Below are 143188 nucleotides of genomic sequence, written 5' to 3'. Positions count from 1 at the left end.
AATCCACACATTTATAACGTTTTCCCCCCAAATGGATCCTTTTGTGGCACATCAGGTACTTACTACTTATGAAGCCCTTCCCACATTCTATGCATTTAAAGGGTTTTTCTCCAGTATGTACCCTTTGGTGAGAAGTAAGATCACTTTTTATTCTGAAGCTCTTTCCACACTCCAGGCATGTATTGGGTTTTTCTCCTGTGTGGATCCGTTCATGAGAAGTAAGATTACTTTTTATTCTGAAGCTCTTTCCACACTCCAGGCATGTATAGGGTTTTTCTCCTGTGTGGATCCGTTCATGAGAAGTAAGAGCACTTTTTATTCTGAAGCTCTTTCCACACTCCAGGCATGTATAGGGTTTTTCTCCTGTGTGGATCCATTTATGAGAAGTAAGATCACTTTTTATTCTGAAGCTCTTTCCACACTCCAGGCACGTATAGGGTTTTTCTCCTGTGTGGATCCGTTCATGAGAAGTAAGAGCACTTTTCATTCTGAAGCTCTTTCCACACTCCAGGCATGTATAGGGTTTTTCTCCTGTGTGGAGCCGCTTATGACGGTTCAGGTAACTGCTGCTTTTATAGCTCTTTCCACACTCCATGCACTTATAGGGTTTTTCTGCTGTGTGGACCTGTTTATGGGAAACAAGGTTACTGCTTTGGCTGAAGCCCTTCCCACAGTCTAGGCATTTATAGGGTTTTTCTCCTGTGTGGATCAGTATATGATGATTAAGAGAACTGCTTCCCTTGAAGCTCTTTCCACACTCCATGCATTTATAGGGTTTCTCTCCTGTGTGGAGCCGTTTATGAAGGTTCAGCTGACTGCTGCTTTTATAGCTCTTTCCACATTCCATGCACTTATAGGGTTTTTCTCCTGTGTGGACCCGTTTATGGGAAACAAGGTAATAGATTTGCCTGAAAGTCTTTCCACACTCCATGCATTTAAAGGGTTTTTCTCCTGTATGTATCGTTTTATGGTACGTAAGGGAATTCTTCGTACTGAACCTTTTCCCACAATCCACACATTTATAAGGTTTTACCCCTCCCCCCCTTTTGTGGGATTTCAGACACTCTCTGTACCTGAAGCTGTTTCCATATTCTAGGCAGTTATCGCATTTTTCTCTGGTGTGGATCTCTTTATGGGAAGTTAAATTACCTCTTGTCTCAACGCTTTTTCCACAGTCCACACCATTGTAGGGGTTCTCCCTTTCCTCGTTCATTTTATGTGCAGTAAGATTATTACTGATGAAGTTATTTCCCGTTTTGCAGTGGAAACTAACATTGGGATTTGATTTGAATCTTTTTCTACTTTGACATTTCTCCGTATTTTCTTTGGAATCAGGTTGGGTCAGGAAACGATCCATTTCCACAGATTCAAGAATAGATTTTTCTCTCCAATTGTGCTTCTTTTCATGTGTCTTCCTTCCCCACGTATTTGTAGAGGTCTCCTCAGGAATTTCAGTTTTGATTATTTGCAGTGGCATTAAATTTGGCTCTTGGTCGCTTTCCTTCTTCTGCGCATCAAGTGCTTGTGGGGGAAGAAAAATAAATTAGAATAATCTACAATGTCCACGTTGGTGTCCCTATGTATAGATTTATCTACAACTAAGCATCTGCGGAAGAGGAATAAGGGAAATGAATATTAGTTATTAACTTAAAGACTAGCATGGCTGCTTATCTAACCCTCATTCTTGGCAGTTAAAAATTTAAAGCAAAACCAAGTCTTGACATCTGGACCTGACACACAAATTGTGTCAACTATGACACACTCAACTTGCATGCAATAAGACAACATATGTCACTACAACACATAGCAAGACAAAATTGTTGCTGAGTAAGACAATTGCAACAGGCAAAAACATCTCTCGGATCATCTTCCCAATCACTCTGCAGTAATGTCCCAGGGCCCAAGGGTGACCACAAGACTGAATGTCAACACTTCCTGGTCACCACACTGATCTATTTCTTCAAAATGAAACTGTGCTACTTAGAAGACCATGAACGGGGACTGGAATTAATATAAGAGAAAAACAGAAGAGATGAAATAATTTTTAACAAATTACGTATAGATCTAAGTTGTAAATAAAGAATCTAGCGACACTTTGCTCTGATTTAAATTGTCCTCCAGAGGAACCCTTACCTAAAGAGGCCACCATCCTAGACGTTTCCAACATGACTTCTTGATACAGGGCTTTCTGGCTGGGATCAAGTAGCAACCACTCTTCACTGTTGAAATTGATGGCTACCTCCCGAAAGGACACAGGATCCTAAAGAAGGAAGGAACCCTGTGAGCAGACTTGATAGAATTTGCAAGATCTCCTTCAATATGGAAATACTATAAGCACAAATGTCTGGAGATTCTCAGTCATCCATGGACACGGTTGTCCCAAAAGTGCTTTTTTGAAGTGGTAACTTTACTTTCTGGTTGTTCTTTGAAGACGTTTCACTTCTCATCCAAGCTGAAGAAACCTCTTGGATGAGAAGTGAAATGTCTTCAAAGAACAACCAGAAAGTCCAGTTGCCTCTTCAAAAAAGCACCTTTGGGACTAAAAGTCAAAGTGAAAATTCTTGATTGGACATTTGCCTAGTTGGACTCAACACATTATATGATAAAAAGGGCAGAATTCAGCCAATTACAGCATGTTTTACCATCTTGACTCACTCTCCTGACCTTCAATGTCATTAACCTGCCTTGATCAAGTGGCATAGAGTGCCTTAGACACACCATCTGCCATTGGCGCCAACGTTTTGTGATGTTTGCACGGGGTTCTGTGGGATTTCTGTCTCGCATACTAACCAAACACCAGCCTGAAGATGACAAATGAGACTTCGTCAAAACGTCGCCAAGACACTTCCAATTTTACACGGGAGAAAACCCGAATAACCAAAGACCTACATATATATATATATATATATATATATATATATATATATATACATACACACACACAATAAAAAAGTTAAATTGAAAAAAACCCCGCTGATGAACATTCATGAAAATATTAGGGAGGCACTTCCAGGCATCAAGATGTAGATGATACACAAAGCAATTTCTGCTTCTCCTTTTCTATCCCTTTCCACAATGATAGGAAAAGAGGATTATACTTAAAATAAAGTAGATTTAGCCTAATTATTTATGTTTCCTTTCTGCTTTACTTGGGACAGATAACATGAACTGCCATGAGGCATTTTTTGAAACCAGAATAATACAACCACTAAGGAATTCCATAGACCTCCAAATCTTTGTTGAGAGGTGGGCCTATTTGACTGATCGTAAATGTAAATTTCTAATTTCCTTGTTGTGCTTTGCTCAGGAATAGCAGTATCATAGGTTGAGTCCCCAAAGGAAACCAGAGGTCTCCTACTCCTCCCCCATTTTAGCTGCTAATCTCTTCCTTCCTACCTGAGTCAGGAATCCAGCGGCTCTTTCAGCTCCACCAATAGAAGGAGATGATTCAATGAGGAATGGTGACTCCATTTTGTCCACTGGGAAGGAGAGAGACAGGAAAGGGTTCAACTTCATCTTTTCTAGCTTGAAGGCACAATTTAAGATTTCTTCCTGTCCTGCCCAGGAAACTTCCAGTTCTCTCTCTTCTACAGTCTGCCTTTCATAGGCTCCATCATGGGAGCCAAGAATGAAAGGAGAAGACCAAACCCACCACATGCTGAAGATCAAATCTCAGTTAGATTGTTCTAATCTTTGGAACAACATATGGAAGTTTATACTCTTGGCAACCAAAGTATTTGCTCAATCACAGTAAATTCTCCCCCCCCCCTCTCTGCAGTTTGAAATCAGAGAAATTAGTGATATTCTAGCAATCCAGGAAACATGCCTGAAAGGACAGGTGGTGTTGGAAATGGCCCAGCAATGATCTGTGTAGGAATTTAGTCAAAATTATCTCTGAAGGAAGGCCAAAAACAAAGATCTCAGGATGGAGGAGGAGCCAGAATGCAACTCAAGGTGGCCCCTACAGGGTTGGTCTTCTGCAAAAGGCAAACCATAGGCTTGCTCTATGGTATTCACAGTAAATTCTTCCCCCACCAGGTCCTAAGCCATGGAGCGCTCTAAAGGTGGTAACCAAAACCTTGAAGCGCACCCAGAAGACCACCAGGAGCCAATGTAGCTCGTGCAGGAGAGGTGTTACACGGGAATGCCATGTCGCTCCCATAACCACCTGCGCGGCTGCACTCTGCGCCAGTTGGAGCCTCCGGGTGCTCCCCAAGGGGAGCCTCATGTAGAGAGCGTTGCAGTAGTCCAGGCGGGAAGTGACGAGGGCATGAGTGACCGTGTGTAAGGAGTCCCGATCCAGAAAGGGACACAACTGGCGGATTAGGCGAATCAGATGAAAAATCCTCCCGGCCACGGCCGTCAAGTGCTCTTCTAAAGACAGCCGTGAGTCCAGGAGGACGCCCAAGTTGCGAGCCCTCTCCATGGGGGCCAGTGGTTCGCCCCCAATAGTCAGTGATGGCACCAACTGACTATATCGGGACGCTGGAAACCACAGCCACTTGGTCTTGGATGGGTTGAGTCTGAGCCTGTTTCTCCCCATCCAGACCCGTAAGGCCTCCAGGCACCAGGACATCACTTCAAGGGCATCGTTGTGGTGGTCCGGGGTGGAGATGTACAGCTGAGTATCATCAGCGTACTGATGATACTTCACCCCGAAACCACGGATGATCTCGCCCAGCGGCTTTACATAAATGTTGAACAAAAGTGGCGAGAGGACCGACCCTTGTGGCACCCCACAAATGAGGCGCCTCGGGGTCAACCTCTGCCCCTCTGTCAACACAGACTGCCACCGGTCGGAGAGAAAGGAGGAGAACCACCGCAACACAGTGCCTCCCACTCCTAACTCTTCCAGCCGGTGCAGCATGATACCATGATCGATGGTATCAAAAGCCGCTGAGAGATCTAATAGGACCAGGACAGAGGAGCAACCTCTGTCCCGAGCCCTCCAGAGATCATCAACCAACGCGACCAATGCTGTTTCCATGCTGTACCCAGGCCTGAAGCCCGACTGGAACGGATCCAGATACACCGTTTCATCCAGGTGCTGGGGGAGCTGTCGCGCAACCACACTCTCAACAACCTTCGCCACAAAGCGAAGGTTGGAGACCGGACGATAATTAGACAACACTGCCGGGTCCAGGGAAGGCTTCTTGAGGAGAGGCCTCACCACTGCCTCTTTCAAGGCGGCGGGGAAGTCACCCTCACTCAATGAAGCATTTGTAATCCCCTGGAGCTAGCCTTGTGTCACCTCTCGAGAAGCCAGCACTAACCAGGAGGGACACGGGTCCAACAAACATGTGGTCGCATTCAGTCTACCCAGAATCCTGTCCATGTCTTCAGGAGTCACAGGATCAAACTCATCCCAGATAACATTCTCAAGACCTGCCTCAGTCATCCCCCCTGGAACTACCCAGTCGGAGCCCAGACCTTCCCGAATCTGAGTGATTTTCTCATGCAGATACTGTACAAAGTCCTTGGCTCTACCCTCCAAGGGGTCCTCCCGCACTCCCTGGTGGAGCAGGGAGCGGGTCACCCTAAACAGGGCGGCCGGGCAGTTATCTGATGATGGAATAAGAGCAGCAAAATAGTTACATTTTGCTGCTTTTATCGCCACTAGGTAATTCTTAATATGAGATCTTACCAGTGTCCGGTCAGATTCAGAAAGACTGGCCCTCCAACTACTCTCTAGGCGTCTTTTTCGGCGCTTCATCTCCCTTAGCTCCTCGGTGAACCAAGGAGCCAGATGAGATCGGCGCTGGGTCAGAGGCCGCAAAGGCATGACCTGATCCAGAGCTCCAGCGGCTGCCTATCCCAGGCGGCCACTAGGTCTCCAGTCGAGGCATGAGCCAGAGCCTCAGGGAATGGCCCAAGCTCCATCTGGAACCTGTCAGGTCCCATCAGGCGCCTGGGGCAGAACCATCTTACTGGCTCCGCCTCCCTGCGGCGAGGTGCAGCGGTTCGAAGGGCAAGACGAAGGAGAGAGTGATCTGACCATGACAAGGGCTCGGTGACTATATCCCCCTATTTCAAGATCACTCAACCACTGTCCAGAGACGAAAACCAGGTCCAGCGTGTTTCCCCCCGTGTGGGTAGGGCCATGAATTAGCTGGGTCAGGTCCATAGCTGTCATGGAAGCCATGAACTCCTGAGCCACCTCAGATGCCTCACCGACGGACGGCAGGTTGAAATCCCCCATGACCATAAGTCTAGGGGTATCAACCGCCACTGCTGCGATGACGTTGAGTAGCTTGGGCAGGGCTGCTGCCACATGGCAGGGAGCGAGGTACGTGATCAGCAAACCCATCTGTACCCCATGGCCCCACTTCACAAGGAGGGACTCATAGCCAGCCGTCTGAGGAACAGTGGCCTCCCTCGGTCTAAGACCTTCTTTAATAATAACCGCTACCCCCCCGCCCCACCCCTGTGACCTCGGCTGATGGAATGCGTGGAAACCTGGTGGGCACATTTCAACGAGGGGAACCCCCCTCCTGGCCCAACCAGGTCTCTGTAATACCTGCCAGGTCTGCTCCCCCCTCCTGAACAAGATCACAAATGAGGGGGGCCTTATGTACTACAGACCTGACATTGCACAACATCAGCCGAAGGCCCGGGCCTTGAGGGTCTGTGCTACCTGGGGAACGAGTGGAGCCTTGGGGGCCGGAGTGCGCCACCGCTCGTAAACAGCGAGCGCGCGTTCCCCTAACACGATATGGCCCCCTGCTCCCGCTGTATCTGCCCCTCCCAGTCACGATATTGATGTTAGAAACACTATCTGGATAAGCTCTCACCCCCCCCTCGACCCCGGGTCCCCCACCCCCCATGCCGCGCTTCACAGCCAGACCCGACCTTCCCCTTAGTGGGTTATCCCCCATACCCACAGTCCGAATTATAATCTGACCCCCCCCGGAGCCCCTTAAAAGTTTGACTAAAAATTTATGTAAAAAAACCCTCAACCCCCTCTTCGCGGCATGCCACCTCTCTGGGTTCCAAAACCTGTCATCGAGGTAGGCCCTCGATAACGTGGAGGGCCAGACCTGCAAGAGGGGGCGAGTCTCGCAGCGCAAGAAGTTCAACAGTAGAGTACATCTACAAAACGGGAAAGGTGGAGATGACCTCTGGCAAGGGTTCCATAGAGTCTAAAAGTCTAAGGACGGAGGCAGCAAACTCAAAAGCGTGGGTAACTGGACTCCACTGTCCTCCCATGATAGTGGGAGGAGTCTTATGCCATTTCAGTAAATCCAGGGGGTGTTCCTCCCAGGCATCCTCTCACGATGTCTGGTCACGTGGAATATGCTATGGAGAAGTTCAAAAAACTGTCCCCTCTGTTAAGGAATGGTAGTAATAATCCGGACTCCCTCAGGGCCCACGTTATAGCTGTCCATTTGTCCAACAGTCCGGGGTGTAGATGGAATAAATAGATGGAATAAGCCAGTCCAGGAGGCAGAAGTAGATAGTAAACCTGGGGGCAGAGTTTGATGACACACGGAAAGACAGAGAAAATGGCTTACGAGGCAAAAAGCAGCTGGGGTAATGACCATAATAGGGCCTGCATAGGCCAAAGGAAGTGGGGGGGAGGATATGGCGTGAGGCAACCCAAAGCCAGCCCTCGGCCATCCTCCAACTTTTCCCTCTCCCCAGGACTTTGGTCATTTATACCCCCCCGCCCCCCGTTTGCAGCCCCAACTCAAGGGACCTCCAGATTCCTGCAGGGAGCAGAAGGACCAGTCCCTAATAATGTGAATGATGCAGGGTCAGCTATATGAACACTGAAGGGCCCTCTTTATTCACATTATTGTAAGAAAGAAATGTGCTTGTTTGGAGATTACACTAAGTCAGCTAAAATACATCCTGGGAGATATATATATATATATATATCTCCCAGGATGTAATATATAATATATATAATATATATATATCTTCTGAGGGGCCTAGTTGTCAAGAATGCAAGGACATCCATATGGAACAAGAAGTTACTTATTAACCAAGGAAGGCATAAACCTACGCATCAGCAATCACAGAACTAATAAAGGATGTTTAGCTACGATAATCTTATGAACTAGAAAATAATATAGGAATTCAGTAATTAGGAAGTGTCAATTATCTTAAAACAAATGTATGTTAGCCATATATGGAAAACTGCTGTGCTCGCAGAATCCTGTGTCTTGGAAATGTATAAAAGCAGTTGTTTCAGAGCTCTTCTTGGTTCAGAATTGCAAGTACCAAACTGCCTCTGAACCTTGCGCAATAAACTGCATCTGGCTGACCCAGGAATGTTGTTCAGTTCATTCTATAACACTAACGTTTCCACCAGGGTTCCTTCCACGCTCCACAAACGCCGGGGGCGAAAAACCCCTCAACCTGCTGAGAAGCCCCCTTCTCTAGGACTGGGGGCCAGGAGGGTCAAATTCAGCCCCCCAAGGTCCCAAAAACGCCGGAGGTCGCCCCCATCCCCGGGAGCGCCTCAGACAGAATCCGCCATCTTGAGCATGCGCATTACTCATTACTCAGCATGAGTGTCTCTAAAGATCTACTTGCATTATTAATCTCCAAAACCCCATCAGGGAGATCCGTATTTCCTAAAAGAAGCTTCTCTGACCTGCAGCTCTTCCTGCTTCTCTCTTCTCTGCCAGGCTCAGAGAGGATCTTCCAGCCACTGGCACCGCCGGGCAACTGGTCTCCGCTGGCTCTCCAAGGATCCTCCCAGTCTCGGGATCTGGATCTAAATGGAGATGTGAGCAGGGGATTCCTTTAGGCTTCCTTCTCTCCTCCCCCCTCCCCAATTCGTGGATCTCCCCCCATGCGCAGCCAAGAGCACTTATGGGGCGGACTTCCCGCTCCCTCCAACCTCAGAATCTCCTTCCCTCCCCTGGGCAAGATCTGAGTCGCGGGATCCCCTCTTGCCCGCACCCACCGGATTCCCAGGGAGCAACTCTCAGGCCAACTACCCGAATACTCAGTGGAGCATGCGCAGTGGCCTTAGTCTGTCGTCAGCACCCCCTGCTGGCAGCTGGGGTGAAGTCGCGGCCGTGGGGGGGGGGCAGCTTTGGAGGCTACGCAGCTGCATCTGTCCTGGGGATCCGGGGGGAAGCCAGGCGGAGATCAAATGTCGGTTCCGTCCTTTTGGGAGCCCATCGATTCATTCTCTCTCTCTCTCTCTCTCTCATACACACGCGCTCAGAGCGAGAGGAGGAGGGAGAGAGAGACTCACACCATCAAAGCTTAAAAAAAAACAGGCTGGGAAAAGCGAAAGTATTCCCAGGAAGTAAAAGTGACTTTCCCTTGTCAGACCTGAAGCCACGGAGGCTCCTCCTGTCTCTTCCCCGGAGACCCAGTGAAGGTCCCCGGGAGACCAGGATCTCTGAGCGGATCTCCTTTGGCTGCTCCACCGCAAAGGGAGCGAAGCCAAAGGAGGAGCCCACCCGCCCACCCCCAGCAACAGAGTCCGACGGGGCTCTTGGTAGATGTTCACAGGAAAGAAGCAAAGAATGTCATTAAGGATGGGGAGAAAAGCGTGGAGGGGGAAAAGACGCCACTACCCTGGAAGACAGAGAGAAATGTGAAAAAAAACATCCTTTATCACCTGACTAGCCGAATATCCGTGCTCCACTCCGAAACTATGTGATAGGGCTTGATAAGTCAACACTTAAAGAGTTTGAAAATGAATGAGTAGTTACGATCGGTCTCTCCTCTCCCCTCGTCTCTCTCAGCTTTGCCCCACAGAAGCCTCTCCTCTCTAGCCCCTTCTCTCCCTGAGGCTTGCCCCACAGAAGCCTCCCCTACGCTATCCCCTTCTCTCCAGAGTTATTTTCAAGTTGGGAGTGGGAGTAGAACGTCTAGCTCATTAGCACCAGAGCGTCTTATAATAAGATAGGAAATACTAATGCTCTGATGGTCGTTTCCAAACATCCTTTCTTAGTGAGCACCTAGAAGCCAAGAGGAACATACGTGGCAAATTTCAAGTTTGTAGGCTTTACGGTTCTGGAGATTTTGTGATTAATGCGTGAGTGGTTTTCGCTTTTATATATATACTGCTCAAAAAACTAAAGGGAAGACAAGCAGAAGACATCCGAGATCTGAATGAATGAAATAGCCTTATTAAATACTTTGTTCTTTACATACAGTAGTTTATACACTGCTCAAACAACTAAAGGGAACACAAAACTACTGTATGTAACGAACAAAGTATTTAATAAGGCTATTTCATTCATTCAGATCTCCGATGTCTTCTGCTTGTCTTCCCTTTATCTTTTTGAGCAGTGTATATAGATGCTTCTCAGCCGTCAGACTCCCCGGGAGGTCAGGGAAACGGGCCAGACAGAAAGGCCTCTGGAAAGCCAGAGTGGGTCCTGCACTGGAAGGCTACAGACACGTGTCACGGGGGTCGTGGGAAAAACAAGTGAGCCCTGGCTGGAGGAGACCTCTAGATTTGGGGCCGCATCGGCTCGTAGCCTGGGATTTCCCCATCTCAGCAATCCTTGCCTCCCCGAGAGATTCCTTCGCTTAGGGCCCGCCTGGGTCCTCTTGGGGGACCCCCAGTTCTACTGCACACAATCTGCGGAGCCCCTCCCCCTTTCTCTTTTTGCTCCAATGGCTTTCTCGGCAGGGAGAAATCACCAGAGATTCTGCCCAGAGACAGATGACTCAAGAGAAGGGAAGCTTCCCATTGGCGCAACTTATTCCTGGCAAGCCAACTACGAAGTATCCCTGTCAAGCCCCCCCTCCCAATTCCACTTCTCCCCCCTCTTGGGCGGGGGGGGGGGGCGGCTAATGGGAAGCCTCCATGGACTCCGCCTGTTGCCGCTGCTGGTGGGGACGTTGGCGGGAGCCCTGGAAGCGAAGGGGGGGAAGGAGGAAACACGGTAAGGGGTGGAGTGTGGGAGGGACCATTGATGTTGCTGGCGGGGGGGGAAGTTTACTGGATCCCCCCAGGTGAGACGTGAGCGACGCGAGAGCTTGCGAGAGTCCTCCCCTTTCCTCTTGGCCGCGCCCCTCCCAGTTCGATTCCCTCAGACGGAGGAGCGGGAAAAGTGGATGTGAGAGGGGTGGGAGGAGCCTATTTTGGCGGGAAGAACTGAGAGAGAGACGCGGCTCTGAGGGAAGCGCCGCCATCGGGGTGTCTTTGGTGTCCTCAGGAAGGACTCAACTCCTTTCTCTTGGTCAGACACCGAATTGGACCTCCTTCTGGTCCCATCTTCTCCCTCCGACCCCCAGGAGACCCTTTTCGGCTTCTCTGATGGGAACCCCCAGGAGACTCTTTCACCCCGTCACTGAGGCGAATGACTTGGAAGGTCTCCAGATATCCACACTGGATCCCCTTTCAAGCCCTCGGCTCCCAAATCCCTCAGAATAATGATGGTTTTTCTTTCAGGGCTTCATTTTCAAAGGGAAAAAATGGAATCGCTGGCAAGACAATAAGGAATATATTGGACTTATTCCATTATTTAATACATTATTTAATGATATTAAATTGGAAGATAAATATAGATGCTGCTTGGACCTCCCCTCCTCAAAGTGCAAATCCTTAAAGGCCAAAAATACCCTTGAAGTTGTAGAAAGAGGCAAAAGGCTGAAATTTTCTGGTTTCCCTTTGAGTCTGCCCGTGCAAAGGAAGAAGACAATGTTGGATGAAGCATTTCAATGTTGCATGGATTATCTCTATTCTAGTGGTGGGTTACCACCGGTTTCGACCGGTTTGCAAGAACTGGTAGTAAAACCGGTGGGAGGCCCTGCCCACCACCCCAGATGTCATCATCAGCGATCTGCACAGAAGCTAGGAGCAATCCTGTTGCAAACCGGTAGTAAAGGTAAGTAGAACCCACCCCTGCTCCATTCCATGGTTTTCATGGCATCATTGTGCAATATGAGTCAGATGTGAAGTCATTCCACCCACTTCTAGCACTTTCTAACATTTTATGCCACTCTCCCCCCTCCTACATATTTATGTTTGTTCATTAAGCTTTTTTGTTCAATGTATATAAACTATATCCCGGCTTTCTGGCTGGGATCAAGCAGCAACCACTCTTCGCTGTTGAAATGGATGGCCACCTCCCCAAAGGACACAGCACACTAAGGAAGGAAGAATCCCTGTGAGCAGACTCGATAGAATTTGCAAGATCTCCTTCAATCTGCAAATCCTAAAAGCACAAATGTCTATTGAGATTCTCAGTCATCCATGGTCATGGTTGTCCCAAAGGTGATTTTTTCAAGAGGCAACTGGACTTTCCACTTTTTCTTTGAAGACTGTTTTTCATCCAATAAACATCTTGGATGAGAAGTGAAATCAGTGGTGAAATTCAGCCAGTTGTATTAATATCACACGATCCAGTAGCAACGGCTGTGGGAGGCTCTGCCCACCCACCCGGATGTCATCACGTCCCATTTTTGACCCTCTGCTCATGCGCAGAACATTTTGTGCATGTGTGGAGGAGACACGCGCGAGTGTAGCAAGCGTGCGTGTGTGCTTAGATTTACGAACCAGTAGCGAAGGCAACTGAATTCCACTCCTGGTTTAAAACTGACTATATTTAAAGGTTCGGATTGGCTAAGAAAAGAAAGAAATAATTAAATGAATAAATAAATAACAATCTCTGAACACTAGCGGGATCCACGAGGATGTCTTAATTCTAAGCTGATATTGGTTATAAAGCAGATTCTTGATCAGTCCTTGGAGAAGATTTGTCTTTTTGTGAATCTAACAAAATATATTAAACCTATAGATTATTAAAATAGAACAAGAAACACATCTAGGTATAGAAAATGTAGAAAATTGTCAAGCTACTGTGTCAACTGTACAAATATCAGATAATACCCTCAAAACAACACCATAGAGCACTGCACACCAGAACAACTAGACACAAGAACAATTTTTTTCCCGAATGCCATCACTCTGCTAAACAAATAATTCCCTCAACACTGTCAAACTATTTACTAAGTCTGCACTACTATTAATCTCATCATTCCCACCACTCATCTCCTTCCACTTATGACAGTATGACTGTAATTTTGTTGTTTGTATTGAGGTAGAATAAAAAGGTCATAAAAGATTGCTTTTTAGATAATAAAAAAGGTGTGAAGAAGATGGAAAATGTCAAACCTCAAAGTTCAACAGTTATTTAATGAGCTGCTGGAAACTTAGGTACTTCCTGCAAGACATCTGTGACCTCATTCTGTATGAAGGGGGGAGTAAGATACTTAGCTTCTTTAACAGAGCAACAGGGGGCTATAAATAATATAACCAATCAATGCTGATATGCTATATTTCCGCATTTTGCTGCTTTTGATAAGTATATAAGTGCCTGTTGTTCCATAAGAGGGGGGTCAGATGTTGCTACAGCTTTATTGCTTTGAACCTTTTGCGCAAATAAATACAACTCCTTTTGATTCCGAGGTCTGAGTCCCATTATTCCCGCAACATTCCCCTTACGATTTACATTGTTATTGTTTCCTGATTGCTTATTTGTACCCTATGACTATCATTAAGTGTTGTACCTTATGATTCTTGATGAACATATCTTTTCTTTTATGTACACTGAGAGCATATGCACCAAGACAAATTCCTTGTGTGTCCAATCACACTTAGCCAATAAAAAATTCTATTCTATTCTATCTATTCTATTCAAATACAAACAACCTAACTGTAACCTCAGAACATAAATCTGACTTCAGCTCTTCTTATGATGATGGTGCGAGTCCAACCCTCCCAGTGCAACTGAAACAAGTGGACATTAACAAGGCTGAGAATTCTTCAAGAAAAAAAAGATACGATAGCTATTTCAGTGAGGGAAAATTTAATGGGGGAAGATTTGCTTCAGACCAATTTACAACGTCTCACAGAACAACTTTGGGACTTTTTTTAATGGATATAAATAAAGCCGAGAACTTCTTTAGGAAAGGAGACAAGATAGACTCTCCCAAGAAGAAAAAGACTACTCTGTGAAAGTAAGCTGGAGGGAGTGACTTAAATATAGTTTAATTAATTAGGATGTTTTTTTTTAAAAAAAAATTGATATATGTACTGTTAGAAAGCTTTAAGTTAGTTTTGTATTTTTAAAATGAGTATGTATGTATGTATGTATATATTCATCTGCCGGTTCTTTAAGTAATGCTGAACAATATTCTAGATTTGAAAATATGAGAATAAATGATATATTATTCCCCACAACAAGGAAAAGCTGAAATGGTTAAAATGATTCTTTTATTCAAATAAGAGATCATATTTAGTTTTGTCTCTAGTTTGAAATTGCTGCCGAATTTTCTGTTTGCAATGAGAAGGGAAAAAAAAGAAACTTTGATTTTGTTTTTGTAAACTAGGCAGGCTTATTGTTATAGAAATGGCTTGTACATACTGTTGTATAAAAGCAAAAAGTTGTGGTAGTAATGTTGTTATCTTCGATTGTCAAAAAATATCCAGTTTTTCTCCCATTACACTATTTTTTTTTTTTTTGCTTTTTTAATTTATATGCTGCCCTTCTCCGGAGACTCAGGGCGGCTTACAATGCATTAAGCAATAGCCTTCATACTTTTGTATATTTATACAAGTCAGCTTATTGCCCCCACGATCTGGGTCCTCATTATACCTACCTTAGAAAGGATGGAAGGCTGAGTCAACCTTGAGCTTGGTGAGATTTGAACTTGCAGTAATTGCAAGCAGCAGATGTTAATAACATCTGCTTTAGTCCTCTGTAGTACTGTACTACCAGGCACTATACCCCCTAACACCTCCTCTCTTCTTACTTTTCCATAGTTTTTTTTTTGTTTGTATTTTATACTTCAATAAACTAATAAAAAAGTTAAATTGAAAAAAACACTCACAAACATTCATGAAAATACTAGGGATTCACTTCCAGGCATCAAGATGTAAATGACACACAAAGCAATTTCTGCTTCTCCTGTTTTGATCCCTTTCCCCAATGATAGGAAAACAAGATTACACTTAAAATAAAGTAGATTTAGCCTAATTATTTATGTTTCCTTTCTGCTTTACTTGGGACAGATAAAATGAACTGCCATGAGGCATTTTTTGAAACCAGAATAATACAACCACTAAGGAATTCCATAGATCTCCAAAACTTTGTTGAGAGGTGGGCCTAATTTGACTGATCATAAATTTAAATTTCTAATTTCCTTGTGCTTTGCTCAGGAATAGCAGTATCATAGATTGAGTCCCCAAAGGAAACTAGAGGTCTCCTACTGCTCCCCCATTTTAGCTGCTAATCTCTTCCTTCCTACCTGAGTCAGGAATCCAGCAGTTACTTCAGCTCCACCAATAGAAGAAGATGATTCAGTGAACAGTGACTCCATTTTGTCCACTGGGAAGGAGAGAGACAAGATGGAAACAGGAAAGGGTTCAACTTAATCTTTTCTAGCTTGAAGGCACAAATTAAGATTTCTTCCTGTCCAGCCCAGGAAACCTCCATTTCTCTCTCTTCAACACTCTGCCTTTCATAGGCTCCATCATGGGAGCCAAGAATGAAAGGAGAAGACCAAACCCACCACATGCTGAAGAACAAACCTCAGTTAGATTGTTCTCCTAACCTTTTGGAACACATGGAAGTTTATACTGTTGGCAACCAAAGCATTTGCTCAATCACTGTAAATTCTCCTCCCACTCTCTGCAGTTTGAAACCAGAGAAATTAGTGATATTCCAGCAACCCAGGAAACATGTCTGCAAGGACAGGTGGTGTTGGAAATGTTCCAGCAGTGATCAGTGTAGGAATTTAGTCAAAATTATCTCTGAAGGAAAGTCAAAAATAAAGAGAAATCTCTCAGGATGGAGTAGGAGCCAGAATGCAACTCAAGGTGTTCCCTACAAGAGTCGGTCTTCTGGGAAAGGCTAACCATAGGCTTGCTCTGAAAAGAGGGAATTCCTTTGTGCGGTTTACATCTAGCTTGAAGCGGGAGTTCGATCTTTCTTATTGGGTCACTTTCTACTAAGTCCAGTGACTAAGACATGAGAAGACACAGAGAATTAAGGATAACTAGACTCTTTCTAGAAAGTCTCCAATCCAGTGGAACAGTCTCCCCTTACCTAGTGAGGTATCCTGACCTTGACTTTTATCCTTGGGGGATCCCTCTGAAAGAGAGATCAGGAGAAAGATTTGTGAGATCCATCCCATTACTCCCCATTCCTGGAAGGAACTCAGAACCTAAATAAGCAAAGAACAGCAGTTAAGACAAAAGAGGATTTGGATTTTATTTTCTGTCCACGAAAATCCTTGTGTCCATCCGTGAAGATGGATGAGACCAATGGGAGAATCGCTCCAAATTAGATACTCTGGAAGAACGCAAGAATAATTTCTCTAATGAGGTACTCTTAATCTACTTGCATTATTAATCTCCCAAACTCCATCATGGAGAAATGGAAGAATTCAAGCATGTGAAGATCCCTTCATATTCCCCAAAAGAAGCTTCTCTGACCTGGGGCTCTTCCTGCTTCTTCACTCCTCTGACAGGCTCAAGAGGGTTGTTCCAGCAACTGGCACCACCGGGCAACAACTCTCTGCTGGCTCTCCTGGCTTTCCAAAGATTCTCCCAGCCTCAGAATCTCAATCTAAATGGAGCTATGAGCAGGGGATTCCTTTAGGCTTCCTTCTCTCCTCCCACCTGCCCCATTCTTGAATTCCCGCCCCCCCCCCGGAGTGGAGCATGCATAGTGGGTTTAGTCAGTCTTCAGCCAAGAGAGCACTCCCTGCTGGCACCTGGGGTGAAATCGCTTTGGAGACTATCCAGGGCAGCCTCTGCCCGGAGCTGCACCTGTCCTGGAGAGTGAGCTCTGCAAGTGGCATCCTGGAGAGGCCAGGCGGAGATCAAATGCCGGTTCCGTTCTTTTGGGAGATCTATTGATCTAATCTCTCTGTCTGTCACTCCCATACACACCGAAACACAAAGACACAGGAGGGAGGGATGGAGAGAGACTCATCATCAAAGCTTAAAGAAAAACAGGCTGGGAAAAGCGAAAGGTTTCCCAGGAAGTAAAAGTGAATTTCCCTTGTGAGACCTGAAGCCACATGGGGTCCTCCTGTCTCTTCCCCGGAGACCCAATGAAGGTCCCCGGGAGACCAGGAACTCTGAGCGAATCTCCTTTCTGGCTGCTCCACCGCAAAGGGAGCGAAGGCAAAGGAGGAGCCCCCCCCCAACAAAATCATATGTGGTTTTTGGTAGATTTTCAGAGGAAAGAAGCAAAGTGCCAAAATCTTTTCTTTCTTTCTCTTTCTTTCTTTCTTTCTTTCTTTCTTTCTTTCTTTCTTTCTTTCTTTCTTTCTTTTTGTTCAAGTGCCTTGATAGTACAGTGGTCTACGCACCCTGTTATTAACACAACTGCCTGCAATTTACTGCTGGTTCGAATCTCTCCAAGGCTCAAGATTGACTCAGCCTTCCATCCTTTCTCAGGTAGGTGAAATGAGGACCCAGTTTGTGGGGGCAATAAGCTGACTTTGTATAAATATACAAAAGTATGAAGGCTATTGCTTAACACATTGTAAGCTGCCCTGAGTCTCCGGAGAAGGGCGGCATATAAATCAAATTAAAAATAAAATAAAATAAAATAAAAGTGCAGTGTGCATTGTCATTCCACAATGTCTCAGGGGACTTCCTTACCCTCCCAGTTTTCTGCCTTAAGGTGTAAAAACAAGGAGTCCCAAAGGTGCTTTTTTGAAGAGGCAACTGGACTTCCTTGTTTTTTTTTCTTGGAAGACGTTTCGCTTTGAAGGGAAATAACAATGGGGAACAGTAATAGAATAAGTAGAATTAATGGGATATACTAATAGAATCAGTAGAAACTTGCTATTTCATTTTTTGTAAGAATTGCTAGTGCTAGTCCTACAATTAATCTAACCTGCATTTGGCTTCGTTAAACATTTGCTTCCACTATGCATTTGGCTCCTGTAACACATGTGCTTATCTAACATACATTTGGCCTGTGTGAAATGTTTGATATCTGCAAAACATGTGCTCCTGCCATGAATCTGAATCTTCATCCATCTCAATCTTGTTTTTCTGTGCCACTCAATGCCTGGTGCATATCCCAGGTTAGAAACTGCATACATCATCATTGTCAGGGTTTTACGCAGAAGGCACATATGGGTGTCAGGGTTCCGAGCAATCCCCCACAACAGAATCAAAACTCAAAGGCATGCATATTTCTCAAAGTACAGATTTATTAGGCATCTCATATTGGCACATCTGGGGAAACCCGATTCTAAACTTCCCTTGGGTTTCCCCCTAGTTAAAAATACATTTTTCCTCCCCCTGCCCATGCAGACCATCACATGGCCCAATCAGGTCACAACCCAAAGTTCATCCAGACTCACGTCCTGCCTCCTCACACCTAGTGGGAACATCCTTGGTTGTTGTGACTCCGACTCCCGAGCCTGTTTTATCAGAGGGAGAAGACTTTGAAAGTGAAGGAAAAGAGTTGGCAAGGCCTCCCTCTCCAGGACCCTCCTCTCTGGCAATGCCTCAGGTGTCCTCCAAAGGCCAAGAGATAGGCCAGGAGCCAGGCACTTCTGAGCAGCCGCAGTTAGACAGCGACGGAGATGAGTCTTGGCTGGATCCCCGACAGCGTCGGAAAGATAAGCGCGCACAGCAGAGAAAGAGGCATGCCAGAGATTAAGCTGAGTCACTGGACCACACCCCATAGGGGGATAAAAGGGGGTGTGGTGGCCATTCAGGCCTTGTGACGGACAAAACTGAAAAGCTAGCAAGTCATACTGCATTTCTGGAACTTTGTTATATGCCCTCCTTGGATTTATTATGGACTGAAATTGACAATTCTTTGGCTTTGTGGACTTATTTTGATGTATCGGACGGAGGAGAAAAACCTCCCTTTGTGAGTAAAGTCTTTGGCAGGCAGCTACTGGGTTGCTGCCAATTCTGTTATCTCAAAGGAATTCCTGACTGCTGGTTTTATTAACTCCCGGCTGACTGTTTGTGTGCGTGTGTGAGACGGGGACAGAACATTGGTTCTCAGAGGAAAGAATTGTAATTTGGCTACACATCCTGTGTTATCTCTACCTCCCCCCTCCCATTCCCACAGTTTGCCCAACCTCTGCTGTGGCAGCCCTGAAGATGCCAAGGAAAATGGCTCCAGGGCTGACAACGGGGTGCCCTATTACATTTTTTTTTTCCAGAGTGCTGCTCCCACTGTCCATGGCTGGGATCTTCACTCCAGATCTTGACAGTAACTGAGTGAGAGCTGTAAAAACTCTCCCTATTAAGGCACGCCTCCAATCCCATGATCCTCCAGTCTATCACTCAGTTACTGGCAAGAACTGAAGTGAATTTCTGAGCTGTAATAATTGGATTTATTCCCCTTTACCAAATTTCTCTTGTTCTCTCCCTGCTCCTTTCCTCGTTTAGGTTCTTTTATTTATTTTTGATTACTTTTGCTTCGCGCGTTGTAGAGGCTTCTGACAGGCTGCTGGACGCGTGTGGCGCGCCGCTGGGTCGCCCATGCCGGGAGAATCGCAGCCGCCGGATTCCGACTCTTCGGGGCGGATCCGGCTTGTTACCATTGGCCGCGGGAGTGGGATAGGCGCGCAGGCTTGCGGCCATCCCTGTTTCTCTCTCCCGGTACCCGCAGCGGCCTTGGGGTTTGCGACGCTTCGGGCGCGCTCCCCGCGCTCCTAGATTGCTGAGCGGCGGTGTCGGAAGAGGCACCTTTGGCGCGCAGGCCTGACGCCATCTTGAGCCGCGTGGAAAAGCAGCTACCGCGGAGCGTTTCTCGAGTGCACCCTCCGCTTTGGCAACTTGCATTGGCCGACAGTTTGGAGCGCAGGGGAAATGGAATCGCCGTGAGTGACTTTTGCTTGTGGGGGCCGCTGGAGGAGGCGGGCGCCGTTTCTGACCGTTCGAGCGCCCGCCATTTTGTGCAAGCCGATCCCGGTGCTTTGCGAAGGTGCCAGGCGCCATTTTATCTCTGAGGGCGCCCCCGCCATTTCTGACTTCGTTTAGCAACCGTCTTCTCGTGTTGGCCTAGAACGCAGGGTTGGGCCCTCCTCAAGCAGCTGCCTCCCTGCTACGACGTACCACACTTTACAACGTGGGATTGCTTCGAGGGTCAATTCCCCTGTGCAGTCCAATTTTTCTTCTCCAGCCTTGGGACTGAGCCTATTGTGTATATAGTTTTATATATATATATATATATATATATATATATATATATATATATATTAAAAAAAAAAAAAACACACAAATAAATAAATAAATAAAAATACAAGGACACTGAGGCCTATTTTCTGCCAGTACCGTGCCTTCTTTGGTCGGGCTTGGCCTACTATTATAAAAAATGGCGGACCTGGCTCTGTCATCTGACATGGAGCCAGAGCATAGCCCACCACGCATTTCGCCTAAGAGACCCAAGAAGTCTTCTCGGAGGCAGTCAGCGACCTCCAGCCGATCCTCGCACAAATCTAGGGCCTCCAAGGCTGTAGACAAGGACGCCCAGCGCCGCCATAGGGCACTGGAGAAGCAGTGGGACAAGGCGAGATTGGCGGCAGTGGTGGAAGTTGGCCTTGGCACAGACGCCGCGCAGCACTCTGCTTCAGCTGAGGTTGAAAGGGACTCTTCCTCCTCTGGATCTCCGTCTTCGTCTCCAGAGTGACCTGCTCCCCCTCCGGTCCGCCGAGATGAGCGCTTACGCCTGTCTAAGGGCGTCTCTCAATCCTTGCCGGATGTCTCGGGTGCGGGACTTTCCATTTCGCAGAGGCCCCTTCGTCCTACACCGGAGGCCTCCTTTACCCCAACTGCTGCTGGTCTCCGTGGCCCTGACGGGGAGATGCTTCCTATGCATCAGGACCTGCAAGCGCTGTTCTCATCTGCCTTTTCTTCCTTCTTGGCAGCTGGCCTTCATCAGGCGTCACAAACTCCACCTCCTCATTCTGCAAGCCCGCCTCCGCAGCCATCTCGTCAGGTCCTTTCGCACCAGACTGCCAGGAAACCGGCCTCCTCTTCTTCACGCGCTGACTCAGATCATGGTGAGGAATGTCCGGAGGACATTGAATTTTCGGACGATGAGGACTTACCGGCAGAATCCCCATCCTTTACGGGGTTGTTTCGTCCTTCTATGTTTAAATCGTTATTGCACAAGGCCCGCATTACAACCAATTTGTCACCCTCAGGCACGGACCAGTCTGGCGCTTCTACGTCCACGGGGCCCCACGACGCCTTGTTTCTGTCTGCCAAACCAGACAAGGATGTGATTCCGTGCCCTCGCCTGTTCCTGGACGTTCTACAGTCCCCTTGGGGGCAACCTGGTTCTATGACATCACCTAGCACTCTGGATAGGAAGCTTTACTGTGCTGCCCCTGAGCTTGAAGACCTCTTAGCTCTTCCCACGGTGGACCAACCAGTTGCATCCTTGGCTTCCAACACCTTAGTCTCGACTGACTCCCTGGATGGTCTAAAATCGGAGGACCGCAGAGCCGAACTGGCCTTTCGCAGGTCACATCAGGCGGTCTCCTGGGCGATTAGGACAGCAACAGCAACATCTTTCTTTAATAGAGCCTCGATAATATGGTTGAAACAACTCCAACAGAGGCTCCCCCCGGAGGAGACCCGGTTACACCAGGACATAAATAAGATTGTTGCTGCCACCGAATACTCAGCAGATGCGTCCCTGAATTCGGTGAAATTCGCCTCCCGGGCACTTGCGTCCACTGTCTCTTCCAGGCGCCTGTTCTGGCTCCGCCATTGGAAGGCCGATCTGAAGGCCAAGTGGAGGTTGGCATCCGCCTCCTATAGGACACCGAACCTGTTCGGGCCTGCTCTGGATCCGCTCCTGATAGAAGACCGAGACAAGCGAAAGATCCTTCCGACCTCGTACAGACGTACGGAGAGAAGATACACCCCGTACAGCCAGCGCCCGCCCTTTCGTTCCTTTCAGGGTTCGGGCGGCCCTTCCTCCCGCAGGTCATACTTCTCCGGCCCGGATCGCTCACAAGGAAGGGATTCCTTTCGCGACAGGAGCAGATTCCAGCCTCAATCCAAGCGCCCCTTCCGTGGCTCAAGCTTCAGACAGCCTCGCAGAGGCAAATGACTCGTTTCTTCCGGGCCCCATCGGCGGGAGACTGCAACTTTTCTACCCCCAATGGGCCCGGTCCACAAAGGACTCTTGGGTGCTGCACACCATTCTCTCAGGTCTCTCCATCGAATTCGTTGGAACCCCGCCGAGTCGCTTCGTTCAGTGCCCGGTCCCGTCGTCTCAGGATCGTTACCAATTGATGCTGCAGGAAATTACCCATCTGCTAAGCATCCAGGCGATAGAACCGGTCCCATCAACACAATGGGGTTCAGGTTTCTACTCAACCTTTTTTCTGGTACCCAAAAGTTCCGGGGGATGGCGGGGTATACTGAACTTAAAGATCTTGAACCTGTCCGTGGTGTATCACAAATTCAAGATGCACTCACTTCGTTCCATCCTGGCAGGGGTTCGGAGAGGAGATCTGCTCCAATCGGTGGACCTCAGAGAAGCCTACCTGCATGTTCCGGTACATCCAGACCATCGATGTTTCCTGAGGTTCGTGTACGATGGGAGGCATTTTCAGTACCGGGCGATGCCATTCGGCCTGTCTTCCGCGCCCCGCACGTTCACGAAGCTGGTAGCGGTGGTGGCTGCCTCCCTCTGTCAACTTCCTGTTCGAGTAATGTGTTATCTCGACGATGTCCTGATATTATCCTCCTCTCCGGCACAGGCATCCCGGGACCGGGGTCTTGTCCTGGACACCTTTCAACGACACGGATTCTCGGTGAACTTCGAGAAGAGCACCCTTGTTCCCTCAACGAGTCTGATTCACCTTGGTGCCCTAATAGACTCTGTCAGGGGGCAGGTGTTTCTCTCCCCAGACAGGGCTCGGAGCCTCACAGACCTGCTTCTTCGAATTCAAGCCCTGGAGAAGATACCTCTTGTGCTCCTTGCTCAGCTGCTCGGGAAAATGGTGTCCTGCTACAACATCGTTCCGTGGGCACGCAGACATTCCCGAGCTCTGCAGTGGTTCCTTCTGCCCTATCAACGGTCGGGCCGCTCGGCTTCGAACCTCCGGGTTTACTTACCCCCTCAAACCCGTCTGTCTCTGACCTGGTGGCTGTCGCCGGCGATTCTGGAGGGCTGCGACTTTCTGGAACCGGAGAGACTGACATTGACGTCGGATGCCAGTCTACAAGGTTGGGGGGCTCATCTCGGCGAACTCGTGGTGCAGGGCAGATGGTCCCCGTCGGAACAACAATGCAGCATAAATCTGCTCGAGCTGAGGGCGATCAGACTGGCGCTACAACACCTCGTGACATCGGTGGAGGGGTGCCACGTACTCATCCTTACCGACAACACGACAGCGAAGGCGCACATCAACAAAGAAGGAGGCACCAGGTCAAGGTCTCTAATGTTCGAAGCGGAACATCTTTTCGGCTGGGCGGAGCGCCATCTGCGATCAATAAAGGCCGAACACATATCGGGGGTGGACAATGTAAGGGCCGACTGGCTCAGCCGGGAACAGATCGACCCGGCGGAGTGGCAACTCCACCCTCGCCTGTTTCGAGAGATCTGCCACAGGTTCGGAACACCAGTGATGGACCTGTTTGCCTCCCGGAAGAATTCTCACCTCCCTCGGTTCGTCTCCCGGTACCCAGATCCATCAGCGGAGGATCAAGACGCCCTGAGGTGCCAATGGCCGAGGGGCCTTCTCTATGCGTTTCCACCCATCCCTCTGCTGTCGCGTGTCGTGAGGAAATTGCTAAGAGAACAGGCGGACCTGATCCTGGTCGCTCCCAATTGGCCGCGCAGGGCATGGTACGCAGACCTAGTCGCCCTCTCCGTGGCTTCGCCCTGGGTGATTCCACCTCATCAGGTGTCACTTCTTCAAGGGGCCGTGTCTCATCCGGAGCCTCAATGGCTCCAATTGGCCGTCTGGCGTTTGAACGCGTCATCCTAAAAAAATCGCACCTGTCTGACGGGGTTGTGGAAATTATACAGGCTGCCAGACGGCCATCCACGTGCCGGATTTATGAGGCTTCCTGGAAGTCCTTCTGTACCTGGGGGGTGTCGAACCATGTGGATCCTACTTCTGCGACAGTAGAAGAAGTCTTGGAATTTCTCCACTCTGGTCTCAAAAAGGGTCTGACTCCTGCGACTTTGAGGCGTCAAACTGCGGCTCTTTCCACTGTTTTGAAATGTCCTCCCTACGACTCCCTCTCTAGACACCCACTCATCAGAGGATTTCTTCACGGTGCAACGAACTTGTGTCCTCCTCCGGTACACAGATACCCTACCTGGGACCTACCGCTTGTACTGCAGACCCTGACGTCTCCTCCCTTCGAGCCTCTGAAGTCAGTTTCCTTGAAACATCTGTCGCTTAAAACCGTCTTTTTGTTGGCCATCACTTCGGCACGGAGGGTGTCGGAGCTCTCGGCGCTCTCAATTCGGGAAGACCTTTGTATGTTTCGAGACAGTCTAGTGATTCTCCGGCTTGATCCTGCGTTCATTCCGAAAGTAAACACGCCCTTTCACCGAGCGCAGGAACTTTCCTTACCGGACTTCTGTCCGTCTCCGCGGAACTCGACGGAACGACGTTGGCACAAGTTAGATGTCAGACGGGCACTTCGTATATACATCCACCGGACCTCTACATTCCGCCGGACAGAGGCATTGCTGGTTTCTTTTCACCCGGCCTCAATGGGACAAAAGATTTCCGCGGCCACAGTGGGAAGGTGGCTCAAGGCGTGTATCTCATTGTCGTATGAGTTGGCAGCGAAACCTGTTCCGGGGCGCATTCTTCCGCACTCCACCCGCAGCGCGGCTACATCTGCTGCTTGGGCGACTCAAGCATCGGTGGAAGACATTTGCAAGGCTGCCACATGGTCCTCGGTGTCACAGTTCATCCGTCATTATCGGATTGACTCGTACGCTTCTTCAGATGCTGCCTTCGGACGGCGAGTTTTGCAGAGCGTGGTTTTGGACAAAAGGTCGGGGGCATCCAGTCTCCCACCCTAGTTTTTGAGCTTGGGTATGTCCCAGCCATGGACAGTGGGAGCAGCACTCTGGAAAACGGACGTTGACTTACCTGAACGTCCCTTTTAGGAGTGCTGCGACCACTGTCCATTCCCTCCCTTGTTGTTTCTGTTATGTTCTGCTGTTGCAGTTTCTTTCAGACTGTCTGCCGTGACCTTTCACCTGTTTACCTGGTCCTGCTGTTGGAACCTTTCCTTGGAGTCTTGCGGTGTCTTCGTGATAGACTGGAGGATCATGGGATTGGAGGCGTGCCTTAATAGGGAGAGTTTTTACAGCTCTCACTCAGTTACTGTCAAGATCTGGAGTGAAGATCCCAGCCATGGACAGTGGTCGCAGCACTCCTAAAAGGGACGTTCAGGTAAGTCAACGTCCGTTTTATTGAAAAAGTTTTACAAATACAAATTTTCCCATTTCCCCCCCCCTTCCCTCCCTAACCCTCCTTAACCCTCCCCTCCTCCCATGACTTCCCCAAGGTGAAATCCGTCCACATTGTATTATATCATACTTTACCACCCTTCTATTCTCCCCCCTGTGTACTATACATTTTTACATAACATTAAGCTATTTTACCCCCTACATACTATACATTTCTACACAACATTCAGCTAAAAGCTATCTGGTACTTCCTAGTTTGGTATTTTTTCTGCACATAATCTATCCATTTCTTCCACTCCCATGCATAAGTCTCTTGAGTCCGGTCTTTTAAGTATGCTGATATTACATTTTTGACCTGTGTTGCTAAGCACCCAGCCCAGTGGTGAAATCCAAATTTTACTACTGGTTCTGTGGGTGTGGCTTGGTGGGTGTGGTGTGGCTTGGTGGGCATGGCAGGGGAAGGATACTGCAAAATCTCCATTCCCACCAGTGGTGGGTTGCCCCCGATTTGGACTGGTTTGCAAGAACCATTAGTAAAACTGGCAGGAGGCTCCACCCCCTGACCCAGACATCATCATAGGTGATCTGCGCATGCGCAGAAGCGAACCGGTAGTAAAGGTAAGTAGAACCCACCCCTGATTCCCACCCCACTCCAAGGGAAGGATACTGCAAAATCCCTGTTCCCTCCCCACTCCTGGGGAAAGGATATTGCAAAATCTCCATTCCCACCCCACTCTGGGGCCTGCCAGAGGTAGTATTTGCTGGTTCTCCGAACTACTCAAAATTTCCGCTACTGGTTCTCTGAACTACTCAAAATCTCTGTTATCGGTTCTCCAGAACCTGCTGGATTTCACCCCTGACCCAGCCCAGTTCTCTATGGCACCAGTGGGTCCAGTAGCAGATAAGATGGATGAAAACAGAGGGATACCCAGGGATGAGGGAAGATTGATGAGGGAAGCATCCATCTTGCGCAGGGCCATAAGGAATGCTTTGAGGATAATGAAGCCCTGGACCAGGAGGACAGAATACGGTACCAAGCTGATCTCTGAAAATATAAAAGGTCGCCATACTTTCCCCAAAGTATGGCTTTTCCCTTGCATGCTCTTTGCTTGTATGTGGGGGGACAGTCTACCCAGCTCTTTGCTTTGGTCAAAATAAAAGCTCTTACAATCCCAAGCCTCCGTTTAAGCTCTTCTTTTGGTCTATCAGTGACTTAAGTGCACCCCTAAAACCTTACAGCTTCTTATCGAAGGAACTTCTTCAGCTCTAACTGGATGGTGGGGAATGAAAGGATTTATACTCCTTTCAGACAGCTTGTCATTTGCATTCTTTTAGAGAGTCATTGAGGCCACATGGAGGTCTATCTGTGTCCTCAGGGTGACCTGAGTGGTGCATTTTGGAGCCTTTGTGGAACTGCTTGCAAGGACTGTGTTGCAGACTAGAGATGGATGATGTCATATCACTCCCCCTCTGTTGAGAGAGGGCTGTTCAATTTTCAATTTTTCATCCATTTCCAGTCTACAACACAGTCCTTTCAGCAGTTCCAAGAAGGCTTCACATCCATTTGCACCATTCAGGTGACCCTGAGGACACAGGCGAACCTCCAAGTGGCCTCAAGGACTCTCTAAAAGGATGCAAATGACCAGCTGGCTGCAGCTTTTGGTAAATAAGCTGACCCCCTCCTCTTTGTGGCAGCCCCTCAAATATTGGAATATTTCTATCATGTCCCCCTATACTGGCTATACCTAAATCCTGCAACCGTTCTTCGTATGTTTTAGTCTCCAGGCCTTTAATCATCCTAGCTGCTCTTCTCTGAACTTTTTCCAAGGTCTCAACATCTTTTTTGTAATGTGGTGACCAAAACTGGATGCGGGATTGCAGGTGTGGCCTTACTAAGGCTTTATAAAGCGGTACTAATACTTCATGTGATTTTGATTCTATGCCTCTGTTCATGAGTACGTTAAATTTCAATCCCACAGGGGTTTTGGGTCATGGATTTGGGATGCAGTCTGTGAGTCAGCTACCATTTGAGGTAGGTTGAATCAAAAATTGTGGCCCAATGAGGCACCCAGTTGAAGGTTACAAACAGACACAAGAGGTTTAGTAGTATATAGATAATAAAACCTTTAATGTAAGTAAGTTCTAATTGGAGACTCTTCAGGAAAAACACAGGGCGGGCTTCCCCCTTTCCCTATCAGCCTCCCAAGCAGGTCCACACTGCAGGGGTGTGGTTTATGGGCAGGGACTGGATGGAGCAAGAATCTGCCTCTTTAGGACCAGGGATTGCTCTCCATCTTATCTCCTGGGACTTGAAGGTGGTCCAGGTTCAGCCGAGGAGTCCAAAGGGAGGCTCCAGAGTGACCTTGACAAAATGGAATTATCTCTATTTGATCTAATTAGAGGATTAATCAAGAGAGGAGCCCTCCCTCCCTCCCTGTAGATGTTTCATATTAACAAAGAAGATGGGGCTACAATGGGGATGGCAGCAAAGGAGGGAGGCTGGCATCATTTTGCCAGAACCTTTGCAAAAGATCAAAAGAAGGAAAGGCAACTCACAAAAGAGGGAAGCTCCCTTCCCTTCCCCTCTGCAATTTCCCAAAATTGTGTAGTGTTTTTGTGTTGCATTGCATTTGGGGTCCCAAGTAAGGAAAAGCTGCCAAAACATCCTATTAAAAAATTAGGAAGGCTCCAAAACAGAGAATTTGGCTTTTTAAATTCTCTGTTATGGAGCCTCCACCACTTCCCAATACTTTTTATTTTTTATTTAATAGAGGGGAAATAGAAGATACTCACCTGCAGGTGGCTGGATGAGCATTGCTGGAAGGAGAAAACGACCCAATGAGAACTGTTCATGGGCTGAGGACTGAGGGGGTCCCCTCCCCATTGATAGCCCATAGTAGGTTGCATGATCTTCGATTAATAACCCCTTAAAGAACAAAACTTCCCAAATAAATTTCTCAGGGGGACCATCGGCCATATGGGGGTCAAGGGAACTCTCTTTCCTATTTGCTCACTAAGCCTGATGAGAGGCCTCCCCTAGATCACAGGTGTCAAACTTGCATCGTCACGGCAGCATCACATGACATATCACAACTCACCCCCTTTGCTGAACCGGGTGTGGGTGTGGCCAGCATGTGATGCATCCAGTCCACGGGCCCCAAGTTTGACAACCCTCCCCTAGCTGGTCCCTCCCCACAACCTCTCCAGCCCCACAGACTCACCTTTCTTGCTCTTCAGGTAGGAGAAGAGCCCCACAGCCAGGAAGGCCACTCCTATCACAGCCCCCACAGCCCCCAACAAGAGCTTGCTCCTGGCAGAGCTGGAGGAACGGGGCTCTGGAGAAGGAGAAGGAGCCTCACCTGAGTAGGAGGATCAGGCCCACCTTCCCTCAGGAGGGTCCATTCTGGTTCTCCCCTCAGAGAGGGTCTTTCTACCTTCTCAGGGCAGGATGGGATCCCCAGAGCAGGAGGGGAGGGTCTTACCCCACTGGACAGTGATGGGGGCCTCCAGGCTGGCATGCCCCACCTGGCAAGTGTAGACGTCCCCCCGCTGGGGCTGTGTCTCCAGCATCACCTGGAGCTGGTAGGTCCAGTCTCCATTCTGGAGCTCCTCCCCGAAAGCCACACCCTCCTTTTCTTGCCGTCCATTCTTCAGCCACTGGACCTCAATCTCCACGGGGTAAAAGCCCGTCGCGATGCAAAGGAGAATGGTGTTGGGGGAAGCGGGGTCCATCTTGGTGGGGGAGATGGTGACGGTGGGCTTGGCTGGAGGGAAGGAGGCACATGACAGACACAACAATACCCAGAACAGCAGACCAAACGCAGAAACCATTTTAATTTTTAAATTACAGAATAAAGGCAAAATAATAATCTTGACCTCTATCTAATAAAAAGAATGATTGATCCAATTTATACAGCTGCTCATCTCAACAGGTGCCTCTGAGCAGCAAACAGTTTTAAAAAAATAAAAACAATTATAAATATTACAAAAGTTAAAACGCATAGCAGCCATGCAACAACTCAAATCAGTAACATAACCAAGAAGCCAGTCCCTATATACCCTTGGCACCTCAAATGCTGGCATAGATAATAAAAGACCAGCAGGGTTGGTTCCATCCTGTTCTCAGGAGGTGGTTTCATGGCTCAGGATTCAAAGTCTGATTCTGATATGGAGGAAGTGCTCCAGTTAAAACCAGAGTATGTGAGCCTCAGGAGACCGGAAGCCAAGAATCCCATAAGGATGATCAAACACCTGAACAGCTGTGGCAGTCAGATGGGGATGATGTAAAGCTGTCCAGCCCAGAATGAAGACCACAGCAAAGACATTCTATAAGGCTTCTCACCAAGCAAGGGAGTACATTTCTTGAGAAATGACAGCTGGTTGCAGCCAGATAAAGGAGGCAGCTCTAACCCATGTTCCTCTGTGGGAAATGGTAATGGTAATCTATTATTCAGCTCTTATGTGACATTCCTGAGGATTCTGCCAGTGAAAGTCTGACCTCTGGACTGGCTGACAACCTTGACTCTGCTCTTGGAACTTTGGAATGATTTGGGACTATTTTTATGCACATTTCTGTTTACTCCAAACTTGGTTACAGACTCTGTTAAGATAATTAAAAATTTAATAGCTGGAGCAGTGAAGGGTTGGACAATGAGTAAAAACACACAGTTATAGCTAATTGGTTGAAGAGAGCTGGCCACAGCATGAGGGAATCTGATTGGTTGCTATGAGAGTAAAGGAAGAGTTTACTTATATCCTGCCTTTTTTCCTCTGTGCGCTGTATGTGTTCTCTGTGTTTTACCTTATGATGTTCTTGCTGTGTTGATTTACCTGACAATGCTCTTGCCTATCTTATTTACTATAAATATATTTATTTATATAAAACTGGTTCATGTCAGGGTCCCTGACTCCATTTAGACACCGCAATTCCGTGACAGACTGTTTTAGTTTGCATTTTTTTGCTTTTGGCTGACTTTTGAGTAAACTGTGAGCAACCTTAGCAACAGTGTGAGAGTCAATATTTGAGACCTGAACCAGGATAGGTAGAATGGTCCACAAACTGGGTGCCGTAACCAAAAAAAAAAAAAAGGGGGGGGGAGGACATGTTTTCTGGACCCACCCAATATTCTTTATCTGATGGTACCTGATGCATGCCCGTCCTTTCTGATCAGATCCAATGGATAGGAGCAACAGGGGAGAGATGGTCTTTCAATTAACCCCGTCCTAAGCCATGAAGGCCTTTAAACCAGCACCTTGAATTGACCTGGAAGCACAGTGACATACAATCCAGCTCACGGAATTGCTGTGTTACACGTACCAAATAGCGGGTGCTATTTACAACCCATGCTGCTACATTCTACGCTGGTTGAGCTTCCAAATGTTCTTCAAGGGCAGCCCCATGGGCAGTGCATTGCAGTAGTCCAGACGAGAGGTCATATGGGACAGTGAGTTGGTCCAGAAATGGACGGAATGGATTAGGATTAAGGTTAACTCCCTTCCAGCCCCCTCAGTCACCCTTCGCAGCCCCATTGTTGCTGCCTATCGCTCGATTGTAGAAACTCCAGCAAAACTCTCAGGACAAATGGTATCTCGGCGAATGGGCCGAGTCGAAAGGCAAGGGGTGAAAGGCCAGAGGCCCATTGGCCAGGGAGAATTGCCGGGGGTCGGCCAGCAGAGGAGGAAAGCTGGCTGTGACTGGGCTGAGGCAGGTGGCTGGAGGTGAAGGAGGTGTGGCCAAGGGTGGAATCCTGAAGGTTCTAGACCTGAAATGGATGCAGTCTCACATCAAAACCTGGGAAGGTTCTGGAAAAGATAAGCAACGGATGCGCGAACACTTAGAAACCAGAAAAGCTAGAAGCCTAGAAGACAACGTGGGTTTGTCAAAAACAGAACCTGCTTTGTTGCATTCTGTGACAAAGTGACTAAATTAGTGGAGCGGCGAAACATTGTGGACCTTAATTTTCTTACCACTGAATTGCATTTTGTTGGCTAGGGCCCAGGGTTCAAGCCTGTCAACGTCCTTCTGGATCATGAGCCTATCTTCTAAAGCAGATGTGGGGGACAATGGTCCCTTTATGACCTGTGGACCTCAACTCCCAGAATTACTGAGCCAGGTTGGCTCAGGAATTCTGCGAGTTGAAGTCCACAGGTCATAAAAGGGGCCATTGTCCCCCACTCCTGTTCTAAAGTGTTCACCTCAGCTTCATGTTGTCTGCAAATTTGATGAGTTCTCCTTTTATCCCCTCATCTAAATCATGGAAGTTTTCCTCTTATGGAAGAAAAATTCAATTCTGTGGTAACATATTATTTTTGGAAAACGTGTACTCCGGCGTGGAATCTTAACAACACTTTCAGTTTTCAATATTATTTCCCTGAAAAGGCCAAATTGCAACAAACTCAGTTGAAAGACTTGATTTGCACAATTCTTGGTCTCTGAAACGCTATCAATTGGCAGGAATAAATATTATTATTGCGCAACAAATTTAAATGCCAAAAACAAATGTAGGCAAAAATGTAGGCAGAATAAGAGAGAATCCAGTTATTCTCTACATTAACAATTCAGGGTTTGTGATGTTGGATGTATTTCTTATGACCTGCAACTCAAATCCTTTGCTAATTCCCTTTTTCAAATCTTTGGAAATTGATTTGTTTTAAAATCCTAAAATGCCAAATGCACTATTTCTGAGACCGAGGTAGACCGAGGAATTGCCATCTGGCAGAAAGTGGGAGAATCAAACATTCCCTTTGATCTCTAAATATTTGGCAGGATCTTGCTGGGTTTTCCCCAGAATTATGTTGGGGAAATTTTTTGGAGAGGATTTAAAGGAATCACAGATTCTGGGCAGGAAGAGATTTTAGATCCTGAGAACAAGAGGAAGATTTCCTAGATCTGAAAACATAGAATAAATAAGGAGTAAATCATTATAGGGCAGACTTTTAATGGGTTAAACAAAGGGGAGTCTTGGTATTCCCCTCTCCAGGATGGAATGGGACAACTTGTTGCAGCCAACTCGCCGTGGCCAACTTGTTTTCAGAGACAACTCACTGCAGGACAATTCAATTCGATTATTTAAAATAATTTTAAAGATCGTTTTAATTTTTGTCATTCACATTTCATTTTGTCCCTCCTTCGGCATTCTTGGTTTAATGATTCGATTCCATCATTTCTTTGACATTACCGGTAGCATAACTCTTGTCCCGCAGTTGAGTTGGCCACGGTAAGTTGGCTGTAGTGAGTTGGCCATGGCAAGTTGTCAAATACCCTACCCGGGAAGCCCCTCCCTCCCGGACTCACTTCTTCGGCCAACCACAAACCCCATCTTGGCCGCCTCGTAGTTGTGTGCACAGAAGCGATCCACTTCAGCCCGCTTCATCATCAGAGTGATCTTGTTGCTGTTCCACTCCTTGGCCTCCGGCTGCCCAAACTCTGTGATGGCCACATGCTTCCCGACGTGGCTGTCGAAGCGGACAAACTCCTGCCGGTCATAGAAGTACCTGTCCAGGTAACGCACCCGCTGCCTCCCATCGAGGGGGAAAAGACAGTCAGTCTTCTCCTGGTACAAGAAATAGACTGCAAGGGGGAGGGAGGAGGAAGAGGAGGAGGAGGAAGGCCATCATAATGGAGTCCAGGGACACCTGAGCAGGCCGTGTGCTGCAGCGGCCAAAAGAGCCAACAAGATCTTGGGCTGCATCCACAAAGGGACAATCTGAGGAGCCCAGGAAGGGCTGCACCGGTCAGACTGAGGCTGGAATGGGGTGTCTCGTTTGGTCTCCCCAGTGGGGAAAGGAGGCAAAGGGGCTGGAAAAGGGGCAGAGGAGGCCAGAAGCCTACAACCAGAGGCTGGGGAAAGCTGGTCTCTTTTGCCTGATGGGAGGGGAGGAAGAGGGGAAGAGGAGAGGGGGGAAAAGAGGGAGGAGGAGGAGAGGGAGGAGGAAGAGGAAAACCGAGGAAGAGAAGGAGAAGGAGGAAGACCAAGGAAGAGAAGGAGGAGGAAGAGGAGGTGAGGGAGGGGGAGAAGGAGATGGAGGAGGAAGAGGAAGAGAGGGAGGACGAGAAAAAGGAGAGGAGGGAAGAGGAGGAGAAAGGGGAAGAAGAGGAGGAGGGGAATAGGAAGAGGAGGAAGAAGAAGCTGAGGAGAGGGGGGAGGAGGGAGGGGGAGAGGAGGGAGAGGGGGGAGGCCATCCTAATGGACTCCAGGATCCATTGCAGGGGTGCTATTCAGCAGGTTCTGGAGAACTGTTAGCAGAAATTTTGAGTAGTTCGGAGAACCGGCAAATACCACCTCTGGCTGGCCCCAGAGTGGGGTGGGAATGGAGATTTTGCAATATCCTTCCCCCAGGAGTGGGGAGGAAATGGGAATTTTGCAGTATCCTTGCCCTGCCACGACCACCAAGCCAACGCCCACAGAATCAGTAGTAAACAAATTTGAATTCCACCACTGATCCATTGCTCCCAGCCACTACATTTAATGTTTTAATGCAACAAACTTTGGGAATTCCAATTCCGGGTTTAATTTAGGGCCCAGAAGGTCTGACTCCAGCCCAGCCACATGGGATGCCTTGTGAGACAGCCCCAGAGTTGCCGCCTTATGACTCCCTTCCCCACTTTGGTCACATCCAAAGAAGAGGGGGTTCACTCTCTATCTTCCGGGGAGGGGAGGGGAGGGGAGACCACATGGAGTCTGAGACTCCTGCAGGATTATGTATCTCTTGCCCTTGACCCCTTCCTCAAAGTCACTTGCTTTCTTCCCCCACCAGCACCCCAGACCCTCTTCTCCCCCCACTGAGCCCCCTCCTTACCAGGGAGGGGGAGCTTCTTCCCTCCTTCGCTTCCAGGGTTCTGGGTCAGCACCCCCACCAGCAACAGCAAGTGGACCGCAGCATTGCCCATGGATGCTGCCCCACAACTTCCCCCCCCCCACGGGAGGGGAGACCAAGATGCGCTCAATCTCAGAGGCTGAATCGGTGGGTCTGATTTGGGGACGGAAATGTTTTTTTCCTCTTAAAATTGGCGGAAGAAGCAGAAGGACCAATGGGAAATCTCCGTTCTGCAGCGTCATCAGTCTCCGAGCAGGGTCTCTCTTGACTTCAGCCTGTGGAGGAGATAGTTCATGGCAGAGAGAGAAACGGAGAAAGTGGGAGATCCTTGCAGTCTGGAGGGGAGGAGCTGCAGCTTAACGGGGCGTCCCTGCCAGCCCCAGAGGGGATCCTCCCTTCCTTTGGTCTGTTCATTTAGCCAGATCTCTTTTTCTCTCTGGACTAGATGACCTTTTAGGCTTGCTTAAGCCCCCCTGCGCACCCCCTAAACCCAGATTGGGAATGCAGGGACTGCATGGAGGGAGGAGGAGGAGGGGAAAAGGGGGGGGAGGAGGAGGAGGAGGGGAGGAGGCGGCGGTGGAGAAGGAGGAGGGAGGAGAGAGGGAGGGGGAGGAGAGAAGGACAGGGGGAGGAGGAGGCCTTGGAAAAGGTGGGGGGAAGGATTAGGAGGGACATGGCGACCTCTTCCCACACAGGCAGGGATCTCTCAGGGCAGGAGGGGAGTGGATTTATTCTTCAGGCAAAACTACAAGCAATGGGTGGAAGTTTTTTTTTAAAAAAAAATTATTTAGACTTCTATACCCTTCATAGTGCTTTACAGCCCTCTCTAAGCGGTTTACAAAGTTAGCATATAGCATATTGCATATTAGCATATTGCATTAGCATTAGCATATTGTCCCCAACAATCTGGGTCCTCATTTTACCCACCTCGAAAGGATGGAAGGCTGAGTCAACCTTGAGCCGGTGAGATTTGATCTGCTGAACTAGCAGTCAGCTGAAGTAGCTGCAGTACTGCACTCTAACCACTGTGCCACCTCGGCTCTTCCACAGGAAGCTCAGAAGTTCCACAGGAAGCGATCCAAAGCTGAGCTAAGGAGGAATTTTCTGCCTGGGAGAGCGGTGAAGCAGGGGAACAGCTGGAGGGCCAGGGGTGCCAGCTCGCAGGGCACAAAGTGACAGAAGGAATAACCTCAAGGAAGAGCCGCCCCAAGACAAGGGTCAGGGAAGAGGCACCCGAGTCTGGGCCAGATCGGTACTCTGAGAAAGTGATGGTCTCTGAGCTTGGCTGTTTGGGTGCTGAAACGCACCCAAACTAAGAAACATCTAGTAAAACTAGGAAGCATCTAATACCAGCACTGATGATGTTCCCTAGCTGGGTCATGAAACATTTGCAAGAAAACCACCCAGCTCAGAGAGCACCAAGGACCGGACAGTTCAACCATGAGCTACAAAGATTCTCCTTTATTGGTTCTCATGAGGACAAAGGGAGGGAGGGGGAAGCGCACTCAGACATGCAGGATTCTTTTCCTGCGACTTGATAATTAACACAGATTAGCCTGCATGACTCGGTTTCCTTGTCTGGTCTACCTGGAAGGGCTGACACTTGTCTTCTGCTCTCCTGAACACTTCCAGAGGAGCATATATACAGCATAAAGAATAAATATTTATCGTAATAGATATATTTACTGTACATATCTGGCATTTTATTCTTTATACGGTTTACATACAGAATAAAAAATACTTATAGATGTATTTATATATCTGGCATTTTATCCCGTATACGGTTTATATACAGCATAAATAATAAACACTTTAGATATATGTACATATCTGGTATTTTATTATGTGTACTGTTTATATATAGTATAAAAAAATAAATAAATAATTTATATATCCAGCATAAAGAATAAATACATATATTTACTGTACATATCTGGCATGTTATTCTTGATACTGTTTATATACAGAATAAAGAATACTCCTAGAAGCACGAAGCCGAAAACACCAGCCTGAAGATGACGAATGAGACTTTGTCGAAACGTTGCCAAGACACTACCAACTTTACGCGGGAGAAAACCCAAATAACCAAAGACGTACAATAAAGAATACTTATAGATATGTTTATATATCTGGCATTTTATCCCGTATAGTTTATATACAGCGTAAAGAATAAATACTTTACATATATTTACATATCTGGTATTTTATCCTGTAATATGGTTCATATACAGCATAAATAATAAATAATCATATCGATATATTGATATATGTGGTGTTTTAATTTTTATACGGTTTATATACAGTATAAAGAAGAAATAGTTATAGATATATTTATAAATCTGGTACTTTATTCTTTATAATGCTTCTATCTTCCCTTAACATATTAAGAGAATATTAGTCTTCTGCAGGCACGGGCCTCCTCAAAGCTTCCTTCGCTTGCAAAGACTCCCAATTTCTCGCCCATCCAGAAAAAAAATAAAATAAAACCGAAAATGCAAATAGGGCTCTTTGCAGAAACGAAACAAAGCCCTCGAAAGGCTCGCGGGCTCTGCGAGGGCGGGGCCGTCAGGTCACGAGGCCGTTGCAGCAGCGGCCCCGCCTACGCGATAATCTATCGCGTTGGCCCCGCCCGCCCGCCATCTTGAGACCGGGCGGAAGTGGCTCCGCGGTGGCGTCCGCTACTTCCGGTTTGCTGTTTTTTTTCCCTTCCCCTCCCCTCCCCCTCCCGCGAGGTGAGAGCGGCGACCGGTATCCGAGGGGACGGGGCGGTTGGCGGGTGTCGCGCGGTTCCGAGATGAGACTGCCGTTCCCATCGTCCCCGGCGAAGCGGGGGCTTCCCTTCCCTTGCCGGGGGACCCTCAGAAGGACTTTGAGGGGGCCCCCGTCTAGCTGCAAGACTACACAGTCCATTATCCCCAGGCAGGCGGGGGCGGGCGACGGTTAACGGGCTGCATCTCCCATCATCCTGGCCGGCTGAGCTCCGTCTGCCTCGGCTGGTAGAAAAAAGAAGAGCCTCTCCCTTTCCAGAGGGGCTGGACTACAAGTCCCATCCTCCCCAAGAAACGCAGGCGCTCCCTCCCCTTGGCTGGGGGTGGGGGAAGGAGTTGCCCTTTGGGGGCTACATCATCCCTCCCCCCCCGGGCTGTGGAGCATGGGCTCAGCTATACTTGTGGCAGTTTCCCCAAAAAAAAAAAAAAAAATCTGCCAAATTTATTATTTTGTAGAGATGATGTGGAATTTATTATTTATTATTTTTATTTATGCACATACAAAAGTGTGTGTATGTGTGCACATGTATATATGTGTGTGTGTGTGTGTGTGTGTGTGTGTGTGTTTATATGTATATGTATACCAGTATTTCTCTCTATCAATTTAGCTCTCATCTCATCTCATTCTATTATCTATCTATCTATCTATCTATCTATCTATCTATCTATCTATCTATCTATCTATCTATCTATCTATCTATCTATCTATCTCTATTACCTCTATCTTTTATCAATTTATTATCTATTATCTACTATTATCTCTACTATCATCTCTATTATCTATCTCTATTATCTCTATCTTTTATCAATTCATTATCTCTATTATCTTTACTATCTATTATCTCTACTATCGTCTCTATTATCTATCTCTATTATCTCTATCTTTTATCAATCCGTTATCTCTATTATTTCTATTATCTCTACTATCTATCTCTTCTATCTATATCTATCTCTACTATCCATACACACACACACATACATAGGTAGTCTTCGACTTACGACCACAATTGGGCTCAGAATTTACATTGCTAAGTGAGAAATTTGTGAAGTGAGTTTTGTCCCATTTTTACCATTTTCCTTGCCATAGTTAAGTGAATCACCGCAGTTGTTAAATTAGTAAACACGGGACTGTTAAGTGAATCTGGCTTCCCCATCGTCTTTGCTTGTCAGAAGGTCGCAAAAGGGGGAAATCACATCACATTTCGTTTCTCATCCAAGAAACTTCAGTTGTGATGGGCTGGGCTGGGCTGGGGATCCAGTCAGACGCTGCGACCGTCATAAATGTGAACCCATTGTAAATCATGTGACCATGGGGATGCTGCAACAGTCATAAGTGGTCATGTCACTTTTTCAGTGCCATTGTAACTTCGAACAGTCACTAAATGAACTGTTGTAAGTCGAGGACAATCTATACTGTGAACCTGCTGGGAAGGAAGCACCTCTGGATGTAATATTCAATGTAACCAAATGATTGACGTTCTTCTGTTCTTTGTTCCAGCGTGAGAGAGAAACCAGAGGAGCCTCGGCACATGCAAGGAGAGAAAGACACAATGGGTGAAGCTCTGCAGAAGAAGCTACAGGGGGAGCTAGAGAAATATCAGCAGCTGCAGAAAGGTCAGGACCTTCTCCGGGCCCTGCGGGGTCTTCCCATTCCTTCCAGTCACTCCTGGCCATTCTGCAGGACCCTGCTCTCTGGAGATGGTAGCCGTTTTAGAAATACAGTTTTTAAAACAGCCACCCAGTCGGGGCCCAGGCAGATGTGTTGAACCGCAGCGCCCATCTTCCCCAGCCAGCAGCCCACCAGCCTGGCTGCATGAAAACAATAGGAGCCATAGTCCCACACTTGGTGTGGCCACCAAACATCTACTTAAGGTGGGTCTACAATGGCTGGTGAGGCTATCTGGATTCCCACTAGCGCCTTCTCGCCCTCATCTCCCCATGGCATCTTTGCCCTTTAGCACCCGCCTCTCAGAGTGCTGGAGCATGGTTCCACTTAACCTTCTGGGTGGCTCCCCCAAACCAGCCACAGCCTATCTTGCATCCGGGAGAGCTGGTGCAGAAGACAGAAGGAAGCAGTGTTGTGACTCCCCCACAGAAGGATCCCCCTGGGTCCCCCTGCTGACTGTGCGGATGGCCTCGGGCCCTGAGTGCTCTTCTCCATCTGAGAGGTTGAGCCTTTCAGCAGTATTGGGGGGCCACAGAACTCTGTCCCTCTCCTCTGGACCTGAGGGGGTATGGCCACTGGAAACAGACTCAGGAAGCCAAGAAGGTTCCAGGTAAAGGACCCTAACCACAAGGGGGGTGTCTCTTCTCTTCACCTCCTCACAGAAATGAGCAAATGCATGACAGCCCGTCAGAAGCTGGAGGCTCAGTTGACAGAGAACCATGTGGTGAAGGAGGTGAGGTCAGGGCTGGTCCTCCCCTTCCCTCCCCTCCCCTGGGCTCCCTTTCGGCAACAGCCCTCCTCCTCCTTCTCCTTTTCCCCCTCCAGGAATTGGACCTGCTAGACTCCTCTAACTCTGTCTACAAGCTCATCGGGCCAGTGCTGGTGAAGCAGGACACGGAGGAAGCCAAAGCAACCGTGGGAAAGAGGCTGGAGTACATCACAGGGGAGATGTAAGTGGGTGGGGGTTCCTGGGTAGAGCCTCCAGCTCACAAGACAGTCTACCTCAGGGTCCCCACAGCTCTTCTGGAGCTTCTCCCCGTGCTCAGGCGCTGACCGGCCCAATTTTCTCTCTGCAGCAAACGCTACGAGGTTCAGATTCAGGACTACGAGCGGAAGTCGGAGCAGCATCGGGAGGCCCTGGGCCGGCTGCAGCAGGAGTTCCAGCGGACCCAGGGCAAGGTGTCTGTCAAGACCTGAAGGGGCAGCGTGGAGGGAAGGGTGGGCCGGCTGGCCCCCAGGCCTGCCATTCGGGCCTTTTGGATCCCTTCGAATAAAATTCTGTTGGACCTTTTGTGTGCCTCATCTTTTGCACTGGGTCTTGGGGAGGGCCCAGAATTCCTGGAGGAAGATGCCCAGTGAGGGGAAGGCATCCAAAGGTGGGTGCAGTTGAGGTGCTTGGGTAAGTGAGCTCAACCATGTGAAAAAGACATGACAAATCTTCCAGACGTGAAGACAAAGTTTCTGTGACTTCAGACGAGGAGGGACAAAACCTGAGCATCTGTGAGCATCTTTGCCTGACGGGGGTACAGACCGTATTCCTCCTGGAACCTCTAATTCAGTGGTACCCAACCTTTCCAGCTTGGTAGCCTGGTCCAGTGTAGGGTGGTATGTTAGTAGCAGATGGACGCATGCGGGTGCAGCTTCATCTATGTGAGTGACAGGTCTGGGTGGACCTGCACTCGGGAAAGGAAAATGGAGAAGCATTTGTGCTTGCGCATGAACCTCTACTTGCGTGAGTGGAGGGCACTTGCACGCTAAGCTCCATTCACACGAGTACAGAGCATGCAAGCGCCTGCCACTCCCCCCTCAGGTCGGGCCGCCAAATCATTTTTCTGTGCCGTTACTTTGAACGGTCACTAAGCAAACTTGTAAGTCGAGGAGTACCTGTACTCTTCCCCCTCCTGAGGATACAGCCCCTCCTTTGTTTCAATGTTCCATTTCCCCAGGGAGAGACTTCCGTGCCCTGCCACCAGTTGGGTTGAAGCATTTAGCCAAGCCTGAAGACCACCAGATCCAGATCCTCTGCACATACTAGCCATTCTGGGATTCCCCACCACCACTCCACATTCCTGACAGGTGATCTCAGGGATCCATTGCTGTCTGCCCAAGAAAGCTCCAATCTCTTCCCTGCTTTGGATCCCCCCACATTTCTCCATCTCTTCACCCAGCTTTGGTTCCACAGGAGCTTCATCTCCGTTGCTGTTCTTGGAGTCAACCCCCATGGCTTTTATTGCTCTACTAAAGGATAGAAGAATAAAACTTGAAAGTGCTGCAAGTATACATTTCGCCCTTAGTGAACGTGTATTTTAACGAGTTCCTAAGCTCAGTCACTCAGCGATCAGGAATGGCTTCTTTTAAAAGGAAGGGCAGAAAGACAAAGAGACGCTGATTTTTGCTTTCCCCGGGTTTAATTTCGCCCCTCCGGAGAAAAAAGGGTGAAAGGCAGATGCCGGTTCAAGGCTGCGGGAGGAAGGCTCTAGTGGAGCTAACAACCCCTCGGCGCTTCTACGCTTCCATCAGCAGAAAGTCGGAAGAGCTCCCGCAAAACAACCGCACGCTCGGCTATCTTGCGCCCATCTGAGCGTCGCGCATGCTCAGTAGCGCTCCGAGCGAGCTAGGTTGACCCTCCCGACTTGGCTTAGTAGCCTATAGGCTGTAGGCGTTGTGCTAGGGGTGGAACATAGATGGAGAGAAAAACCACCGGGTCACGTGATCCTGGGGAGCCAATGGCAGGCGAGAGGCGCCTGTCAGGTTTTGGCGGGAAACGGGAGTCTCGGAATCACCTCAGCCTCTTCTCTGCTGGGCATGAATCTCCCTCCTCTCTTTGAGGAAAGACATATACAAACATACACTAACCACTCTCTCTCACACACACACATACAGACACAAACTCCAACCGAGGAGAGGCAACCCTGAGCTTGAGGCCCCAAAGAGAGAGAGAGCAGCTTTGACAGAAGTGATCCTCTGGTGATCTCCTTGGTCCCCTAAAGGGGAACTCTGGGGCCTTGTTTCCCCTCAAGACCATGGAAAGCCTTTGGCAGCTTCCCCATGAGGACATAGGATCTCCTGATGGTCTCCCAACCTGGTCTCCACAAAGCTGAAATTTCTCAGCTCCTTCCCTCCAGGCAGAGGGTGGAAAAAAGGGTCATAAAATAATCTGACTCTGTGGAAGAGGTGGATGCCCTGACTCAGCCCCAAGGAGAGAAGTTTGTTTCCTCTGGTGTGAGTAGCCAATAATCACAGAGGTGGGAAGGAATATACTTAAAACTTTTATTTCTGTAACAAGAGGGGGGAAAAATCCACACTGGGGACTAGACTAGAGGAACAAACCAAGGAATCTCTGGTGGGCCCTCATACCAACAAGTTTATAAACCTCACAGATCTCAGATTATACTAGCAGTTTTAATTGGTTCAAGGCATCCCATAGGAAGTCATGACTTTGGGCCAGTTTTGCTTGGTCTCTGGGCACATTTCCACATAGGGGATGTCTAAGTGAGTATTCTAAACTTTATTTGGTCTTTTCTACTTGCAGTGGTTCTAGCAGCTTCTCACGGCTTCTCTTTTTAACAGAGTGCCATCCACCTGATTGTCTTGGCTACAGTGGCAGTGGAACACTGTTGGAAAATCTGAAGGAGCCAGTTGGGGATAGATTATCTTGGGCAAAATCTGTAAAGGTAATCCTCATTTTACAACCGCTTATTTGTGACCTTTCAAAGTTGTGACGGCACTGAAAAAAGTGACACTGTCGATCTTCACACTTACAACCACTGCATGATTGCAATTTAGGGTGCTTGACAGTTGGCATGTATTTACAAGAGTTGCAGCAGCATCCTGGGGTTGTGTGTGCTTACCTTTTGTGACTTTCCCAGCCAGCCAGTCAATGGGAGAAGCCGGATTCACTTAACAACTGAGGCAAAAAAGGTCAACATTTGCAGTTACTCGCTTAGTGACCAACTGCTTTGCAGTGAAAGTTCCAATCCAATTGTAGTAAGCCAAGAACTACCTGTCTCTATAGTCACAAGAGCTGACCCTGATTTCAGAGCACAATAATCAAAAATTAAATTAGCCAGCTTCTCATAAGTAAAGTCAATGTGGAAGCTTGAAGAAATCACATACTGCAATAATTTCACATTGTGCTTTATGATCACAGGGGATTTGATTAACAATTACAAGTGGAATTGACCACCTGATGTAAGACCAGCACAGTCGTTAAGATGTTTCAATTTATGACTACTGGCTTAATATTGTCAGTAAGCGAGGGTTACCTGTATATACTTACTTAAAACTTTAAACATTTATATAGCTGCCAATCTTAAAACAACTGAGTGGGCTTATAGCCAATAAAACAATATAAAAGCAAACAGCAAAAAAAAAAAGAAGTGCCTCAGCCTCACTTCTCTAAGTGAGCACCCATTTTAAAGGCTCTGTGGAAGGATAAAAGGGGCAGAGGCAATCAGATCTTGGAAACTGTGTTCCATAGGGCAGACTCTGAAACAGAAATGGCAGCTTCTGAGGATCCTCAAGATGGCAATATTTAAGAGAAGGGACAACCCTATTGTTCCAGTGGAACAGGAAAATAGCAATAGCACTTAAGACTTACATACCACTCTATAGTGCTTTAGAGCACCCTCTGAGTAATTTACAACGTCAGACAGATATCCTCAGGGAAAGTTAGTCCTGCAGATATATAGTCCTGCACATCAAGTGTTTTAACATGAATCAGTTCGCAATTCTTGACTAAAGTTCTGCCTGCATTCCATGTTTTTATAATGTTTCATATCATAGTGGATCCGTTTACATGAATTAAAGACACTTCAGTCACTAAAGGCATCTCCTCCACATGGGTCCTTTTATGGGAAGTAAGTTGATTGCTCCACATGAAATTCTTTCCACACAACATGCATGCATATTTTTTCTCCCCCGTGTGGATTCTTTCATGACAAATAAGAGTCCTGTTTTCAGAAAAACTCTTTCCACATTCCATACATTTATAAGGTTTCAAACCTGTGTGGATCTTTTTATGGGAATTTAGGTGACTTTTCAACCTGAAGCTCTTCCCACACTCCGTGCACTGATATAGTTTCTTCCCTGTGTGGATACTAATGTGGTAAGTAAGAGAGCTGCTTGTACTAAAGCTCTTCCCACATTGATTGCATATATAAGGTTTGAATCCTGAGTGGATTCTTCTATGGCAAGTAAGGGAACTGCTTCGACTGAAGCTCTTTCCACAGTCCACACATTTATATGGTTTCTCTCCTGTGTGGACTCTTTTATGGGAGGTAAGGGAACCACTATGACTGAAGCTCTTTCCACACTCCAGACATTTATAGGGTTTCTCTCCTGTGTGAATCCTCCTATGAGACATCAGGTGGCCACGGCCATGAAAGGTCTTTCCACAGTCCGCGCATGTATAAGGTTTTTCCCCTGAATGGATCCTTTTGTGGGAAGTAAGGACACTGCTCTTGCTGAAGCTCTTCCCACACTCCATGCATTGAAAGGGTTTCTCTCCCGTATGGATCCTTTTATGGGAAGTCAGGTAACAGCTTTTGCTGAAGTTTTTACCACACTCTATGCATTTATATGGCTTCTCTCCTGTATGGATCCTTCTATGAGAAGTAAGGGAACTGTTCAAACTGAAGCATTTCCCACAATCTATGCATTTGTAGGGTTTCTCTCCTGTGTGCATCCTTCTGTGGGCAGTAAGGACGCTGCTTTTGCTAAAGCTCTTCCCACACTCAATGCATTCATAGGGTTTCTCTCCTGTATGGATCCTTTTATGATAATTAATAGAACTATTCGAACTGAAGCTTTTTCCACAGTCCATGCACTTATATGGTTTTTCCCCTGTATGGATCCTTTTATGGGAAGTAAGGTCACTGCTTTGTATGAAGCTCTTCCCACACTCTAGGCATTCATAGGGTTTTTCTCCCCTATGGATCCTTTCATGATAAGTAAGGGAACTGTTTGAACCGAAGCCTTTTCCACAGTCTGTGCATTTATAAGGCTTTTTCCCTGAATGGATCTTCTTACGGTAGTTAAGATTACTAGCAAATCGAAAGTTGTTTCCAGAGTCCACACATTTATAAGGTTTCTCTCCTGTATGGATAATTTTATGAGGAATAATGTCACTGTTATTGCTGAGGTGGTAATTACTGAAATTGGGTTTTGCTTGGTATATTTCCCCACTTCCTTGATTGTTTCCCATCCCATTTTCCTTAGAAACATTTGGAGTCAGGATACATTCAAGAGTGGAGTTTTCTCTCCAGTTGTAGCACTGGTTTTCCTCATTTTGCTTTCTTCCAAAAGTATCAGTGGATGTCTCTTCTTTTATTTCAATCTTGATTACTTCTGGCACCACACTTGGCTCTTGGTAATCTTCATTCTCCTGATCATCAACTGTTTGATGAGGAAAAGAACAATTAGAAAATCCGATTAGAAAAGCAAGAAATTAAGGATGTCACCAGGGATCAAGTCTCATTATTTGCAGAACCTCTTTCAATACTTCTAATGCAACAAACATACAACTTGTTGTTCCCATCCCAGTCCCTAGCCTGCATCTGCAGAGAAAGCAATAGGAAAATGACAGCATGATTGTTATTACTTCTTTAAAAATTGCATATATGATGGGATGTTCATCTGGAAAAACAGGTTGTTTTGGTAACCCAGATCTTTCATAGAAAAAGATTCAGATCAAGACACTGCGTAGTCCCAAGCTGGACTAAGAAGGGGGGAAGAGGTTCAGGGTCTCTAGAATTTCTCAGGATATATAGGTATCTAATAAGTGAGTAGGCTATAGCTTTCGTTTGGATTCTATTAGGTGTAAGCAAATAAACAATTCAATTGGGATTTGACCGTGTCATCTCAACTTGATCCGACAACATAGTTGGTCTTGTTTCATTCTTGTCAGTGAACAGCAACTTTAAAAAAAGGACACACAAATTAAATAACAAGCAATGCAGTGTTCTGCAGCCCAGGTCTTGACATCATGATGTGGTGTATGAACTTGTGTCACATGTGCTGTAGCTTAGTTGCATCCAATGCCACAATATACATATTATGGCAATCATTTTAACAAGATCTGGACGAATCTCCTAAGTTGTAAATAAACTGTCTAGTGATTCCTTGCTTTGGCTTAATTCTAAAGGAACCCTTACCTAAAGAGGCCACAATCCCACATGTCTCCAACATGACTTCTCGGTGCGAGGCTTTTTCATTGGGGTCCAGCAGCAACCACTCTTCACTGGTGAAATATATGGCTACCTCGTCAAAGGACACAGGACTCTGAAAGAGAAAGAATCCCTATGAGCAGACTCAGTCAGCGCATTTCGGGTCTCAGTTGTCAACGTTTCAACTGACGAACCCAACCAAAGCAGCCACAGTCGAGACAATTCAAGTTCTTAATGCAAAACTTTATTGAAGTTTTGGCATTAATGAGGGCAAAACCAGATCTAGCATGCAAACCAGATCACATGCAAACCTATATAATATGAAAGTATAGGATTCTCCTTCCCCCCACCCCCTTAGTGCAGCTCACATTGTTCCATTGAGTCTCATTGTATTGTTATGAGAAAAAGTTTTGGGGTTTGGCAAACACCTGCTGAAGTGTCCTTGCCTCTCACACTCGTCTTCTTGATATCTGGAGCCTACATTCCATCTTCCACTTCTAGTGGTGGGTTCCTCCCGGTTCGGCCCGGTTCCACCAAGCCGGTAGCGGTGATGATATGACATCACCGAACTGGTTCTGCCCCCCCCCGCGTTATTCTTACCTTTTATTTGGCCCAACCCCCAATCTATTGCTGCCTCCTGAGTCCCAACTGATGGCTAGAGGGAAAAAAACTATTTAAACTATTGCCGAGGGGCTTCAAAGGGCCGCCCTACAGCTGATCAGTGTTAAAAGAAAACAAATGAGTAGACCGGTGCCTGCAAAAATAAATGGGTAGACCAATGCCTGCAAAAATAAATCGGTAGACCAGTGCCTGCAAAAATACATGAGTAGACCAGTGCCTGCAAAAATAAATGGGTAGACCAGTGCCTGCAAAAATAAATGGGTAGATCGGTACAGCTCTTCAAGCAGTTAAAAGCCTGGTAGACCAGTACCTCTGTTAAATCCTAAATAATTGTCACATGACCATCAAGCCACAACCACAAAATAAGCCACGCCCACAGAACCGGTAGTAAAAAAATTTAGAACCCACCCCTGCCCACTTCCCTCCCCCTGGTTCATTAGCAAGCTGAGAAGCAATAATGGTTGCAACAGCAAAAGCGCGCTTCGAATCTTGACAGCAATATGTTGTGCTGAGACCTCAAATGAAAATGGAGGTCTTCCACTGCTTTCCCAAATTAGCCCCTGATTTTTTCTCTCCTACCTGAGCTGGAGGTTCAGCTGCTCTTTCAGCTTTACCAACACAAGGAGATGATCCAGTGAACAATCGTGACTCCATTTCGGTCCCTGGGAAGGAAAGAGATAAGCAGGAAAAAGATTAACTCTATCTCTTTTGGTCTGAAGGCACAAGATGGTCTGGCAGGGATATGTATTAGAATTTAATCTAAATTATTAAGAAAGGTCAAAGACAGGTTGCTCCTTTCCCTGTCTCTCAGGACAAAGAAAAATATGTTGGGATGAAGGAGTAAGAATACCACCAAAGTGATCCCCAGAAGAACCAGTCTTCTGCAAATGGGGAATCATGGGAAGGTAGTGTATGGACTGAAGGAGGGACTTCCTTCATGGGACTTAAGCCTTCTAGCTTAAAGTAGGAGAATTAAGTCTTTCTTGTTGAGTCACCTTCTAGTAACTCTAACAATTAGACACGAGAGAAGATACGCAGAATTAAGAAAAACTGGAACATCTCTCAAAAACCTCCAGCCATGCCGAAAGAGCATCACCTGGTGAACCATCCTGGTGTTTACCTTCCTGCTTGGAGATAGCCCTGCAACACCACGGATCTTTCTGAACCACCATTTCCTCAGGATAATAAGTACCCACTTCCAGGAAAGACCTTGGAACCTGAAAAATACAGGCAAGGAAGAGGAGTTAAGAATGGGATATAACTGAACCTGGATTTTAATTTTGTGCCCACAATATTGCAAGACTTGTGTGTCTATTATTGAGGACAATAGAAGTGATGGTCTACATATGTCTTCTGGGAGAACACAGGAACAATTCCTCTAATGGAATTCTCTAAACATTTTCTTGTATTACTAATCCCAACAACACTCTTAGGCAGATAATTAAGAATTCAAGCAGATTAAAATCCATCTATTTTTCCTAAGAGGAGTGTCTCTCACCTGGCACCTTCCCTGTTCCCCCTCTTCCGCTTGGCTTAGAAGGAAACCTTCGGCCAGGGCCACCGCCTGGCAACTGGTCTCTGCTTGGCATTCCCGTACCCAGCACTGCATCTCCCTGGGTAGGACGGCCAGAAACTGCTCCAAGATCACCCGGTCCAATATCTGAGCCTTGGTGTGCTTTTCTGGCTGCAACCATCCCCAGCAAAAGCGGTGAAGGCGGCTGCAAAGCTCTCGTGGTCCTTCAGCCTCCTGAAAGGGGCTGTTCCTGAAGCACCAATGTTGCATCTCAGAACTAAGAGCTTCCTCCAGGATCTTCTGTTGGGCTCCTGCCCAGACTTCCCCACAGTTCCCAAACTGAGCAACAGAAGGGCTTTTTCCTACTCTCTCCCAGGCTGGCTGGTTTGCATCCATTTCCAGTCTTCTGTGACAGGAATATACAAGGGCCTTGAAATCTTCTGGATCTCCAAAGGACTTTTCAGACCTGGGATCTGAATGAGTTGCACAGCGAGGCCAGGAGAAGTTTTTCAAGCCATTCAGCCCTCAAATGGTCTCCAACTATTACATCTAAATTGAAAAACTCAGGTGATTACACAGAACATTCTCATTGAGAAACTGGTCATTTAATCTAAATCAGAGCAACTGACTCTGGAGTGGAGCAAAGTTGATGTTTTATTAATTGATTTTGGTGCAGGCTACACCTCAGAAGAACCGTGAAGAATGTATTTTAAATATAATTGGCTTGGAAAGGCTTAAAATTAAAATTGGAAAGAAATGAATCTCTAGGACCTAAACCCTAACAATAACCAATAAACCCCACAATAACCAATCAGACAACAAAAAAACCAAGAAAGGAAATGGAGAGAAGGAAGGTGAACTTAGGTATAAAACACCAGTAGGGAGCAAATGGAAGGTCAGCCATAAAGCACTTAGATGCCTATATACTACTGCTCAAAGTAATGGGGAACAAATGAGGTGAACTTGAAATCCAATACATGAGAACAGGTACCATGTTGCCATTACGGAAACTTGGCGGGATAGAACTCATGATTAGAACTACAACTAGAAGGATATAAATTGTTTTTAAAAAAACCCGGAACCAACAGATAGGAGGGAAAATTGCATTGTATGTGAGGAATCACTCTACCTCTACAGAAATACACAACACTAAGGATGAAAGCATCTTGAATACATTCTGGAGAAAATTAGAGGAAAAAGAAATAACATTATGACAGACACTTAAACATGAGTCAGGCCGCAGCCAAAAAAGCTAATAAAATCCTTGATTGTGTAAACAAAGGCATAGAATCAAAATCACATGAAGTATTAGTATTGCTTATAAAGCCTTAGTAAGGCCACAGGTGGAATACTGTATCCAGTTTTGGTCACCACAATAAAGTTGTTGAGACTTTGGAAAAAGTGCAAAGAAGAGCAACTAAGATTATTAGTTGCCTGGAGTAATAGGCAGTAACTAACTCAACAGTAGTAACTGTGAGGTGGATCTAGGTGTTAAGTGTGGATCACCACTTATGAACTAGCAGTGTGCTGCAGCTACCAAAAAAGCAAATATTGTTCTAGTCTGCATCACCAGAGGGATAGCATCAAGATAAAAGGAAGTCATAGCACTGCACTGACTTAATGAGCTCTCACTTTGAATACGGAGTCCAGTTCTGGTTGCCACAATACAAAAAAAATATGCTGAGACCTAGAAAGAGTTCAGATAATCGCAATTGATAAGGGGTCTGCATAAAGGTGGGGGGAGGGTATGATAACTGTCTTTCAGTGCATGAGGAGCTGCTACAGAGAAGGGGTGGACTTATTCTCCAAAACTCCTGTGGATAGGACAAGAAGCAATGGATGGGAGCTTGTTAAACAGAGATTCAACCTGGAACTAAGCAGACATTTCCTGAAAGTGAGAACCATTAATCAATGGAATAGCTTGCTTCCTGGAGTTGTGGGTACTCCAGCACAGGAGGTTTTCAAGAAAAGATTGGATAACTATTTGTCGGAGTTGATATAAGGTCTCCTGCCATTGGGCAGGGAGTTGGATTAGAAGACCTTCAAGGTCCCTTCCAGATCTGTGAGTCTATTCTATTCTTAAGAGATGTTTTAGCACAGCGGCAATGAACCGCCTCTCTCCGCCCCCGCCCCCCCCCCCCCGTTGGAGACCAATCCTAATTTTGGGGAGGGTCTTCCGCGGAGGTGTAGCTGAGCTCCACTAATAGAAAAAAATTACAGCACCCCCAACGGTTACATTTGAGGCACAGAATTGGTCCTTTTCACAACACCCCCCCCCCCCAAAAAAAGCTTGAAATGGGACCGTTTGCAGAGAGTGGAGGAGTGCCAGGCAGGAAAGCCCCTTTCCCGGATTCTTTTTTCGCTACAAATCTGTGAAGCAAAATATATGAACAAGTGGTGCTTTAAGCTTCCTCCCCCTCCCCCAGCAACTCTTCCCCTCCCTCCCTCCCTTCTCAGTGCGGGATATCTTATAATGCACAGCCAGGAGCAAGAATGGGGGGGGGAGGTTCTCCCTCTCCTTACCAGCCTCGAAATTCGGAGTCCAGCAAATCTTTTTGGGGAACCCGGGGGTCCCCCTCTCTTCACCACTGGCTCCGGAAGAGTTTGCTTCCTCTCTTCCCTGCAAGAAACGGTCGAGGATGCTCTGCCGAGGGGTGGAAAGGGGGCAATTTCCCCCCACCTCCCCGTGGGAAGCCCCCTTGCCCGCTCCCCAAGATTCTGGGGGCAACTCACTGCCGGTTCTCCTTAGCCAGGCAGACGCCAGTGCATGCGCAGTGGCGCTCGGTGAGTCGGCAGAGATGGCAAGCGACCGGCCCTCTAGCGGTGAGATCGTGTAACGACCTGAAAAGCTGCGCGGGCCAATGTCTGCTTGGTCCTCCCGCCTCTTTTTGAGACGGTGGCATTTCCGATGGCATTCATTCATGCGGGGAGGCGTTGCACGAAAGGGTTGAATAGTTAACACCAGTGTAGCTTGGTGCTCCGTTCTTCCCAGGAAACCATCTAGATTCTAGTTCAACCCCTGCTCACTACATCGATGTATAGAGTAGAGTAGAATGCAACAGAACAGTAACCTTGTTACTTTGAATGTATGCTAATTGGCATACATTAAAATGAAATTTCGATGCCTACAGCTTTCAAAGGGTCACCATCTCCAATATGCATGACAAAATAAATAAATACAAAATTATGTATATACCCACATATGACACAAACAACACAGGCATTTGCCCTATGGCTCTACCATCTGGTTGAAGACTCTTGCAAGAGACCTCCCTGTTTCAAGTGGCGGGCTGTTCCCTTGCCTTGCAGCCTTTTCTGCTCAGGAAATTTTTCCTGACAACCTGCCCACAAGCTTCCTTGGACTTTTCATCTAATGGTCTTTGTCCTGCAGAGAGAATTGGTCCCCAAGTTTTGATCTGTGGGACACATTTTCTCTGTCCCATTTGTGTGCCAAATGCCACCTATAGGTGCAGAGAGATCGACCTCAGCCAAGAGGTGTCACGTAGAAGCCACCTGGACATCACAGGCTGGATCTCATACAATTTTGGGCATCATCGGCTAGAAGTATGGGATTTTCACATCTCAGCAATCGTTGCCACTCCTAAGCTTTGCTTCTATCAAAACCCACCTGCCTCCTCTTCAGGTCACCCTGGCTGCAGACAATTTGGGTAGCTTCTGCTCCAAAGGCTTCCCCCGCAGGAGGAAGACTTTGCCCAAAGACAGATGACAAGGCAAAAGGGAAGATTCCCATTAGTGTTTTCTCCAAAGTACCCTCCCTGGCCAGACCCCCACCCACCCAATTCTACTTCTGAGATTGGAAGCATCTGGGTGTCTCCTCTCTTGGGGGGAGCATCCATGGGCTGTGTTAAGATCCCCTGTTCCTACTGGTGGGGGCACTGTCCAGGGTCCCTAGAAGGGGATAAGGAGCCCCAATCAGTTAAGGAGGGAGTGGTGGGAGACCATTGATGTTGGTGGAGTGGGTAGGAGACTGAAATCCCTAGGGGAGATGTTGGAGAAAAGGCTGCAGGGCAAGGGAGGTGGGGGCATGTGAGACTCCTCCCCTTCTGGCCACACCCCTCCCAGTGCACTTTCCTCAGTGGGAAAAAGTGATCCTGAGAGGGGTGGGAGGAGCCTCTTTGTTGGCTGGGGGGGATGAGAAAAAGGCATCCCCTGAGGGAAGCGCCATCCTCAGGGGTCTTTGAAGCTCCTCAGGGACGGATCCTGTTCCTCCTTTCTCTCAGACTCCAAATTATGCCTCCCTCTGGGCCTCTCTTCTGCCTCAAGCCCTGCTCCACTCACAAGGTGTCCTGCCAAGAGTACCTTTCTAGCCCCCCTTGAGGATCTTTGGGGCCCATAACCTCCACAGGCTTTAAAGTGTCCCTGATTTAGGCAAGCCAGACAAAAGCCCCCAACTCAAAAGAAGGGCCACTGTTGAAGGAACGTTCCCACATTTTATAGGCTACGTCTCTCGTTTGCTTCTTTCATAGATAAACCACCATGCTAATGCTTTTCTCATGGTTTTCAATGCATCATTGTGCAACGTAAAACTGAGTCAAATCTGAACTCATTCCACCCCCTTCTAACACTTTCTAACATTTTATTCCACTCTCCCCCCTCCCCCCTGATAAATTCACTTACATATTCATCTGGTTTCTTCATTTTGCTTTATTGTTCAATGTGTATAAAGTAGGGCATCATTTACCTTGTTTCCAATAATTTATTAACATTTCAAAATGAGAAAAGTTGTTAATAATTAGGAAATATGTTTTTAAGAAACCTGTATTAAGATAAAAAGTACAAATTCACAATCATGCTAGTAACAGTTTTCTCCAAAACCATAGCAATCTGACATGTCAAGTATGATTGATCTTTCTGATGAACTTGATATCACAAAATGAAATAGAAAATATGGTAATGATTAATCTGAGAAACTGAACAATGAATAACTTAAATCAAGAAATTTAAGAACTTTTTAAAAAAAATTGCACATAGGGTACACTGTTGGATCAATAAAACCATTTTGTCAAGCCTCCAAGTAATGTGTTCTGAAAAATTAAGTCCAAGACATCTATCTTATTTTTCAAATCCATTTATTAGGAACACATTAAATTGGCATGGACTCTGTGGGTCCTTTCTTGAGAAGCATCCTGTTTTCACAAAAACCCATTCCGTACATTTCTATTTCCCTCCTGTGTAGATCCTCTTATGGGAACTAAGGTGACTTAGTTGCACTGGTGCAATTTCTTCCGTGTGTGGGTGTTAATGTGGTAAGGGACTGGCTTGTACTCAAACTCTTCCCAGATTCATTGCATACATGATTCTTCTTTTGTGTGGATCCTGTTATGGGAAGTAAGGCAACGCTTATCACAGAAGCCCTTCCCACATTCCAGGCATTTATAAGGTTTCTCTCCTGTGTGGGTCCTTTTATGGTAAATCAGATAGCCACTTGCAGCGAAGGTCCTTCCACAGTCTGTGCACTTATAAGGTTTTTCCCCTGTATGCATCCGGTTATGGAAACTAAATTGACTGCTTTGGCTGAAACTCTTCCCACACTCTAGACATTTATAGGGCTTCTCTCCTGTGTGGATTCTTTCATGACAAGTAAGAGAACTCTTTAGAGCGAAGCTCTTTCCGCACTCCATGCATTTATAGGGTTTCTCTCCCTTGTGGAGCCGTTTATGGAAGTTCAGGTAACTGCTAGTTTTGTAGCTCTTTCCACACTGCAAGCATTTATAGGGTTTTTCCCCTGTGTGGACCCGTTTATGGGAAGTAAGGCCACTGCTTTGGCTGAAGCCCTTCCCACAGTCTAGGCATTTATAGGGTTTTTCTCCTGTGTGGATCCGTTTATGAGAAGTAAGAGCACTCTTTACCCTGAAGCCCTTCCCACACTCCATGCATTTATAGGGTTTCTCTCCTGTATGGATCCGTTTATGAGAAGCAAGGGAACTGCTTGTCCTGAAGGGTTTTCCACATTCTGTGCATTTATAAGGTTTTTCACCTGAATGGATCCTTTTGTGGGATGTCAGTTGATTCGTATTTCTGTAGCTCTTTCCACACTCTATACACTTACAGGGTTTCTCGCCTGTATGAATCCTTTGATGGGAAGCAAGGCTACCACTTTGCCTAAAGCTCTTCCCACACTCTATGCATTTAAAAGGTTTCTCTCCCGCATGGATCAATTTATGCTTAGTAAAGTAACTGCTTGTACTGAAGGTTTTTCCACAGTCTACACATTTATAGGGTTTTTCTCCAGTATGCATCCTTTTATGGTAAGTAAGGGAATTCTTCATACTGAAACTTTTTCCACAGTCTACACATTTATAGGGTTTTTCCCCTGAATGGAACCTTCTATGGCATATCAGGTAACTACTAGTGCTGAAGCTCTTCCCACATTCTATGCATTTAAAGGGTTTTTCTCCAGTATGCATCCTTTTATGGTAAATAAGGGAATTCTTCCTACTGAACCTTTTCCCACAGTCTACACATTTATAGGGTTTTTCCCCTGAATGGATCCTTCTATGGTCTATCAGGTCACTACTAATTCTGAAGCTCTTCCCACATTCTATGCATTTAAAGGGTTTTTCACTATGTATTCTTTTATGGGAAGTAAGGGAACCCTTCCTACTGAACCTTTGTCCACAATCCACACATTTATAGGGTTTTTCCCCTGAATGGATCCTTCTATGGCATATCAGGTAACTACTAGTTGTGAAGCTCTTCCCACACTCTATGCATTTAAAGGGTTTTTCTCCTGTATGTATCCTTTTATGGGAAGTAAGGGAGCTCTTCCTACTGAACCTTTTCCCACAGTCTACACATTTATAGGGTTTTTCCCCTGAATGGATCCTTCTATGGCGTATCAGGTCACTACTAATTCTGAAGTTCTTCCCACATTCTATGCATTTAAAGGGTTTTTCACTATGTACCCTTTTATGGGAAGTAAGGGAACCCTTCCTACTGAACCTTTTTCCACAGTCTACACATTTATAGGGTTTTTCCCCTGAATGGATCCTTCTATGGCGTATCAGGTCACCACTAATTCTGAAACTCTTCCCACATTCTATGCATTTAAAGGGTTTTTCTCCAGTATGTATCCTTTTGTGGGAGGTTAGATAAATGTTGTCCCTGAAGCTCTTTCCACACTCTAGGCACTTATAGGGTGTTTCTGTGGTGTGGATCTTTTTATGAGAAGTTAAATTACCTTTCCACCCAACACTTTTTCCACAGTCCATAGCATTGTAGGGTTTCTCCCTTGCCGGGATCATTTTATGTAAAGTAAGATTATTACTGCTGAAGCTGTTTCCAATTTTGCAGTTGTTACTAAAATTGGGGTTTGCTTTGAATCTTTTTCTACTTTGACATTTCCCCGTATTTTCTTTGGAATCATGTTGAGTCAGGAAGTGATTCATTTCCACACATTCACGAATAGATTTTTCTCTCCAATTGTGCTTCTTTTCACGTTTCCTCCTTCCCCGCTTATTTGTAGATGTCTCCTCAGGAATTTCAGTTTTGATTATTTGCAATGGCATTAAATTTGACTCTTGGTCATTTTCCTTCTGCGCATCAAATGCTTCTGGGGGAAGAAAAATAAATTACAATAATGTACAATGTACGATTTGCTGTCCCAATGCATAGATTTATCTAATACTGGCCATCTGCAGGGAAAGCAATGAGGGAAATTACAACTTGCAACAAAATACCTTATGCCAGGCCCAGCAGACTTGAAATTCAGGGCTTAGAAAATTTAGAATTACGCTGCCTTTGAGGACTTCCGGCGGTGACGTCAACGTGTATGGAGTTAGAGAACGGAGCTCCGCTCTTGAAAGTCCAAAATTCCCATCTAGGAAGCCGCTGTAGGCACTATTGATCTTGTAGAGATCGATAGAAAAAGGGGGAACTTCCAAGGGCCTCAGGGGGGAAAGTAACCAACCCGAAGGTTCAGGAACAACCTCCTAATTCCAGAAGAGAAAAAACCAACCATCTCGGCTCCCCGGAGCGTTGCAACCGCACAGCAGGAGGGCGAATATTAAACAGAAAAGATCGCAACTGTATCTAAATTGACTTGAAAGCAGATTGAAATGCAACGCGGAAAGCACAGCTACAGAGAGAAAGCAGAAATTGGCAGACAGCGAAGTTGAGACCCTGAAGAGACGGCTGAACAGCAGCCAGAAAAGCGGCGAACGTAAGACGACAAGGGCGGAAGAAGAGCTGACAGGCGGTGACTGTGCGAAAAAGAGAGGCTGCTTGGAACGAGAGATTCCCAAGGATTTATGTGAAGCGATTTTGGACTAGACCCTAAATTTGGATATAACAGTGAAGAAGGACTTTCTTTAGGCTGGAGAAGCAAGTTACACAGCAGAACCAGAGACCAACCAGCAGAAGGGCAATGGATCGCTGAGAGAGTCGGAAGCCATTAATAGCTGGAAGTGAAAGTGCGAATGAGCAAGAGCGGTACATCGGACTGACAGCGAAGAAACAGTGTTTGGACTAAATATCAGAGGCTACCAAATTGGACTTAATTTTTGGATACTGTGAACAATCAACATTGAAAACCTGAACTTTGGACAATTGGAATTCTTGGCTTTTTGGACATTTGAAAGAGAGAGACACCAAAACTAAGACTTTGAATATACAAAAACTCTAGATACAAGAATTTCTACACGTAAGACTGAAAGGGAACTTTATATTAAGAGCAAACTAACTTTATATATATACTTGACTAAGATTTGTTAAAATATAAATATTGATTAATACTTTTTATTGGTGAGATAATTGATAAATTGACAACTATTTATATGAATGAGTAATTGAATGATCAATTGAAATAAATAACTTTAAGTAAATACTAACCTAAAAATACTAAATATTTAATCATATATTTACATTAGTGATATTTAAGTGAATAGATTTTAGTAGCCTACTACCACCAATAGCCTCCCACCGGCCGGTACGCTCCCATAGAGAGGGGCTCCTCCGGGTGCCGTCAGCCAAATAATGTCGACTGGCGGCCCCCAGGGGGAGAGCCTTCTCTGTGGGGGCACCTACTATCTGGAACGAGCTCTCCCCAGAGATACGGAGGATCCCGGATCTGCGCACCTTCTGCCGCGCCTTAAAGACCTTATTATTTCACCAGGCGGGCCCGGCCTAATTTTCTCTCTCTTTCATAAAAGATTGTCAATTTTTAAATATCTTTTAGTATCTTATATATTCAATTTTAAAATTGGTTTTAAACAGTTCGGGGTTTTAAATTTGTCGGAGCCAAAACTATTTAATTTGATTTTATTCTACTTATAAATTTTGTATGGATGTGTTTTTATTGTCTGGCTCTGCACCGCCCTGAGTCCTTCGGGAGTAGGGCGGTATAGAAATCGAAATAATAAATAAATAAATAAATAAATAAATAAATAAATAAATAAATAAATAAATTCAGACCTGACAGCCTGACCATTATATTGTATTGATATATAAACTATTAATTATTATATTGTATTGATACACAAACTATTAATTATTAATTGATTGTTATACTAAGATTTAATGAAGTGCTAGAATTCTAAGCTTTTCCCTCGACCTCCTTCATCATATATATTCCTCCCCACTCCCTTGGGTATATATTTAACTGCCTAATTAACTATTCAATTGCCAGAGTTCTAAGGACACGTACAGAGGTAACTTACAACCAGATAAGATCAATCAGTGTATAAGGACCTATATAACATAGAAGCTAGACACCATTACTGAGAATAATACTTTTATAGACAGTAAGATTGAAATAAAATAAGAACATTTTAGTGTATGAGAATTTGGGAGATCCTGCAAAAAAGAATTAAGATGACAAGCACCGGCACAACCACCATAACCAAAACAAGCAAGAAAATAATTCCAAATTAAACCTCCCAAACAGCATCTCTGGCACAACAAAGAACCATAGAAACTATGCTTGGATTGGAAAAAGAAAAGTCAGTCTCCATTTCCAGTAGGCAGAATATCCAGTCAGTGCTGGCAATGATACAGGAAGCCATGAGCAAGACCCAAGAAACGATTGCCAACAACCATGAGGAGACCAGAAGAAACCATGATGACCTGAAATCTGATGTGGGAGACATAAATGATAATATAAAAAAAAAATGGATGACAAGATTGAAAAAATTCAACAGAACATTGCCAAAAATGAACAAAGAATTGAAAAGACAGAAATTAAGATGGAACAGACGATTAAGAAAGTGGAAATGCTGGAACAACAGATGGCAATTAATCGGGAGCTCGAAGACTCACTCACCTATCTGGAAATGGAAAAGGCATCATTTTATCTAAGGTTCCAGAATATAGTAGAAACTAAGGAGGAAGACTTGGGAGAGACAATGACAGAGATCATAGCTGAAGCAACACAGAGAGACAAAGACAATATACGAAGGGACATAGATGAGGTGTACAGAGTGCATACCAATTATGCACGCAGGAACAAACTACCAAAAGAAGTCCATATTCGATTTACGAAGAAAACGACAAAAGAAGAGATATACAGAAAAATGAGAGAGGATGCAATCTTTTACAAAGGGAAAGAAATAATAACACTGAAACAAATCCCAAGACGTGTCAGAGACCAGAGGAAAACTTACAACTTCCTCACAACACAACTAAATAAACATAAGGTGATGTTCCGCTGGCTACTACCAGAGGGTACCTTAATTTCATGGCAGGACAAGAAATTCAAAATAGATAGTCTGGAAGGAGCTCAAGAATTTTTCGATCAACATTTTGTCCCCGAAGAAGATCAAGAATCCAGAATGGAAATGGAAAATAAGAGCCAAGAGGAGGAATCAATAGAAGAAGCGAAAGATGAACAGGAAGAGAAGATTGAAAAGAGAAAGAGAAGAGAGGGAAGGAGCAAGAGGGAAAACACAAAGAATAACAAGAAACATCAAGAAAGTAAAGACAACAAGTAGATAGGAAGAAAAATGGAACAGGAAATAAAGATAATTTCGATCAACATCAATGGATTAAACGCCCCAGCTAAAAGAACTCGGACACTTACCAAACTCCAAAAATTAGGAATGGACATTATAAACTTACAGGAGGTCCACGTTAAAAAACAACACCAACAGATATTAGAAAACACAAAACTAGGGAACCTTTACACTTCACTGGCAGACCAGAAAAAAAGAGGCATTGCAATTTATATTGGGAAACATCTAAAAATAAAACAGATATACGCAGACGGAGAGGGAAGAATTTTAATGGTTGAGATACAAACGGAATCCAAGACAATACTATTAATCTCAATTTATGCACCAAATGAGAATCAACGCACTTTCTTCCAAAGCATACATGACAGAGTAAAAGACTTAGACTATGAAAACATTTGCATTATAGGTGACTTCAATGCAATTTCAGATATAGAAAAAGACTATTGTAGTACCAGGAAAAATAAAACCAAGAAAAAAACCCTTCCAGACACTTTCAGGGAAATGGCACAGGAATTCTGCCTCCAAGATGCGTGGAGGGAAATAAATAAAGATAAAAAACAATACACTTTCTACTCCAATCCACACTTATCTTGGTCCAGAATAGACATGGCCTGGATGTCAACAGATTTTAGGAAAGACTTAGAAGAAATAGAAATAATGACAAACACATGGGCAGACCATAATCCGATAAAAGTAATCTGGAAAGGATATCAGAAGAAAAAGAGATGGATGATGAATACCGAAATTCTAAAAAGTAATGAATATGCACAAATGATAGAAAAGGAAACGGGAATATTTTTTGAGATTAACACCAAAGAACAAAAACTTCCCTCCAAAATTTATGGGACACGGCGAAAGCTTACATAAGAGGCTTAACGATATTGTACCTGGCGAAAAAAAACAAAGTAAAACAACAGGAAAAATATAACTTACTGAAGGAACTCAAGAAGTATGAATTTGAGCTACAGAATGAACCTCTAAATAAGAAGATTAAAGGAAAAATAAATTTGGCCAAACATAAAATAAACTTGATCACACAAACAGAAATTGCGAGGAAAATCAAACTTGTAAAGCAAAACCACTTTGAATACGCAAATAAGACAGGGCGATGGCTGGCATACAAATTGAAGCAAGAAAAAGAGAGAAGGACAATCCATGAATTACAGGATGATACAGGAGATACACTATAGGAACAAAGACAAAAAAGAAATAGCAAAAACTTTCTTCCAGAAACTTTATGAACAAGAAGAATCTCCAGAAGAGGATATCAAACAATACCTTAATGAAGTTGATATTCAAGAACTAGAAGAATCACATAGGGATCTTCTGGACAGGCAGATTACGATGACAGAACTGATAGAAGCGAGGAAGAAACTAAAAGTAAATAAAACCCCAGGACCGGATGGGAAACCCGCAGAGTTCTATATGTCTTGACAGCATCCAATAGACAAATCCTACTCGGAGTATTCAATGACGCACTTCTGGAAGCTACGATTCCTGATTCCTGGACAGAGGCCATCATAACATTGATACCAAAAGAAGAGACAGACCATACCCATATCAAAAATATAGACCGATATCGCTTTTAAACGTGGGTTACAAATTATTTACATCAATAATTACAGAAAGAATCAAGAAAATAATCAGCAAATATATCCACCCGGACCAGAACGGTTTTATCCCAAAGAGACAGATAAAGAACAATTTGAGACAAATAATGGACATATTAGAATATTACGAAACAAATTTTGACAAACAAATGGCCTTAATCTTTTTAGATGCACAGGCGGCCTTCGATAACCTAAATTGGAAATTCCTTACGTTACAATTAGAAGCTATGAAATTCGGCATTAAATTTACTAATATGATAGAGAAAATCTATTCTTCCCAAACAGCAAAAATAACAATAAATGGTGACCTGACAGAACAATTTCAAATAACAAAAGGAGTAAGACAAGGGTGCCTTCTATCTCCTCTACTATTTATACTAACATTGGAAATTCTCTTAAGGGACATTCGAAGAGATAAGGAAATACAAGGTCTTAAAATCAGGAGGGAGGAATACAAACTCCAAGCCTTTGCCGACGATATTGTACTTATCACAGAACAACCAATAATAACGGGCACTAAAATATTAGACAAAATAGAGAAATACGGGAAAGTAGCGGGACTTAAAATTAATAAACAAAAGACAAAGATATTAACGAAGAACCTTACTAACCAGCAAGAAAAAGAATTAGAGGACACAGTAGGTATACAAACTACATCAATAATTACAGTAGGTATACAAACTACATCAATAATTACAGTAGGTATACAAACTACATCAATAATTACAGAAAGAATCAAGAAAATAATCAGCAAATATATCCACCCGGACCAGAACGGTTTTATCCCAAAGAGACAGATAAAGAACAATTTGAGACAAATAATGGACATATTAGAATATTACGAAACAAATTTTGACAAACAAATGGCCTTAATCTTTTTAGATGCACAGGCGGCCTTCGATAACCTAAATTGGAAATTCCTTACGTTACAATTAGAAGCTATGAAATTCGGCATTAAATTTACTAATATGATAGAGAAAATCTATTCTTCCCAAACAGCAAAAATAACAATAAATGGTGACCTGACAGAACAATTTCAAATAACAAAAGGAGTAAGACAAGGGTGCCTTCTATCTCCTCTACTATTTATACTAACATTGGAAATTCTCTTAAGGGACATTCGAAGAGATAAGGAAATACAAGGTCTTAAAATCAGGAGGGAGGAATACAAACTCCAAGCCTTTGCCGACGATATTGTACTTATCACAGAACAACCAATAATAACGGGCACTAAAATATTAAATACAACCTTACTAACCAGCAAGAAAAAGAATTAGAGGACACAGTAGGTATACAAACTACATCAATAATTACAGTAGGTATACAAACTACATCAATAATTACAGAAAGAATCAAGAAAATAATCAGCAAATATATCCACCCGGACCAGAACGGTTTTATCCCAAAGAGACAGATAAAGAACAATTTGAGACAAATAATGGACATATTAGAATATTACGAAACAAATTTTGACAAACAAATGGCCTTAATCTTTTTAGATGCACAGGCGGCCTTCGATAACCTAAATTGGAAATTCCTTACGTTACAATTAGAAGCTATGAAATTCGGCATTAAATTTACTAATATGATAGAGAAAATCTATTCTTCCCAAACAGCAAAAATAACAATAAATGGTGACCTGACAGAACAATTTCAAATAACAAAAGGAGTAAGACAAGGGTGCCTTCTATCTCCTCTACTATTTATACTAACATTGGAAATTCTCTTAAGGGACATTCGAAGAGATAAGGAAATACAAGGTCTTAAAATCAGGAGGGAGGAATACAAACTCCAAGCCTTTGCCGACGATATTGTACTTATCACAGAACAACCAATAATAACGGGCACTAAAATATTAGACAAAATAGAGAAATACGGGAAAGTAGCGGGACTTAAAATTAATAAACAAAAGACAAAGATATTAACGAAGAACCTTACTAACCAGCAAGAAAAAGAATTAGAGGACACAGTAGGTATACAAACTACAAAGAAGATAAAATACCTAGGAATATGGCTCACCAATAAAAGTACATCAATTAGAGAAGACAACTATGATAAACTCACAGGACAAATCAAAAAGGATCTAGAAACCTGGAAAAAATTACAATTATCTCTATTGGGAAAAATTGCTTCAATCAAAATGAATGTCCTTCCCAGAATGTTATACCTATTCCAAGTGATCCCAATAAAACCGGGGAAGAATTTCTTCAAAGATTTTAACAAATTAATAGTGGACTATATCTGGCAAGGCAAGAAAGCAAGAATTAAAATCAAATATCTACAAGACTCAAAAGAAAGAGGAGGACTTGCGCTACCGGATTGGGAAATATATTATAAAGCATCAACATTGATCTGGACCAAGGAATGGATGGAGCTAAAAAACAAAAGATTGCTAAATTTAGAAGGATTTGATCTACAGCGAGGGTGGCATGCATTCTTGTGGGAGGGCACTGATAAACAACACGGATACTTTCAGAGACATACTGTCAGGCAGGCACTATATCACACATGGCAGGGTATCAAAAAAGCTCATTATTACAAAATTCTGGAATGGTTATCATGGAGGCCCAGATTTACCCAAATGCCATGGATAGCACCAAAATGAAAACTTATAAGGATCTACTAAACAACCAAGGAGAGCTAAGAACGAGGCAAGAATTGCAGGAGATGGGTACAGTCATCGATTGGTGGCCCTACTTACAAATAAAATCAAGATATCAGAAAGATTTGACCCAATTTGAATTCCAAAAAGGCCAAAATGAACTAGACAAAATTCTACAAGAACCACAAGACAAATTAATAAAAAAAGTTTATAACTATCTACGAGCATACAAATTAGAAGAGGAGGTGGTGAAAGACAACATGTTAACCTGGGCAAAGAACTTCGGCCATAACATCGAATTAGATAAATGGGAAAAATTATGGACAATAAACTACAAATTGACAACCTATACCTATAAAGAAAACCTGCTCAAAATGTTTTATAGGTGGCATCTTCCCCCGGCCAGGTTGGCAAGAATGTTCCCCAACACATCTCCAACATGCTGGAAATGTAAGCTACACAAAGGAACCTACTATCACACATGGTGGACTTGCCCAAAGGCAAAACAATACTGGTGAATGATTAAAACACAAATAGAACAAATAGAAATGAAACCAGAAACCTTCGTATTAGGCATTATATCTGGACAATATGAAAAGGAAATAAAGTACCTAATAATCCATATAACAACGGCAGCACGTATAACTTTTGCACAAAATTGGAAGAGTAATGACATACCGAGTAAAGACAGAGTAATTAGTAAAATCATGGAATGTGAAGAAATGGATAGACTCACTAAGGAACTTCAAGATAAAGAGGAACACGATTACTATTTAGTATGGGACAAGTGGTACAAGTGGTTGGAAGAAAGAAAAAAGAAAAAATAGGACCAGGAAGTAGCCAGTGGAACCCAAGATAGATATAGAAATACAAACTACCCAATGTAGGCCAATAGTGACTTAAAAAAAAAAACTAGACATAATGTAAAAGAAGAGTCAAATATACAAAGGAGAATTATATAGCAGACAACTGTTGTGATAACTTTGACATGATTATACCTGACTTCTTTTTTTTGTTTACGTGTTTTGTATGTCTTGTTATTACTTGTTTTGTTTTGTTTGTATTTTTAAATAAATTAAAAAAAAATTTTTTTAAAAAAAGAACTACGCCGCCTTCGGTATGATCTAAGTGTAGCTCATAAAATTATCTGCTACAATGTCCTACCTGTCAATAACTACTTCAGCTTCAACCACAACAATACAGAGCACACAATAGATACAAACTTAAAAGTGAACTGCTCCAAACTCGATTGTAGAAACTTATGACTTCAGCAACAGAGTGGTCAATGTCTGGAATGCACTACCGGATTCTGTGGTTTCATCCCCAAACCCCCCAAATTTTAATTTAACTGTCCACTGTTGACCTCACCCCATTCCTAAGAAGTCTGCAACGGGCGTGCATAAGAGCACCAGTGTGCCTACCATTCTGTCTTAATGTTCCCTTTATTTGTATTCATTTTATGTATTCAATTCATGCTTATACTTATATATATAATCTAATATGTACTTGACAAATAATTTTTTAAAAAAAAATGACAGTATGAATATTAGTTACTAACTTAAAAGACTAGCATGGCTGATCATCTAACTCTCATTCTTGGCAGTTAAAAGGTTAAAGCAAAAACACGTCTTGACATCAGGACGTAGCACACAAATTGTCTCAACTATGACACACCCAACTTGCATTCAATAAGACAACATATGTCATTGCAACAAAGCAATACAAAATATGGTGCTGAGTAGGACAACTACAACAGGCAAAAACATCCTCTCCCTGAACATCTTCCCAATCACTCTGCAGTAATGACCAAGGGCCCAAGGATGACCACAAGACTCAATGTCAACCTTTGCTGGTCACCACAGTGATCTCTTTCTTCTAAATGAAACTGTGCTACTTAGAAGACCATAAAGGGGGACTGGAATTAATGTAATAGGAAAAAAGAAAAGATGAAATCATTTTTAATAAGTTACGTACATATCTAAGTTGTAAATAAAGAATCTAGTGACAGCTTGCTTTGACTTAAATTGTCCTCCAGAGGAACCCTTACCTAAAGAGGCCAAGATCCTAGATGTTTCCAACATGACTTCTTCATGCAGGGCTTTCTGGCTGGGATCAAGCAGCAACCACTCTTCACTATTGAAATGGATGGCCACCTCCCCAAAGGACACAGGACCCTAAAGAAGGAAGGAGCCCTGTGAGCAGACTCGATAGAATTTGCAAGATCTCCTTCAATCTGCAAAACCTGAGAGCACAAAGTGAAATTTCTTGGACATTTCCCTAGTTGGACTCAACATAGTATATGATAAACAGGGCAGCATTCACATCACTTTACGTGAAGACCTGGCTTTTCCAGCAGGCCTGGGGCCGTTGATCTCGTTCTTGTGATCTGGCAAGATCCGGCCATGAATGGCGTGAATGAGTTTTTAATGTTTTTAATTTTCAAATGTTTTTTATAATGATTTTTTAAAAATATATTGTGAGATGCCCTGAGTCTTCGGAGAGGGGTGGCATATAAATTGAATTAATTAAATTAAATTAAACTAAATCACTTTGATTGACTCTGCTGACCTTCAATGTCAGCAACCTTCCTTGATCAAGTGGCATAGTGTGCCTTAGACACACCATCTACCAGTGGCCCCAATCATATTTGCAAGAGATTCTGTGGGATTTCTGTCTGACATAGTAACCTAATGGTCTTTGTGGTTCTTTGAACGGTCAACCTTGCTCACTCTCATGAACTTTCATGAAAATACTAGGAAGGCACTTCCAGCCATCAAAATGCAATTCATCAAGAGAGAAAGAGAAGAGAGAATATAACTTTGTCACTTTGAATGTATGCTAATCGGTATACATTAAAATGAAATTTTGTTGTATACAGCCCTCAAGGTTCTCCACCTCTAATAATTAAATACAAAATTATGCATATACCCACATATATGACACGAAGAAACAACAGTTTAGTTTGGATGTATACATGGCGAGAGAAGCCTTGGTAGTACAAGGGTTTAAGGCACCCTGTTATTAAGCTGCTTAAGACCAGCTGCCTGCAATTACTGCAGGGTTCGAATCTCGCCAAGGCTCAAAGTTGACTCAGCCTTCCATCCTTTCTAAGGTAGGTGAAATGAGGACCCAGTTTGTGGGGGCAATAAGCTGACTTTGTATAAATATACAAAAGGATGAAGGCTATTGCTGAGCACATTGTAAGCCGCCCTGAGTCTTCGGAGAAGGGCGGCATATAAATCAAATTAAAAAAAAAACAAAAAACAAATCTTTGAAGTTTACCAGACGGATGGCATAGGGAACAAAGCTGTTACAGAATCTGTTAGTACTACTAGAAATACTTTGAAACCGCCTTCCAGAGAGGAGCAACAAAACAGAATGTTAAGTGTGTGTGTGTGTTTGTGGTCTCTAACAATATTTTGAGCTCAGAGCACATAGCGCTTATAAGCAGTATCCTGAATGACAGGAAGCGAGCCTCCTATAATCTCAGCTGTTCTCACCACTCTCTGTATGGACTTTCTCTGTAAGGCACTGCAGACACCAAAACAAACAGTGAACTAGTTTGTTAAAACGCTTCCATCCTGCCTCTGTAAAAAGTGGCCAGGGATAGAAGGAGAAACATGCGCTCTTCTCATCCAACGAAAGAAATGCAGATACTGGTTTGCACTCTTCACTAACGTTGATGTGTGGAGAGAACAGTTCAGATTCTTTGTTAACTGCATCCCCAAAACTTAATACTGTTGACCATGTCTACAGCTGCATCCTTGATACAGAGTGGAGTATGACCAGTACGGATGTTTCTAAAATCTACGATGATCTCCTTCATTTTATTAACATTTCTGCTTCTCCTGTTTTTATCCCTTTCACCAAAGATAGGAAAACAAGATTATACTTACCATAAAGTAGATTTAGCCTAACTATTCATGTCTCCTGTCTGCTTTACTAGGGATAGGCAACATGAAGTGCCATGTGGAATTTTTGAAACCAGAATTATATAACCTGTCAGGGTAAAGATTTAAGACCTGACCAGCTGCTATAATGATCTAATGCTGGGAATGAGTCAGTAAGGTTTTTTGGCTGATATCACTTTAAGAGCCTGTAATAAGACGACGCCCTGTTGGGGCGTATCTCTCTCTCCCCGTGTGTGCTTCTGTGCTGTAATTTACCTATTGCTATTTGTTTGAAGTCTGACTAAAGAATGTGTATGTATATATTCCTTGTAGATAAAACCACTATTTAAATACAAACCTCTGTTTGGTGTATTTACTTCTGGGTTATCTTACATAGTCACACTGTGCGCACTCTGACATAAATTCCATACATCTCCAAAACTTAGATGAGAGGTGGGCCTAGAATGACTGATCATAAATTTAAATTTATAATTTTCTTGCTGTGTGCTTTGCTCAAGAATAGCATATCATATGTTGAATCCTCAAAGAAGACTAGAGGTCTCCTACTGCTCCCCCATATTAGCTGTTCCTTCCTACCTGAGTTGGAAATCCAGCAGCTCTTTCAGCTTCACCAATAGAAGGAGATGATTCAATGAACAATGGTGACTCCATTTTGTCCACTGGGAAGGAGAGAGACAGGATGGAAACAGGAAAGGGAAACTTCATCTCTTTAGCCTGAAGACACAAATTAAGATTTCTTCCTGTCATGCCCAGGAAACCTCCATTTCTCTCTCTTCAACACTCTGCCTATCATAGGGTCCATCATGGGAGCCAAGAATAAAAGGAGAAGACCAAACCCACCACATGCTGAAGAACAAACCTCAGTTACATTGTTCTCCTAACCTTTTGGAACAACACGTGGAAGTTTATACTCTTGGCAACCAAAGCATTTGCTCAATCACTGTAAATTCTTCCCCCTCTCTCTACAGTTTGAAACCAGAGAAATTAGTGATATTCCAGCAACCCAGGAAACATGCTCGCAAGGATAGGTGGTGTTGGAAATGGCCCAGCAGGGATCCGTGTAGGAATTTAGTCAAAATTATCTCTTTAGGAATGACAAAAACAGATAAATCTCTCAGGATGGAGGAGGCGCCAGAATGCAACTCAAGGTGTTCCCTACAAGAGTAGGCTTGCTCTGAAGGGAGGGAATTCCTTTGTGCCCCTTAAGTCTTCTAGCTTGAAGAAGGAGTTCGATCTTTCTTATTGGGTCACTTTCTACTAAGTCCAACGACTAAGACACGAGAAGACGCAGAGAATTAAGGATAAGTAGAATCTTCCTAGAAAGTCTCCAATCCAGTGGAACAGTCTGCCCTTACCTAGTGAGGTATCCTGACGTTGACTTTTATCCTTGGGGATCCCTCTGAAAGAAAAATCAGTAGAAAGATTTGTGAGATCCACCCAATTCCTCCCCATTCCTGAAAGAACCTCAGAACCTGAAATATAAGCGGAGAAGGGCAGTTAAGAGGACAGGACAAGAGGATCTGGATTTTATTTTCTGCCCACAAAACCCTTCTGTCCATCAGTGGGAGAATCGCTCCAAACGACCGACTCTTTCCAAGAACGCAGGAACAATTTCGTTAATGAGTTTCTCTAAATATCTACTCGCATTCTTAACCTCCAAAACTCCATCAGAGAGAAATGGAAGACTTCAAGCAGGTGAAGATCCCTTCAGATTCCACAAAAGAAGCTTCTCTGACCTGGAGGTCTTCCTGCTTCTCCTCTTCTCTGCCAGGCTCAGAAGGGATCTTCCAGCCACTGGCACCGCTGGCTCTCCAAAGATCCTTCCAGTCTTCCAGGAATCGGAATCTGAAGGAAATGTGAGCAGGGGGTTCCTTTAAGCTTCCTTCTCTCCTCCCCCCTCCTTGGATCTCCCCATGCACAGCCAAGAGCAATTATGGGGCGGATTTCCCGCTCCCTCCAATGTCCTTCCCTCCCCTGGGGTGGATCTGAGTGACGGGATCCCGTCTTGCCCGCCCCCACCGGATTCCCAGGGAACAACTCGCAGCCGGAACTACCCAACCACGCGGACGGAGTTCCGCATGCGCAGCGGGTTAGTCAGTCGGGGCAGCCAAGAGCGCGCCCCCTGCTGGCACCTGGGGGGAAATGGCGGCCGTGGGGGCAGCTTTGGAGGCTTGGCAGGACAGCCTCTGCCCGGAGCTGCAGCTGCCCTGCGGAGCGAGCTGTGCAAGCGGCATCCGGGAGAAGCCAGGCGGAGATCGTGGGCCTCCCCGGGTCCTGGATCGTCTCTTCTTCTCTGTATCTCGCACACAATACAATAGAACAGAACAGAACAGAATTCTTGATTGGCCAAGCGTGATTGACGCACAAGGAATTGGTCTTTGGTGCATAAGCTCTCAGTGTACATAAAAGAAAAGCTACGTTCGCCAAGAATCATCAGGTACAAGACTGAATGATAGTCGTAGGTCAGGGAGGAGAGTCATAGGCTCCCCCTTTCTCCGTTTCTGCTCCAAAGGCTTTCTCCGCAGGGAGAAATTCGGCCTGGAGACAGATGCCTCAACGGAAGGGAGGCTTCCCATTGGCGAACCCGATCCCTTAGAAGCCAACCCCGAAGTACCCCTGTCAAGCCCCCCCCCCCAATTCCACTTCTCCCCTCTTGTGGGAAGCCTCCATGAGCTCCGCCTGTTGCTGCTGCTGGTGGGGACGTTGGCCGGGAGGGGGGAAAGGAGGGCCCAGGGGAAGGCTGGGGGGTGAGGACCATTGAGGCTGGTGGGGGCCGGGGAGAGAAGGGGACTGGGGATACCCCTCCCCTCCATGGAAGACGTGAGCGGGATGGGAGCTTGCGAGACTCCTCCCCTTTCCTCTTGGCCACGCCCCTCCCAGTGTGACTCCCAGAAGCAGCAGGAAAAGGGAGGGGTGGGAGGAGCCTATTCTGGCGGGAAGAGCGGAGAGACAGATAGTCACAGTTCTGAGGAAAGGCCAACATGGGGGGAGGTCTTTGGGGTCCTCAGTAGGGACTCAACTTCTCCTTTCTCTGGGTCAGAGACAGAATTGGGCCTCCTTCTGGTCCCCTCTTCTCCCTCCGCCCCCCAGGAGACCTTCTCACACCCGTCGCTGAGGCGAGTGACTTGGAAGAGCCTCACACTGGATCTCCTTCAAGCCCTCAGCCTCCACTCTTTCCCCAAAGACCCTTCAGAATAACCATGGCGTTTCTTATTTACAAAGGGAAAGAGTGGAATTGCTGGCTGAAGAATATATTGGATTTATTCCATTAATACATGAATGGTATTAAATGGGAAAATATATGTAGACGCTGCCTGGACCTCCCTCCCCACAAGTACAAATCCTTAAAAGGCCAAAAATACCTTCCAAGTTGCAGAAAGAGGCAAAAGGCTGAAATTTTCTGGTTCCCCTTTGAGTCCTCTGGTGCAAAGGAAGAAGAGAAAGTTGGCTGAGGCACTTTCAATGCTGCATGGATTATTTCCAGATGTAAAATTATATAATTAGGAAAATATTACTAAAAATGCCAAGATTTTATAATGAGGAATGTTCCCACGTATTGTAGGCTACAATGTCTCGTTTGCTTCTTTCATAGATAAACCTACCTTGCTAATGCTTTTCTCATTCCATGGTTTTCAATGCGTCATTGTGCAACGTAAAACTGAGTCAGATCTGAAGTCATTCCACCCCCTTCTAGCACTTTCTAACATTTTATTTCACTCTCCCCCTCCTACGTATTCACCTGGTGTCTTCATTTAGTTTTATTGTTCAATGTGTATAAAGTAGGGCATCCTTTAAATTGCGCAGAAACTGTTTCCAATAATTTATTAACCTTTCAAAATGAGAAAGGTGGTTAATAATGAGGAAATGTTTTTAAGAAATATATTAAGATCAAAAGTACAGTCACAATCATGCTAGTAAAAGTTTTCTCCAAAACCATAGCAACCTGACATGCCAACTATGATTGATCTTTCTGATGAACTTGGTATCAGAAAATGAAATACAGGCAGTAAAGTGGCATTTGAAAATCTTGAGAAATAGAAAATACGGTAATGATTAATCTGAGAAACTGAACAATGAATCATTTAAATCAAGAAATTAAAAAACTTTTTTAAAAAATATTGCGCATATGGTACACTGTTGGATGAATAAAACCATTTTTAAAGTCCCTTTTAGCTGGTTGAATAGAGTAGGGTAGGGTAGAGTAAGAGTAGAGTAGAGTAGAGAGGCTAGACTAGACTGAGCTGGATGAGATCTTGGAGGCCTTCAAGCCTAGCCCCCTGCTCAAGGAGAACATAAACTGTTTCAGACAATGACTGAAAAATCTCCACTGATGAAGCACCCACAACGTCTGAAAGCAAGTTGTTCCATTGGTTCATTGTCCTCACTGTTAGGAAGTTTCTCTTTAATTCCAGGTTGCTTCTCCCCTTGAGTAGTTTCCATCGGTTGCTTCTTGTCCTGCCCTCTGGTGCTTTGATTGAACTGACTGTGATATTGATGTCAATCGCATTGGCCCTCAGCTTATTATGGGTCATATGCATCCTTTGTCACTGCGTTCTTGTATTTCCCAGCTGAGCTTCATATTTTTGGACTAATAGACTTACTGTAGTTTGCCAAGTTCCTTATCAGTTTTCTTTACTGCGCATGTCCTACATTCCATTCCTTTATTACTACTCTTTCCTTTGTTCTCTCTGCCAGGAATGATCTTGGCAGAGGAACGCTGCCAAGATGTAGCTAATTAGATAGATAGATGTTTTTGTTACTTTTTACAAATAAAAGAGTTTTATTAGAGAATACTTCTTCGGGTTTTATTTCAGAATATTGCAACTTGGAGAAAGCCACGGTCCATCCTCTAATTAATGGTGAGATTATCCCAGAGCCAAAAATGGGATTAAATCATGCCCTGACATCCTTGCCTTGCTTTGTTTTGCTTGCATACACCACCTCTTCACAAAGCCTGGAGGCTGATCCCAGACTCAGTTCAGATAAAAAAATAATTAAAGATAAAGCAGCTTGACCAAGCAGAGGTTGTGATCTTTTGGAGAAAAGAGAGGGGCAATTGTTTTAACAGTTTTTCTTGAGTGACACCTTAACTGAATAGGTAATATCTTTTGATTTAAGAACTTTATCCTAGGAGCTTCCCAAAATCAATCCATTTATTCAGTTGCTCCTACAGCAATCTTCTGAAAGAAGATGTAATTGTTTTTACACTCCATATCTTTAGATGGTTTCATATCACAAATTAAGGATACTGCAGTCCCTTAAAGAGATCTCCCTCCCACCCTGTATGTAGTCCTGATCCGGGTCATATTAATAAGGTAAATAAGTTGATTGCTTTCCACAGGATATTCCCCCCCCCTTCTTTCTTGAGAAGCATCCTGTTTTCACATTTCTACATTTAGAAATCCATACATTTCTATTTCCCTCCTGTGTAGATCCTCTTATGGGAACTAAGGTGACTTAGTTGCACTAGTACAATTTCTTCCGTGTCTGGGTATTAATGTAGTAAGTAAGAGACTGGCTTGTACTCAAACTCTTCCCAGATTCATTGCATACATATGATTCTTCTCCTGTGTGGATCCTGTTATGGGAAGTAAGGGAACGCTTATCACAGAAGCCCTTCCCACATTCCAGGCATTTATAAGGTTTCTCTCCTGTGTGGGTCCTTTTATGATAAATCAGATTGCAACATACAGCGAAGGTCTTTCCACAGTCTGTGCACTTATAAGGTTTTTCCCCTGTATGCATCCGGTTATGGAAACTAAAGTGACTGCTTTCCCTGAAACTCTTCCCACACTCTAGACATTTATAAGGCTTCTCTCCTGTGTGGATTCTTTCATGACAAGTAAGAGAAGTCTTTACACTGAAGCTCTTTCCACACTCCAAGCATTTATAGGGTTTTTCCCCTGTGTGGACCCGTTTATGGGTAGCAAGGCCACAGCTTTGGCTGAAGCTCTTCCCACAGTCTAGGCATTTATAGGGTTTTTCTCCTGTGTGGACCCGTTTATGAGAAGTAAGGCTACTGCTTCGGCTGAAGCCCTTCCCACAGTCTAGGCATTTATAGGGTTTTTCTCCTGTGTGGATCCGTTTATGAGAAGTAAGAGCATTCTTTACCCTGAAGCTCTTTCCACACTCCATGCATTTATAGGGTTTCTCTCCTGTATGGACTCGTTTATGACACGCAAGGTTACTGTTTGTCCTGAAGGGTTTACCACACTCAGTGCATTTATAAGGTTTTTCACCTGAGTGGATCCTTTTGTGGGATGTCAGATTATTTCTATTTCTGTAGCTCTTTCCACACTCTATACACTTACAGGGTTTTTCGCCTGTATGAATCTTTTGATGGGAAGCAAGGCCACCACTTTGCCTAAAGCTCTTCCCACATTCTATGCATTTAAAAGGTTTTTCTCCAGTATGCATCCTTTCATGGTAAGTAAGGGAATTCTTTACACTGAAACTTTTTCCACAGTCTACACATTTATAGGGTTTTTCCCCTGAATGGAACCTTCTATGGCATATCAGGTAACTACTAGTGCTGAAGCTCTTCCCACATTCTATGCATTTAAAGGGTTTTTCTCCAGTATGCATCCTTTTATGGTAAATAAGGGAATTCTTCCTACTGAACCTTTTCCCACAGTCTACACATTTATAGGGTTTTTCCCCTGAATGGATCCTTCTATGGTCTATCAGGTCACTACTAATTCTGAAGCTCTTCCCACATTCTATGCATTTAAAGGGTTTTTCACTATGTATCCTTTTATGGGAAGTAAGGGAACCCTTCAAATGGAACCTTTGTCCACAATCCACACATTTATAGGGTTTTTCCCCTGAATGGATCCTTCTATGGCATATCAGGTAACTACTAGTTGTGAAGCTCTTCCCACATTCTATGCATTTAAAGGGTTTTTCTCCACAATGTCTCCTTTTGTGGGAGGTTAGATAAATGTTGTCTCTGAAGCTCTTTCCACACTCTAGGCACTTATAGAGTGTTTCTGTGGTGTGGATCTTTTTATGAGAAGTTAAATTACCTTTCCACCCAACACTTTTTCCACAGACCATAGCATTGTAGGGTTTCTCCCTTGCCTGGATCATTTTATGTGAAGTAAGATTATTACTGCAGGAGCTTTTTCCCGTTTTGCACTGATTACTAGCATTGGGGTTTGCTTTGACTCTTTTTCTACTTTGACATTTCCCCGTATTTTCTTTGGAATCACGTTGGGTCAGGAAGTGATCCATTTCCACACATTCAAGAATCGATTTTTCTCTCCAACTGTGCTTATTTGTAGATGTCTCCTCAGGAATTTCAGTTTTGATTATTTCCAACGGCACTAAATTTGTCTCTTGGTTATTTTCCTTCTGCGCATCAAATGCTTGTGGGGGAAGAAAAATAAATTAGAATAATGTACAACATACGATTTGCTGTCCCAATGCATAGATTTATCTAATACTGGCCATCTGCATAAATACCTTATGCCAGCAGACTTGAAATTCTGGGCTTAGAAAATTTAGAACTACACCGCCTTTGGTATGACCTAAGTGTAGCTCATAAAATTAACTGCTACAATGTCCTACCCGTCAAGAACTACTTCACTTTCAACCACAACAATACAGAACACGCAATAGATACAAACTTAAAAGTGAACTGCTCCAAACTCGATTGCAGAAAATATGACTTCAGCAACAGAGTGGTCAATGCCAGGAATGCACTACCTGATTTTGTGGTTTCATCCCCAACCCCCCAAAATTTTAACCTAAGACTGTCTACTGTTGACCTCACCCCATTCCTAAGAGGTCTGTAAGGGGCGTGCATAAGAGCACCAGTGTGCCTACCGTTCCTGTCTTCCTGTCCTCGGTGTATTTCGCTGTGCCCTCAAGACCCTGCTGTTCCGCCAAGCCGGGCTATCAATTTAATGATTTTTCAATTGGGTTTTAAATTTTTGGGGTTTTAAATTTTAGCCAAATTGTGTAATAATTTTAATTATTTTTAACTGATGTTTGTCTTTGTGTTTTTTAATAGGCTGTACACCGCCCTGAGTCCTTCGGGAGAAGGGCGGTATAGAAATAAAATTATTTATTTATTTATTTAATGTTCCCTTTATTTGTATTCATTTTATATATTCAATTCATGCTTATACTTATATATATATTATCTAATACGTACTTGACAAATAATTAGTGATTATTATTATGAATATTGGTTACTAACATCTAACCCTCATTCTTGGCAGTTAAAAGGATAAAGCAAAAACACATCTGGACATCAGGACATGGCACACAAATTGTCTCAACTATGAGACACCCAACTTGCATTCAATAAGACAACGTATGTTGGACGTCCGGTCCAGAGCTGCGGTGCCACAGTCAGGGAATTAGTGGGCTCCAACGAGCCCGCGAAAACCCCGACTGACGAACTGCTGTCCGACCAGTCTTCGGACCGACCCCCATCTTGTAGGGATGGGGGGTGAAGAGGAGCTCCTTGGAGGGCCAAGAGGAACAGGCAAGTTCCTCTGAGACGAGAGGGAATCCTCAAAGTCGGCGGCGGGGTTAGGCAGCCATGGCGGCTGCCACAAAGCCGCAGCAGACCGGGACACAAGATCGTGCAGGAGGAAGAAGAAAGAACAAGCCGGGTGAGTGACACCAACCCAGGCAAATAATGGGATTATTTGGAGTATCTTTTAAAATAAGACCCCAACCTTAAACTGCGGCTACAGATCTGTGGGGCTTGAAGATTTAAAAGAAAGGGGGGGAAAAAATGGAGACCCAAGACAAACTTTGCATTAATTAATTTGGCTAGAAGAACTTGTTTTCAATAATGTGGAAAATTGGATTCTTTTTTTTTATTATTTTTCTGGATTGAAGAAATACTTCTTTGGGAATTTAAACCTGTGAAAGCTAACGAAGTTAATGAAGATTGACAGACGGATGGCTAACGAAGTTAATGAAGATTGACAGACGGATGGCTACAAAATTGCCATGAAGTCTGCGGTGACTAAGCAGGAGAGTGGATTGAAGAGATTTTACTTTCTACTTGGAAAAGAAATATTCTAAATGGCTTTCTATTTTGGATTATTATGATTATTTTGGATTTAACATTAGACTAATGGATTTGGGAAATCTTTATCCTGTTCTGGGTGATTTTAAGAAGAAAGATCTTGGACCTTTTCTACAATGGAAATTTACAGACTTAGTAAAAAGAAGGGGTGGCGCAGGAACCAAGACAGGAAGTGAAGAGATCATGTTTGAAGCAGACATTTATAAGAGCACTAAAGTGATACACAGAACTTTTAATTTGAATAGATGAACTTTGAAGTGGAATATGTGGACAGACAGGAAGAAAGAAGAAATAAAATAGATTTAAATTAAATGAAACTAAATTGTAATGTAATGCTTAAAAGCCTAAAGGAATAAAAGGGTTTTGTTTTTGTTTTCTTGTGGATTGAACAGGAAGGTTTTTGGAAAGGGAAAAATAATAAATGGCAATTAAAATAGGGATTTATATACTAAGTGGTTAAAAATTACAATGAGAAATGTATACTAATGTGAGATAACTTTAAGAAAACTTATTATTTGTTGTAACATGCCTTAACTATATTTTGCAAACAAAGCTAGATTGTTGACTATGATTAACATATTATTGAATGAAACTATGAAATACACAGACGATAGAGATAAATTGTGATCTAATTTAACAAATATGGGAAATGATGATTATTATGAAACATAATGAGAATTAACTTTGATGAATATGCTGAGACAAGATCAAATAGATAATTATGATGTAAGGGAAAAATAAAATAATGAGGTGAAGGATACTAACTAGATAAGAGTTAGAGACTCGGAGGAAATAAGTGGGAAAATAATTAAATGCTGGAAATCAGCCAAACAATGGTAGGAGAGATGGAGGAGATTATGCTGGAAATCAGCCAAACATGAAATGTTGGAAATCAGCCAAACAATAGGAGGAGAGTAGGAGAAAAATATGCTGGAAATCAGCCAAACAATGGAAGGAGTCTGGAGGAGATTATACTAGAAATTAGCCAAATAAAATATGCTGGAAGTCAGCCAAGCAATAGGAGAGTTGGAGAAAAATATGCTGGAAATCAGCCAAACAATGGAAGGAGTTCTGGAGGAGATTATGCTAGAAATTAGCTAAATAAAATATGCTGGAAGTCAGCCAAACATTGGAGGGAGTCTGGGAGAAGATCATGCTAGAAACTAGTCAAATACAATATGCTGGAAATCAGCCGATAATGTTGGGAGATCAGGAGGAGATAATACTGGGAATAATCTCAAAAGAGTTGATAACTTGGAGAAGAAATAAGCAATATGTTTTTTTTGTGATAAAACTGTAATATGTGGGATATTTAATTGGAAAGTTCAAGATATTTTGATTTGATAAAAAGGGTCAAATAACTAAGATGTCGACAAAATTGTGTTTTATAAATTTTAACAAAATGGAGATGTATTGAAATTGAACTTGATAATTTTGGTGATAAAATTGTAAGGTATACAATTAGAATAAGAGACTAGAATGTTGTTAATAATTATTTGGATATTGATGAGATATAGATACAGAGATAACGAGTTAAAATTTAATTCGAAGTCAAAACTGTAGTGATAGATTTGTTTAGATGAAAGTGTTAGAATTTTATGTTTAGATTGTTTTTTTTTTGTTTTTTTCTCTCTGTTTTAAATTTTAAATTGTTTTAAATTTTTAAAAGATGTAAAGGAAAAGTGGAATAGAGCATGTTAAAAGAATGTAAGCATGTTGGCATCTATGACCGGATTGAAACTCTGTCCTTGAAAGTCAGATTTTATGTTTATATTTGGGAAAAAATAAAAAAAACATTTACAAAAAAAAAAAAGACAACATACGTCATTGCAATACAAGCAAGACAAAATATGTTGCTGAGTAGGACAACTGCATCAGGCAAAAACATCCTGTCCCTGAACATCTTCCCAATCCCTCTGCAGTAATGACCCAGGGCCCAAGGATGACCACAAGACTCAATGTCAATCTTTGCTGGTCACCACAGTGATCTCTTTCTTCTAAATAAAACTGTTCTACTTAGAAGACCATAAAGGGGGACTGGAATTAATGTAAGAGGAAAAAAGAAAATACGAAATCATTTTTAATAAGTTACGTACATATCTAAGTTGTAAATAAAGAATCTAGTGACAGCTTGCTCTGACTTAAATTGTCCTCCAGAGGAACCCTTACCTAAAGAGGCCACCATCCTAGACGTTTCCAACATGACTTCTTCATGCAGGGCTTTCTGGCTGGGATCAAGCAGCAACCACTCTTCACTATTGAAATGGATGGCCACCTCCCCAAAGGACACAGGACCCTAAAGAAGGAAGGAGCCCTGTGAGAAGACTCAATAGAATTTGCAAGATCTCCTTCAATCTGAAAAACCTGAGAGCACAAAGTGAAATTTCTTGGACATTTCCCTAGTTGGACTCAACATAGTATATGATAAACAGGGCAGCATTCACATCACTTCGACTGACTCTGCTGACCTTCAATGTCAGCAAACTTCCTTGATCAAGTGGCATAGTGTGCCTTAGACACATCATCTACCAGTGGCCCCAATATTCCATCATGTTTGCAAGAGATTCTGTGGGATTTCTGTCTGACATAGTAACCTAATGGTCTTTGTGGTTCTTTGAACGGTCAACCTTGCTCACTCTCATGAACTTTCATGAAAATACTAGGAAGGCACTTCCAGCCATCAAGATGCAATTCATCAAGAGAGAAAGAGAAGAGAGAATATAACTTTGTCACTTTGAATGTATGCTAATCGGTATACATCAAAATGAAATTTTGTTGTATACAGCCCTCAAGGGTCTCCACCTCTAATAATTAAATATAAAATTATGCATATACCCACATATATGACACAAAGAAACAACACAGTTTAGTTTGGATGTATTCATGGCGAGAGAAACAAATCTTTGAAGCTTACCAGAGGGATGGCATAGGGAACAAAGCTGTTACAGAATTTGGTAGTACTGTTAGAAATATTTTGAAACCTCCTCCCAGAGGAGAGCAACAAAATGTTAAATGTGTGTGTGTTTGTGGTCTCTAACAATATTTTGAGCTCAAAGCACATAGCGCTTATAAGCAGTATCCTGAATGACAGGAAGTGAGCCTCCTATAATCTTCTCGGCTGTCCTCACCACTCTCTGTATGGACTTTCTCTGTAAGGCACTGCAGACACCAAAGCAAACAGTGAACTAGTTTGTTAAAATACTCTCCATCCTGCCTCTGTAAAAAGTGGCGAGAGATAGAAGGAGAAACATGTGCTCTTCTCATCCGACAAAGGAAATGCAGATGCCGGTTTGCACGCTTCATTATGTGAAGAGAACAGTTCAGATTCTTTGTTATCTGCATCCCCAACACTTAATACTGTTGACCATGTCTACAGCTGCATCCTTGATACAGAGTGGAGTATGAACAGTCCGGATGTTTCTAAAATCTACGATGATCTCCTTCATTTTATTAACATTTCTCCTTCTCCTGTTTTTATCCCTTTCACCAAAGATAGGAAAACAAGATTATACTTACAATAAAGTAGATTTAGCCTAAATATTCATGTCTCCTGTCTGCTTTACTAGGGATAGGCAACATGAAGTGCCATGTGGCATTATTTGAAACCAGAATTATACTGTACAACTAGTAAGGAATTCCATAGATCACCAAATCTTTGTTGAGAGGTGGGCCTAGTTTGACTGACCATAAATTTAAATTTCTAATTTTCTTGCTGTGCACTTTGCTCAAGAATAGCATATCATATGCTGAGTCCCCAAAGAAAACTAGAGGTCTCCTACTGCTCCCCCATATTAACTCTTCCTTCCTACCTGATTTGGAAGTCCAGCAGCTCTTTCAGCTCCAGCAATAGAAGATGATTCAATGAACAACAGTGACTCCATTTTGTCCACTGGGAAAGAGAGAGACAGGAAAGGGTTCAACTTCATCTTTTCTACCTTGAAGGCACAATTTAAGATTTCTTCCTGTCCTGCCCAGGAAACCTCCATTTTTCTCTCTTCCAATATCTGCCTTTCATAGGCTCCATCATGGGAGCCAAGAATAAAAGGAGAAGACCAAACCCACCACATGCTGAAGAACAAACCTCAGTCAGATTGTTGTCCTAACCTTTTGGAACAACACATGCAAATTTATACTCTTGGCAACCAAAGCATTTGCTCAATCACTGTAAATTCTCCCCCCTCTCTCTGCAGTTTGAAATTAGTGATATTCTAGCAACCCAGGAAACATGCCTGCAAGGACAGTGTTGGAAATGGCCCAGCAGAGATCTGTGTAGGAATTTAGTCAAAACTTCTCTTAAGTAAAGCCAAAAACAAAGAAATCTCTCAGGATGGAGGAGGCGCCAGAATGCAACTCAAGGTGTTCCCTACAAGAGTTGGTCTTCTGGGAAAGGCCAACCACATGCTTGCTTGCTCTGAAGGGAGGGAATTCCTTTGTGCCCCTTAAGTCTTCTAGCTTGAAGAGGGAGTTCTTTCTTATTGGGTCACTTTCTACTAAGTCCAACGACTAAGACACGAGAAGACATAGAGAATTAAGGATAACTAGACTCTTTCTAGAAAGTTTCCAATCCAGTGGAACAGTCTGCCCTTACCTAGTGAGGTATCCTGACCTTGACTTTTATCCTTGGGGATCCCTCTGAAAGAAAAATCAGTAGAAATATTTGTGAGATCCACCCAATTCCTCCCCATTCCTGGAAGAACCTCAGAACCTGAAATATAAGCGGAGAAGGGCAGTTAAGAGGACAGGACAAGAGGAGCTGCATTTTATTTTCTGCCCACAAAACCCTTCTGTCCATCAGTGGGAGAATCGCTCCAAACGACCGACTCTTTCCAAGAACGCAGGAACAATTTCGTTAATGAGTTTCTCTAAATATCTACTCGCATTCTTAACCTCCAAAACTCCATCAGAGAGAAATGGAAGACTTCAAGCAGGTGAAGATCCCTTCAGATTCCACAAAAGAAGCTTCTCTGACCTGCAGCTCTTCCTGCTTCTCCTCTTCTCTGCCAGGCTCAGAAGGGACCTTCCAGCCACTGGCACCGCTGGCTCTCCAAAGATCCTTCCAGTCTTCCAGGAATCGGAATCTGAAGGAAATGTGAGCAGGGGGTTCCTTTAAGCTTCCTTCTCTCCTCCCCCCTCCTTGGATCTCCCCATGCACAGCCAAGAGCAATTATGGGGCAGATTTCCCGCTCCCTCCAATGTCCTTCCCTCCCCTGGGGTGGATCTGAGTGACGGGATCCCGTCTTGCCCGCCCCCACTGGATTCCCAGGGAACAACTCGCAGGCGGAACTACCCAACCACACAGACGGAGTTGCGCATGCGCAGCGGGCTAGTCAGTCGGCAGCCAAGAGCGCGCCCCCTGCTGGCACCTGGGGGGAAATGGCGGCCGTGGGGGCAGCTTTGCAGGACAGCCTCTCCCCGGAGCTGCAGCTGCCCTTCAGAGCGAGCTGTGCAAGCGGCATCCGGGAGAAGCCAGGTGGAGATCGTGGGCCTCCCCGGGTCCTGGATCGTCTCTTCTTCTCTGTATCTCGCACACAATACAATAGAACAGAACAGAATAGAATTCTTGATTGGCCAAGCGTGATTGACGCACAAGGAATTGGTCTTTGGTGCATAAGCTCTCAGTGTACATAAAAGAAAAGGTACGTTCGCCAAGCATCATCAGGTACAAGACTGAATGATAGTCGTAGGTCAGGGAGGAGAGTCATAGGCTCCCCCTTTCTCCGTTTCTGCTCCAAAGGCTTTCTCCGCAGGGAGAAATTCGGCCTGGAGACAGATGCCTCAACGGAAGGGAGGCTTCCCATTGGCGAACCCGATCCCTTAGAAGCCAACTCCCAAGGACCCCTGTCAAGCCCCCCCCCCCAATTCTCCCCTCTTGTGGGAAGCCTCCGTGGGCTCCGCCTGTTGCTGCTGCTGGTGGGGACGTTGGCCGGGAGGGGGGAAAGGAGGGCCCAGGGGAAGGCTGGGGGGTGAGGACCATTGAGGCTGGTGGGGGCCGGGGAGAGAAGGGGACTGGGGATACCCCTCCCCTCCATGGAAGACGTGAGCGGGATGGGAGCTTGCGAGACTCCTCCCCTTTCCTCTTGGCCACGCCCCTCCCTGAAGCAGCAGGCAAAGGGGTTCCGAGAGGGGTGGGAGGAGCCTATTCTGGCGGGAAGAGCGGAGAGACAGACACTCACAGCTCTGAGGAAAGGCCACCATGGGGGGGGGGAGGTCTTTGGGGTCCTCAGTAGGGACTCAACTTCTCCTTTCTCTGGGTCAGAGACAGAATTGGGCCTCCTTCTGGTCCCCTCTTCTCCCTCCGCCCCCCAGGAGACCTTCCCACACCCGTCGCTGAGGCGAGTGACTTGGAAGAGCCTCACACTGGATCCCCTTCAAGGCCTCAGCCTCCACTCTTTCCCCAAAGACCCTTCAGCATAACCATGGCGTTTCTTATTTACAAAGGGAAAGAGTGGAATTGCTGGCTGAAGAATATATTGGATTTATTCCATTAATACATGAATGGTATTAAATGGGAAAATATATGTAGATGCTGCCTGGACCTCCCTCCCCACAAGTAAAAATCCTTAAAAGGCCAAAAATACCTTCCAAGTTGCAGAAAGAGGCAAAAGGCTGAAATTTTCTGGTTCCCCTTTGAGTCCTCTGGTGCAAAGGAAGAAGAGAAAGTTGGCTGAGGCACTTTCAATGCTGCATGGATTATCTCCAGATGTAAAATTATATAATTAGGAAAATATTACTAAAAATGCCAAGATTTTATAATGAGGAATGTTCCCACGTATTGTAGGCTACAATGTCTCGTTTGCTTCTTTCATAGATAAACCTACCTTGCTAATGCTTTTCTCATTCCATGGTTTTCAATGCGTCATTGTGCAACGTAAAACTCAGTCAGATCTGAAGTCATTCCACCCCCTTCTAGCACTTTCTAACATTTTATTTCACTCTCCCCCTCCTACGTATTCACCTGGTGTCTTCATTTAGTTTTATTGTTCAATGTGTATAAAGTAGGGCATCCTTTAAATTGCGCAGAAACTGTTTATTAACCTTTCAAAATGAGAAAGGTGATTAATAATGAGGAAATGTTTTTAAGAAATATATTAAGATCAAAAGTACAGTCACAATCATGCTAGTAAAAGTTTTCTCCAAAACCATAGCAACTTGACATGTTAAGTATAATTGATCTTTCTGATGAACTTGGTATCAGAAAATGAAATACAGGCAGTAAAGTGGCATTTGAAAATCTTGAGAAATAGAAAATACGGTAATGATTAATCTGAGAAACTGAACAATGAATCATTTAAATCAAGAAATTAAAAAACTTTTTTAAAAAATATTGCGCATATGGTACACTGTTGGATGAATAAAACCATTTTTAAAGTCCCTTTTAGCTGGTTGAATAGAGTAGGGTAGGGTAGAGTAGAGAGGCTAGAGTAGACTGAGCTGGATGAGATCTTGGAGGCCTTCAAGCCTAGCCCCCTGCTCAAGGAGAACATAAACTGTTTCAGACAAGTGACTGAAAAATCTCCACTGATGAAGCACCCACAACGTCTGAAAGCAAGTTGTTCTATTGGTTCATTGTCCTCACTGTTAGGAAGTTTCTCTTTAATTCCAGGTTGCTTCTCCCCTTGAGTAGTTTCCATCGGTTGCTTCTTGTCCTGCCCTCTGGTGCTTTGATTGAACTGACTGTGATATTGATGTCAATCGCATTGGCCCTCAGCTTATTATGGGTCATATGCATCCTTTGTCACTGCGTTCTTGTATTTCCCAGCTGAGCTTCATATTTTTGGACTAATAGACTTACTGTAGTTTGCCAAGTTCCTTATCAGTTTTCTTTACTGCGCATGTCCTACATTCCATTCCTTTATTACTACTCTTTCCTTTGTTCTCTCTGCCAGGAATGATCTTGGCAGAGGAACGCTGCCAAGATGTAGCTAATTAGATAGATAGATGTTTTTGTTACTTTTTACAAATAAAAGAGTTTTATTAGAGAATACTTCTTCGGGTTTTATTTCAGAATATTGCAACTTGGAGAAAGCCACGGTCCATCCTCTAATTAATGGTGAGATTATCCCAGAGCCAAAAATGGGATTAAATCATGCCCTGACATCCTTGCCTTGCTTTGTTTTGCTTGCATACACCACCTCTTCACAAAGCCTGGAGGCTGATCCCAGACTCAGTTCAGATAAAAAAATAATTAAAGATAAAGCAGCTTGACCAAGCAGAGGTTGTGATCTTTTGGGAGAAAAGAGAGGGGCAATTGTTTTAACAGTTTTTCTTGAGTGACACCTTAACTGAATAGGTAATATCTTTTGATTTAAGAACTTCATCCTAGGAGCTTCCCAAAATCAATCCATTTATTCAGTTGCTCCTACAGCAATCTTCTGAAAGAAGATGTCATTGTTTTTACACTCCATATCTTTAGATGGTTTCATATCACAAATTAAGGATACTGCAGTCCCTAAAGAGATCTCCCTCCCACCCTGTATGTAGTCCTGATCCGGGTCATATTAATAAGGTAAATAAGTTGATTGCTTTCCACAGGATATTTCTCCCCCCCATCCCCGCCTCTGTGGGTTGTTTCTTGAGAAACATCCTGTTTTCACATTTCTACATTTAGAAATCCATACATTTCTATTTCCCTCCTGTGTAGATCCTCTTATGGGAACTAAGGTGACTTAGTTGCACTAGTACAATTTCTTCCGTGTCTGGGTATTAATGTAGTAAGTAAGAGACTGGCTTGTACTCAAACTCTTCCCAGATTCATTGCATACAGATGATTCTTCTCCTGTGTGGATCCTGTTATGGGAAGTAAGGGAACGCTTATCACAGAAGCCCTTCCCACATTCCAGGCATTTATAAGGTTTCTCTCCTGTGTGGGTCCTTTTATGATAAATCAGATGGCCACTTGTAACGAAGGTCTTTCCACAGTCTGTGCACTTATAAGGTTTTTCCCCTGTATGCATCCGGTTATGGCAACTAAATTGACTGTTTTGGCTGAAACTCTTCCCACACTCTAGACATTTATAAGGCTTCTCTCCTGTGTGGATTCTTTCATGACAAGTAAGAGAACTCTTTACACTGAAGCTCTTTCCACACTCCAAGCATTTATAGGGTTTTTCCCCTGTGTGGACCCGTTTATGGGAAGCAAGGGCACAGCTTTGGCTGAAGCCCTTCCCACAGTCTAGGCATTTATAGGGTTTTTCTCCTGTGTGGACCCGTTTATGAGAAGTAAGGCTACTGCTTCGGCTGAAGCCCTTCCCACAGTCTAGGCATTTATAGGGTTTTTCTCCTGTGTGGATCCGTTTATGAGAAGTAAGAGCATTCTTTACCCTGAAGCTCTTTCCACACTCCATGCATTTATAGGGTTTCTCTCCTGTATGGACCCGTTTATGACAAGCAAGGTTACTACTTGAACTGAAGGGTTTTCCACACTCAGTGCATTTATAAGGTTTTTCACCTGAGTGGATCCTTTTGTGGGATGTCAGATTATTTCTATTTCTGTAGCTCTTTCCACACTCTATACACTTACAGGGTTTCTCGCCTGTATGAATCTTTTGATGGGAAGCAAGGCCACCACTTTGCCTAAAGCTCTTCCCACATTCCATGCATTTAAAAGGTTTCTCTCCCGCATGGATCAATTTATGCTTAGCAAAGTAACTGCTTGTACTGAAGGTTTTTCCACAGTCTACACATTTATAGGGTTTTTCTCCAGTATGTATCCTTTTATGGCAAGTAAGGGAATTCTTCATACAGAAACTTTTTCCACAGTCTACACATTTATAGGGTTTTTCCCCTGAATGGAACCTTCTATGGCATATCATGTAACTACTAGTGCTGAAGCTTTTCCCACACTGTATGCATTTAAAGGGTTTTTCTCCGGTATGGATCCTTTTATGGTAAATAAGGGAATTCTTCCTACTGAACCTTTTCCCACAGTCTACATATTTATAGGGTTTTTCCCCTGAATGGAACCTTCTATGGCCTATCAGGTCACTACTAATTCTGAAGTTCTTCCCACATTCTATGCATTTAAAGGGTTTTTCACTATGTACCCTTTTATGGTAAGTAAGGGAATTCTTTATACTGAAACTTTTTCCACAGTCTACACATCTATATGGTTTTTCCCCTGAATGGATCCTTCTATGGCATATCAGGTAACTACTAGTGCTGAAGCTCTTCCCACATTCTATGCATTTAAAGGGTTTTTCACTATGTATCCTTTTATGGGAAGTAAGGGAACCCTTCAAATGGAACCTTTGTCCACAATCCACACATTTATAGGGTTTTTCCCCTGAATGGATCCTTCTATGGCATATCAGGTAACTACTAGTTGTGAAGCTCTTCCCACATTCTATGCATTTAAAGGGTTTTTCTCCACAATGTCTCCTTTTGTGGGAGGTTAGATAAATGTTGTCTCTGAAGCTCTTTCCACACTCTAGGCACTTATAGAGTGTTTCTGTGGTGTGGATCTTTTTATGAGAAGTTAAATTACCTTTCCACCCAACACATTTTCCACAGTCCATAGCATTGTAGGGTTTCTCCCTTGCCTGGATCATTTTATGTGAAGTAAGATTATTACTGCAGGAGCTTTTTCCAGTTTTGCACTGGTTACTAGCATTGGGGTTTGCTTTGACTCTTTTTCTACTTTGACATTTCCCCGTATTTTCTTTGGAATCACGTTGGGTCAGGAAGTGATCCATTTCCACACATTCACAAATAGATTTTTCTCTCCAACTGTGCTTCTTTTCACGTTTCCTCCTTCCCCGCTTATTTGTAGATGTCTCCTCAAGAATTTCAGTTTTGATTATTTCCAATGGCACTAAATTTGGCTCCTGGTTATTTTCCTTCTGCGCATCAAATGCTTGTGGGGGAAGAAAAATAAATTAGAATAATGTACAACGTACGATTTGCTGTCCCAATGCATAGATTTATCTAATACTGGCCATCTGCATAAATACCTTATGCCAGCAGACTTGAAATTCTGGGCTTAGAAAATTTAGAACTACACCGCCTTTGGTATGACCTAAGTGTAGCTCATAAAATTAACTGCTACAATGTCCTACCCATCAAGAACTACTTCACTTTCAACCACAACAATACAGAACACACAATAGATACAAACTTAAAAGTGAACTGCTCCAAATTCGATTGCAGAAAATATGACTTCAGCAACAGAGTGGTCAATACCAGGAATGCACTACCTGATTTTGTGGTTTCATCCCCAAACCCCCAAAATTTTAACCTAAGACTGTCTACTGTTGACCTCACCCCATTCCTAAGAGGTCTGTAGGGGGCGTGCATAAGAGCACCAGTGTGCCTAGCGTTCCTGTCTTCCTGTCCTCGGTGTATTTCGCTGTGCCCTCAAGACCCTGCTGTTCCGCCAAGCCGGGCTATCAATTTAATGATTTTTCAATTGGGTTTTAAATTTTTGGGGTTTTAAATTTTAGCCAAATTGTGTAATAATTTTAATTATTTTTAACTGATGTTTGTCTTTGTGTTTTTTAATAGGCTGTACACCGCCCCGAGTCCTTCGGGAGAAGGGCGGTATAGAAATAAAATTATTTATTTATTTATTTAATATTCCCTTTATTTGTATTCATTTTATATATTCAATTCATGCTTATACTTATATATATATTATCTAATACGTACTTGACAAATAATTAGTGATTATTTATTATTATGAATATTGGTTACTAACATCTAACCCTCATTCTTGGCAGTTAAAAGGATAAAGCAAAAACACGTCTTGACATCAAGACGTGGCACACAAATTGTCTCAACTATGAGACACCCAACTTGCATTCAATAAGACAACATATGTCGGACTTCCGGTCCAGAGCTGCGGCGCCACAGTCGGGGAATTAGCGGGCTCCAACGAGCCCGCGGAAACCTGACTGACGAACCGCTGTCCGACCGGTCTTCGGACCGACCCCATCTTGTAGGGATGGGGGGTGAAGAGGAGCACCTCGGAGGGCCAAGAGGAACAGGCAAGTTCCTCGGAGGCGAGAGGGAATCCTCAAAGTCGGCGGCGGGAGTAGGCAGCCATGGCGGCTGCCACAAAGCCGCAGCAGACCGGGACACAAGATCGTGCAGGAGGAAGAAGAAAGAATGAGCGTTTCAAAGCCGGGTGAGTGACACCAACCCAGGCAAATAATGGGATTATTTGGAGTATCTTTTAAAATAAGACCCCAACCTTAAACTGCGGCTACAGATCCGTGGGGCTTGAAGATTTAAAAGAAAGTGGGGAAAAAAATGGAGACCCAAGACAAACTTTGCATTAATTAATTTGGCTAGAAGAACTTGTTTTCAATAATGTGGAAAATTGGATTCTTTTTTTTTATTATTTTTCTGGTGTGGATTGAAGAAATACTTCTTTGGGAATTTAAACCTGTGAAAGCTAACCAAGTTAACGAAGATTGACAGACGGATGGCTACAAAATTGCCATGAAGTCTGCGGTGACTAAGCAGGAGAGTGGATTGAAGAGATTTTACTTTCTACTTGGAAAAGAAATATTCTAAATGGCTTTCTATTTTGGATTATTATGATTATTTTGGATTTAACATTAGACTAATGGATTTGGGAAATTTTTATCCTGTTCTGGGTGATTTTAAGAAGAAAGATCTTGGACCTTTTCTACAATGGAAATTTACAGACTTAGCAAAAAGAAGGTGTGGCGCAGGAACAAAGACAGGAAATGAAGACATCATGTTTGAAGCAGACATTTATAAAAGCACCAAAGTGATACACAGAACTTTTAATTTGAATAGATGAACTTTGAAGTGGAATATGTGGACAGACAGGAAAAAAAAGAAATAAAATAGATTTAAATTAAATGAAACTAAATTGTAATGTAATGCTTAAAAGCCTAAAGGAATAAAAGGGTTTTGTTTTGTTTTCTGGTGGATTAAACAGGAAGGCTTTTGGAAAGGGAAAAATAATAAATGGCAATTAAAATAGGGATTTATATACTAAGTGGTTAAAAATTACAATGAGAAATGTATACTAATGTGAGATAACTTTAAGAAAACTTATTATTTGTTGTAACATGCCTTAACTATATTTTGCAAACAAAGCTAGATTGTTGTCTATGATTGATTAACATATTATTGAATGAAACTATGAAATACACAGATGATAGAGATAAATTGTGATCTAATTTAACAAATATGGGAAATGATGATTATTATGAAACATAATGAGAATTAACTTTGATGAATATGCTGAGACAAGATCAAATAGATAATTATGATGTAAGGGAAAAATAAAATAATGAGGTGAAGGATACTAACTAGATAAGAGTTAGAGACTCGGAGGAAATAAGTGGGAAAATAATTAAATGCTGGAAATCAGTCAAACAATGGTAGGAGAGATGGAGGAGATTATGCTGGAAATCAGCCAAACATGAAATGCTGGAAATCAGCCAATAAAATGCTGGAAATCAGCCAAACAATAGGAGGAGAGTAGGAGAAAAATATGCTGGAAATCAGCCAAACAATGGAAGGAGTTCTGGAGGAGATTATGCTAGAAATTAGCTAAATAAAATATGCTGGAAGTCAGCCAAACATTGGAGGGAGTCTGGGAGAAGATCATGCTAGAAACTAGTCAAATATAATATGCTGGAAATCAGCCAATAATGTTGGGAGATCAGGAGGAGATAATATTGAGAATAATCTCAAAAGAGTTGATAACTTGGAGAAGAAATAAGCAATGTTTTTTTTTTGGTGATAAAACTGTGTAATATGTGGGATATTTAATTGGAAAGTTCAAGATACTTTGATTTGATAAAAAGGGTCAAATAACTAAGATGTCTACAAAATTGTGTTTTATAAATTTTAACAAAACGGAGATGTATTGAAATTGAATTTGATAATTTTGGTGATAAAATTGTAAAGTATATAATTAGAATAAGAGACTAGAATATTGTTAATAATTATTTGGATATTGATGAGATATAGATACAGAGATAACGAGTTAAAATTTAATTCGAAGTCAAAACTGTAGTGATATGTTAGATTTGTTTAGATGAAAGTGTTAGAATGTTATGTTTAGATTGTTTTTTTTCTTTTTTTCTCTCTGTTTTAAATTTTAAATTGTTTTAAATTTTTAAAAGATGTAATGGAAAAGTGGAATGGATCATGTTAAAAGAATGTAAGCATGTTGGCATCTATGACCGGATTGAAACTCTGTTCTTGAAAGTTAAATTTTATGTTTATGTTTGGGAAAAAATAAAAAAAACATTTACAAAAAAAAAAAAAAGACAACATAGGTCATTGCAACACAAAGCAAGACAAAATATGTTGCTGAGTAGGACAACTGCAACGGGCAAAAACATCCTGTCCCTGAACATCTTCCCAATCCCTCTGCAGTAATGACCCAGGGCCCAAGGATGACCACAAGACTCAATGTCAACCTTTGCTGGTCACCACACTGATCTCTTTCTTCTAAATGAAACTGTGCTACTTAGAAGACCATAAAGGGGGACTGGAATTAATATAAGAGGAAAAAAGGAAAGATGAAATCATTTTTAATAAGTTACGTACATATCTAAGTTGTAAATAAAGAATCTAGTGACAGCTTGCTCTGACTTAAATTGTCCCCCAGAGGAACCCTTACCTAAAGAGGCCACCATCCTAGACGTTTCCAACATGACATCTTCATGCAGGGCTTTCTGGCTGGGATCAAGCAGCAACCACTCTTCACTATTGAAATGGATGGCCACCTCCCCAAAGGACACAGCACCCTAAAGAAGGAAGGAGCCCTGTGAGCAGACTCGATAGAATTTGCAAGATCTCCTTCAATCTGCAAAACCTGAGAGCACAAAGTGAAAATTCTTGGCCATTTCCCTAGTTGGACTCAACATAGTATATGATAAACAGGGCAGCATTCACATCACTTTGACTGACTCTGCTGACCTTCAATGTCAGCAAACTTCCTTGATCAAGTGGCATAGTGTGCCTTAGACACACCATCTACCAGTGGCCCCAATATTCCATCATGTTTGCAAGAGATTCTGTGGGATTTCTGTCTGACATAGTAACCTAATGGTCTTTGTGGTTCTTTGAACGGTCAACCTTGCTCACTCTCATGAACTTTCATGAAAATACTAGGAAGGCACTTCCAGCCATCAAAATGCAATTCATCAAGAGAGAAAGAGAAGAGAGAATATAACTTTGTCACTTTGAATGTATGCTAATCGGTATACATTAAAATGAAATTTTGTTGTATACAGCCCTCAAGGTTCTCCACCTCTAATAATTAAATACAAAATTATGCATATACCCACATATATGACACGAAGAAACAACAGTTTAGCTTGGATGTATTCATGGCGAGAGAAACAAATCTTTGAAGTTTACCAGACGGATGGCATAGGGAACAAAGCTGTTACAGAATCTGTTAGTACTGCTAGAAATACTTTGAAACCTCCTTCCAGAGAGGAGCAACAAAACAGAATGTTAAGAGTGTGTGTGTGTTTGTGGTCTCTAACAATATTTTGAGCTCAGAGCACATAGCGCTTATAAGCAGTATCCTGAATGACAGGAAGTGAGCCTCCTATAATCTTCTCGGCTGTCCTCACCACTCTCTGTATGGACTTTCTCTGTAAGGCACTGCAGACACCAAAGCAAACAGTGAACTAGTTTGTTAAAACGCTTCCATCCTACCTCTGTAAAAAGTGGCCAGGGATAGAAGGAGAAACATGTGCTCTTCTCATCCGACAAAGGAAATGCAGATGCCGGTTTGCACGCTTCATTATGTGAAGAGAACAGTTCAGATTCTTTGTTATCTGCATCCCCAAAACTTAATACTGTTGACCATGTCTACAGCTGCATCCTTGATACAGAGTGGAGTATGACCAGTACGGATGTTTCTAAAATCTACGATGATCTCCTTCGTTTTATTAACATTTCTGCTTCTCCTGTTTTTATCCCTTTCACCAAAGATAGGAAAACAAGATTATACTTACCATAAAGTAGATTTAGCCTAACTATTCATGTCTCCTGTCTGCTTTACTAGGGATAGGCAACATGAAGTGCCATGTGGCATTATTTGAAACCAGAATTATACTGTACAACTAGTAAGGAATTCCATAGATCACCAAATCTTTGTTGAGAGGTGGGCCTAGTTTGACTGATCATAAATTTAAATTTCTAATTTTCTTGCTGTGCACTTTGCTCAAGAATAGCATATCATATGCTGAGTCCCCAAAGAAAACTAGAGGTCTCCTACTGCTCCCCCATATTAGCTCTTCCTTCCTACCTGATTTGGAAGTCCAGCAGCTCTTTCAGCTCCAGCAATAGAAGATGATTCAATGAACAACGGTGACTCCATTTTGTCCACTGGGAAAGAGAGAGACGGGAAAGGGTTCAACTTCATCTTTTCTACTTTGAAGGCACAATTTAAGATTTCTTCCTGTCCTGCCCAGGAAACCTCCATTTTTCTCTCTTCCAATATCTGCCTTTCATAGGCTCCATCATGGGAGCCAAGAATAAAAGGAGAAGACCAAACCCACCACATGCTGAAGAACAAACCTCTGTTAGATCTGTGTAGGAATTTAGTCAAAACTTCTTTTAAGTAAAGCCAAAAACAAAGAAATCTCTCAGGATGGAGGAGGCGCCAGAATGCAACTCAAGGTGTTCCCTACAAGAGTTGGTCTTCTGGGAAAGGCCAACCACATGCTTGCTTGCTCTGAAGGGAGGGAATTCCTTTGTGCCACATAAGTCTTCTAGCTTGCAGAGGGAGTTCTTTCTTATTGGGTCACTTTCTACTAAGTCCAACGACTAAGACACGAGAAGACGCAGAGAATTAAGGATAAGTAGAATCTTCCTAGAAAGTCTCCAATCCAGTGGAACAGTCTGCCCTTACCTAGTGAGGTATCCTGACCTTGACTTTTATCCTTGGGGATCCCTCTGAAAGAAAAATCAGTAGAAATATTTGTGAGATCCACCCAATTCCTCCCCATTCCTGGAAGAACCTCAGAACCTGAAATATAAGCGGAGAAGGGCAGTTAAGAGGACAGGACAAAAGAGGATCCGGATTTTATTTTCTGCCCACAAAACCCTTCTGTCCATCAGTGGCGATGGATGAGACCCAATGGGAGAATCGCTCCAAACGACCGACTCTTTCCAAGAACGCAGGAACAATTTCGTTAATGAGTTTCTCTAAATATCTACTCGCATTCTTAACCTCCAAAACTCCATCAGGGAGAAATGGAAGACTTCAAGCAGGTGAAGATCCCTTCGTATTTCCCAAAAGAAGCTTCTCTGACCTGGAGGTCTTCCTGCTTCTCCTCTTCTCTGCCAGGCTCAGAAGGGACCTTCCAGCCACTGGCACCGCTGGCTCTCCAAAGATCCTTCCAGTCTTCCAGGAATCGGAATCTGAAGGAGATGTGAGCAGGGGGTTCTTTTACGCTTCCTTCTCTCCTCCCCTCTCCTTGGATCTCCCCATGCACAGCCAAGAGCAATTATGGGGCAGATTTCCCGCTCCCTCCAATGTCCTTCCCTCCCCCCTGGGGTGGATCTGAGTGACAGGATCCCGTCTTGCCCGCCCCCAACCGATCCCCAGGGAACAACTCGCAGGCGGAACTACCCAACCACGCAGACAGAGTTGCGCATGCGCAGCGGGCTAGTCAGTCGGGGCAGCCAAGAGCGCGCCCCCTGCTGGCACCTGGGGGAAAATGTCGGCCGTGGGGGCAGCTTTGGAGGCTTGGCAGGACAGCCTCTGCCCGGAACTGCAGCTGCCCTTCAGAGCGAGCTGTGCAAGCGGCATCCCATTGGCGAAACGGATCCCTTAGAAGCCAACTCCGAAGTACCCCTGTCAAGCCCCCCCCCCCAAATTCCACTTCTCCCCTCTTGTGGGAAGCCTCCGTGGGCTCCGCCTGTTGCTGCTGCTGGTGGGACGTTGACCGGGAGGGGGGAAAGGAGGGCCCAGGGGAAGGCTGGGGGGGACCGGAAAGAGAAGGGGAATGTTGACACCCCTCCCCCCACGGAAGTCGTGATTGGGATGGGAGCTTGCGAGACTCCTCCCCTTTCCTCTTGGCCACGCCCCTCCCAGTGTGACTCCCAGAAGCAGCAGGAAAAGGGAGGGGTGGGAGGAGCCTATTCTGGCGGGAAGAGCGGAGAGACAGATAGTCACAGTTCTGAGGAAAGGCCAACATGGGGGGAGGTCTTTGGGGTCCTCAGTAGGGACTCAACTTCTCCTTTCTCTGGGTCAGAGACAGAATTGGGCCTCCTTCTGGTCCCCTCTTCTCCCTCCGCCCCCCAGGAGACCTTCTCACACCCGTCGCTGAGGCGAGTGACTTGGAAGAGCCTCACACTGGATCCCCTTCAAGCCCTCAGACTCCACTCTCCCCCAAAGACCCTTCAGCATAACCATGGCGTTTCTTATTTACAAAGGGAAAGAGTGGAATTGCTGGCTGAAGAATATATTGGATGGATTTATTCCACTAATACATGAATGGTATTAAATGGGAAAATATATGTAGGATATATTAAGTGGGAAAATATATGCCTGGACCTCCCTCCCCACAACTACAAATCCTTAAAAGGCCAAAAATACCTTCCAAGTTGCAGAAAGAGGCAAAAGGCTGAAATTTTCTGGTTCCCCTTTGAGTCCTCTGGTGCAAAGGAAGAAGAGAAAGTTGGCTGAGGCACTTTCAATGCTGTATGGATTATTTCCACAGATGTAAAATTATATAATTAGGAAAATATTACTAAAAATGCCAAGATTTTATAATGAGGAATGTTCCCACGTATTGTAGGCTACAATGTCTCGTTTGCTTCTTTCATAGATAAACCTACCTTGCTAATGCTTTTCTCATTCCATGGTTTTCAATGCGTCATTGTGCAACGTAAAACTGAGTCAGATCTGAAGTCATTCCACCCCCTTCTAGCACTTTCTAACATTTTATTTCACTCTCCCCCTCCTACGTATTCACCTGGTGTCTTCATTTAGTTTTATTGTTCAATGTGTATAAAGTAGGGCATCCTTTAAATTGCACAGCAACTGTTTATTAACCTTTCAAAATGAGAAAGGTGGTTAATAATGAGGAAATGTTTTTAAGAAATATATTAAGATCAAAAGTACAGTCACAATCATGCTAGTAAAAGTTTTCTCCAAAACCATAGCAACTTGACATGTTAAGTATAATTGATCTTTCTGATGAACTTGGTATCAGAAAATGAAATACAGGCAGTAAAGTGGCATTTGAAAATCTTGAGAAATAGAAAATACGGTAATGATTAATCTAAGAAACTGAACAATGAATCATTTAAATCAAGAAATTAAAAAACTTTTTTAAAAAATATTGCGCATATGGTACACTGTTGGATGAATAAAACCATTTTTAAAGTCCCTTTTAGCTGGTTGAATAGAGTAGGGTAGAGGTAGAGTAGAGTAGAGTAGAGAGGCTAGACTAGACTGAGCTGGATGAGATCTTGGAGGCCTTCAAGCCTAGCCCCCTGCTCAAGGAGAACATAAACTGTTTCAGACAATGACTGAAAAATCTCCACTGATGAAGCACCCACAACGTCTGAAAGCAAGTTGTTCCATTGGTTCATTGTCCTCACTGTTAGGAAGTTTCTCTTTAATTCCAGGTTGCTTCTCCCCTTGAGTAGTTTCCATCGGTTGCTTCTTGTCCTGCCCTCTGGTGCTTTGATTGAACTGACTGTGATATTGATGTCAATCGCATTGGCCCTCAGCTTATTATGGGTCATATGCATCCTTTGTCACTGCGTTCTTGTATTTCCCAGCTGAGCTTCATATTTTTGGACTAATAGACTTACTGTAGTTTGCCAAGTTCCTTATCAGTTTTCTTTACTGCGCATGTCCTACATTCCATTCCTTTATTACTACTCTTTCCTTTGTTCTCTCTGCCAGGAATGATCTTGGCAGAGGAACGCTGCCAAGATGTAGCTAATTAGATAGATAGATGTTTTTGTTACTTTTTACAAATAAAAGAGTTTTATTAGAGAATACTTCTTCGGGTTTTATTTCAGAATATTGCAACTTGGAGAAAGCCACGGTCCATCCTCTAATTAATGGTGAGATTATCCCAGAGCCAAAAATGGGATTAAATCATGCCCTGACATCCTTGCCTTGCTTTGTTTTGCTTGCATACACCACCTCTTCACAAAGCCTGGAGGCTGATCCCAGACTCAGTTCAGATAAAAAAATAATTAAAGATGAAGCAGCTTGACCAAGCCGAGGTTGTGATCTTTTGGAGAAAAGAGAGGGGCAATTGTTTTAACAGTTTTTCTTGAGTGACACCTTAACTGAATAGGTAATATCTTTTGATTTAAGAACTTTATCCTAGGAGCTTCCCAAAATCAATCCATTTATTCAGTTGCTCCTACAGCAATCTTCTGAAAGAAGATGTAATTGTTTTTACACTCCATATCTTTAGATGGTTTCATATCACAAATTAAGGATACTGCAGTCCCTTAAAGAGATCTCCCTCCCACCCTGTATGTAGTCCTGATCCGGGTCATATTAATAAGGTAAATAAGTTGATTGCTTTCCACAGGATATTCCCCCCCCCCTTCTTTCTTGAGAAGCATCCTGTTTTCACATTTCTACATTTAGAAATCCATACATTTCTATTTCCCTCCTGTGTAGATCCTCTTATGGGAACTAAGGTGACTTAGTTGCGCTAGTACAATTTCTTCCGTGTCTGGGTATTAATGTAGTAAGTAAGAGACTGGCTTGTACTCAAACTCTTCCCAGATTCATTGCATACATATGATTCTTCTCCTGTGTGGATCCTGTTATGGGAAGTAAGGGAACGCTTATCACAGAAGCCCTTCCCACATTCCAGGCATTTATAAGGTTTCTCTCCTGTGTGGGTCCTTTTATGATAAATCAGATTGCAACATACAGCGAAGGTCTTTCCACAGTCTGTGCACTTATAAGGTTTTTCCCCTGTATGCATCCGGTTATGGAAACTAAAGTGACTGCTTTCCCTGAAACTCTTCCCACACTCTAGACATTTATAAGGCTTCTCTCCTGTGTGGATTCTTTCATGACAAGTAAGAGAAGTCTTTACACTGAAGCTCTATCCACACTCCAAGCATTTATAGGGTTTTTCCCCTGTGTGGACCCGTTTATGGGTAGCAAGGCCACAGCTTTGGCTGAAGCTCTTCCCACAGTCTAGGCATTTATAGGGTTTTTCTCCTGTGTGGACCCGTTTATGAGAAGTAAGGCTACTGCTTCGGCTGAAGCCCTTCCCACAGTCTAGGCATTTATAGGGTTTTTCTCCTGTGTGGATCCGTTTATGAGAAGTAAGAGCATTCTTTACCCTGAAGCTCTTTCCACACTCCATGCATTTATAGGGTTTCTCTCCTGTATGGACTCGTTTATGACACGCAAGGTTACTGTTTGTCCTGAAGGGTTTTCCACACTCAGTGCATTTATAAGGTTTTTCACCTGAGTGGATCCTTTTGTGGGATGTCAGATTATTTCTATTTCTGTAGCTCTTTCCACACTCTATACACTTACAGGGTTTTTCGCCTGTATGAATCTTTTGATGGGAAGCAAGGCCACCACTTTGCCTAAAGCTCTTCCCACATTCTATGCATTTAAAAGGTTTCTCTCCAGTATGCATCCTTTTATGGTAAGTAAGGGAATTCTTTACACTGAAACTTTTTCCACAGTCTACACATTTATAGGGTTTTTCTCCAGTATGCATCCTTTCATGGTAAGTAAGGGAATTCTTTATACTGAAACTTTTTCCACAGTCTACACATTTATATGGTTTTTCCCCTGAATGGAACCTTCTATGGCATATCAGGTAACTACTAGTGCTGAAGCTCTTCCCACATTCTATGCATTTAAAGGGTTTTTCTCCAGTATGCATCCTTTTATGGTAAATAAGGGAATTCTTCCTACTGAACCTTTTCCCACAGTCTACACATTTATAGGGTTTTTCCCCTGAATGGATCCTTCTATGGTCTATCAGGTCACTACTAATTCTGAAGCTCTTCCCACATTCTATGCATTTAAAGGGTTTTTCACTATGTATCCTTTTATGGGAAGTAAGGGAACCCTTCAAATGGAACCTTTGTCCACAATCCACACATTTATAGGGTTTTTCCCCTGAATGGATCCTTCTATGGCATATCAGGTAACTACTAGTTGTGAAGCTCTTCCCACATTCTATGCATTTAAAGGGTTTTTCTCCACAATGTCTCCTTTTGTGGGAGGTTAGATAAATGTTGTCCCTGAAGCTCTTTCCACACTCTAGGCACTTATAGAGTGTTTCTGTGGTGTGGATCTTTTTATGAGAAGTTAAATTACCTTTCCACCCAACACTTTTTCCACAGACCATAGCATTGTAGGGTTTCTCCCTTGCCTGGATCATTTTATGTGAAGTAAGATTATTACTGCAGGAGCTTTTTCCCGTTTTGCACTGATTACTAGCATTGGGGTTTGCTTTGACTCTTTTTCTACTTTGACATTTCCCCGTATTTTCTTTGGAATCACGTTGGGTCAGGAAGTGATCCATTTCCACACATTCAAGAATCGATTTTTCTCTCCAACTGTGCTTATTTGTAGATGTCTCCTCAGGAATTTCAGTTTTGATTATTTCCAACGGCACTAAATTTGTCTCTTGGTTATTTTCCTTCTGCGCATCAAATGCTTGTGGGGAAGAAAAATAAATTAGAATAATGTACAACATACGATTTGCTGTCCCAATGCATAGATTTATCTAATACTGGCCATCTGCATAAATACCTTATGCCAGCAGACTTGAAATTCTGGGCTTAGAAAATTTAGAACTACACCGCCTTTGGTATGACCTAAGTGTAGCTCATAAAATTAACTGCTACAATGTCCTACCCGTCAAGAACTACTTCACTTTCAACCACAACAATACAGAACACGCAATAGATACAAACTTAAAAGTGAACTGCTCCAAACTCGATTGCAGAAAATATGACTTCAGCAACAGAGTGGTCAATGCCAGGAATGCACTACCTGATTTTGTGGTTTCATCCCCAACCCCCCAAAATTTTAACCTAAGACTGTCTACTGTTGACCTCACCCCATTCCTAAGAGGTCTGTAAGGGGCGTGCATAAGAGCACCAGTGTGCCTACCGTTCCTGTCTTCCTGTCCTCGGTGTATTTCGCTGTGCCCTCAAGACCCTGCTGTTCCGCCAAGCCGGGCTATCAATTTAATGATTTTTCAATTGGGTTTTAAATTTTTGGGGTTTTAAATTTTAGCCAAATTGTGTAATAATTTTAATTATTTTTAACTGATGTTTGTCTTTGTGTTTTTTAATAAGCTGTACACTGCCCTGAGTCCTTCGGGAGAAGGGCGGTATAGAAATAAAATTATTTATTTATTTATTTAATGTTCCCTTTATTTGTATTCATTTTATATATTCAATTCATGCTTATACTTATATATATATTATCTAATACGTACTTGACAAATAATTAGTGATTATTATTATGAATATTGGTTACTAACATCTAACCCTCATTCTTGGCAGTTAAAAGGATAAAGCAAAAACACATCTGGACATCAGGACATGGCACACAAATTGTCTCAACTATGAGACACCCAACTTGCATTCAATAAGACAACGTATGTTGGACGTCCGGTCCAGAGCTGCGGTGCCACAGTCAGGGAATTAGTGGGCTCCAACGAGCCCGCGAAAACCCCGACTGACGAACTGCTGTCCGACCAGTCTTCGGACCGACCCCCATCTTGTAGGGATGGGGGGTGAAGAGGAGCTCCTTGGAGGGCCAAGAGGAACAGGCCAGTTCCTCTGAGACGAGAGGGAATCCTCAAAGTCGGCGGCGGGGTTAGGCAGCCATGGCGGCTGCCACAAAGCCGCAGCAGACCGGGACACAAGATCGTGCAGGAGGAAGAAAAAAGAACAAGCCGGGTGAGTGACACCAACCCAGGCAAATAATGGGATTATTTGGAGTATCTTTTAAAATAAGACCCCAACCTTAAACTGCGGCTACAGATCTGTGGGGCTTGAAGATTTAAAAGAAAGGGGGGGGGAAAATGGAGACCCAAGACAAACTTTGCATTAATTAATTTGGCTAGAAGAACTTGTTTTCAATAATGTGGAAAATTGGATTCTTTTTTTTTATTATTTTTCTGGATTGAAGAAATACTTCTTTGGGAATTTAAACCTGTGAAAGCTAACGAAGTTAATGAAGATTGACAGACGGATGGCTAACGAAGTTAATGAAGATTGACAGACGGATGGCTACAAAATTGCCATGAAGTCTGCGGTGACTAAGCAGGAGAGTGGATTGAAGAGATTTTACTTTCTACTTGGAAAAGAAATATTCTAAATGGCTTTCTATTTTGGATTATTATGATTATTTTGGATTTAACATTAGACTAATGGATTTGGGAAATCTTTATCCTGTTCTGCGTGATTTTAAGAAGAAAGATCTTGGACCTTTTCTACAATGGAAATTTACAGACTTAGTAAAAAGAAGGGGTGGCGCAGGAACCAAGACAGGAAGTGAAGAGATCATGTTTGAAGCAGACATTTATAAGAGCACTAAAGTGATACACAGAACTTTTAATTTGAATAGATGAACTTTGAAGTGGAATATGTGAATAGACAGGAAGAAAGAAGAAATAAAATAGATTTAAATTAAATGAAACTAAATTGTAATGTAATGCTTAAAAGCCTAAAGGAATAAAAGGGTTTTGTTTTTGTTTTCTTGTGGATTGAACAGGAAGGTTTTTGGAAAGGGAAAAATAATAAATGGCAATTAAAATAGGGATTTATATACTAAGTGGTTAAAAATTACAATGAGAAATGTATACTAATGTGAGATAACTTTAAGAAAACTTATTATTTGTTGTAACATGCCTTAACTATATTTTGCAAACAAAGCTAGATTGTTGACTATGATTGATTAACATATTATTGAATGAAACTATGAAATACACAGACGATAGAGATAAATTGTGATCTAATTTAACAAATATGGGAAATGATGATTATTATGAAACATAATGAGAATTAACTTTGATGAATATGCTGAGACAAGATCAAATAGATAATTATGATGTAAGGGAAAAATAAAATAATGAGGTGAAGGATACTAACTAGATAAGAGTTAGAGACTCGGAGGAAATAAGTGGGAAAATAATTAAATGCTGGAAATCAGCCAAACAATGGTAGGAGAGATGGAGGAGATTATGCTGGAAATCAGCCAAACATGAAATGTTGGAAATCAGCCAAACAATAGGAGGAGAGTAGGAGAAAAATATGCTGGAAATCAGCCAAACAATGGAAGGAGTCTGGAGGAGATTATACTAGAAATTAGCCAAATAAAATATGCTGGAAGTCAGCCAAGCAATAGGAGAGTTGGAGAAAAATATGCTGGAAATCAGCCAAACAATGGAAGGAGTTCTGGAGGAGATTATGCTAGAAATTAGCTAAATAAAATATGCTGGAAGTCAGCCAAACATTGGAGGGAGTCTGGGAGAAGATCATGCTAGAAACTAGTCAAATACAATATGCTGGAAATCAGCCGATAATGTTGGGAGATCAGGAGGAGATAATACTGGGAATAATCTCAAAAGAGTTGATAACTTGGAGAAGAAATAAGCAATATGTTTTTTTTGTGATAAAACTGTAATATGTGGGATATTTAATTGGAAAGTTCAAGATATTTTGATTTGATAAAAAGGGTCAAATAACTAAGATGTCGACAAAATTGTGTTTTATAAATTTTAACAAAATGGAGATGTATTGAAATTGAACTTGATAATTTTGGTGATAAAATTGTAAGGTATATAATTAGAATAAGAGACTAGAATGTTGTTAATAATTATTTGGATATTGATGAGATATAGATACAGAGATAACGAGTTAAAATTTAATTCGAAGTCAAAACTGTAGTGATATATTTGTTTAGATGAAAGTGTTAGAATTTTATGTTTAGATTGTTTTTTTTTTTTTGTTTTTTTCTCTCTGTTTTAAATTTTAAATTGTTTTAAATTTTTAAAAGATGTAAAGGAAAAGTGGAATAGAGCATGTTAAAAGAATGTAAGCATGTTGGCATCTATGACCGGATTGAAACTCTGTCCTTGAAAGTTAGATTTTATGTTTATGTTTGGGAAAAAATAAAAAAAACATTTATAAAAAAAAAAAAGACAACATACGTCATTGCAATACAAGCAAGACAAAATATGTTGCTGAGTAGGACAACTGCAACAGGCAAAAACATCCTGTCCCTGAACATCTTCCCAATCCCTCTGCAATAATGACCCAGGGCCCAAGGATGACCACAAGACTCAATGTCAATCTTTGCTGGTCACCACAGTGATCTCTTTCTTCTAAATGAAACTGTTCTACTTAGAAGACCATAAAGGGGGACTGGAATTAATGTAAGAGGAAAAAAGAAAAGATGAAATCATTTTTAATAAGTTACGTACATATCTAAGTTGTAAATAAAGAATCTAGTGACAGCTTGCTCTGACTTAAATTGTCCTCCAGAGGAACCCTTACCTAAAGAGGCCACCATCCTAGACGTTTCCAACATGACTTCTTCATGCAGGGCTTTCTGGCTGGGATCAAGCAGCAACCACTCTTCACTATTGAAATGGATGGCCACCTCCCCAAAGGACACAGGACCCTAAAGAAGGAAGGAGCCCTGTGAGAAGACTCAATAGAATTTGCAAGATCTCCTTCAATCTGAAAAACCTGAGAGCACAAAGTGAAATTTCTTGGACATTTCCCTAGTTGGACTCAACATAGTATATGATAAACAGGGCAGCATTCACATCACTTTGACTGACTCTGCTGACCTTCAATGTCAGCAAACTTCCTTGATCAAGTGGCATAGTGTGCCTTAGACACACCATCTACCAGTGGCCCCAATATTCCATCATGTTTGCAAGAGATTCCGTGGGATTTCTGTCTGACATAGTAACCTAATGGTCTTTGTGGTTCTTTGAACGGTCAACCTTGCTCACTCTCATGAACTTTCATGAAAATACTAGGAAGGCACTTCCAGCCATCAAAATGCAATTCATCAAGAGAGAAAGAGAAGAGAGAATATAACTTTGTCACTTTGAATGTATGCTAATCGGTATACATTAAAATGAAATTTTGTTGTATACAGCCCTCAAGGGTCTCCACCTCTAATAATTAAATACAAAATTATGCATATACCCACATATATGACACGAAGAAACAACAGTTTAGTTTGGATGCATACATGGCGAGAGAAACAAATCTTTGAAGTTTACCAGACGGATGGCATAGGGAACAAAGCTGTTACAGAATTTGGTAGTACTGTTAGAAATATTTTGAAACCTCCTCCTAGAGGAGAGCAACAAAATGTTAAGTGTGTGTGTGTGGTCTCTAACAATATTTTGAGCTCAAAGCACATAGCGCTTATAAGCAGTATCCTGAATGACAGGAAGTGAGCCTCCTATAATCTTCTCGGCTGTCCTCACCACTCTCTGTATGGACTTTCTCTGTAAGGCACTGCAGACACCAAAGCAAACAGTGAACTAGTTTGTTAAAATACTCTCCATCGTGCCCCTGTAAAAAGTGGCGAGAGATAGAAGGAGAAACATGTGCTCTTCTCATCCGACAAAGGAAATGCAGATGCCGGTTTGCACGCTTCATTATGTGAAGAGAACAGTTCAGATTCTTTGTTATCTGCATCCCCAACACTTAATACTGTTGACCATGTCTACAGCTGCATCCTTGATACAGAGTGGAGTATGAACAGTCCGGATGTTTCTAAAATCTACGATGATCTCCTTCATTTTATTAACATTTCTGCTTCTCCTGTTTTTATCCCTTTCACCAAAGATAGGAAAACAAGATTATACTTACAATAAAGTAGATTTAGCCTAAATATTCATGTCTCCTGTCTGCTTTACTAGGGATAGGCAACATGAAGTGCCATGTGGCATTATTTGAAACCAGAATTATACTGTACAACTAGTAAGGAATTCCATAGATCACCAAATCTTTGTTGAGAGGTGGGCCTAGTTTGACTGACCATAAATTTAAATTTCTAATTTTCTTGCTGTGCACTTTGCTCAAGAATAGCATATCATATGCTGAGTCCCCAAAGAAAACTAGAGGTCTCCTACTGCTCCCCCATATTAGCTCTTCCTTCCTACCTGTTTTGGAAGTCCAGCAGCTGTTTCAGCTCCAGCAATAGAAGATGATTCAATGAACAACGGTGACTCCATTTTGTCCACTGGGAAAGAGAGAGACAGGAAAGGGTTCAACTTCATCTTTTCTACCTTGAAGGCACAATTTAAGATTTCTTCCTGTCCTGCCCAGGAAACCTCCATTTTTCTCTCTTCCAATATCTGCCTTTCATAGGCTCCATCATGGGAGCCAAGAATAAAAGGAGAAGACCAAACCCACCACATGCTGAAGAACAAACCTCAGTTAGATTGTTGTCCTAACCTTTTGGAACAACACATGCAAATTTATACTCTTGGCAACCAAAGCATTTGCTCAATCACTGTAAATTCTTCCCCCTCTCTCTGCAGTTTGAAATTAGTGATATTCTAGTAACCCAGGAAACATGCCTGCAAGGACAGTGTTGGAAATGGCCCAGCAGAGATCTGTGTAGGAATTTAGTCAAAACTTCTCTTAAGTAAAGCCAAAAACAAAGAAATCTCTCAGGATGGAGGAGGCGCCAGAATGCAACTCAAGGTGTTCCCTACAAGAGTTGGTCTTCTGGGAAAGGCCAACCATAGGCTTGCTCTGAAGGGAGGGAATTCCTTTGTGCCCCTTAAGTCTTCTAGCTTGAAGAGGGAGTTCTTTCTTATTGGGTCACTTTCTACTAAGTCCAACGACTAAGACACGAGAAGACGCAGAGAATTAAGGATAAGTAGAATCTTCCTAGAAAGTCTCCAATCCAGTGGAACAGTCTGCCCTTACCTAGTGAGGTATCCTGACCTTGACTTTTATCCTTGGGGATCCCTCTGAAAGAAAAATCAGTAGAAATATTTGTGAGATCCACCCAATTCCTCCCCATTCCTGGAAGAACCTCAGAACCTGAAATATAAGCGGAGAAGGGCAGTTAAGAGGACAGGACAAAAGAGGATCCGGATTTTATTTTCTGCCCACAAAACCCTTCTGTCCATCAGTGGGAGAATCGCTCCAAATGAGCTACTCTTTCCAAGAACGCAGGAACAATTTCGTTAATGAGTTTCTCTAAATATCTACTCGCATTCTTAACCTCCAAAACTCCATCAGAGAGAAATGGAAGACTTCAAGCAGGTGAAGATCCCTTCAGATTCCACAAAAGAAGCTTCTCTGACCTGCAGCTCTTCCTGCTTCTCCTCTTCTCTGCCAGGCTCAGAAGGGATCTTCCAGCCACTGGCACCGCTGGTTCTCCAAAGATCCTTCCAGTCTTCCAGGAATCGGAATCTGAAGGAAATGTGAGCAGGGGGTTCCTTTAAGCTTCCTTCTCTCCTCCCCCCTCCTTGGATCTCCCCATGCACAGCCAAGAGCAATTATGGGGCAGATTTCCCGCTCCCTCCAATGTCCTTCCCTACCCCCTGGGGTGGATCTGAGTGACGGGATCCCGTCTTGCCCGCCCCCACCGGATCCCCAGGGAACAATTCGCAGGCGGAACTACCCAACCACGCAGACGGAGTTGCGCATGCGCAGCGGGCTAGTCAGTCGGCAGCCAAGAGCGCGCCCCCTGCTGGCACCTGGGGGGAAATGGCGGCCGTGGGGGCAGCTTTGCAGGACAGCCTCTGCCCGGAGCTGCAGCTGCCCTGCAGAGCGAGCTGTGCAAGCGGCATCCGGGAGAAGCCAGGCGGAGATCGTGGGCCTCCCCGGGTCCTGGATGGTCTCTTCTTCTCTGTATCTCGCACACAATACAATAGAACAGAACAGAATAGAATTCTTGATTGGCCAAGCGTGATTGACGCACAAGGAATTGGTCTTTGGTGCATAAGCTCTCAGTGCACATAAAAGAAAAGCTACGTTCGCCAAGAATCATCAGGTACAACACTGAATGATAGTCATAGTCAGAAATTCGGCCTGGAGACAGATGCCTCAACGGAAGGGAGGCTTCCCATTGGCGAAACGGATCCCTTAGACGCCAACACCGAAGTACCCCTGTCAAGCCCCCCCCCTTCCACTTCTCCCCTCTTGTGGGAAGCCTCCTTGGCCTCCGCCTGTTGTTGCTGCTGCTGGTGGGGACGTTGGCCGGGAGGGGGGAAAGGAGGGCCCAGGGGAAGGCTGGGGGGGAGGACCATTGAGGCTGGTGGGGGCCGGGGAGAGAAGGGGACTGGGGATATCCCTCCCCTCCATGGAAGACGTGAGCGGGATGGGAGCTTGCGAGACTCCTCCCCTTTCCTCTTGGACACGCCCCTCCCAGTGTGACTCTCAGAAGCAGCAGGAAAAGGGGTTCCGAGAGGAGTGGGAGGAGCCTATTCTGGCGGGAAGAGCGGAGAGACAGATAGTCACAGCTCTGAGGAAAGGCCATCATATGGGGGGGGTCTTTGGGGTCCTCAGGAGGGACTCAACTTCTCCTTTCTCTGGGTCAGAGACAGAATTGGGCCTCCTTCTGGTCCTCTCCGCTCCCCAGGAGACCTTCTCACACCCGTCGCTGAGGCGAGTGACTTGGAAGAGCCTCACACACTGGATCCCCTTCAAGCCCTCAGCCGCCACTCTTCCCCCAAAGACCCTTCAGGATAACCATGGCGTTTCTTATTTACAAAGGGAAAGAGTGGAATTGCTGGCTGAAGAATATATTGGATTTATTCCATTAATACATGAATGGTATTAAATGGGAAAATATATGTAGACGCTGCCTGGACCTCCCTCCCCACAAGTACAAATCCTTAAAAGGCCAAAAATACCTTCCAAGTTGCAGAAAGAGGCAAAAGGCTGAAATTTTCTGGTTCCCCTTTGAGTCCTCTGGTGCAAAGGAAGAAGAGAAAATTGGCTGAGGCACTTTCAATGCTGCATGGATTATTTCCAGATGTAAAATTATATAATTAGGAAAATATTACTAAAAATGCCAAGATTTTATAATGAGGAATGTTCCCACGTATTGTAGGCTACAATGTCTCGTTTGCTTCTTTCATAGATAAACCTTCCTTGCTAATGCTATTCTCATTCCATGGTTTTCAATGCATCATTGTGCATCGTAAAACTGAGTCAGATCTGAAGTCAATCCACCCCCTTCTAGTACTTCCTAACATTTTATTTCACTCTCCCCCTCCTACGTATTCATCTGGTGTCTTCATTTAGTTTTATTGTTCAATGTGTATAAAGTAGGGCATCCTTTAAATTGCGCAGCAACTGTTTCCAATAATTTATTAACCTTTCAAAATGAGAAAGGTGGATAATAATGAGGAAATGTTTTTAAGAAATATATTAAGATCAAAAGTACAGTCACAATCATGCTAGTAAAAGTTTTCTCCAAAACCATAGCAACCTGACATGTCAACTATGATTGATCTTTCTGATGAACTTGGTATCAGAAAATGAAATACAGGCAGTAAAGTGGCATTTGAAAATCTTGAGAAATAGAAAATACGGTAATGATTAATCTGAGAAACTGAACAATAAATCATTTAAATCAAGAAATTAAAAAACTTTTTTAAAAAATATTGCGCATATGGTACACTGTTGGATCAATAAAACCATTTTTAAAGTCCCTTTTAGCTGGTTGAATAGAGTAGGGTAGGGTAGAGTAGAGAGGCTAGACTAGACTGAGCTGGATGAGATCTTGGAGGCCTTCAAGCCTAGCCCCCTGCTCAAGGAGAACATATACTGTTTCAGACAAGTGACTGAAAAATCTCCACTGATGAAGCACCCACAATGTCTGAAAGCAAGTTGTTCCATTGGTTCATTGTCCTCACTGTTAGGAACTTTCTCTTTAATTCCAGGTTGCTTCTCCCCTTAAGTAGTTTCCATCGGTTGCTTCTTGTCCTGCCCTCTGGTGCTTTGATTGAACTGTGATATTGATGTCAATCGCATTGGCCCTCAGCTTATTATGGGTCATATGCATCCTTTGTCACTGCGTTCTTGTATTTCCCAGCTGAGCTTCATATTTTTGGACTAATAGACTTACTGTAGTTTGCCAAGTTCCTTATCAGTTTTCTTTACTGCGCATGTCCTACATTCCATTCCTTTATTACTACTATTTCCTTTGTTCTCTCTGCCAGGAATGATCTTGGCAGAGGAACGCTGCCAAGATGTAGCTAATTAGATAGATAGATGTTTTTGTTACTTTTTACAAATAAAAGAGTTTTATTAGAGAATACTTCTTCGGGTTTTATTTCAGAATATTGCAACTTGGAGAAAGCCACGGTCCATCCTCTAATTAATGGTGAGATTATCCCAGAGCCAAAAATGGGATTAAATCATGCCCTGACATCCTTGCCTTGCTTTGTTTTGCTTGCATACACCACCTCTTCACAAAGCCTGGAGGCTGATCCCAGACTCAGTTCAGATAAAAAAATAATTAAAGATAAAGCAGCTTGACCAAGCCGAGGTTGTGATCTTTTGGAGAAAAGAGAGGGGCAATTGTTTTTACAGTTTTTCTTGAGTGACACCTTAACTGAATAGGTAATATCTTTTGATTTAAGAACTTTATCCTAGGAGCTTCCCAAAATCAATCCATTTATTCAGTTGCTCCTACAGCAATCTTCTGAAAGAAGATGTCATTGTTTTTACACTCCATATCTTTAGATGGTTTCATATCACAAATTAAGGATACTGCAGTCCCTTAAAGAGATCTCCCTCCCACCCTGTATGTAGTCCTGATCCGGGTCATATTAATAAGGTAAATAAGTTGATTGCTTTCCACAGGATATTTCTCCCCCCCATCCCCGCCTCTGTGGGTTGTTTCTTGAGAAACATCCTGTTTTCACATTTCTACATTTAGAAATCCATACATTTCTATTTCCCTCCTGTGTAGATCCTCTTATGGGAACTAAGGTGACTTAGTTGCACTAGTACAATTTCTTCCGTGTCTGGGTATTAATGTAGTAAGTAAGAGACTGGCTTGTACTCAAACTCTTCCCAGATTCATTGCATACAGATGATTCTTCTCCTGTGTGGATCCTGTTATGGGAAGTAAGGGAACGCTTATCACAGAAGCCCTTCCCACATTCCAGGCATTTATAAGGTTTCTCTCCTGTGTGGGTCCTTTTATGATAAATCAGATGGCCACTTGTAACGAAGGTCTTTCCACAGTCTGTGCACTTATAAGGTTTTTCCCCTGTATGCATCCGGTTATGGCAACTAAATTGACTGTTTTGGCTGAAACTCTTCCCACATTCTAGACATTTATAAGGCTTCTCTCCTGTGTGGATTCTTTCATGACAAGTAAGAGAACTCTTTACACTGAAGCTCTTTCCACACTCCAAGCATTTATAGGGTTTTTCCCCTGTGTGGACCCGTTTATGGGAAGCAAGGGCACAGCTTTGGCTGAAGCCCTTCCCACAGTCTAGGCATTTATAGGGTTTTTCTCCTGTGTGGACCCGTTTATGAGAAGTAAGGCTACTGCTTCGGCTGAAGCCCTTCCCACAGTCTAGGCATTTATAGGGTTTTTCTCCTGTGTGGATCCGTTTATGAGAAGTAAGAGCATTCTTTACCCTGAAGCTCTTTCCACACTCCATGCATTTATAGGGTTTCTCTCCTGTATGGACCCGTTTATGACAAGCAAGGTTACTACTTGAACTGAAGGGTTTTCCACACTCAGTGCATTTATAAGGTTTTTCACCTGAGTGGATCCTTTTGTGGGATGTCAGATGATATCTATTTCTGTAGCTCTTTCCACACTCTATACACTTACAGGGTTTCTCGCGTGTATGAATCTTTTGATGGGAAGCAAGGCCACCACTTTGTCTAAAGCTCTTCCCACATTCTATGCATTTAAAAGGTTTCTCTCCAGTATGCATCCTTTTATGGTAAGTAAGGGAATTCTTTATACTGAAACTTTTTCCACAGTCTACACATTTATAGGGTTTTTCTCCAGTATGCATCCTTTCATGGTAAGTAAGGGAATTCTTTATACTGAAACTTTTTCCACAGTCTACACATTTATAGGGTTTTTCTCCAGTATGCATCCTTTTATGGTAAGTAAGGGAATTCTTTATACTGAAACTTTTTCCACAGTCTACACATTTATATGGTTTTTCTCCTGAATGGATCCTTCTATGGCATATCAGGTAACTACTAGTGCTGAAGCTCTTCCCACATTCTATGCATGTAAAGCGTTTTTCTCCAGTATGCATCCTTTTATGGAAAATAAGGGAATTCTTCCTACTGAACCTTTTCCCACAGTCTACACATTTATAGGGTTTTTCCCCTGAATGGATCCTTCTATGGTATATCAGGTCACTACTAATTCTGAAGCTCTTCCCACATTCTATGCATTTAAAGGGTTTTTCTCCTGTATGTATCCTTTTATGGGAAGTAAGGGAACCCTTCACACGGAACCTTTGTCCACAATCCACACATTTATAGGGTTTTTCCCCTGAATGGATCCTTTTATGGCATATCAGGTAACTACTAGTTGTGAAGTTCTTCCCACATTCTATGCATTTAAAGGGTTTTTCTCCACTATGTCTCCTTTTGTGGGAGGTTAGATAAATGTTGTCTCTGAAGCTCTTTCCACACTCTAGGCACTTATAGAGTGTTTCTGTGGTGTGGATCTTTTTATGAGAAGTTAAATTACCTTTCCACCCAACACTTTTTCCACAGTCCATAGCATTGTAGGGTTTCTCCCTTGCCTGGATCATTTTATGTGAAGTAAGATTATTACTGCAGGAGCTTTTTCCAGTTTTGCACTGGTTACTAGCATTGGGGTTTGTTTTGAATCTTTTTCTACTTTGACATTTCCCCGTATTTTCTTTGGAATCACGTTGGGTCAGGAAATGATCCATTTCCACACATTCAAGAATCGATTTTTCTCTCCAACTGTGCTTATTTGTAGATGTCTCCTCAGGAATTTCAGTTTTGATTATTTCCAATGGCACTAAATTTGTCTCTTGGTTATTTTCCTTCTGCGCATCAAATGCTTGTGGGGGAAGAAAAATAAATTAGAATAATGTACAACATACGATTTGCTGTCCCAATGCATAGATTTATCTAATACTGGCCATCTGCATAAATACCTTATGCCAGCAGACTTGAAATTCTGGGCTTAGAAAATTTAGAACTACACCGCCTTTGGTATGACCTAAGTGTAGCTCATAAAATTAACTGCTACAATGTCCTACCTGTCAAGAACTACTTCACTTTCAACCACAACAATACAGAACACACAATAGATACAAACTTAAAAGTGAACTGCTCCAAACTCGATTGCAGAAAATATGACTTCAGCAACAGAGTGGTCAATGCCAGGAATGCACTACCTGATTTTGTGGTTTCATCCCCAACCCCCCAAAATTTTAACCTAAGACTGTCTACTGTTGACCTCGCCCCATTCCTAAGAGGTCTGTAAGGGGCGTGCATAAGAGCACCAGTGTGCCTACCGTTCCTGTCTTCCTGTCCTCGGTGTATTTCGCTGTGCCCTCAAGACCCTGCTGTTCCGCCAAGCCGGGCTATCAATTTAATGATTTTTCAATTGGGTTTTAAATTTTTGGGGTTTTAAATTTTAGCCAAATTGTGTAATAATTTTAATTATTTTTAACTGATGTTTGTCTTTGTGTTTTTTAATAGGCTGTACACCGCCCTGAGTCCTTCGGGAGAAGGGCGGTATAGAAATAAAATTATTTATTTATTTATTTAATGTTCCCTTTATTTGTATTCATTTTATATATTCAATTCATGCTTATACTTATATATATATTATCTAATACGTACTCGACAAATAATTAGTGATTATTTATTATTATGAATATTGGTTACTAACATCTAACCCTCATTCTTGGCAGTTAAAAGGATAAAGCAAAAACACATCTGGACATCAGGATGTGGCATACAAATTGTCTCAACTATGAGACACCCAACTTGCATTCAATAAGACAACATATGTTGGACTTCCGGTCCGGAGCTGCGGCGCCACAGTCGGGGAATTACTGGGCTCCAACGAGCCCGCTGAAACCCCGACTGACAAACCGCTGTCCGACCGGTCTTCTTGTAGGGATGGGGGGTGAAGAGGAGCGCATCGGAGGGCCAAGAGGAACAGGCAAGTTCCTCGGAGGCAAGAGGGAATCCTCAAAGTCGGCGGCAGGGGTAGGCAGCCATGGCGGCTGCCACAAAGCCGCAGCAGACCGGGACACAAGATCGTGCAGGAGGAAGAAGAAAGAACAAGCCGGGTGAGTGACACCAACCCAGGCAAATAATGGGATTATTTGGAGTATCTTTTAAAATAAGACCCCAATTTTAAACTGCGGTTACAGATCCGTGGGGCTTGAAGATTTAAAAGAAAGGGGGGGAAAATGGAGACCCAAGACAAACTTTGCATTAATTAATTTGGCTAGAAGAACATGTTTTCAAAAATGTGGAAAATTGGATTCTTTTTTTTTATTATTTTTCTGGTGTGGATTGAAGAAATACTTCTTTGGGAATTTAAATCTGTGAAAGCTAACCAAGTTAATGAAGATTGACAGACGGATGGCTACAAAATTGCCATGAAGTCTGCGGTGACTAAGCAGGAGAGTGGATTGAAGAGATTTTACTTTCTACTTGGAAAAGAAATATTCTAAATGGCTTTCTATTTTGGATTATTATGATTATTTTGGATTTAACATTAGACTAATGGATTTGGGAAATCTTTATCCTGTTCTGCGTGATTTTAAGAAGAAAGATCTTGGACCTTTTCTACAATGGAAATTTACAGATTTAGCAAAAAGAAGGTGTGGTGCAGGAACAAAGACAGGAAGTGAAGACATCATGTTTGAAGCAGACATTTATACACAGAACTTTTAATTTGAATAGATGAACTTTGAAGTGGAATATGTGGACAGACAGGAAAAAGAAGAAATAAAATAGATTTAAATTAAATGAAACTAAATTCTAATGTAATGCTTAAAAGCCTAAAGGAATAAAAGGGTTTTGTTTTTTTTTTCTTGTGGATTAAACAGGAAGGTTTTTGGAAAGGGAAAAATAATAAATGGCAATTAAAATAGGGATTTATATACTAAGTGGTTAAAAATTACAATGAGAAATGTATACTAATGTGAGATAACTTTAAGAAAACTTATTATTTGTTGTAACATGCCTTAACTATATTTTGCAAACAAAGCTAGATTGTTGACTATGATTAACATATTATTGAATGAAACTATGAAATACACAGACGATAGAGATAAATTGTGATCTAATTTAACAAATATGGGAAATGATGATTATTATGAAACATAATGAGAATTAACTTTGATGAATATGCTGAGACAAGATCAAATAGATAATTATGATGTAAGGGAAAAATAAAATAATGAGGTGAAGGATACTAACTAGATAAGAGTTAGAGACTCGGAGGAAATAAGTGGGAAAATAATTAAATGCTGGAAATCAACCAAACAATGGTAGGAGAGATGGAGGAGATTATGCTGGAAATCAGACAATAAATTGCTGGAAATCAGCCAAGCAATAGGAGGAGAGTTGGAGAAAAATATGCTGGAAATCAGCCAAACAATGGAAGGAGTTCTGGAGGAGATTATGCTAGAAATTAGCTAAATAAAATATGCTGAAAGTCAGCCAAACATTGGAGGGAGTTTGGGAGAAGATCATGCTAGAAACTAGTCAAATACAATATGCTGGAAATCAGCCGATAATGTTGGGAGATCAGGAGGAGATAATACTGGGAATAATCTCAAAAGAGTTGATAACTTGGAGAAGAAATAAGCAATATGTTTTTTTTGTGATAAAACTGTAATATGTGGGATATTTAATTGGAAAGTTCAAGATATTTTGATTTGATAAAAAGGGTCAAATAACTAAGATGTCGACAAAATTGTGTTTTATAAATTTTAACAAAATGGAGATGTATTGAAATTGAACTTGATAATTTTGGTGATAAAATTGTAAGGTATATAATTAGAATAAGAGACTAGAATATTGTTAATAATTATTTGGATATTGATGAGATATAGATACAGAGATAATGAGTTAAAATTTAATTCAAAGTCAAAACTGTAGTGATATATTAGATTTGTTTAGATGAAAGTGTTAGAATTTTATGTTTAGATTGTTTTTTTTTTCTCTCTGTTTTAAGTTTTAAATTGTTTTAAATTTTTAAAAAATGTAAAGGAAAAGTGGAATAGAGCATGTTAAAAGAATGTAAGCATGTTGGCATCTATGACCGGATTGAAACTCTGTTCTTGAAAGTTAGATTTTATGTTTATGTTTGGGAAAAAATAAAAAAACATTTACAAAAAAAAAAAAAGACAACATATGTCGTTGCAACACAAAGCAAGACAAAATATGTTGCTGAGTAGGACAACTGCAACAGGCAAAAACATCCTGTCCCTGAACATCTTCCCAATCCCTCTGCAGTAATGACCCAGGGCCCAAGGATGACCACAAGACTCAATGTCAACCTTTGCTGGTCACCACAGTGATCTCTTTCTTCTAAATGAAACTGTGCTACTTAGAAGACCATAAAGGGGGACTGGAATTAATGTAAGAGGAAAAAAGAAAAGATGAAATCATTTTTAATAAGTTACGTACATATCTAAGTTGTAAATAAAGAATCTAGTGACAGCTTGCTCTGACTTAAATTGTCCTCCAGAGGAACCCTTACCTAAAGAGGCCACCATCCTAGACGTTTCCAGCATGACTTCTTGATACAGGACTTTCTGGCTGGGATCAAGCAGCAACCACTCTTCACTATTGAAATGGATGGCCACCTCCCCAAAGGACACAGGACCCTAAAGAAGGAAGGAGCCCTGTGAGAAGACTCAATAGAATTTGCAAGATCTCCTTCAATCTGAAAAACCTGAGAGCACAAAGTGAAATTTCTTGGACATTTCCCTAGTTGGACTCAACATAGTATATGATAAACAGGGCAGCATTCACATCACTTTGACTGACTCTGCTGACCTTCAATGTCAGCAAACTTCCTTGATCAAGTGGCATAGTGTGCCTTAGACACACCATCTACCAGTGGCCCCAATATTCCATCATGTTTGCAAGAGATTCCGTGGGATTTCTGTCTGACATAGTAACCTAATGGTCTTTGTGGTTCTTTGAACGGTCAACCTTGCTCACTCTCATGAACTTTCATGAAAATACTAGGAAGGCACTTCCAGCCATCAAAATGCAATTCATCAAGAGAGAAAGAGAAGAGAGAATATAACTTTGTCACTTTGAATGTATGCTAATCGGTATACATTAAAATGAAATTTTGTTGTATACAGCCCTCAAGGGTCTCCACCTCTAATAATTAAATACAAAATTATGCATATACCCACATATATGACACGAAGAAACAACAGTTTAGTTTGGATGTATACATGGCGAGAGAAACAAATCTTTGAAGTTTACCAGACGGATGGCATAGGGAACAAAGCTGTTACAGAATTTGGTAGTACTGTTAGAAATATTTTGAAACCTCCTCCTAGAGGAGAGCAACAAAATGTTAAGTGTGTGTGTGTGGTCTCTAACAATATTTTGAGCTCAAAGCACATAGCGCTTATAAGCAGTATCCTGAATGACAGGAAGTGAGCCTCCTATAATCTTCTCGGCTGTCCTCACCACTCTCTGTATGGACTTTCTCTGTAAGGCACTGCAGACACCAAAACAAACAGTGAACTAGTTTGTTAAAACGCTTCCATCCTGCCTCTGTAAAAAGTGGCCAGGGATAGAAGGAGAAACATGCACTCTTCTCATCCAACGAAAGAAATGCAGATATTGGTTTGCACTCTTCACTAACGTTGATGTGTGGAGAGAACAGTTCAGATTCTTTGTTAACTGCATCCCCAAAACTTAATACTGTTGACCATGTCTACAGTTGCATCCTTGATACAGAGTGGAGTATGACCAGTACGGATGTTTCTAAAATCTACGATGATCTCCTTCATTTTATTAACATTTCTGCTTCTCCTGTTTTTATCCCTTTCACCAAAGATAGGAAAACAAGATTATACTTACCATAAAGTAGATTTAGCCTAACTATTCATGTCTCCTGTCTGCTTTACTAGGGATAGGCAACATGAAGTGCCATGTGGTATTTTTTGAAACCAGAATTATATAACCTGTCAGGGTAAAGATTTAAGACCTGACCAGCTGCTATAATGATGTAATGCTGGGAATGAATCAGTAAGGTTTTTTGGCTGATATCACTTTAAGAGCCTGTAATAACACGACGCCCTGTTGGGGCGTATCTCTCTCTCCGTGTGTGCTTCTGTGCTGTAATTTACCTATTGCTATTTGTTTGAAGTCTGACTAAAGAATGTGTATGTATATATTCCTTGTAGATAAAACCACTATTTAAATACAAACCTCTGTTTGGTGTATTTACTTCTGGGTTGTCTTACATAGTCACACTGTGCGCACTCTGACATAAATTCCATACATCTCCAAAACTTAGATGAGAGCTGGGCCTAGTTTGACTGATCCATAAATTTAAATTTATAATTTTCTTGCTGTGTGCTTTGCTCAAGAATAGCATATCATATGTTGAATCCTCAAAGAAGACTAGAGGTCTCCTACTGCTCCCCCATATTAGCTGTTCCTTCCTACCTGAGTTGGAAATCCAGCAGTTCTTTCAGCTTCACCAATAGAAGGAGATGATTCAATGAACAACGGTGACTCCATTTTGTCCACTGGGAAGGAGAGAGACAGGATGGAAACAGGAAAGGGAAACTTCATCTTTTTAGCCTGAAGACACAAATTAAGATTTCTTCCTGTCATGCCCAGGAAACCTCCATTTCTCTCTCTTCTACACTCTGCCTATCATAGGGTCCATCATGGGAGCCAAGAATAAACTCACCACAGAAGAACAAACCTGTTACATTGTTCTCCTAACCTTTTGGAACAACACGTGGAAGTTTATACTCTTGGCAACCAAAGCATTTGCTCAATCACTGTAAATTCTTCCCCCCTCTCTACAGTTTGAAACCAGAGAAATTAGTGATATTCTAGCAACCCAGGAAACATGCTCACAAGGATAGGTGGTGTTGGAAATGGCCCAGCAGGGATCTGTGTAGGAATTTAGTCAAAATTATCTCTTTAGGAATGGCAAAAACAGATAAATCTCTCAGGATGGAGGAGGAGCCAGAATGCAACTCAAGGTGTTCCCTACAAGAGTTGGTCTTCTGGGAAAGGCCAACCATAGGCTTGCTCTGAAGGGAGGGAATTCCTTTGTGCGCCTTAAGTCTTCTAGCTTGAAGAGGGAGTTCGATCTTTCTTATTGGGCCACTTTCTACTAAGTCCAATGACTAAGACATGAGAAGACACAGAGAATTAAGGATAACTAGACTCTTTCTAGAAAGTCTCCAATCCAGTGGAACAGTCTGCCCTTACCTAGTGAGGTATCCTGACCTTGACTTTTATCCTTGGGGATCCCTCTGAAAGAAAAATCAGTAGAAAGATTTGTGAGATCCCCCAAATTCCTCCCCATTCCTGGAAGAACCTCAGAACCTGAAATATAAGCGGAGAAGAGCAGTTAAGAGGACAGGATAAAAGAGGATCTGGATTTTATTTTCTGCCCACAAAACCCTTCTGTCCATCAGTGGGAGAATCGCTCCAAACGACCGACTCTTTCCAAGAACGCAGGAACAATTTCGTTAATGAGTTTCTCTAAATATCTACTCGCATTCTTAACCTCCAAAACTCCATCAGGGAGAAATGGAAGACTTCAAGCAGGTGAAGATCCCTTCGTATTTCCCAAAAGAAGCTTCTCTGACCTGGAGGTCTTCCTGCTTCTCCTCTTCTCTGCCAGGCTCAGCAGGGACCTTCCAGCCACTGGCACCGCTGGCTCTCCAAAGATCCTTCCAGTCTTCCGGGAATCTGAAGGAGATGTGAGCAGGGGGTTCTTTTAGGCTTCCTTCTCTCCTTCCCACTTCTTGGATCTCCCCATGCACAGCCAAGAGCAATTATGGGGCGGATTTCCCGCTCCCTCCAATGTCCTTCCCTCCCCCCTGGGGTGGATCTGAGTGACGGGATCCCGTCTTGCCCGCCCCCACTGGATTCCCAGGGAACTCCTCGCAGGCGGAACTACCCAACCACACAGACGGAGTTGCGCATGCGCAGCCGGCTAGTCAGTCGGCAGCCAAGAGCGCGCCCCCTGCTGGCACCTGGGGGGAAATGGCGGCCGTGGGGGCAGCTTTGGAGGATTGGCAGGACAGCCTCTGCCCAAAGCTGCAGCTGCCCTTCAGAGCGAGCTGTGCAAGCGGCATCCGGGAGAAGCCAGGCGGAGATCGTGGGCCTCCCCGGGTCCTGGATGGTCTCTTCTTCTCTGTATCTCGCACACAATACAATAGAACAGAACAGAATAGAATTCTTGATTGGCCAAGCGTGATTGACGCACAAGGAATTGGTCTTTGGTGCATAAGCTCTCAGTGCACATAAAAGAAAAGCTACGTTCGCCAAGAATCATCAGGTACAAGACTGAATGATAGTCGTAGGTCAGGGAGGAGAGTCATAGGCTCCCCCTTTCTCCGTTTCTGCTCCAAAGGCTTTCTCCGCAGGGAGAAATTCGGCCTGGAGACAGATGCCTCAACGGAAGGGAGGCTTCCCATTGGCGAACCGGATCCCTTAGAAGCCAACCCCGAAGTACCCCTGTCAAGCCCCCCCCCCCCAATTCCACTTCTCCCCTCTTGTGGGAAGCCTCCGTGGGCTCCGCCTGTTGCTGCTGCTGGTGGGGACGTTGGCCGGGAGGGGGGAAAGGAGGGCCCAGGGGAAGGCTGGGGGGGAGGACCATTGAGGCTTGTGGGGGCCGGGGAGAGAAGGGGACTGGGGATATCCCTCCCCTCCATGGAAGACGTGAGCGGGATGGGAGCTTGCGAGACTCCTCCCCTTTCCTTTTGGACACGCCCCTCCCAGTGTGACTCCCAGAAGCAGCAAGAAAAGGGGTTCCGAGAGGGGTGGGAGGAGCCTATTCTGGCGGGAAGAGCGGAGAGACAGATAATCACAGCTCTGAGGAAAGGCCACCATGGGGGGGGGTCTTTGGGGTCCTCAGGAGGGGCTCAACTTCTCCTTTCTCTGGGTCAGAGACAGAATTGGGCCTTCTTCTGGTCCCCTCTTCTCCCTCCGCCCCCCAGGAGACCTTCTCACACCCGTCGCTGAGGCGAGTGACTTGGAAGAGCCTCACACTGGATCCCCTTCAAGCCCTCAGCCTCCACTCTTTCCCCAAAGACCCTTCAGAATAACCATGGCGTTTCTTATTTACAAAGGGAAAGAGTGGAATTGCTGGCTGAAGAATATATTGGATGGATTTATTCCACTAATACATGAATGGTATTAAATGGGAAACTATATGTAGAAGCTGCCTGGACCTTCTTCCCCACAACTACAAATCCTTAAAAGGCCAAAAATACCTTCCAAGTTGCAGAAAGAGGCAAAAGGCTGAAATTTTCTGGTTCCCCTTTGAGTCCTCTGGTGCAAAGGAAGAAGAGAAAGTTGGCTGAGGCACTTTCAATGCTGCATGGATTATCTCCAGATGTAAAATTATATAATTAGGAAAATATTACTAAAAATGCCAAGATTTTATAATGAGGAATGTTCCCACGTATTGTAGGCTACAGTGTCTCGTTTGCTTCTTTCATAGATAAACCTACCTTGCTAATGCTATTCTCATTCCATGGTTTTCAATGCGTCAATGTGCAACATAAAACTGAGTCAGATCTGAAGTCATTCCACCCCCTTCTAGCACTTTCTAACATTTTATTTCACTCTTCCCCTCCTACGTATTCACCTGGTGTCTTCATTTAGTTTTATTGTTCAATGTGTATAAAGTAGGGCATCCTTTAAATTGCGCAGAAACTGTTTATTAACCTTTCAAAATGAGAAAGGTGGTTAATAATGAGGAAATGTTTTTAAGAAATATATTAAGATCAAAAGTACAGTCACAATCATGCTAGTAAAAGTTTTCTCCAAAACCATAGCAACCTGACATGCCAACTATGATTGATCTTTCTGATGAACTTGGTATCAGAAAATGAAATACAGGCAGTAAAGTGGCATTTGAAAATCTTGAGAAATAGAAAATACGGTAATGATTAATCTGAGAAACTGAACAATGAATCATTTAAATCAAGAAATTAAAAAACTTTTTTAAAAAATATTGCGCATATGGTACACTGTTGGATGAATAAAACCATTTTTAAAGTCCCTTTTAGCTGGTTGAATAGAGTAGGGTAGGGTAGAGTAGAGAGGCTAGACTAGACTGAGCTGGATGAGATCTTGGAGGCCTTCAAGCCTAGCCCCCTGCTCAAGGAGAACATAAACTGTTTCAGACAATGACTGAAAAATCTCCACTGATGAAGCACCCACAACGTCTGAAAGCAAGTTGTTCCATTGGTTCATTGTCCTCACTGTTAGGAAGTTTCTCTTTAATTCCAGGTTGCTTCTCCCCTTGAGTAGTTTCCATCGGTTGCTTCTTGTCCTGCCCTCTGGTGCTTTGATTGAACTGACTGTGATATTGATGTCAATCGCATTGGCCCTCAGCTTATTATGGGTCATATGCATCCTTTGTCACTGCGTTCTTGTATTTCCCAGCTGAGCTTCATATTTTTGGACTAATAGACTTACTGTAGTTTGCCAAGTTCCTTATCAGTTTTCTTTACTGCGCATGTCCTACATTCCATTCCTTTATTACTACTCTTTCCTTTGTTCTCTCTGCCAGGAATGATCTTGGCAGAGGAACGCTGCCAAGATGTAGCTAATTAGATAGATAGATGTTTTTATTACTTTTTACAAATAAAAGAGTTTTATTAGAGAATACTTCTTCGGGTTTTATTTCAGAATATTGCAACTTGGAGAAAGCCACGGTCCATCCTCTAATTAATGGTGAGATTATCCCAGAGCCAAAAATGGGATTAAATCATGCCCTGACATCCTTGCCTTGCTTTGTTTTGCTTGCATACACCACCTCTTCACAAAGCCTGGAGGCTGATCCCAGACTCAGTTCAGATAAAAAAATAATTAAAGATAAAGCAGCTTGACCAAGCAGAGGTTGTGATCTTTTGGGAGAAAAGAGAGGGGCAATTGTTTTAACAGTTTTTCTTGAGTGACACCTTAACTGAATAGGTAATATCTTTTGATTTAAGAACTTCATCCTAGGAGCTTCCCAAAATCAATCCATTTATTCCGTTGCTCCTACAGCAATCTTCTGAAAGAAGATGTAATTGTTTTTACACTCCATATATTTAGATGGTTTCATATCACAAATTAAGGATACTGCAGTCCCTAAAGAGATCTCCTTCCCACCCTGTATGTAGTCCTGATCCGGGTCATATTAATAAGGTAAATAAGTTGACTGCTTTCCACAGGATATTTCCCACCCCCCACCCACCCCCGTGGGTTCTTTCTTGAGAAGCAATCCTGTTTTCACATTTCTACATTTAGAAATCCATACATTTCTATTTCCCTCCTGTGTAGATCCTCTTATGGGAACTAAGGTGACTTAGTTGCACTAGTACAATTTCTTCCGTGTCTGGGTATTAATGTAGTAAGTAAGGGACTGGCTTGTACTCAAACTCTTCCCAGATTCATTGCATACATGATTCTTCTCCTGTGTGGATCCTGTTATGGGAAGTAAGGGAACGCTTATGACAGAAGCCCTTCCCACATTCCAGGCATTTATAAGGTTTCTCTCCTGTGTGGATCCTGTTATGGGAAGTAAGGCAACGCTTATCACAGAAGCCCTTCCCACATTCCAGGCATTTATAAGGTTTCTCTCCTGTGTGGATCCTGTTATGGGAAGTAAGGCAACGCTTATCACAGAAGCCCTTCCCACATTCCACACATTTATAAGGTTTCTCTCCTGTGTGGATCCTGTTATGGGAAGTAAGGCAACGCTTATCACAGAAGCCCTTCCCACATTCCAGGCATTTATAAGGTTTCTCTCCTGTGTGGGTCCTTTTATGGTAAATCAGATAGCTACCTGCAGCGAAGGTCTTTCCACAGTCTGTGCACTTATAAGGTTTTTCCCCTGTATGCATCCGGTTATGGAAACTAAATTGACTGCTTTGGCTGAAACTCTTCCCACACTCTAGACATTTATAAGGCTTCTCTCCTGTGTGGATTCTTTCATGACAAGTAAGAGAACTCTTTACACTGAAGCTCTTTCCGCACTCCATGCATTTGTAGGGTTTCTCTCCGGTGTGGAGCCGTTTATGGAAGTTCAGGTAACTGCTGTTTTTGTAGCTCTTTCCACACTGCAAGCATTTATAGGGTTTTTCTCCTGTGTGGATCCGTTTATGAGAAGTAAGAGAACTCTTTACACTGAAGCTCTTTCCACACTCCATGCATTTATAGGGTTTCTCTCCTGTATGGATACGTTTATGAGAAGCAAGGTTACTGCTTGTCCTTAAGGGTTTTCCACACTCAGTGCATTTATAAGGTTTTTCACCTGAATGGATCCTTTTGTGGGATGTCAGTTGATTCGTATTTCTGTAGCTCTTTCCACACTCTATACACTTACAGGGTTTCTCGCCTGTATGAATCCTTTGATGGGAAGCAAGGCTACCACTTTGCCCAAAGCTCTTCCCACACTCTATGCATTTAAAAGGTTTCTCTCCCGCATGGATCAATTTATGCTTAGCAAAGTAACTGCTTGTACTGAAGGTTTTTCCACAGTCTACACATTTATAGGGTTTTTCTCCAGTATGCATCCTTTTATGGCAAGTAAGGGAATTCTTCATACTGAAACTTTTTCCACAGTCTACACATTTATAGGGTTTTTCCCCTGAATGGAACCTTCTATGGCATATCAGGTAACTATTAGTGCTGAAGCTCTTCCCACATTCTATGCATTTAAAGGGTTTTTCTCCAGTATGCATCCTTTTATGGTAAATAAGGGAATTCTTCATATTGAAACTTTTTCCACAGTCTACACATTTATAGGGTTTTTCCCCTGAATGGATCCTTCTATGGCCTATCAGGTCACTACTAATTCTGAAGCTCTTCCCACATTCTATGCATTTAAAGGGTTTTTCACTATGTACCCTTTTATGGGAAGTAAGGGAACCCTTCCTACTGAACCTTTTTCCACAGTCTACACATTTATAGGGTTTTTCCCCTGAATGGATCCTTCTATGGCATATCAGGTCACCACTAATTCTGAAGCTCTTCCCACATTCTGTGCATTTAAAAGGTTTTTCTCCAGTATGTACCGTTTTATGGGAGGTTAGATAAATGTTGTCCCTGAAGCTCTTTCCACACTCTAGGCACTTATAGGATTTTTCTCTGGTGTGGATCTTTTTACAAGAAGTTAATTTCCCTCTCCACTCAACACTTTTTCTACAGTCCACACTGTTACAGCGCTTCTCCCTTGCCTGGATCATTTTATGTGAAGTAAGATTATTACTGCAGGAGCTTTTTCCAGTTTTGCACTGGTTACTAGCATTGGGGTTTGCTTTGAATCTTTTTCTACTTTGACCTTTTCCCGTATTTTCTTTGGAATCACGTTGCGTCAGGAAGTGATCCATTTCCACACATTCACAAATAGATTTTTCTCTCCAACTGTGCTTCTTTTCACGTTTCCTCCTTCCCCGCTTATTTGTAGATGTCTCCTCAGGAATTTCAGTTTTGATTATTTCCAATGGCACTAAATTTGTTTCTTGGTTATTTTCCTTCTGCGCATCAAATGCTTGTGGGGGAAGAAAAATAAATTAGAATAATGTACAACGTACGATTTGCTGTCCCATTGCATAGATTTATCTAATACTGGCCATCTGCATAAATACCTTATGCCAGCAGACTTGAAATTCTGGGCTTAGAAAATTTAGAACTACACCGCCTTTGGTATGACCTAAGTGTAGCTCATAAAATTAACTGCTACAATGTCCTACCCATCAAGAACTACTTCACTTTCAACCACAACAATACAGAACACGCAATAGATACAAACTTAAAAGTGAACTGCTCCAAACTCGAAAATATGACTTCAGCAACAGAGTGGTCAATGCCAGGAATGCACTACCTGATTTTGTGGTTTCATCCCCAACCCCCCAAAATTTTAACCTAAGACTGTCTACTGTTGACCTCACCCCATTCCTAAGAGGTCTGTAAGGGGCGTGCGTAAGAGCACCAGTGTGCCTACCGTTCCTGTCTTCCTGTCCTCGGTGTATTTCTCTGTGCCCTCAAGACCCTGCTGTTCCGCCAAGCCGGGCTATCAATTTTATGATTTTTTAATTGGGTTTTAAATTTTTGGGGTTTTAAATTTTAGCCAAATTGTATAATAATTTTAATTATTTTTAACTGATGTTTGTCTTTGTGTTTTTTAATAAGCTGTACACCGCCCTGAGTCCTTCGGGAGAAGGGCGGTATAGAAATAAAATTATTTATTTATTTATTTAATATTCCCTTTATTTGTATTCATTTTATATATTCAATTCATGCTTATACTTATATATATATTATCTAATACGTACTTGAGAAATAATTAGTGATTATTTATTATTATGAATATTGGTTACTAACATCTAACCCTCATTCTTGGCAGTTAAAAGGATAAAGCAAAAACACATCTTGACATCAGGACGTGGCACACAAATTGTCTCAACTATGACACACCCAACTTGCATTCAATAAGACAACATATGTCGGACTTCCGGTCCAGAGCTGCGGCGCCACAGTCGGGGAATTAGCGGGCTCCAACGAGCCCGTGGAAACTCCGACTGACGAACCGCTGTCCGACCGGTCTTCGGACCGACCCCCATCTTGTAGGAATGGGGGGGTGAAGAGGAGCGCCTTGGAGGGACAAGAGGAACAGGCAAGTTCCTCGGAGGCAAGAGGGAATCCTCAAAGTAGGCAGCTATGGCGGCTGCCACAAAGCCGCAGCAGACCGGGACACAAGATCGTGCAGGAGGAAGAAGAAAGAATGAGCGTTTCAAAGCCGGGTGAGTGACACCAACCCAGGCAAATAATGGGATTATTTGGAGTATCTTTTAAAATAAGACCCCAACCTTAAACTGCGGCTACAGATCTGTGGGGCTTGAAGATTTAAAAGAAAGGGGGGGAAAAAATCGAGACCCAAGACAAACTTTGCATTAATTAATTTGGCTAGAAGAACTTGTTTTCAATAATGTGGAAAATTGGTTTCTTTTTTTTTATTATTTTTCTGGTGTGGATTGAAGAAATACTTCTCTGGGAATTTAAACCTGTGAAAGCTAACGAAGTTAATGACGATTGACAGACGGATAGCTACAAAATTGCCATGAAGTCTGCGGTGACTAAGCAGGAGAGTGGATTAAAGAGATTTTACTTTCTACTTGGAAAAGAAATATTCTAAATGGCTTTCTATTTTGGATTATTATGATTATTTTGGATTTAACATTAGACTAATGGATTTGGGAAATCTTTATCCTGTTCTGCGTGATTTTAAGAAGAAAGATCTTGGACCTTTTCTACAATGGAAATTTACAGACTTAGTAAAAAGAAGGTGTGGCGCAGGAACAAAGACAGGAAGTGAAGACATCATGTTTGAAGCAGACATTTATACACAGAACTTTTAATTTGAATAGATGAACTTTGAAGTGGAATATGTGGACAGACAGGAAAAAGAAGAAATAAAATAGATTTAAATTAAATGAAACTAAATTGTAATGTAATGCTTAAAAGCCTAAAGGAATAAAAGGGTTTTGTTTTTTTTTCTTGTGGATTAAACAGGAAGGTTTTTGGAAAGGGAAAAATAATAAATGGCAATTAAAATAGGGATTTATATACTAAGTGGTTAAAAATTACAATGAGAAATGTATACTAATGTGAGATAACTTTAAGAAAACTTATTATTTGTTGTAACATGCCTTAACTATATTTTGCAAACAAAGCTAGATTGTTGACTATGATTAACATATTATTGAATGAAACTATGAAATACACAGACGATAGAGATAAATTGTGATCTAATTTAACAAATATGGGAAATGATGATTATTATGAAACATAATGAGAATTAACTTTGATGAATATGCTGAGACAAGATCAAATAGATAATTATGATGTAAGGGAAAAATAAAATAATGAGGTGAAGGATACTAACTAGATAAGAGTTAGAGACTCGGAGGAAATAAGTGGGAAAATAATTAAATGCTGGAAATCAACCAAACAATGGTAGGAGAGATGGAGGAGATTATGCTGGAAATCAGCCAAACATGAAATGCTGGAAATCAGCCAAACAATAGGAGGAGAGTAGGAGAAAAATATGCTGGAAATCAGCCAAACAATGGAAGGAGTCTGGAGGAGATTATGCTAGAAATTAGCCAAATAAAATATGCTGGAAGTCAGCCAAGCAATAGGAGGAGAGTTGGAGAAAAAATATGCTGGAAATCAGCCAAACAATGGAAGGAGTTCTGGAGGAGATTATGCTAGAAATTAGCTAAATAAAATATGCTGGAAGTCAGCCAAACATTGGAGGGAGTCTGGGAGAAGATCATGCTAGAAACTAGTCAAATATAATATGCTGGAAATCAGCCAATAATGTTGGGAGATCAGGAGGAGATAATATTGGGAATAATCTCAAAAGAGTTGATAACTTGGAGAAGAAATAAGCAATATGTTTTTTTTGTGATAAAACTGTAATATGTGGGATATTTAATTGGAAAGTTCAAGATATTTTGATTTGATAAAAAGGGTCAAATAACTAAGATGTCGACAAAATTGTGTTTTATAAATTTTAACAAAATGGAGATGTATTGAAATTGAACTTGATAATTTTGGTGATAAAATTGTAAGGTATATAATTAGAATAAGAGACTAGAATATTGTTAATAATTATTTGGATATTGATGAGATATAGATACAGAGATAATGAGTTAAAATTTAATTCAAAGTCAAAACTGTAGTGATATATTAGATTTGTTTAGATGAAAGTGTTAGAATTTTATGTTTAGATTGTTTTTTTTCTTTTTTTCTCTCTGTTTTAAATTTTAAATTGTTTTAAATTTTTAAAAGATGTAATGGAAAAATGGAATAGAGCGTGTTAAAAGAATGTAAGCATGTTAACCATCTATGACCGGATTGAAACTCTGTTCTTGAAAGTTAGATTTTATGTTTATGTTTGGGAAAAAATAAAAAAACATTTACAAAAAAAAAAAAATAAGACAACATATGTCATTGCAACACAAAGCAAGACAAAATATGTTGCTGAGTAGGAAAACTGCAACAGGCAAAAACATCCTGTCCCTGAACATCTTCCCAATCCCTCTGCAGTAATGACCCAGGGCCCAAGGATGACCACAAGACTCAATGTCAACCTTTGCTGGTCACCACAGTGATCTCTTTCTTCTAAATGAAACTGTTCTACTTAGAAGACCATAAAGGGGGACTGGAATTAATATAAGAGGAAAAAAGAAAAGATGAAATCATTTTTAATAAGTTACGTACATATCTAAGTTGTAAATAAAGAATCTAGTGACAGCTTGCTCTGACTTAAATTGTCCCCCAGAGGAACCCTTACCTAAAGAGGCCACCATCCTAGACGTTTCCAACATGACTTCTTCTTGCAGGGTTTTCTGGCTGGGATCAAGCAGCAACCACTCTTCACTATTGAAATGGATGGCCACCTCCCCAAAGGACACAGGACCCTAAAGAAGGAAGGAGCCCTGTGAGCAGACTCGATAGAATTTGCAATATCTCCTTCAATACACAAATCCTAAAAGTCTATCGAGATTCTCAGTCGTCCATGGTCACAGTTGTCCTAAAGGTGCTTCAGCTTCTTGGAGGAGAAGCAAAACGTTTTCAAAGAAAAACCAGGAAGTCCAGTTGCCTCTTGAAAAAAGCACCTTTGGGACTAAAATCCAAAGTGAAAATTCTTGATTGGACATTTCCCTAGGCGGACCCAACACATGATATAATAAAAAGGACAGAATTCACAACCTACAAAGAAAACTAGAGGTCTCCTACTGCTCCCCCATATTAGCTCTTCCTTCCTACCTGAGTTGGAAGTCCAGCAGCTCTTTCAGCTCCAGCAATAGAAGATGATTCAATGAACAACGGTGACTCCATTTTGTCCACTGGGAAAGAGAGAGACAGGAAAGGGTTCAACTTCATCTTTTCTACCTTGAAGGCACAATTTAAGATTTCTTCCTGTCCTGCCCAGGAAACCTCCATTTCTCTCTCTTCTACACTCTGCCTTTCATAGGCTCCATCATGGGAGCCAAGAATAAAAGGAGAAGACCAAACCCACCACATGCTGAAGAACAAACCTCAGTTAGATTGTTGTCCTAACCTTTTGGAACAACACATGCAAATTTATACTCTTGGCAACCAAAGCATTTGCTCAATCACTGTAAATTCTTCCCCCTCTCTCTACAGTTTGAAACCAGAGAAATTAGTGATATTCCAGCAACCCAGGAAATGGGTTGGAAATGGCCCAGCAGGGATCCGTGTAGGAATTTAGTCAAAATTATCTCTTTAGGAATGGCAAAAACAAAGAGAAATCTCTCGGGATGGAGGAGGAGCCAGAATGCAAGTCAAGGTGTTCCCTACAAGAGTTGGTCTTCTGGGAAAGGCCAACCATAGGCTTGCTCTGAAGGGAGGGAATTCCTTTGTGCCCCTTAAGTCTTCTAGCTTGAAGAGGGAGTTCTTTCTTATTGGGTCACTTTCTACTAAGTCCAAGGACTAAGACACCAGAAGACACAGAGAATTAAGGATAAGTAGAATCTTCCTAGAAAGTCTCCAATCCAGTGGAACAGTCTGCCCTTACCTAGTGAGGTATCCTGACCTTGACTTTTATCCTTGGGGATCCCTCTGAAAGAAAAATCAGTAGAAAGATTTGTGAGATCCACCCAATTCTTCCCCATTCCTGGAAGAACCTCAGAACCTGAAATATAAGCGGAGAAGGGCAGTTAAGAGGACAGGACAAGAGGAGCTGCATTTTATTTTCTGCCCACAAAACCCTTCTGTCCATCAGTGGGAGAATCGCTCCAAACGACCGACTCTTTCCAAGAACGCAGGAACAATTTCGTTAATGAGTTTCTCTAAATATCTACTCGCATTCTTAACCTCCAAAACTCCATCAGAGAGAAATGGAAGACTTCAAGCAGGTGAAGATCCCTTCAGATTCCACAAAAGAAGCTTCTCTGACCTGCAGCTCTTCCTGCTTCTCCTCTTCTCTGCCAGGCTCAGAAGGGACCTTCCAGCCACTGGCACCGCTGGCTCTCCAAAGATCCTTCCAGTCTTCCAGGAATCGGAATCTGAAGGAAATGTGAGCAGGGGGTTCCTTTAAGCTTCCTTCTCTCCTCCCCCCTCCTTGGATCTCCCCATGCACAGCCAAGAGCAATTATGGGGCGGATTTCCCGCTCCCTCCAATGTCCTTCCCTCCCCTGGGGTGGATCTGAGTGACGGGATCCCGTCTTGCCCGCCCCCACCGGATTCCCAGGGAACAACTCGCAACCGCAACTACCCAACCACGCAGACGGAGTTGCGCATGCGCAGCCGGCTAGTCAGTCGGCAGCCAAGAGCGCGCCCCCTGCTGGCACCTGGGGGGAAATGGCGGCCGTGGGGGCAGCTTTGGAGGATTGGCAGGACAGCCTCTGCCCGGAGCTGCAGCTGCCCTTCAGAGCGAGCTGTGCAAGCGGCATCCGGGAGAAGCCAGGCGGAGATCGTGGGCCTCCCCGGGTCCTGGATCGTCTCTTCTTCTCTGTATCTCGCACACAATACAATAGAACAGAACAGAATAGAATTCTTGATTGGCCAAGCGTGATTGACGCACAAGGAATTGGTCTTTGGTGCATAAGCTCTCAGTGTACATAAAAGAAAAGGTACGTTCGCCAAGCATCATCAGGTACAAGACTGAATGATAGTCGTAGGTCAGGGAGGAGAGTCATAGGCTCCCCCTTTCTCCGTTTCTGCTCCAAAGGCTTTCTCCGCAGGGAGAAATTCGGCCTGGAGACAGATGCCTCAACGGAAGGGAGGCTTCCCATTGGCGAACCGGATCCCTTAGAAGCCAACTCCGAAGTACCCCTGTCAAGCCCCCCCCCCCAATTCCACTTCTCCCCTCTTGTGGGAAGCCTCCGTGGGCTCCGCCTGTTGCTGCTGCTGGTGGGGACGTTGGCCGGGAGGGGGGAAAGGAGGGCCCAGGGGAAGGCTGGGGGGTGAGGACCATTGAGGCTGGTGGGGGCCGGGGAGAGAAGGGGACTGGGGATACCCCTCCCCTCCATGGAAGACGTGAGCGGGATGGGAGCTTGCGAGACTCCTCCCCTTTCCTCTTGGCCACGCCCCTCCCAGTGTGACTCCCAGAAGCAGCAGGAAAAGGGAGGGGTGGGAGGAGCCTATTCTGGCGGGAAGAGCGGAGAGACAGATAGTCACAGTTCTGAGGAAAGGCCACCATGGGGGGGGTCTTTGGGGTCCTCAGGAGGGGCTCAACTTCTCCTTTCTCTGGGTCAGAGACAGAATTGGGCCTCCTTCTGGTCCCCTCCGCCCCCCAGGAGACCTTCTCACACCCGTCGCTGAGGCGAGTGACTTGGAAGAGCCTCACACTGGATCCCCTTCAAGCCCTCAGACTCCACTCTCCCCCAAAGACCCTTCAGCATAACCATGGCGTTTCTTATTTACAAAGGGAAAGAGTGGAATTGCTGGCTGAAGAATATATTGGATGGATTTATTCCATTAATACATGAATGGTATTAAATGGGAAAATATATGTAGGATATATTAAGTGGGAAAATATATGCCTGGACCTCCCTCCCCACAACTACAAATCCTTAAAAGGCCAAAAATACCTTCCAAGTTGCAGAAAGAGGCAAAAGGCTGAAATTTTCTGGTTCCCCTTTGAGTCCTCTGGTGCAAAGGAAGAAGAGAAAGTTGGCTGAGGCACTTTCAATGCTGCATGGATTATTTCCACAGATGTAAAATTATATAATTAGGAAAATATTACTAAAAATGCCAAGATTTTATAATGAGGAATGTTCCCACGTATTGTAGGCTACAATGTCTCGTTTGCTTCTTTCATAGATAAACCTACCTTGCTAATGCTTTTCTCATTCCATGGTTTTCAATGCGTCATTGTGCAACGTAAAACTGAGTCAGATCTGAAGTCATTCCACCCCCTTCTAGCACTTTCTAACATTTTATTTCACTCTCCCCCTCCTACGTATTCACCTGGTGTCTTCATTTAGTTTTATTGTTCAATGTGTATAAAGTAGGGCATCCTTTAAATTGCGCAGAAACTGTTTATTAACCTTTCAAAATGAGAAAGGTGGTTAATAATGAGGAAATGTTTTTAAGAAATATATTAAGATCAAAAGTACAGTCACAATCATGCTAGTAAAAGTTTTCTCCAAAACCATAGCAACCTGACATGTCAACTATAATTGATCTTTCTGATGAACTTGGTATCAGAAAATGAAATACAGGCAGTAAAGTGGCATTTGAAAATCTTGAGAAATAGAAAATACGGTAATGATTAATCTAAGAAACTGAACAATGAATCATTTAAATCAAGAAATTAAAAAACTTTTTTAAAAAATATTGCGCATATGGTACACTGTTGGATCAATAAAACCATTTTTAAAGTCCCTTTTAGCTGGTTGAATAGAGTAGGGTAGGGTAGAGTAGAGAGGCTAGACTAGACTGAGCTGGATGAGATCTTGGAGGCCTTCAAGCCTAGCCCCCTGCTCAAGGAGAACATAAACTGTTTCAGACAATGACTGAAAAATCTCCACTGATGAAGCACCCACAATGTCTGAAAGCAAGTTGTTCTATTGGTTCATTGTCCTCACTGTTAGGAAGTTTCTCTTTAATTCCAGGTTGCTTCTCCCCTTGAGTAGCTTCCATCGGTTGCTTCTTGTCCTGCCCTCTGGTGCTTTGATTGAACTATGATATTGATGTCAATCGCATTGTCCCTCAGCTTATTATGGGTCATATGCATCCTTTGTCACTGCGTTCTTGTATTTCCCAGCTGAGCTTCATATTTTTGGACTAATAGACTTACTGTAGTTTGCCAAGTTCCTTATCAGTTTTCTTTACTGCGCATGTCCTACATTCCATTCCTTTATTACTACTCTTTCCTTTGTTCTCTCTGCCAGGAATGATCTTGGCAGAGGAACGCTGCCAAGATGTAGCTAATTAGATAGATAGATGTTTTTGTTACTTTTTACAAATAAAAGAGTTTTATTAGAGAATACTTCTTCGGGTTTTATTTCAGAATATTGCAACTTGGAGAAAGCCACGGTCCATCCTCTAATTAATGGTGAGATTATCCCAGAGCCAAAAATGGGATTAAATCATGCCCTGACATCCTTGCCTTGCTTTGTTTTGCTTGCATACACCACCTCTTCACAAAGCCTGGAGGCTGATCCCAGACTCAGTTCAGATAAAAAAATAATTAAAGATAAAGCAGCTTGACCAAGCCGAGGTTGTGATCTTTTGGGAGAAAAGAGAGGGGCAATTGTTTTAACAGTTTTTCTTGAGTGACACCTTAACTGAATAGGTAATATCTTTTGATTTAAGAACTTCATCCTAGGAGCTTCCCAAAATCAATCCATTTATTCCGTTGCTCCTACAGCAATCTTCTGAAAGAAGATGTAATTGTTTTTACACTCCATATATTTAGATGGTTTCATATCACAAATTAAGGATACTGCAGTCCCTAAAGAGATCTCCTTCCCACCCTGTATGTAGTCCTGATCCGGGTCATATTAATAAGGTAAATAAGTTGACTGCTTTCCACAGGATATTTCCCACCCCCCACCCCCCCCACCCCCGTGGGTTCTTTCTTGAGAAGCATCCTGTTTTCACATTTCTACATTTAGAAATCTATACATTTCTATTTCCCTCCTGTGTAGATCCTCTTATGGGAACTAAGGTGACTTAGTTGCACTAGTACAATTTCTTCCGTGTCTGGGTATTAATGTAGTAAGTAAGGGACTGGCTTGTACTCAAACTCTTCCCAGATTCATTGCATACATGATTCTTCTCCTGTGTGGATCCTGTTATGGGAAGTAAGGGAACGCTTATGACAGAAGCCCTTCCCACATTCCAGGCATTTATAAGGTTTCTCTCCTGTGTGGATCCTGTTATGGGAAGTAAGGGAACGCTCATGACAGAAGCCCTTCCCACATTCCACACATTTATAAGGTTTCTCTCCTGTGTGGATCCTGTTATGGGAAGTAAGGCAACGCTTATCACAGAAGCCCTTCCCACATTCCAGGCATTTATAAGGTTTCTCTCCTGTGTGGGTCCTTTTATGATAAATCAGATAGCTACCTGCAGCGAAGGTCTTTCCACAGTCTGTGCACTTATAAGGTTTTTCCCCTGTATGCATCCGGTTATGGAAACTAAATTGACTGCTTTGGCTGAAACTCTTCCCACACTCTAGACATTTATAAGGCTTCTCTCCTGTGTGGATTCTTTCATGACAAGTAAGAGAACTCTTTACACTGAAGCTCTTTCCGCACTCCATGCATTTGTAGGGTTTCTCTCCGGTGTGGAGCCGTTTATGGAAGTTCAGGTAACTGCTGTTTTTGTAGCTCTTTCCACACTGCAAGCATTTATAGGGTTTTTCTCCTGTGTGGACCCGTTTATGGGTAGCAAGGCCACAGCTTTGGCTGAAGCCCTTCCCACAGTCTAGGCATTTATAGGGTTTTTCTCCTGTGTGGATCCGTTTATGAGAAGTAAGAGAACTCTTTACACTGAAGCTCTTTCCACACTCCATGCATTTATAGGGTTTCTCTCCTGTATGGATCCGTTTATGAGAAGCAAGGTTACTGCTTGTCCTTAAGGGTTTTCCACACTCAGTGCATTTATAAGGTTTTTCACCTGAATGGATCCTTTTGTGGGATGTCAGTTGATTCGTATTTCTGTAGCTCTTTCCACACTCTATACATTTACAGGGTTTCTCGCCTGTATGAATCCTTTGATGGGAAGCAAGGCTACCACTTTGCCCAAAGCTCTTCCCACACTCTATGCATTTAAAAGGTTTCTCTCCCGCATGGATCAATTTATGCTTAGCAAAGTAACTGCTTGTACTGAAGGTTTTTCCACAGTCTACACATTTATAGGGTTTTTCCCCTGAATGGATCCTTTTATGGCAAGTAAGGGAATTCTTCATACTGAAACTTTTTCCACAGTCTACACATTTATAGGGTTTTTCCCCTGAATGGAACCTTCTATGGCATATCAGGTCACCACTAATTCTGAAGCTCTTCCCACATTCTGTGCATTTAAAAGGTTTTTCTCCAGTATGTACCGTTTTATGGGAGGTTAGATAAATGTTGTCCCTGAAGCTCTTTCCACACTCTAGGCACTTATAGGATTTTTCTCTGGTGTGGATCTTTTTACAAGAAGTTAATTTCCCTCTCCACTCAACACTTTTTCTACAGTCCACACTGTTACAGCGCTTCTCCCTTGCCTGGATCATTTTATGTGAAGTAAGATTATTACTGCAGGAGCTTTTTCCAGTTTTGCACTGGTTACTAGCATTGGGGTTTGCTTTGAATCTTTTTCTACTTTGACCTTTTCCCGTATTTTCTTTGGAATCACGTTGCGTCAGGAAGTGATCCATTTCCAAACATTCACAAATAGATTTTTCTCTCCAACTGTGCTTCTTTTCACGTTTCCTCCTTCCCCGCTTATTTGTAGATGTCTCCTCAGGAATTTCAGTTTTGATTATTTCCAATGGCACTAAATTTGTTTCTTGGTTATTTTCCTTCTGCGCATCAAATGCTTGTGGGGGAAGAAAAATAAATTAGAATAATGTACAACGTACGATTTGCTGTCCCATTGCATAGATTTATCTAATACTGGCCATCTGCATAAATACCTTATGCCAGCAGACTTGAAATTCTGGGCTTAGAAAATTTAGAACTACACCGCCTTTGGTATGACCTAAGTGTAGCTCATAAAATTAACTGCTACAATGTCCTACCCATCAAGAACTACTTCACTTTCAACCACAACAATACAGAACACGCAATAGATACAAACTTAAAAGTGAACTGCTCCAAACTCGAAAATATGACTTCAGCAACAGAGTGGTCAATGCCAGGAATGCACTACCTGATTTTGTGGTTTCATCCCCAACCCCCCAAAATTTTAACCTAAGACTGTCTACTGTTGACCTCACCCCATTCCTAAGAGGTCTGTAAGGGGCGTGCGTAAGAGCACCAGTGTGCCTACCGTTCCTGTCTTCCTGTCCTCGGTGTATTTCTCTGTGCCCTCAAGACCCTGCTGTTCCGCCAAGCCGGGCTATCAATTTTATGATTTTTTAATTGGGTTTTAAATTTTTGGGGTTTTAAATTTTAGCCAAATTGTATAATAATTTTAATTATTTTTAACTGATGTTTGTCTTTGTGTTTTTTAATAAGCTGTACACCGCCCTGAGTCCTTCGGGAGAAGGGCGGTATAGAAATAAAATTATTTATTTATTTATTTAATATTCCCTTTATTTGTATTCATTTTATATATTCAATTCATGCTTATACTTATATATATTATTTATTATTATGAATATTGGTTACTAACATCTAACCCTCATTCTTGGCAGTTAAAAGGATAAAGCAAAAACACATCTTGACATCAGGACGTGGCACACAAATTGTCTCAACTATGACACACCCAACTTGCATTCAATAAGACAACATATGTCGGACTTCCGGTCCAGAGCTGCAGCGCCACAGTCGGGGAATTAGCGGGCTCCAACGAGCCCGTGGAAACTCCGACTGACGAACCGCTGTCCGACCGGTCTTCGGACCGACCCCCATCTTGTAGGAATGGGGGGGTGAAGAGGAGCGCCTTGGAGGGACAAGAGGAACAGGCAAGTTCCTCGGAGGCAAGAGGGAATCCTCAAAGTAGGCAGCTATGGCGGCTGCCACAAAGCCGCAGCAGACCGGGACACAAGATCGTGCAGGAGGAAGAAGAAAGAATGAGCGTTTCAAAGCCGGGTGAGTGACACCAACCCAGGCAAATAATGGGATTATTTGGAGTATCTTTTAAAATAAGACCCCAACCTTAAACTGCGGCTACAGATCCGTGGGGCTTGAAGATTTAAAAGAAAGGGGGGGAAAAAATCGAGACCCAAGACAAACTTTGCATTAATTAATTTGGCTAGAAGAACTTGTTTTCAATAATGTGGAAAATTGGTTTCTTTTTTTTTATTATTTTTCTGGTGTGGATTGAAGAAATACTTCTCTGGGAATTTAAACCTGTGAAAGCTAACGAAGTTAATGACGATTGACAGACGGATAGCTACAAAATTGCCATGAAGTCTGCGGTGACTAAGCAGGAGAGTGGATTAAAGAGATTTTACTTTCTACTTGGAAAAGAAATATTCTAAATGGCTTTCTATTTTGGATTATTATGATTATTTTGGATTTAACATTAGACTAATGGATTTGGGAAATCTTTATCCTGTTCTGCGTGATTTTAAGAAGAAAGATCTTGGACCTTTTCTACAATGGAAATTTACAGACTTAGTAAAAAGAAGGTGTGGCGCAGGAACAAAGACAGGAAGTGAAGACATCATGTTTGAAGCAGACATTTATACACAGAACTTTTAATTTGAATAGATGAACTTTGAAGTGGAATATGTGGACAGACAGGAAAAAGAAGAAATAAAATAGATTTAAATTAAATGAAACTAAATTGTAATGTAATGCTTAAAAGCCTAAAGGAATAAAAGGGTTTTGTTTTTTTTTCTTGTGGATTAAACAGGAAGGTTTTTGGAAAGGGAAAAATAATAAATGGCAATTAAAATAGGGATTTATATACTAAGTGGTTAAAAATTACAATGAGAAATGTATACTAATGTGAGATAACTTTAAGAAAACTTATTATTTGTTGTAACATGCCTTAACTATATTTTGCAAACAAAGCTAGATTGTTGACTATGATTAACATATTATTGAATGAAACTATGAAATACACAGACGATAGAGATAAATTGTGATCTAATTTAACAAATATGGGAAATGATGATTATTATGAAACATAATGAGAATTAACTTTGATGAATATGCTGAGACAAGATCAAATAGATAATTATGATGTAAGGGAAAAATAAAATAATGAGGTGAAGGATACTAACTAGATAAGAGTTAGAGACTCGGAGGAAATAAGTGGGAAAATAATTAAATGCTGGAAATCAACCAAACAATGGTAGGAGAGATGGAGGAGATTATGCTGGAAATCAGCCAAACATGAAATGCTGGAAATCAGCCAAACAATAGGAGGAGAGTAGGAGAAAAATATGCTGGAAATCAGCCAAACAATGGAAGGAGTCTGGAGGAGATTATGCTAGAAATTAGCCAAATAAAATATGCTGGAAGTCAGCCAAGCAATAGGAGGAGAGTTGGAGAAAAAATATGCTGGAAATCAGCCAAACAATGGAAGGAGTTCTGGAGGAGATTATGCTAGAAATTAGCTAAATAAAATATGCTGGAAATCAGCCAAACATTGGAGGGAGTCTGGGAGAAGATCATGCTAGAAACTAGTCAAATATAATATGCTGGAAATCAGCCAATAATGTTGGGAGATCAGGAGGAGATAATATTGGGAATAATCTCAAAAGAGTTGATAACTTGGAGAAGAAATAAGCAATATGTTTTTTTTGTGATAAAACTGTAATATGTGGGATATTTAATTGGAAAGTTCAAGATATTTTGATTTGATAAAAAGGGTCAAATAACTAAGATGTCGACAAAATTGTGTTTTATAAATTTTAAAAAATGGAGATGTATTGAAATTGAACTTGATAATTTTGGTGATAAAATTGTAAGGTATATAATTAGAATAAGAGACTAGAATATTGTTAATAATTATTTGGATATTGATGAGATATAGATACAGAGATAATGAGTTAAAATTTAATTCAAAGTCAAAACTGTAGTGATATATTAGATTTGTTTAGATGAAAGTGTTAGAATGTTATGTTTAGATTGTTTTTTTTCTTTTTTTCTCTCTGTTTTAAATTTTAAATTGTTTTAAATTTTTAAAAGATGTAATGGAAAAATGGAATAGAGCGTGTTAAAAGAATGTAAGCATGTTAACCATCTATGACCGGATTGAAACTCTGTTCTTGAAAGTTAGATTTTATGTTTATGTTTGGGAAAAAATAAAAAAAACATTTACAAAAAAAAAAAAGACAACATACGTCATTGCAACACAAAGCAAGACAAAATATGTTGCTGAGTAGGAAAACTGCAACAGGCAAAAACATCCTGTCCCTGAACATCTTCCCAATCCCTCTGCAGTAATGACCCAGGGCCCAAGGATGACCACAAGACTCAATGTCAACCTTTGCTGGTCACCACAGTGATCTCTTTCTTCTAAATGAAACTGTGCTACTTAGAAGACCATAAAGGGGGACTGGAATTAATGTAAGAGGAAAAAAGAAAAGATGAAATCATTTTTAATAAGTTACGTACATATCTAAGTTGTAAATAAAGAATCTAGTGACAGCTTGCTCTGACTTAAATTGTCCCCCAGAGGAACCCTTACCTAAAGAGGCCACCATCCTAGACGTTTCCAACATGACTTCTTCTTGCAGGGCTTTCTGGCTGGGATCAAGCAGCAACCACTCTTCACTATTGAAATGGATGGCCACCTCCCCAAAGGACACAGGACCCTAAAGAAGGAAGGAGCCCTGTGAGCAGACTCGATAGAATTTGCAATATCTCCTTCAATACACAAATCCTAAAAGTCTATCGAGATTCTCAGTCGTCCATGGTCACAGTTGTCCTAAAGGTGCTTCAGCTTCTTGGAGGAGAAGCAAAACGTTTTCAAAGAAAAACCAGGAAGTCCAGTTGCCTCTTGAAAAAAGCACCTTTGGGACTAAAATCCAAAGTGAAAATTCTTGATTGGACATTTCCCTAGGCGGACCCAACACATGATATAATAAAAAGGACAGAATTCACAACCTACAAAGAAAACTAGAGGTCTCCTACTGCTCCCCCATATTAGCTCTTCCTTCCTACCTGAGTTGGAAGTCCAGCAGCTCTTTCAGCTCCAGCAATAGAAGATGATTCAATGAACAACGGTGACTCCATTTTGTCCACTGGGAAAGAGAGAGACAGGAAAGGGTTCAACTTCATCTTTTCTACCTTGAAGGCACAATTTAAGATTTCTTCCTGTCCTGCCCAGGAAACCTCCATTTCTCTCTCTTCTACACTCTGCCTTTCATAGGCTCCATCATGGGAGCCAAGAATAAAAGGAGAAGACCAAACCCACCACATGCTGAAGAACAAACCTCAGTTAGATTGTTGTCCTAACCTTTTGGAACAACACATGCAAATTTATGCTCTTGGCAACCAAAGCATTTGCTCAATCACTGTAAATTCTTCCCCCTCTCTCTACAGTTTGAAACCAGAGAAATTAGTGATATTCCAGCAACCCAGGAAATGGGTTGGAAATGGCCCAGCAGGGATCCGTGTAGGAATTTAGTCAAAATTATCTCTTTAGGAATGGCAAAAACAAAGAGAAATCTCTCGGGATGGAGGAGGAGCCAGAATGCAAGTCAAGGTGTTCCCTACAAGAGTTGGTCTTCTGGGAAAGGCCAACCATAGGCTTGCTCTGAAGGGAGGGAATTCCTTTGTGCCCCTTAAGTCTTCTAGCTTGAAGAGGGAGTTCTTTCTTATTGGGTCACTTTCTACTAAGTCCAAGGACTAAGACACCAGAAGACACAGAGAATTAAGGATAAGTAGAATCTTCCTAGAAAGTCTCCAATCCAGTGGAACAGTCTGCCCTTACCTAGTGAGGTATCCTGACCTTGACTTTTATCCTTGGGGATCCCTCTGAAAGAAAAATCAGTAGAAAGATTTGTGAGATCCACCCAATTCTTCCCCATTCCTGGAAGAACCTCAGAACCTGAAATATAAGCGGAGAAGGGCAGTTAAGAGGACAGGACAAGAGGAGCTGCATTTTATTTTCTGCCCACAAATCCCTTCTGTCCATCAGTGGGAGAATCGCTCCAAATGAGCTACTCTTTCCAAGAACGCAGGAACAATTTCGTTAATGAGTTTCTCTAAATATCTACTCGCATTCTTAACCTCCAAAACTCCATCAGAGAGAAATGGAAGACTTCAAGCAGGTGAAGATCCCTTCAGATTCCACAAAAGAAGCTTCTCTGACCTGCAGCTCTTCCTGCTTCTCCTCTTCTCTGCCAGGCTCAGAAGGGACCTTCCAGCCACTGGCACCGCTGGCTCTCCAAAGATCCTTCCAGTCTTCGAGGAATCGGAATCGGAAGGAAATGTGAGCAGGGGGTTCCTTTAAGCTTCCTTCTCTCCTCCCCCCTCCTTGGATCTCCCCATGCACAGCCAAGAGCAATTATGGGGCAGATTTCCCGCTCCCTCCAATGTCCTTCCCTCCCCTGGGGTGGATCTGAGTGACGGGATCCCGTCTTGCCCGCCCCCACCGGATTCCCAGGGAACAACTCGCAGCCGGAACTACCCAACCACGCGGACGGAGTTCCGCATGCGCAGCGGGTTAGTCAGTCGGGGCAGCCAAGAGCGCGCCCCCTGCTGGCACCTGGGGGGAAATGGCGGCCGTGGGGGCAGCTTTGGAGGCTTGGCAGGACAGCCTCTGCCCGGAGCTGCAGCTGCCCTGCGGAGCGAGCTGTGCAAGCGGCATCCGGGAGAAGCCAGGCGGAGATCGTGGGCCTCCCCGGGTCCTGGATCGTCTCTTCTTCTCTGTATCTCGCACACAATACAATAGAACAGAACAGAACAGAATTCTTGATTGGCCAAGCGTGATTGACGCACAAGGAATTGGTCTTTGGTGCATAAGCTCTCAGTGCACATAAAAGAAAAGCTACGTTCGCCAAGAATCATCAGGTACAAGACTGAATGATAGTCGTAGGTCAGGGAGGAGAGTCATAGGCTCCCCCTTTCTCCGTTTCTGCTCCAAAGGCTTTCTCCGCGGGGAGAAATTCGGCCTGGAGACAGATGCCTCAACGGAAGGGAGGCTTCCCATTGGCGAACCGGATCCCTTAGAAGCCAACTCCGAAGTACCCCTGTCAAGCCCCCCCCCCCCAATTCTCCCCTCTTGTGGGAAGCCTCCGTGGGCTCCGCCTGTTGCTGCTGCTGGTGGGGACGTTGGCCGGGAGGGGGGAAAGGAGGGCCAGGGGAAGGCTGGGGGGGCGGTGAGGACCATTGAGTTGCTTCTTGTCCTGCCCTCTGGTGCTTTGATTGAACTGTGATATTGATGTCAATCGCATTGGCCCTCAGCTTATTATGGGTCACATGCATCCTCGCCTTGCTTTGTTTTGCTTGCATACACCACCTCTTCACAAAGCCTGGAGGCTGATCCCAGACTCAGTTCAGATAAAAAAATAATTAAAGATAAAGCAGCTTGACCAAGCAGAGGTTGTGATCTTTTGGAGAAAAGAGAGGGGCAATTGTTTTAACAGTTTTTCTTGAGTGACACCTTAACTGAATAGGTAATATCTTTTGATTTAAGAACTTCATCCTAGGAGCTTCCCAAAATCAATCCATTTATTCAGTTGCTCCTACAGCAATCTTCTGAAAGAAGATGTAATTGTTTTTACACTCCATATCTTTAGATGGTTTCATATCACAAATTAAGGATACTGCAGTCCCTAAAGAGATCTCCTTCCCACCCTGTATGTAGTCCTGATCTGGGTCATATTAATAAGGTAAATAAGTTGATTGCTTTCCACAGGATATTTTTCCACCCTCTGTGGGTTCTTTCTTGAGAAGCATCCTGTTTTCACAAAAACCCATTCTGTACATTTCTATTTCCCTCCTGTGTAGATCCTCTTATGGGAACCAAGGTGACTTTTTAATGTGAAGTTCTTCCCACATTCCGTGCACTGGTGCAATTTCTACACATTTATAGGATTTTCCCCCTGAATGGATCCTTTCAGTCCCTTTCAGTTGGGAGAATAGAACAGAACAGAACGGAGCTGGAAGAGACCTTAGAGGTCTTCTAGACCAGCCCCCTCCTCAAGCAGGAGACCCTATACCCGTGATGGGGAACCTATGACACATGTGCCACAGGTGGCATGCAGAGCCGTATCGGTGGGCTCTGTGCACTGCCCTAGCTCAGCTCCGACGCGTGCATCTGATTTTCGGGCCTTCCAGAAGTCAGCAAACGGGCCATTTCTGACCTCTGGAGGGGTGGGGAAGGCCTGTTTTCGCCCTCCCCAGGCTCCAAGAAAGCCTCTGGAGCCTGGGGAGGGCAAAAAACAGGCTTTGTGGGCCCACCGTGCCATCACATACCAAAACTGGGGGACCCTGGGGGGGGTTACCCACCTGCATGGGGCGTATTGAATTATGGATATGGGTACATTCGCACACGACACCTCCCCCCCCGCTTTTGCCACACAACGGCAAAAAGGTTAGACATCACTGCCCTATACCATTTCAGACAAGAGATTATCCAGTCTCTTCTTAAAAACCTCCAGTGATGAAGCATCCATGATTTCTGAAGACAAGCTTTGGTTAATTGTTCTCACTTTTAGGAAGGTTCTCCTTAATTCCAGGTTGCTTCTCTCCTTGATGACTTTCTATCCATTTTTTCCTGCCTTGCCCTCTGGTGCTATGGAAAATAAATCAATCCCCTCCTCTTTGTGGCAGCTCCTCAAATATTGGAATACTGCTATCATGTCACCCCAAGTCCTTCATTTGACTAGACTAGATAAAGTTGGAAGGGACCTTATAGGTCATCTAATCCAACCCCCTGCCCAAGAAGGAAACCCTACAGCATTTCAGATGGATGGCTGTCCAGTCTCTTCTTGAAAGCTTCCAGTGATGAAACTCTCTGTTCCATTTGTTAATTGTTCTGTCCAAAAATTTCTCATTTCTAGGTTGAAATCTAGGTTGACTAGTCATACCCAAATCCTGCAACCGTTCTTCATATGTTTTAGTCCCCAGGCCTTTGTTCACCTTAGCTGTTCTTCTCCAAACTTTTCAAAGTCTCACCACCTTTTTTGTAGTGTGGTGACCAAAATTACTTGCAGTATTCCAGGTGTGGACTTACTAAAGATTTATAAAGCAGTACTAATACTTCATTTCATTCTATGCCTCTGCCTGTACATATAAATATTTGGGAGAAATTTTCACTTGCAACCAAACTTCTGCACATACAGTATCTGAAAAAAAAGCTTAAATACCTTGCCATATG

General features: G+C 43.1%; 5 protein-coding genes, 1 long non-coding RNA gene and 1 pseudogene across 12 annotated transcripts in view; 1 reads left to right on the top strand and 6 right to left on the bottom strand.

Annotated features, from left to right (window-relative positions):
- The window catches only part of LOC139311676 (uncharacterized), a 396884-nt gene extending 388233 nt beyond the window's left edge, over positions 1 to 8651 (bottom strand). The window contains 4 exon segments of the mRNA XM_070936149.1: positions 229 to 1521; positions 2134 to 2260; positions 3397 to 3479; positions 8600 to 8651. Of these exon segments, the coding sequence (XP_070792250.1) occupies positions 229 to 1521; positions 2134 to 2260; positions 3397 to 3471 (1495 nt within the window). The 5' untranslated portion in view covers positions 3472 to 3479; positions 8600 to 8651.
- An 18995-nt stretch (positions 8652 to 27646) lies between these two features.
- On the bottom strand, positions 27647 to 34266 carry LOC139311643 (H-2 class II histocompatibility antigen, E-S beta chain-like). Its single transcript, XM_070936128.1, has 6 exons — positions 34176 to 34266; positions 32671 to 32946; positions 28859 to 29140; positions 28598 to 28711; positions 28170 to 28193; positions 27647 to 27738 (listed from the first exon to the last, which is right to left on the bottom strand). Exons 1-6 carry the CDS (start codon positions 34264 to 34266, stop codon positions 27647 to 27649), a joined length of 879 nt encoding a protein of 292 aa, XP_070792229.1.
- Positions 34267 to 36863: 2597 nt separating this feature from the next.
- Positions 36864 to 39918, top strand: PFDN6 (prefoldin subunit 6). 3 transcript variants are annotated; one of them, XM_070936136.1, is made up of 5 exons: positions 36864 to 36925; positions 38460 to 38575; positions 39290 to 39360; positions 39453 to 39577; positions 39704 to 39918. In XM_070936136.1, the coding sequence occupies exons 2-5, from the start codon at positions 38491 to 38493 to the stop codon at positions 39822 to 39824; spliced, it is 402 nt and encodes a 133-aa protein (XP_070792237.1). In that variant the 5' UTR covers positions 36864 to 36925; positions 38460 to 38490; the 3' UTR covers positions 39825 to 39918. The 3 variants fall into 3 exon arrangements, with proteins under 3 accessions (XP_070792237.1, XP_070792236.1, XP_070792238.1); XM_070936135.1 differs by having other exon boundaries at positions 36909 to 36987; XM_070936137.1 differs by lacking the exon at positions 36864 to 36925 and adding an exon at positions 37040 to 37112.
- A 3045-nt stretch (positions 39919 to 42963) lies between these two features.
- Positions 42964 to 81271, bottom strand: LOC139311617 (zinc finger protein 208-like). Of its 4 annotated transcripts, XM_070936090.1 has the most exons (6): positions 81036 to 81271; positions 80655 to 80771; positions 79876 to 79955; positions 78236 to 78362; positions 72618 to 74384; positions 53001 to 55128 (listed from the first exon to the last, which is right to left on the bottom strand). In XM_070936090.1, exons 2-6 carry the CDS (start codon positions 80749 to 80751, stop codon positions 53231 to 53233), a joined length of 3969 nt encoding a protein of 1322 aa, XP_070792191.1. In that variant the 5' UTR covers positions 80752 to 80771; positions 81036 to 81271; the 3' UTR covers positions 53001 to 53230. The 4 variants fall into 4 exon arrangements, with proteins under 4 accessions (XP_070792189.1, XP_070792190.1, XP_070792192.1 ...); XM_070936088.1 differs by lacking the exons at positions 53001 to 55128; positions 72618 to 74384; positions 78236 to 78362; ... (1 more) ...; positions 80655 to 80771; positions 81036 to 81271 and adding exons at positions 42964 to 45023; positions 45782 to 45908; positions 46994 to 47076; positions 47535 to 47631; positions 47913 to 48445; XM_070936089.1 differs by lacking the exons at positions 72618 to 74384; positions 78236 to 78362; positions 79876 to 79955; positions 80655 to 80771; positions 81036 to 81271 and adding an exon at positions 42964 to 44603 and having other exon boundaries at positions 53302 to 55458.
- A 2009-nt stretch (positions 81272 to 83280) lies between these two features.
- LOC139311673 (zinc finger protein 721-like) lies at positions 83281 to 117935 on the bottom strand (annotated as a pseudogene).
- LOC139311683 (uncharacterized) lies at positions 92771 to 93497 on the bottom strand. Its single transcript, XR_011599952.1, has 3 exons — positions 93328 to 93497; positions 92925 to 92968; positions 92771 to 92839 (listed from the first exon to the last, which is right to left on the bottom strand). It is a non-coding gene; the product is annotated as an uncharacterized lncRNA (long non-coding RNA).
- Positions 117936 to 121480: 3545 nt separating the features above from the next.
- LOC139311595 (zinc finger protein 721-like) lies at positions 121481 to 140261 on the bottom strand. Of its 2 annotated transcripts, none has more exons than XM_070936058.1 (6): positions 139024 to 139281; positions 138548 to 138674; positions 133179 to 134776; positions 122520 to 123339; positions 121974 to 122435; positions 121481 to 121580 (listed from the first exon to the last, which is right to left on the bottom strand). In XM_070936058.1, the coding sequence occupies exons 1-6, from the start codon at positions 139279 to 139281 to the stop codon at positions 121528 to 121530; spliced, it is 3318 nt and encodes a 1105-aa protein (XP_070792159.1). In that variant the 3' UTR covers positions 121481 to 121527. The 2 variants fall into 2 exon arrangements, with proteins under 2 accessions (XP_070792159.1, XP_070792160.1); XM_070936059.1 differs by adding exons at positions 139796 to 139912; positions 140177 to 140261 and having other exon boundaries at positions 121495 to 123052; positions 133060 to 134776; positions 139024 to 139103.
- Between the last annotated feature and the right edge of the window lie 2927 nt (positions 140262 to 143188).

This window comes from Pituophis catenifer, unplaced genomic scaffold (genome assembly GCF_029215685.1).
Source record: "Pituophis catenifer annectens isolate HBS135680 unplaced genomic scaffold, rPitCat1.0.hap2 SCAF_2, whole genome shotgun sequence".
NCBI classification, from domain to species: domain Eukaryota; kingdom Metazoa; phylum Chordata; class Lepidosauria; order Squamata; family Colubridae; genus Pituophis; species Pituophis catenifer.
This window is presented reverse-complemented; position numbering and strand designations above follow the sequence as displayed.

Excerpts from the sequence above, each read along its gene's own strand:
- LOC139311643 (XM_070936128.1), bottom strand. The coding sequence starts at position 34,266 with ATGGGCAATGCTGCGGTCCACTTGCTGTTGCTGGTGGGGGTGCTGACC. Across the intron at positions 28,194-28,597 it reads CTACCTGAAGAGCAAGAAAG|CAATGCTCATCCAGCCACCT; the intron begins GTGAGTCTGTGG and ends TTCTCCTTCCAG. Across the intron at positions 27,739-28,169 it reads GCTCATCCAGCCACCTGCAG|GTCACTCTGGAGCCTCCCTT; the intron begins GTGAGTATCTTC and ends CATTTTGTCAAG.
- PFDN6 (XM_070936136.1), top strand. The coding sequence starts at position 38,491 with ATGCAAGGAGAGAAAGACACAATGGGTGAAGCTCTGCAGAAGAAGCTA. Across the intron at positions 38,576-39,289 it reads ATATCAGCAGCTGCAGAAAG|AAATGAGCAAATGCATGACA; the intron begins GTCAGGACCTTC and ends ACCTCCTCACAG. Across the intron at positions 39,578-39,703 it reads GAGTACATCACAGGGGAGAT|CAAACGCTACGAGGTTCAGA; the intron begins GTAAGTGGGTGG and ends TTCTCTCTGCAG.
- LOC139311617 (XM_070936090.1), bottom strand. The coding sequence starts at position 80,751 with ATGGGGAGGAATTGGGTGGATCTCACAAATATTTCTACTGATTTTTCT. Across the intron at positions 74,385-78,235 it reads TAGGATGGTGGCCTCTTTAG|CATTTGATGCGCAGAAGGAA; the intron begins GTAAGGGTTCCT and ends TTCCCCCACAAG. Across the intron at positions 55,129-72,617 it reads GAAGGGCTTCTGTGATAAGC|GTAATTTAACTTCTCATAAA; the intron begins GTTCCCTTACTT and ends TTGGGTGGAAAG.
- LOC139311595 (XM_070936059.1), bottom strand. The coding sequence starts at position 139,892 with ATGGGGAAGAATTGGGTGGATCTCACAAATCTTTCTACTGATTTTTCT. Across the intron at positions 139,104-139,795 it reads AGGTCAGGATACCTCACTAG|TGGACAAAATGGAGTCACCG; the intron begins GTAAGGGCAGAC and ends TCTCTTTCCCAG. Across the intron at positions 138,675-139,023 it reads CTGCTGGACTTCCAACTCAG|GGTCCTGTGTCCTTTGGGGA; the intron begins GTAGGAAGGAAG and ends TTCCTTCTTTAG.